This window comes from Myiozetetes cayanensis, unplaced genomic scaffold, assembly GCF_022539395.1.
Source record: "Myiozetetes cayanensis isolate MyiCay16 unplaced genomic scaffold, myiCay2020 scf26, whole genome shotgun sequence".
Taxonomy (NCBI): domain Eukaryota; kingdom Metazoa; phylum Chordata; class Aves; order Passeriformes; family Tyrannidae; genus Myiozetetes; species Myiozetetes cayanensis.
Genome location: NW_026087477.1, coordinates 4,718,570 through 4,838,344, shown reverse-complemented (window position 1 = coordinate 4,838,344; position 119,775 = coordinate 4,718,570). Strand labels below are relative to the sequence as shown.

At 57.7% G+C, this 119,775-nt stretch overlaps 11 protein-coding genes across 13 annotated transcripts; 6 read left to right on the top strand and 5 right to left on the bottom strand.

The window, feature by feature from the left end:
• Positions 1-5,465: 5,465 nt before the first annotated feature.
• On the top strand, positions 5,466-7,845 carry GDF15 (growth differentiation factor 15; the record flags this gene model as incomplete). Its single annotated transcript, XM_050321524.1, has 2 exons — positions 5,466-5,754; positions 6,414-7,845. Coding segments are annotated over 2 exons (1,071 nt in total), but the record flags the coding sequence as incomplete, so codon positions are not given.
• A 623-nt stretch (positions 7,846-8,468) lies between these two features.
• LOC126643103 (leucine-rich repeat-containing protein 25-like) lies at positions 8,469-11,398 on the bottom strand. Its single transcript, XM_050321251.1, has 3 exons — positions 11,068-11,398; positions 9,845-10,702; positions 8,469-9,295 (listed from the first exon to the last, which is right to left on the bottom strand). Exons 1-3 carry the CDS (start codon positions 11,238-11,240, stop codon positions 9,172-9,174), a joined length of 1,155 nt encoding a protein of 384 aa, XP_050177208.1. The 5' UTR covers positions 11,241-11,398; the 3' UTR covers positions 8,469-9,171.
• A 1,019-nt stretch (positions 11,399-12,417) lies between these two features.
• SSBP4 (single stranded DNA binding protein 4) lies at positions 12,418-22,210 on the top strand. Its single transcript, XM_050321250.1, has 16 exons — positions 12,418-12,508; positions 13,840-13,912; positions 14,033-14,094; positions 14,988-15,072; positions 18,052-18,141; positions 19,438-19,497; positions 19,604-19,673; positions 19,792-19,862; positions 20,390-20,457; positions 20,561-20,606; positions 20,692-20,727; positions 20,826-20,880; positions 20,991-21,061; positions 21,176-21,254; positions 21,568-21,596; positions 22,053-22,210. Exons 1-16 carry the CDS (start codon positions 12,450-12,452, stop codon positions 22,155-22,157), a joined length of 1,059 nt encoding a protein of 352 aa, XP_050177207.1. The 5' UTR covers positions 12,418-12,449; the 3' UTR covers positions 22,158-22,210.
• Positions 22,211-24,691: 2,481 nt separating this feature from the next.
• Positions 24,692-29,192, bottom strand: ISYNA1 (inositol-3-phosphate synthase 1). Its single transcript, XM_050321234.1, has 11 exons — positions 29,021-29,192; positions 27,861-27,985; positions 27,601-27,762; positions 26,902-27,031; positions 26,614-26,807; positions 26,359-26,508; positions 26,059-26,274; positions 25,806-25,970; positions 25,615-25,728; positions 25,304-25,521; positions 24,692-24,911 (listed from the first exon to the last, which is right to left on the bottom strand). Exons 2-11 carry the CDS (start codon positions 27,972-27,974, stop codon positions 24,707-24,709), a joined length of 1,668 nt encoding a protein of 555 aa, XP_050177191.1. The 5' UTR covers positions 27,975-27,985; positions 29,021-29,192; the 3' UTR covers positions 24,692-24,706.
• Positions 29,193-35,786: 6,594 nt separating this feature from the next.
• On the bottom strand, positions 35,787-85,105 carry ELL (elongation factor for RNA polymerase II). The gene is made up of 12 exons (XM_050321233.1): positions 84,948-85,105; positions 61,184-61,231; positions 56,481-56,602; positions 55,994-56,157; positions 52,705-52,958; positions 49,918-50,042; positions 46,839-46,935; positions 43,548-44,055; positions 40,976-41,042; positions 38,507-38,678; positions 37,586-37,630; positions 35,787-36,535 (listed from the first exon to the last, which is right to left on the bottom strand). The coding sequence occupies exons 1-12, from the start codon at positions 85,080-85,082 to the stop codon at positions 36,431-36,433; spliced, it is 1,842 nt and encodes a 613-aa protein (XP_050177190.1). The 5' UTR covers positions 85,083-85,105; the 3' UTR covers positions 35,787-36,430.
• A 669-nt stretch (positions 85,106-85,774) lies between these two features.
• On the bottom strand, positions 85,775-91,615 carry FKBP8 (FKBP prolyl isomerase 8). The gene is given in 10 exon segments (XM_050321174.1): positions 85,775-86,575; positions 87,067-87,204; positions 89,158-89,235; positions 89,445-89,617; positions 89,702-89,919; positions 90,158-90,246; positions 90,534-90,703; positions 90,836-90,879; positions 90,881-91,127; positions 91,600-91,615. Coding segments are annotated over 9 exon segments (1,230 nt in total). The 5' UTR covers positions 91,114-91,127; positions 91,600-91,615; the 3' UTR covers positions 85,775-86,488.
• A 63-nt stretch (positions 91,616-91,678) lies between these two features.
• Positions 91,679-93,978, top strand: KXD1 (KxDL motif containing 1). The gene is made up of 5 exons (XM_050321175.1): positions 91,679-91,805; positions 92,134-92,234; positions 92,363-92,515; positions 92,896-92,942; positions 93,523-93,978. Exons 2-5 carry the CDS (start codon positions 92,140-92,142, stop codon positions 93,756-93,758), a joined length of 531 nt encoding a protein of 176 aa, XP_050177132.1. The 5' UTR covers positions 91,679-91,805; positions 92,134-92,139; the 3' UTR covers positions 93,759-93,978.
• A 954-nt stretch (positions 93,979-94,932) lies between these two features.
• UBA52 (ubiquitin A-52 residue ribosomal protein fusion product 1) lies at positions 94,933-96,592 on the top strand. The gene is made up of 5 exons (XM_050321178.1): positions 94,933-95,001; positions 95,857-95,976; positions 96,058-96,144; positions 96,246-96,348; positions 96,452-96,592. The coding sequence occupies exons 2-5, from the start codon at positions 95,874-95,876 to the stop codon at positions 96,543-96,545; spliced, it is 387 nt and encodes a 128-aa protein (XP_050177135.1). The 5' UTR covers positions 94,933-95,001; positions 95,857-95,873; the 3' UTR covers positions 96,546-96,592.
• Positions 96,593-97,301: 709 nt separating this feature from the next.
• On the top strand, positions 97,302-99,782 carry REX1BD (required for excision 1-B domain containing). Its single transcript, XM_050321177.1, has 5 exons — positions 97,302-97,352; positions 97,882-97,964; positions 98,492-98,696; positions 98,782-98,870; positions 99,258-99,782. Exons 1-5 carry the CDS (start codon positions 97,350-97,352, stop codon positions 99,328-99,330), a joined length of 453 nt encoding a protein of 150 aa, XP_050177134.1. The 5' UTR covers positions 97,302-97,349; the 3' UTR covers positions 99,331-99,782.
• A 191-nt stretch (positions 99,783-99,973) lies between these two features.
• On the bottom strand, positions 99,974-108,008 carry CRLF1 (cytokine receptor like factor 1). 2 transcript variants are annotated; one of them, XM_050321320.1, is made up of 8 exons: positions 107,873-108,008; positions 102,875-103,153; positions 102,331-102,460; positions 101,826-101,995; positions 101,449-101,606; positions 101,206-101,374; positions 100,735-100,917; positions 99,974-100,582 (listed from the first exon to the last, which is right to left on the bottom strand). In XM_050321320.1, the coding sequence occupies exons 1-8, from the start codon at positions 107,952-107,954 to the stop codon at positions 100,566-100,568; spliced, it is 1,188 nt and encodes a 395-aa protein (XP_050177277.1). In that variant the 5' UTR covers positions 107,955-108,008; the 3' UTR covers positions 99,974-100,565. The 2 variants fall into 2 exon arrangements, with proteins under 2 accessions (XP_050177277.1, XP_050177276.1); XM_050321319.1 differs by having other exon boundaries at positions 100,739-100,917.
• A 4,289-nt stretch (positions 108,009-112,297) lies between these two features.
• On the top strand, positions 112,298-118,349 carry TMEM59L (transmembrane protein 59 like). Of its 2 annotated transcripts, none has more exons than XM_050321275.1 (8): positions 112,298-112,480; positions 113,680-113,785; positions 113,957-114,054; positions 115,360-115,506; positions 115,599-115,698; positions 116,024-116,135; positions 116,261-116,378; positions 116,606-118,349. In XM_050321275.1, exons 1-8 carry the CDS (start codon positions 112,313-112,315, stop codon positions 116,762-116,764), a joined length of 1,008 nt encoding a protein of 335 aa, XP_050177232.1. In that variant the 5' UTR covers positions 112,298-112,312; the 3' UTR covers positions 116,765-118,349. The 2 variants fall into 2 exon arrangements, with proteins under 2 accessions (XP_050177232.1, XP_050177230.1); XM_050321273.1 differs by having other exon boundaries at positions 116,024-116,137; positions 116,239-116,378.
• The last annotated feature ends 1,426 nt before the right edge of the window (positions 118,350-119,775 follow it).

Here is a 119,775-nt window from a genome sequence, read left to right as displayed (position 1 = left end):
ACCACGCTTCCCTCTCCCTGCTGCCGGGTGGTCCCACCTGGATCCAGCCTTCCAGTGGGGGGAATATACACGGACGTTCTCCACCAACAGGATTTTCCTGGCCACTTCCCAACCAGCCTGGAGGGTGGTGGTGGAGGGGGAAAATCCTTTCCTGCTGCTCCTCTCCAGCTGCTTCCCACTGCTGTGGACGCTCCGTGCCCTGTGTACATAACCCTTTGCCGAGTCACGCTCCGCTGAGTAATTCCCTCCTGACGGGCACGTGGAGCCCGGCCCGTGTTTGGGATCACAAATAAATCCTATTTATTTCTGCTGGACTGACAGCAACCCCGCTGGAATTCTCCAGGCCCCTTCCACCCTCGTTCCTCTTCCGGAGTTTTGAAACCTCGTGCTTCAAAAAAACCATCCAGGCTCTTAAAATCCTACGGTTTTAAGGTTGTCCTTCCCTTGCAGCATCAGAGATGCTGCTCTGGGATGTGCCCAGGTTGGATTTGGTTTCCTTCATCTGTTTTCCCCCTCACTTAAAAAAAAAAAAATCCCATCCAGGCTCTTAAAATCCTCCTGTTTTAAGGAGCTTTTGGAGTTGTCCTTCCCTTCCAGCATCTCCCAAGGGTTTCCCTGGGAAAAGAGATGCTGCTCTGGGATGTGCCCAGGTTGGATTGTGTTCCTTCCATCCATTTTTCTCATCTGCTCCATGCTGGAAAGATTTTTGGAGGAAGGATTTCGAGCTCATCCGGGTCCCTTTGGAGCCTTGTGCTCCGCTCCTGGGTCCGGCCCCAGCATCCCAAGGGATCACAATGCTCCCAAAAGCCTTGGTGTGGGAATAGCTCCTGGATCTACACTGAAAATGGAGGGAAGGGTGCTTTTTTGGCACTTTGGAGGGTCAAGAGGCATCTCCCACCATGGAAAAGCTGCTTTTTAAAACTGCTTCTCAACAACCACCACATCAATCCTGCTCGGGCCGAGCTTGTTCCCAGCTGCTCCTGCAAATGATCCCAAATATCCTGAGCTGCAAGAGAGCCACAAAACCCCACAAAGTCCAGCTCCACGATGCCCTCAAGGTGTTTATACCTTCTGATGGGAGAACACCATCACAAGCTGCAAAGCATCCTCACCAGAGCACACCCTGGGTGTCCCGGGAATCCCTCCGGGAAAGATGCTCCTTGGAAGCTGAGAACATCCTGGTGGCGAAAGCATCTCTGTGAGGAAGGTGTTCCATTTTTGGTGGTTGGATTGGAGGCATTTCCTACCCTTCCTGGGGCTGAGGGGAGCCAGGAATCCGAGTTAATCATTGACCAGGGGTGGGAGAGGAGCAGTGGAGGCAGGAATGTCTTTGTCCAAGTGGAGCAGAAGTCTCATTTTTGGGAGATGCCGTAAACCCTTTGGAGCAAAGGGAGAAAAATGTGATCCCTGCTGTGAGGGGGCCTGACCCATCCTGGTTGCCTTTAATTTAGAAACATCCAAAGGTCAGGGCAGCGTCCACTCTGCCGATTCATCCTGACAGCGCCCGGTGCTGGGAAAACACTGGATGGGGCTTCCCAAACATCCCACACTGGCAGTGCAGGGAGAGCCCTGCCTCCCACCCCTCTGTGCCCCTCCCCACACCTGAAATGAGATGGGATGGAGCAGCAATCCCCTTGGAAATCTGGGATGTGACCCCCCTGGCTGGGTTCTTCCCCTTCCCCGAGGGTTTTCTCGCTCCCAGTTATCCCTGGAAGTGCCAGAGGTGCCTCCAGCCCCACCTTCCCTTGAGACCAACCCCTAAGGGCACCTTGGGTCTTCATGTGGTGGCAGCAGCCAGGCTACCCTTCCCTTCTTATCCCTTGGAAAAACACACCATGGGAAAGCATTATTTGCCTCATTTTCCAGGAATTTCCCTCCTCCGCTGTCAAACTTGCTCAACCCGAGCGATTTCAGGGTGCACTGAGGTCCCTGTCGGATGCGGGGAGCTCCTGATCCGGCACTGTTTGCCTTGGAGTGGGAAGCTCTGGCTGCTGGGAGCTGTAACCCTTCTCTCTGTGGGTCCCAGGGTGATGCCCACCCTCTGGGCACATTTTGGGGATCCCTTTGCTCGATAGCTGCAAGGAACTGAGAGACCCAAAATCTGGAGGGCGGCACTTCCCCTCTCACCACTTGTGATAAGGAACTCTACAAAAACATAAAAAAAAAAAAGAAACAAACCCTAAGGTTTCTGCCAGCTCGTGCAACTGAGGGGAATTTCCTGCTTTTTGGGGAATCAACGCCCTCTGGATCCCCCTCATCTGTTCTCTGTCCCCCACCAGAGCTGGGAGGGCAGGGTAGGGGCAACCCCTCAACCAGCATCCCAAGGATCAGGAGGAGAGATGGATTTTGAGGAGCCCCTCAGGTGCACGTGGCCAATCTGGGGCTTTGTCCTTGAATCCAACCGGAGCTTCTCCGGTCCCACTCCAAGCCCTGCTCCAGCTGGTTGGAGTTCAGGGCTGCATCCAGCCCACGTTCCGTGGGGAAGTGACTCATGCTCATGTTGCCCTTCCTGGTTTTTCACAAGTTCCATCTCAGCAGTTTGCAAGGCGGCTTCTTCCCCTCGGCCTCAGCCATGGGGGGAGCTCTGGGATGGCACCCATGGCCCCCACCATGCTTCATCTCTGTCCCCTGGAGATGGAGAGGAGGAAAAAAGCTATTTACAGAGAACCATGGAATGGTTTGGCTTGGAAGGGACCTTAAAGCCCACCCAGTTCCACCTCCTGCCATGGGCAGGGGTACCTTCCGCTCTCCCAAAGCGTCATCCAACCTGGCCTTGGACACTTCCACACCTTCCCAAGGCTCAGCAGTGCATGCTCTGAGCTTTTCCTGGACTTCTCAACAGCTTTTCCAACCACTGGCCTCTGTATGATGCTTTAATCACCCGGATCTCCCAGTTTCTCTCCTGTTTGATGTGTGTGGAGAAGTGAGGGCCCCGTGGCATCACCTCCTGATCACCCTCATCCCATCTCAGGTGCTCTGAGCTCCAGGAGTCCCTGGGAACATCAATCCCACGGTCATCCCTGCTCTAGATCCCTGCCAGGTTGGTGGGAGCTGTGCCAAGCAGAGGGATCCACGCAGGATTCACTAAGTAGAGAGGAACCTTCATCCCGCTGGGAAGAGGCGCTTGGATAAACCCGACCTTCATAAACCTGACCTTCCGATGCCAAAGGATGTGCTAACGGCCCGGGAAGAGGCAGAGGAGATGCCAAAGGATGTGCTAACGGCTCGGGAAGAGCCGGAGGAAACCGTGGGATGGAGCGGAGGCTGCGCAATCTCCTCTTGCAGGCTGGTGAGGACAGGCTGGGACATTTCATCATCGCTCAGCCGGGACTCAAAACGGCTCCCAAAATTCCTGGTTTATGGCTCTTGCCCGACTGTAAATCTCCGACTTCCAGGGCTGGCGCCTTTCAGGGGGGGAAAACATCCGGCTCCAGCAACCTTTGATGCTGCGGGAGCAGCGGGACCTTGCGTCACTCCGGGATGGGGCTCGCGCCCCCGGAGAGAAAATCCAAAATCTTGCAAAAGCAGAACTTCAGGATTTCGGGGTTTGCCGGGTCTTGCTCAATGTGATCCAAGGGGTCGGGGCCTCTTCTCCTGCCCGGGCGTGCCGAGGGCTCCGTTTCAGCTCTGGATGAGCACGTTTGGCACCATGTGGATGGTGGAAGGGGATGGTGGCTGGGCTGGCACCTGCTGGGGACACGGGAGATGTCCGGAGCAGAGGGGGTGATGTGATGGTGATGGTTCAGCCCCAGGGTGGTACCCAGAGGTTTGTGGTCCTCCTGGGTGATGCTCCCTCTCCCTTCCTCCTTGGAGTGAGGGGGATGAGGGATTGCAATCACCCCAGCTGATAAAATCCCTGGGAGAGGGATCACAGCGGGCTTGGTGCTCTGGGAACTCCCTAAGGATCCCGGGGGGGAAGATGCTCCAGGAGGGGGTGGGGTTCATCCCTGCCCAACTGCTGGAGGGATGGGTAACGTCCCACACGTGGCAGCAGCAGGATGGTGCCCAAATCCACACTGGATGAAGCCCTGGAGATAAATAAACCAGGCTGCAAAGTTTCCCTGGGAGCCACACGTGGGGTTTCACCTGAGCTGGATGACCTGGGAAGAGAGAGACTCCTGCTTTTACTCACCCATCCCACTGCAAGGATGGATCCAGAGCTGGGCAGCAGAGCCAGAACCAGGGCAATCCCCTCCACACGATGCTGGTCATCCTGACAAACTTCTCCTTTCCCGGATTTTAGGGTGAAATATTTGCTCTTGGCTTTGCCTCAGGCAACCCCTTGAGAAACCGGGTGAGAAAAGCCCGAGGAGGAGCAGGGGATAAACAGCCTTAAACCAGGGGATTACTGCAAGCACGTTCACCCCCTGGCAGGAGCACAGCTGAAAGACCAGGCACTTGGATCAACTTCAGGACATTTGGGAACGGCCTCGCCTGCCCTGGGAGGACCTGCCCGTTTCCTCACCCCACCGGCGGCTCCTCGTCCTCCCGCTCGTGTTTTTCAGGTCCAAACATCCCCGAGGAGAAGGTGGGGAAGACGGGTGGTCCTGTGCCACCCTCTGTGGCTTGTTCCCGCCGTGGATTCCCTCCTCCCCAGCCCTGGTCTGGCACGGCGCTGCCCGGCACACGCGGCCCCGCTGGATCGGTGCCAGGCTCCATCCCGGCCGGCTCCGATTGGGGTGGCGATGATGTAACCCAGCGCCACGGTTGCTTCAGAAGGACCGGGACACGGGATATGCCCACCCCCGGCCACACCTGCCCGGAGGAGCCGGTGCCATCAACCGGTTCGGTGGGACAAGATCCAGCCGGCCTTGATCCCATCCCTCCTGCGGGCACGCGCCCGGCACGAGCCCGCCAGCCCAGCTCCTCCTCCCGGCCCCATTCCCGCCTCGCAGGGATTTTGGGAAGGGGCTGCGTGTGCCTGGATCGGACCCTTGTGTGACAGCGGGGTGAGGCGACAGACGGGGAAGGTGGCTGAGGACGCAGGGAGGGTACAAGGCATGCTGGAATGCTCCTGCCTGCGCAGCATCCCCTCTCCATCACCCGCCCGGTGGAGGTGAGGGGGATTCCCCCCAGCCATGCGATCCCGCAGGGAAAATGGGAGGTGGAGTGTTTGTCGCTGAGAAATTGTATTCCAGACTTTTTTATCTCCACAGCTACAAACTGGCTTGCAAATCGCGGGAGCTCCCGTGCGAAATCCCAGAGCTCCCGTGGGAAATCCCAGATCTCCAGAGGAGAGATTCCTGCTCTGTCACGCACGGCAGTCCCGGACAGGGGGGGGGGGAACGGAGGGCGGGCAAAGTTCGGCTCCTATAAAGTCAGGTCTGGTCCAGTTCATTCATTCCCCTGGCAGCATCTCCGACAGCGGCACGTCCAGCCTCTGCACGACATTTGGGAGCAAATCCTGCCCCGGGAGCTGCAGGATGCCGAGGAGCGAGATGCCGAGAGCGCTGAGGGATGTCTGGGCTACCCTCACCTGCCTCCAGCTCCTCCTGCTCCTCACCGCCGTGGATTCCCGGCCCCTCACGTGGGACCAGGACAGGTTCCAGCTGGAAGCCGTCAAAAAGGGGATCCTGGAGCGGCTGGGAATGCCGGCTCCCCCCGTCATCCGGCACCAGCTGGACCAGGAGAGCATCCGGAGAGCGCAGCAGCTCTACCAGCAGAAAGTGGCGGAGCTGGCAGCGAACAGGAGCCGGGAAGAGGAGGAGGAATCCGTGTCCAGGACCCGGCGTTTGCACCGCCTGACCCCCACCCGTAAGTGGCTCCGTGTCATTCCACGACGCTCGTCCCCCCGGGACACGCAGCGTGTCCCGCAGTCGGGCACTGTCGGGACATGACCGGGCATGCAGCACGGTGGCAACGGTCATCCTTGTCCCGCGGCTTCCTTTGCCCTGGAAGAGGGGAGGAGCCACTGCCGGAGCTGTTTTGCTTAAAAACACCAAAATCAGGGAGTTTGGGATGAAAGCTTTTAATCAGCGGCGCGGTGGCAGCTCGGGAGGCTCGGAGTGGGGCTCGAGGTGGTTTGGGGGTGAGAGGAGGGGAGATGCCATCCCTCGATCCCCAGCTTGAGCCCGAGTTTCGGGGGGGGTTATCTGAATCTGGGGGGATTTGGGGGAATATTCTGCTCCTGCTGCTTGGGCTGGTGGGGGGACCGCCGGGGAGTGGGGAGGGGGCGCCCCAAGGTAGGGTACCAACTCTGGTACCAGGAAAACCGGGACCCTCCATCTCGGGGGTCCCTGCAAACGGTGGGTCCTGAGGGATCTGAGGATCTGAGGGATGAATTTCCAACACCCCTGGGGATTTGGGGGATTCCCCGGGAGCGCTGGTTTGGCTGCCTGAGCGGAGCTGGTCACAAGCCTGGGCTGGCTGAGACCTGCTGGCTCTTACATCATCTGTCCCCTCTGTCCCCGCAGTGCTGCGCTGGCCGGACATCCCGCAGGGACACCGGGACCCAGAGGGACACCGGGACCCAGAGGGACACCAGGACGCCCGTGGTCCCTACCGCTACCGCCTCCTGCTCTCCCGCACCGAGGAATTCCAGCGGCAGCTCCGGGTGGTTCAGGCGGAGCTGAAGCTCTTCAAGCGGTCGCTGGAAGTGCCCCCCCGGGTCACCATCTACGCTCTGCAGGGGGATGAAGAGACCCCCCAGCTCCTGCAGAGCCAAGAGCTGGACCCCGATTCCCAGAGCCTGGATGTGACAGCAGCCATCCAGCCCTGGGTGGAGGGTCCCGAGGCCACCCTGAGCCTGGAGCTGGATTTCACAGCCGACGTCTCAGCCGCCCTGGACACCTCGGAGGGGGAAACGCTGGTGCTGGAGGTGCAAACCCAGGAGAAGGTGGCTCGGCGGGCCAGGAGAGCCCGGGGGCTGGAGGAGGAGTGCGGGAAGAGCGACGGGAAGTGCTGCCTGAAGTCGCTGAAGGTCTCCTTCCAGGACATCGGCTGGTCCGACTGGGTCATCGCCCCCCACAGCTACTACATGAGGTTCTGCGAGGGCTCCTGCCCCCACAACTACAAGCCGGCCAACATGCACGCCCAGATCAAATCCCGAGTGCACTCCCTGTCCAGGGCCGCCCCCCCGCCCTGCTGTGTCCCTGCTGGGTACGACCCCATGGTGCTGATGCACTATGACGGCGAGGGCAGGCTGGTCTCCAGCGTCTTCGAGGACATGCTGGTCACCGGCTGCCACTGCGCCTGATGGCATCGCCGGTGGCTCCAACCGGGAGGTGTCACTGCCCTGGGTGAAGCTTCCTGGCAGCTCCAGCACCCCAAAATTCAGACTCTGTGGCGTTAAGTGCCTCCAAGCCAGCCCCTACTCCCCCCATCTTGCTCAGCCCCAAGAATCTCCAGCTTCAGCATTCCAAAATCCAGACCCTCTGGCACCAAATGCCTTCACATCAGACCCATCTCCAGTGTCCAGATTAGCCCCAGATTCTCCAGCTCCACTCCTGGGGTCTTCAGCTCCACAGTCCAACTCAGCCCTGGGCTCTCCAGTTCTGGATTCCTCTCCACAATAACATATTCCCTACTCTCTTCTCTTATTTAAATCTGTATTTTATTTATTAAATCCATATTTTACTTGATCTTCCCACCTGAGATACCCCAAAGGGGCTGGGGTGGGTGTGTCCCCTGGGTGTCCACATCCCAGTCCATCCCTCCTTCTCTGCTCTTATTTATTTATAGAATAATAGAGTAAGACCTTTTTTTATGGAACCCCCTTATTTATTTCTAACTTATTGTATTTTATAGCAAAAGAACTTTTTTTTTTGGGGTGGGGAACGAGGGGTTTTTTGTGTATTTGTATTTTATGTATATAGGAAGGATATAATGATGTAAATTAATAAAGTGATGGGAACTGGGATTCTGGCTGCTCCTCTTGCACTGCTGGCTGGGTGGGGGTCTCCAGCCAGAGCTCCTCAGCTCCCTTGGGATCTGACTCCATAGGGGTCTGCTGGTAAATCCTCGTGGCTTCCCAGTGCCATCCTGCCAGCATGTGAGTAATATCTGGGCTCTGCTCCAGAGACCTTTGAGCTCCTGTGGCCTTGGGATGGGTGTCAGGCACAGCCTTGACCCCTGTCAGGGACATCCAGCAGGGATGTGGCCCTTGTCCAATTTCAAGGCCCCTCTGGCCCTGGGACCCCCAGGGGGGTGTCCTGGGCTTCCCAGACCCTCAGCAGCTGCTGGTGGGGATCTGGGCTTGAGGGATGTGGGATATGGGGACCTCTGCTCTGGGAATGGGGGCATTGAGGGACACAAGTTATGGAGATGTCCACTCTGGGGACACAGCCTTAAGGCACCTGGGTCTTGGTCCCTTGGGACCACCACTTTGGGGACAAAGGCTTTTGGAACCTGTCCTTGAGGGCTCTGGTTCCTTGGGACCCCTGCTTTGGGGACACATCCTTTGGGAGCTCCAGGGACTTTCCTCTGCGTCCTGCCCAGGGCTCCCCACAGACCAAGAGCTCCATGGGTAATTAGAGATAATTAAACCATTTAATGGGCACGGTGAAGCCTCACAGGGGCCAGGGCAGGGGGAGAGGGATGGGACACCCAGACAAGCCACGGGGGGGTCCCCCTGTCCCCCCAGGCTGCCGTTCCCCTCAGGGTGCCCAACTCGGGGTCTCACCAGGAGGGTTAAAACCAGGGATTTTCCCTGGCAGATTGAGCAGGACGAGTATGGGTGGTGCAGCCATGCCCGGATGTGCCCAACTGCCTGGCCCCCGACGCTCCCCATCGGCCCCAAAAGGGGAAGAGGAACCCAAGGCCGTGGTCACCCCCTGGCCCAGCTCCTCGTGGGGGCCCTGCGTGTGCATCCCAGCCGGAAGGCTCCGGCTGCCGGCGGATGCGGCGTCCCCGCGGTCGGTGGCCACCGGCCCCGAGAGGAAGCGTCACCTCAGCCCCTGCTGAGCCCCGTGGTGGGAACTGGGGTGGTGGAGGGGCTTGGGGCTGGGGGGAGGGTGTTAAAACCACACCCCCCCACACACAGAAAGGCATTCCCACTGGAAACGTGTGTGGGAACCACCTGTGTCGCCGGCCCAGCCGTGGGGAAACCCAGGGAGCCCTGTCCCCTCCGGGGTGTGGGGACAGCAGGGAGAGAATGGCAGTGGGGGGCAGAGCCTGTCCCTCCCAGTCCCCCCAGTGTCCTCCCCGACTCCCCCCCAGTCCCTCCCAGTCCCCTCAGTGGTCGGGAATGATGTAAACGTCCTCGCTGGGGCCCAGGGTGTTGGCGTAGATGGGCTGGTCTCCGGGATCAGCCTCTCTCTCCAGGAAATAATTCTCATCCTCTGGGACCTGGGGCTGGGGGGGCAGGGAGGGCTCAGTGGGGAGCAAATATCATGGGGGGAAGGGAGGGGAGGGAAGGGCTCAGGCCCTGGAAACGCCTGGGACTTGGGGATGGTGGGATGGGACAGGACAGGAGGGCGCGGGTGGGGGGTGGCATGTGTGGGACTGGACAGCAGGGCACAGCATGGGGTGGGATGGGATGGGAAAGATGGATGGGATGGGATGGGAAAGATGGATGGGATGGGATGGGATGGTAGTGTGGGATGGGAAGGATGGGATGGGATGGGATGGGATGGGATGGAACAGGATGGGATATGATGAATTGATGGAACAGGATGGGATGGGATGGAACAGGATGGGATGTGATGGATGGATGGATGGATGGATGGATGGATGGATGGATGAAATGGGATGGAGGGGATGGGACAGATGGGATGGGATGGGATGGCACAGGATGGGACGGGATGGGATGGCACAGGATGGGATGGGATGGGATGGGATGGGATGGCACAGGATGGGATGGGATGGGATGCCAGCACAGCAGGGTGGGATGCCAGAGCCTCACCTGTACCGCTGCTCCTGCCACGCTGGTGCCCATCCCTGCGCGGTGGCCGGGGCGGTGCCGGGGCTCACGAAGACGTTCTCGTAGTCGGGCGCATCGGTGACCTCGTTGGTGCCACTCCCGGTGTCCCGGCTGATGTACCGGGGCTGCCGGGTGCCTGCACCGGGGTCCTGCTTCCCCCACCCCGCCCCGGCCACCGCAGCCCCCGCCCTCCTCCGCCGGTAACACACCAGGGCGGCACCCACAGCCACCAGCGTGGCCACCGCGGCGCCCGCCCCAGCCAGGCCGCCCACCAGCCCCGCACTGGCCCCGCACTCGCGGTCGTAGAACTCCGTGACGTTCAGGAACTCGTGGCGGGACATGAGGCAGCGGCACCGGGCGGCTGTGCGGGCGCAGGGGGCCAGCACGGTGCCCACCACGTCGCAGCGGCAGGACACGGACAGGGAGCTCAGGGAGGGCTGGAAGGCGGCGGGGGGCACGGCGGGCAGGGGGTTCCCCTCCAGCCTCAGGGTCCGCAGGGCCGTGGCGTGGGCGAAGAGCCCCTCGGGCAGCTCCCGCAGGCGGTTGTAGCCCAGGTCCAGCTCCTCCAGCTGGGGCCCGAGCTGGGACGAGGGGCTCAGGGCCTCGATGCCGTTGTGGCTCAGCCACAGCCGTCGCTTCTGGCGGAAAGGGCCCAGGTCCAGCTCGGCACAGCCGTGGGTTTTGTTGCTCAGGTCCAGGTCCTGGGAGTCACCCGTGGGCACGGCCAAGCAGGGGGATCGGGGGGTTGTGGGGGTCACGGGGCACAGCAGCAGCAGCAGCAGCAGCAGCAGCTTGAGAGGAGCTGCAGGGACCCCCATGACCCCTCCACCACACCGGGCACTCCTGGGTGGGAAACAGGGATCAGGATCCCTGTTCCCACCGGATTCCCCCTCCTGGCGCAAACCAGCGCAGCCCAGTCTGGCCCCCCCGCCCTGCTCCTGCTCTCCCCGGGCTGGGCAGCTCCCGGGGGTCCCAGTAGGTCGTTTCCTGTCCCCTCCTCCACAGCCCCAGTTCCCCCCCTCCCCCGGCTCGCCTGTGCTCCTGCCGCTGCTGCTGGTGCGGGGAAGAGGAACAGGCGGGTCCGGTGGCCCCGTGTCACCCTGTGTCACCCTGTTGGGGCGTAGCCGGCCCCGCGGGGGAGGGGGGGGGGCAGGGGAGCAGCATCCCCCAACTCAGCACTCCCCGACCCCCGCCGGACCCCCCCGGACCTTTCCTGGGATGCTGAGCATCCTCCTGGCGCCGGCTGGGAGACTTCGGTGCCCTGGGAGCATCCGAGGGGTGGGGGAGCACACAGACCCCCCCCTCTCTTCATGTGAAGGGACCCCAGGGCTGGGTGGGAGGGGGATTCTGTGAGTGGATGGGTGTCCCTGGGTGTCCCCATCCTGGTGTCCCTCCCGTGGCTGCCACTCGTGCTGGTGTTCTACGTGCACTGAGTCCATCATGGTTTTGTCCACTCCTCGTTCCCAATCCCCTTTGTGCCCACCCCTGCTGTGTCCCCACCGTGTCCCCCGTGTCCTTCTGTCCCACCATGTCCGTGTTCGCCCCCTGGTGTCCAAGTCCCTCCATGTCCACCCACCCACATCCGTGTCCGTGTGTCCCTCTCCGCACACTCACACCCCGTGCACACTCACATCCGTGTCCCTCCATGTCCCCTCCCTCATGTCTGTGTCCCCCCTCGTGTCCGTGTCCCCCCTTCGTGTCCGTGTCCCTGTGTGCCCATCCCCTTGCATGTGTCCACCCCCTCATGTCCGTGTCAACCCTGTCATCCCTGTCCTTCTGTGTCCCCTGTGTTCGTGTCCACCCCCATGTGGACCGTGTCCCTCCACGTCCACCCTCTCACATCTGTGTGCCTCTGTGACCTCCGTGTCCACCCCCTCGTGTCACTGCCCCTTTAAGTCACCCCCTCGTGTCCGTGTCCCCCCATGTGTCCCCTCTCCTGGCCATGACGCCCCTCATGCCCGAATCCCTGTGCGCCCACCCCTTTCTGTGTCCCACGCACACCCATGTCCCTCCATGCCCACCCCCTCACGTCCGTGTCCCCCGTGTCACACCCGTGTCCCTCTGTGTCCCCTGTCCACCCCTTCATGTCCACGTCCCCCCATGTCCAACCTCCGTCACCCTGTCCCACCCGTGTCCCTTTGCGTCCCCTCCGTCCGTGTCCACCCCCTCGCGCCCGCATCCCTCCGCGACCCCCGCGTCCACGTCCACCCTGTCACACCCGTGTCCCCCGCGTCCAACCCCGCGCGCCCGTGTCCACCCCGTCACACCCGCGTCCCCCCAGTCACATCCGCGTCCCCCTCCGTGTCCCCTCCACCCGTGCCCACCCCCTCCCACTCCCGCGCGGTCCCACCCGCCTCTCCATTCCGCGGCATCGCCCCTTTAAGCGGTTGCGCGGATCGCGGGGGTGGCGGCGGGCTGCCGGAACAGCCGCGCGCGGGGGTTGGAGGGCGCGGCGGTTTCAGCTCCCCCTCGGGCGCGCGGCCGCAGCCGGCGGGGCCGGGCCGGGCCGGGCCGGGATGGCGGCGGGGGCGGCGGGGGCGGCGGGGCCGCGCGGGCCGGGCCCGGGGCCGCTGACAGCCGCCGCCGCGCCATGTACGCCAAGGGCAAGGGCTCCGGCGTGCCCTCGGACGGCCAGGCCCGCGAGAGTGAGTACGGCGCCGCCGCCGCCGGGGACGGGCCGGGGCCGCGGAAGTTTGCTGCCACCGGGGTTGGGGGTGGGGGGTGGGGGAGCAGGGACGGAGCGGGAAGGATGGGGAGGATGGGGGGAAAAGGGGGGGAGCGGGAAAGATGCGGGGGGAGAGCGGGGGGCGGGCGGACCCCCCGGCCCCGCCCCGCCCGGGAGAACCGGTGGCCGCGGGGCAGCGGGAGCTGGCGGGGGTCGGGCGGGCACCGGGGTGAGCCCCCCGGGCTGCGGCATCCGCCGGAGTACCGGGATGAGCCCTCCGGTCCGTGCTATCCCCGCGAGCACCGGGATGAGCCCCCCGGGCTGCGGCATTCCACGGGGCACCGGGATGAGCCCCCCGGTCCGTGCCATCCCCCTGGGGCACCGGGAGCCGCGGTGGCACCGGGAGGCGCGTGATGCCCCGCTCCGTTGCCATCCCCCCGGGGTACCGGGAAGCCGCGATGGCACCGGGAGCCGGGATGTGCCTCGGTCCGTGCCGTCCTCCGGGGCGCCGGGAACCGTGAGCGCACCGGGACTGCCGGGAACCGGGATGTGCCCCCCGGGCACTGCCATCCCCCGGGGCACCGTGACCCGCGGGGCCACAGGGGCTGCCGGGAGCCGGGATGTGCCCTGGTCCTCAGCATCTCTCAGGGCACCGGGAAGCTCCCCCGGGCCGTGCCATCCCCCGGGGCACCGGGAACCGGGATGGCACCGGGGACCCGCGATGCTTCCCTGGTCCTGCCCACCCCTCCCGACCACCGCGATCGTGACCCGCCACCCCCGACTGTCCCTGTCCTGCCATATCCCGGTGCTCAGGACCACCACGGTCCCCGGGGCACCCCCGGAGCTGGGGAGGGTCGGACCTGCACCCCACCAAGGTCCTCCCACCCCCGGCCACCCCCGGGGGGTCGCCGCGGGTCCCCTTCCCTTCTCCTGGGGGTGATGGAGCACCGGGGACCAGGCCCCGGGGTCCTCTGGGGACATCCGTGGTGGCACTTGCCCCTTGGGCACATCCTGCGTGGGATGTGTCACCTGTCCCAGAGTCACCCCACTGGCTGGAACCGGTTGCCACCCGGTGGGAGTCACTCAGTGTCCCCAGTGGGACCCAGTGCCACCGTGATGCCCGGGGGGGGGGGTCCCTGGCAGGGAGGTGACATCGCATCCCCCTCGTTAGTCCCGCACTAATTGAACTTGGGGGCTCCATCCTGATCTCTGTCCCCCTCACCGTGTCCCTCAGTGTCTGTGGGGTGGGGGTGTCACCATGGGGGAGTGGCAGGTCCTGAGCCCCCCCATCCCTGTCCCCATCCCTGTCCCCCAGGCTGGCGCTCTACGTCTACGAGTACCTGCTGCACGTGGGGGCCCAGAAATCCGCCCAGACCTTCCTGTCGGAGGTAAGGAGAGGGGGGGCAACACCCCCAGACCCCCCCAATGCCACCCCCGTGGTGCCCCGAGCCCGCCCCCGGGGCTGTGGGGACGGTGCTGACCCCCCCTCCCCGTGCCCCTCTCGGCAGATCCGATGGGAGAAGAACATCACGCTGGGGGAGCCCCCTGGCTTCCTGCACTCCTGGTGGTGGTGAGTTGGGGTCTGGGGGGGACTTTGGGAAGGGGGTGAACCCTCCCTTTGCCACAGCAGGGGGGGTTGGGAAGGGTCTGGGGGCCTCCCCCCTCCCTGTGCTGCCACCACATCACCTCGTACCCCATAAAGCTGCCGCTCTGCTTTTCCCATCAGCGATTTGGGGGCTCCCCCCTCCCCTTTTCCCTCCCATCCCGGCCCCCTCTCCTGGCTCTTCCAGATGGATCCAATTTGGCACCAAGAGTGGAGTTGAGTTGGGGAGGGGGGCCCCTAGTCCAGGGCTGGACCCCCGTGCTGGGAGGGGCCCACAGAGCTCCGGGGGTGATGGGGATGGGAGAGGGGGGCATCATTTGGGGGCCTCAGGGAGCGATAAGAGATTAATTGGTGATTTGAGAGGGGTGGGATACACAGTGAGGGGATGTTGGAGCCTTCCAACCCCTTAATTTGGGGGGGAGTGGGTGGGTTAAGCTGGCACCAGGCCAGCACCCCCCCCAAATCTGGAGGAGAAGGATGGAGGGGCACCCAGAGGCAGAGCCAGCCCCTCTGCTGCCCCTCAGAGCTCCCCCAACCAGGGTGGGGGCGTGGCAGGGGAGCCCCACCCCCATTCCCCATCCCGCCCCAGGATGCTGCAGCCTGATGTAAAGTCCCAGGAATTTGGGCTCCGGCCGTAGCGACCGTTTCCAGGGAAAACAGGCGGCAGCGCTGGAGCCGGGAGGCCCCCGCCGAGGAGGGGGGGGGTGTGGACACAACCCCCCCTCCCCATGAGCCCCGGGGCATCATCGGTGACACGAGTGTGGCCGTGCTCAGCCAGGGGGGGTGTATATTTGGTGGGGGAGGGTCTTCACCCGCTGTTCCCCCCCCAACTCCCCCCTTCCTCATTCCCGTTTTCCCAGCGTCTTCTGGGACCTGTACTGTGCCGCCCCGGATCGCCGGGAGACCTGTGAGCATTCCAGCGAGGCCAAAGCCTTCCATGACTACGTGAGTGCCGCGGGATTGGGATGGGGAAGGGAGGGGGGGGGGGGTCCGTGCCCTGCTGCCCCTTCACCCCCCCTGCCGGGGTTCCCATGTGCTGCCAGCCCCGGATCTGTGGGTGACCTATTTCGCAGGGCAGGGAGGAGGGGGGGTAATCCCTGGGGGCCTGACTCAGTGCCCCCCCCTGCTTTGACCCCCCCAAGGGACCCCGGCGTGCCTTGGCGTGCCCATCCCCCATTGTCACCCCCCCCTCCAGGGGACAGGGACACCCCCCAACCCCCCCCATGCCACGGTGTGGGCACAGAACAGGGGTGTCCCCCCCTCTCACCCGGTGTCCTGGGGGGCTCATTGGGGCTCAGTGGGACCCCCCAACACTGGGGGACACCCCCCCCTTATCAGGCAGCTCTGCTGTTTCCTGGAGGCAGCTCCAGCGGGTTAATCATTGGCACAGAGTCAACAGCCCCCGGTGTTCCCAGTGTTCCCGGTGTTCCCGGCGTGTCCGTGTGCCTGGGGCTGCCGGGACTGCGGCAGCAGGGGGGGAGGGCACGGGGGGTGGGGGCAGGAGAGGGGAAGCAGGTCCAGGGGCACAGAGGGGGCACCTGGGATGGTTGCTGGGATGCAGGATGCTGCAGGGCTGTGGGGTGGTGCAGGATCCGTGTCCCTGCAGGATGTTGTGGGATGCAGGATGCTGTGGGATGCAGGATGCTGTGGGATGATGCAGCGCCCACAGCCCCACAGGACACGGGGTTGCTGTGGGGTAAAGGCTGCTGTGGGACAATGCAGGTTCCACAGGATGGTGTGGGATGATGCAGGGTCCACAGTCCCCCGGGATGCAGGATGCTGTGGGATGCAGGATGATGCAGGATGATGCAGGATGCTCTGATGTGCAGGATGCCGTGGGATACAGAAGGCTTTGGGGTGGATGCAGTGGGATAGGCAGTTCTGTGGGATGTGGGCTGCTGTGGAGTCCAGGGTGCTGTGGGATGCAGGATGCTCTGGGATGCAGGATGCTGTGGGATGCTCCGGGGTCTACAGTCCCACAGGATATGGGATGCTGTGACGTGAAGGCCACGAGGGGCTGCGAGGATGCAGTGGGATCCGTGGTGCCATGGGGGGTGCAGTGGGGGGCAGGATGCTGCAGGATCCACGGCCCCATGGATGCAGGACCCTGAGGGACCTGCTCCCCACGGGCTGTGGGACATGGTGGGACACCCCCCCTCAGCACCATGGGGTCCCTGTGGGCCCACTCGTGGCTGTGGCAGCGCCACGGGGGCTGCAGCAGGACCACCCCCTGCTCCTCCCCACCCACCCCGCCCCCGGAGCGGCGCAGAGCTGATTTCCATGCTGGAATTAATGAGGCTGCCGGTGCGGGGCCGGTGACGCCGGGGACACGGCGCGGGTCAGGCCACGTTGCCATGGCACTGCTGCCTGGCAGAGCTGGGGACTGCCAGGGGAGGGGTGGGGGGAGCCCCCTGAGCACCCCCTGAGCACCCCCTGCGCCCCGTGGGGTGCCCCACACCCACCTCCCCACACTGGTGCCCGTCGACCACCCAGACTGGGTGAACTGGGGGTCCCAGTGCCACCTCCTGGGGGTGTTGCTGCTGCAGCCCCCCCCCCAAAAAGGCACTCAGACATCTCAGTTGCCCCCCACACACCCCAAAAGGCACCCAGGCTTCCCAGTAATGCCCCAAAAAGGGTGCCAGTCTCCCAGTTGCCCCCTCCACCAAGGCACCCAGTCACCCCACAGATGTACCCAGAGCTCCCAGTACCCATCCCCAAAGGGGCCCAGACTTCCCAGTACGCCCCCCCATGACAACCCTCGGGCTGGTGACCCCATAATACCGGGGGAAGGGGGGTGGTCCGGCCTGTGAGCAGCAGTTGGTGGGGGGGCAGTGGCAGCAGCCACCCCACAGAGGGGTCTGGGGTGCCCCAAGGGTGTGTGGGGAGCCCCCACATGTGCCCGCCCCCCTCAGATTTCTCCCTCCTGACCTTGAGCCCACAGGAAGAGCCAAAACTCCCCAACCTGTTGCCATGGCAACTCTGCTTTGCATCACTGAGTGATGGGGGGGCTGAAGGGGGTCCCTGTTTGGTCCCTGCCATGGTGGGGGGGGTGGGCAGCAGGCATGGGGGCAGGAACTGGGGGGGCAGCAGTAGCCCCACTGTGGGCAGGGGGTCATGGGGCAGGAGTGGGGGATCCCCAAGAGGTCACATGGACCCAGGACACCCCCCCGAGCCCTGAGATGCCCCCCATGGAACCTAGACCCCCATCTGGGCTCCCCTGGGCACCGTCACCTGTGGGTGTGCCTGGTGTCACCCCGATCCCAGGTGTCACCCATGTCCCAGTCATGACCCGGCTGCTGGCATGACCCATGTCCATATTGTGACCCCCACAGGAGGCCCCTGGGGGGGTCTCACCATCCTAATCCCCCTCCCCACACCGGGCACCGGCATCCTCGCCAGTGGGCGACCCTCGCACCCCCAACACAGTCAGGGCCCCCCCATCCCCTCAGGGTTGGTGGGAGGGGCCGTGGGGCCCCCCGGGTGGAGGGGGCAGCACGGTGTCCCCCCCACCCCCACCTTTCTCCTCCTTCCCTCCAAATTGAAACCAGTTGTGGCGGAGGGGCCGAGCCGGAAAACCGGCACATTCCTTCCCTTAACAGCTCCCCCCGGACGGGCCCGGCCAGAGAGGGGGACCAGGGCCCCCTGCCCGCACCCCCAGCCCCAACACCCTGGGGTCTCACACACCCCCAGTTCGGCTGGGAGGGGAACGGGGCTGGGTGCTGGTATGGGGACACAGGGATGGGGACACAGGGATGGGGACACGGGGATGGGGGCATGGGGATGGGGACATGGGGATGGGGACACGGGGATGGGGACACAGGGACGGGGACACAGGGATGGGGACACGGGGATGGGGTGGTCCCGGGAGTGGGGGGTGACAGGGACCCCCCCCAGGCCCTGAGCTCTCTCTGTCCCCCCCCCCAGAGCGCGGCGGCCGCGCCCAGCCCGGTGATGGGGAACCTGCCCCCCGGGGACGGCATGGCCGGGGGTCCTGTGCCCCCCGCCTTCTTCCAGGTACTGCCCGGGGGGCTCGGGGACACGCGTGTGCTTAGCGTGTCAACATACATGAACCGTGTGTGTGCTTGGTGTGTCACCATACATGAACCATGTGTGTGCTTGGTGTGTCAACATACATGAACCCTGTGTGTGCTTGGTGTGTCAACATACATAAACCATGTATGTCCTTAGCATGTTCACATACATGAGTTATGTCTGCTTACCATGTGCACACGTGAACCGTGCGTGTGCTTGGCATGTGCACCCATGTGAGCCACGTGTGTGCTTAGCATGTGAACATACATGTGCCCTGTGTGTCCTTAGCATGTGCACACATGTGATTTATGTGTGTGCTTAGCATGTGAACATACATGTGCCCCGTGTGTCCTTAACATGTGCACACATGTGATTTATGCGTGTGCTTAGCATGTGAACATACATGTGCCCCGTGTGTCCTTAGCATGTGCACACATGTGAGCCACGTGTGTGCTTAGCATGTGCACACATGTGAGCCACGTGTGTGCTTAGCATGTGAACATACATGTGCCCCGTGTGTCCTTAGCATGTGCACACATGTGAGGCACGTGTGTGCTTAGCATGTGAACATACATGTGCCCACGTGGTGTCCTTAGCATGTGCACACATGTGATTTATGTGTGTGCTTAGCATGTGAACATACATGTGCCCCGTGTGTCCTTAGCATGTGCACACATGTGATTTATGCGTGTGCTTAGCATGTGAACATACATGTGCCCCGTGTGTCCTTAGCATGTGCACACATGTGAGCCACGTGTGTGCTTAGCATGTGAACATACATGTGCCCCGTGTGTCCTTAGCATGTGCACACATGTGATTTATGTGTGGGCTTAGCGTGTGCACACATGAACCATGTGTGGGCTTAGCGTGTGCACCCATGTGAGCCCTGCATGTCCTTAGCATGTTCTGGGGGGGGGGTGTTACACAATCTTGGCCCCCCCCACCACCCCGTTCCCGTCCCAGGCTGGTACCAGCCCCGTGCCCCCCCAGAGGTCACCCCCCAGGGTCACAGCTGCCCCCCTGGGATCACAGGACTCCCTCAGCCCCCCAGGGGTCACACCCCCGAGGGGTCACCCCAGCCCCCCACCCTCTGTGTTTCTCTTCAAGGCTCTCATGGGTAGCCCCTTTGCCCCCCACCCCTAACTGGGGCCACGCCCCCAGATAAGCCTGGGCACAGCCCCCAGCCTCCCAGCACCTCCCCAGCCCCCTCTGCCCCTCCCCCAGGGTGACACAGACACCCCCAGCCCCAGCTCACCCCCAAACCCCCCTCTCTTGCAGCCCTTCATGTCCCCCCGCTACCCCGGCGGGCCCCGGCCCCCACTCCGGATGCCCAACCAGGTGAGGCGGTCGATGCCAGGACTCCCCTCCCCTCCCAAAACAGGGGTGCAGACCCCCCTGGGTGGGGGTCTCCCAGCACCCTGACCCCCCGCCCCCCTCTCCACAGCCCCCCGTGGGTGTTCCCGGCTCGCAGCCACTGCTGCCCAACGCCATGGACCCGGCTACGCGGTCACAGGGTGAGTCCAGGAGTCCCTGTCCCCCCACCCCTGTCCCCTCATGGCCCCCCAGGGGGGGTTTGTTGGGGGGGAGGGGATCTGGGGTCTCACGCCCTCCCCCTCTCCCAAATTTGTGCAGGACATCCTGGAATGGGGGGCCCGATGCAGCGCATGAACCCCCCCCGAGGCATGGCCGGCATGGGACCCCAGGTACGGGATACTGGGATGGGAATGGACACAGGGATAGGGATACTGGGATGGGAATGGACACAGGGATGGGGATGCTGGGATGGGAATGGACACAGGGATGGGGATACTGGAATGGGAATGGACACAGGGACGGGGATACTGGGATGGGAATGGACACAGGGATAGGGATACTGAGATGGGAATGGACACAGGGATGGGGATACTGGGATGGGAATGGACACAGGGACGGGGATGCTGGGATGGGAATGGACACAGGGACGGGGATGGGGATATAGGATTGAGACTGGGGACAGGGATGGGCACAATAAGGATACAGGGATAGGGATGGAGTTGGAAGCAAGAAGGTTTGGATGGGGATGGGGTCAGGGAAACAGGTGGGGACAGAGGGGGGACTGGGAATGGGGATATAGGGACGGGGATGGGTTTTGGGACAGGGATGGAGTTTGGGGACAGGGATGAGGTTGGGGACAGGGATGGGGACAGTGTCAGGCGTGTCCCAACCCTGCTGACCCCCCCTCTCCCGGCAGACCTATGGCAGTGGGATGCGACCTCCCCCCAGCTCGCTGGCCGGTCCTGGCATGCCTGCCATGAACATGTAAGACCCCCTCGTGCCTCCTCTGTGCCCCCCACAACCCCCCCAGGGCAGGGGGTGCCCCAGGGCCGGCAGGACCCCCCTGACTCTCCCCGTTGCCTTGCAGGGGTCCCGGTGGCCGCGGGCCCTGGCCCAACCCCAACGCCAACTCTGTAAGTTTTAGCAGGGGGGCAACACCTTGGGGGGGCTCCTGACCCCATTGCCCCCCATGCTGACCCCCTCCTTTGTCCCCCCCAGATCGCCTACTCCTCCTCATCCCCTGGGAACTACGTGGTGAGTATCGGGGTGCACTTTGGGGGATGGGGAGGGGGGGCTTCAGATGAGCCCCTGTGCCCCCCTAACCCACCCCTCTCTCCTTTTATCCCCCTCAGGGCCCCCCCGGGGGTGGTGGCCCCCCCGGTACCCCCATCCTACCCAGCCCCGGAGGTGAGTGATGGGGTAGGGTGTTGTTTTGGGGGGAAGGGGTGGGGCGAGTGGGACTTGGGGGGCCACACTCACCTCCCCCACCCCACCATGTGTTTTAAACCCCACCCCAGACTCCACCAACTCCAGTGAGAACATGTACACCATGATGAACCCCATCGGACCCGCGGGCAACCGGCCGAACGTGAGCGATGGCATGGAGGGGGACAGGGATGGGGGGACAGGGGGACACAGAGGGACCCCTCCCAACTTTTCTAATCCCCCCTCACCTTGCTCACCACCCCCTTTTCCCTTCCAGTTCCCGATGGGGCCTGGCCCCGAGGGGCCCATGGGCGGGATGAGCGCGATGGAGCCGCATCACATGAACGGATCCCTAGGTGGGTGTTCCCCCCCTCTGGAGCCACCCCCCAGGACAAGGGGGGGTCCTGTGTCCCCCACCCCAGCACCCCCAGGACCCCCCAATCCTGTGGGACCTGAGCTCCATCTGTTGGGGGCGGGGCATGTGGGGTGGAAGGTGGAAATGGATTGGTGGGACAGTTTGGGGGATGCATGGATTGGGGGGACACAGATGGATTGGGGGGACACACAGATGGATTGGGGGGACACAGATGGATTGGGGGGACACACAGATGGATTGGGAGGGACACACAAGGACTGGGGGTCACTAACACCCCCCTGTCATCCCGGCAGGCTCCGGGGACATGGATGGGCTGCCAAAGGTGAGTGCTGGCACCCCGTTTATTGGGATCCCCCATGTACTGGGACACTCTCCTTCCATGTATTGGGACCCCATTTATTGGGACTGCCCATGTACTGGCACCCCCCCATATACTGGGACCCCATTTATTGCCCTGCCTCTTGTACTGAGACCCCACTTATTTCTCCCTCCCCCAATACCCTGTGAACCCCCCCACCCAGTGCCTTGGGACCCCATTTAGTGCCCCCTTAATGCCCTGGGACCCCATTTATCCCCCCCCACAATGCCCTGGGATCCTCCCACCCCAGTGGGACCCCATTTATCCTCCCTCACCATGCACTGGGACCCCATTTATCCCCCCCACAATACCCTGGGATCCTCCCACCCTAACGGGACCCCCTTATTTCCCCCCACCACCAAGCCCCCTCCCTTATATCACCCCTCCCTCACTAACCTTTCTCCCCCTCCTTTTCCCCAGAGCTCCCCCAGTAACCTGGGGGCCCTGAGCAACCCCCCCGGGACCCCTCGGGACGACGCCGAGCTGAGCAGCAATTTCCTAAATCCCTTCCAAGCGACAGCGTAAGGGACCCGGCGGGGACCCCGCGGACCCCCGGGGGCAGGCGGCGAGGGCGGGGGCCCGTGGGGGCGCGGCGGCGGCAGCGGCGGCAGCGGCCGGGACAGGGCCGGGGCCGAGGCCGGGGGTTCGTCAGCCACTCCCAAACCCCACTGGCGAGCCCCCAAACTGTGCCAGCGGCGCGGGGCCAGCCCTGGGAGGCGAGGGGAAAGGGGGCTTCGTGTGTGCGCCCCCGCCCCCAGGCGGACTCCCCGCCCGCCCCGCTAACCCTGTGGTGTCTCCGCTCTCTCTGTAGTACTCGCCCAGCATGACAATGAGCGGTGAGCCCCGCGCCGAGCCCGCCGACAGCCAGACGCCCTCACCCATCACCGAAAAAAAAAAAACCCCAAAAAAAAAAAACCCACAAAAAAAAAAAAATACCACCCCAAAACGAAAACAAAACAATTCGTTAATTATAACGATCTCGCCACCCCGCCCCGCCCGCCCCAAAAAATAAATAACAACCAAAACAAAAAAACAACAAAAACACTAAAGGAGCAGAAAAAAAAAATTACCAACAAAAAAAAAAAAAACAAAATGGAACAGAAACGCCCGCGGGGAAAAAAAAAAACAAACCAACAAAAAAACAACAAAACAAAATAATAATGATGATTAGAAATAAGTCACGTGACTTATTTGCTGCCCGACACATCCCCCCCCGCCTTCCCCATCTCCCCAGTCCCACTCCCCTTCCTGGGGTGAGGATTGCCCCCCTCCCAGCACTGGGACACCCCCACCCACCACCTTCACCACCCTCTTGCTCCAGCACTGGGACAACCCCCCAAACCCCAGAACTGGGAGCTCTCCCAGTACTGGGACTGACACCTCCGGCCCCAGCACTGGGAGCCCCCCCTGCCATGTACTGGGACCCCATTTATTGCCCCCCACTCCACCTCCAGCACTGGGAAACCTTCCCTCCCTTCCCAACTGCAGCGCCCCCCTCCCCAGGGGTGCTGGGGGGGGTGTCTGGCACTGTGGGGGTGCAGGAGGGGCTGTTAAGGGGTGTTTTACCCCCTCCTCGGGGTGGTACCAGCCTGGGGAGGGGGTATTTTAAGGGATTTCCATGACATTGTGCCCCCCTCCCTACAGGGCAGGGGGTGCCAGACGCCCCCCCCCCCCATATGATGCCCCCCTCCATTCTGGGAGGGTGTGACCCCCCTCCCAGTTCTCCCAGTGCCCCCCCAAACCACAATGGGGGGGCCCACAGCCACCCCCCAGCCCTGCCAAAGCCCTTGGGGGGGGGGGGGTTAAACCGCCAGCACAGCCCCCCCAGTGTGGGTGCAGGACCCTCCCCCCACAATCCAGAGGCACCCCAAGCTGTGCTGGAGGTGGGGGGTGGGAAAGAGTGGGGGCCAAGCCATACCCCCATGCAGCCCCCCTCCAAGAGCTCAGTAGGGCAGGTCCCAGTGCAGAGAGCAGCCCCCTCGCCCCCAAACCCCGGGGTCCCAAATCCCCCAGCCCCGTCTGTGTGCTCAGCCAGCACTGTGATCCCCAGCCCCCTGAGCGCCAGACCAGGGCCCCCCATCCCCCAACCACCCCTCCCCAGGGACCACTTTAATATGAAGGAATTTTTGTGTGTGTGTGTGGTTTTGGTTTTCTTTTTTTTTTTTGCTTTCTCTCTTTTTTTTTTTCTGATTTTTTCCTCTTTTATAACAGAAAGGACCTCAAACCCCCTCCCCAAACCCCAAACCCACCCACCACCACCCCAAAAATGCCGCCGTGCACCCAGGTCCCCTCCCTGTACAGCCCCACACCAGGGGACCCCTTGTGAGCCCCCACCCTGAGGTGGGGGCAACCCCAGCCCCATAGGGTATCCCCCCAAAATAGGTGTAGTCATTCTGTGTAGGGACCCCCTCATTTCTAAGCCTTCAGACACCCCCCATTGCTTATCAAAACAAAATGGGGAACCCTCCCCAAAAAAATTATCAAAAAGAAAAAATTTAAAAAAAAAAAGAAAAAATATTAAAATCCCCTAAAATGATAAAAAAAAAAAAAACACTCCCCCAACCCCCTCCCCCCGCATCAATAAATGTAATTTGATTTTTTTTCAGAAGCTGACATTTGGGTCTCGGGGAGGGGGGGCGTTTAAGGGATGGGGGGGGTCCAGCAACCAGGTGAGGGACCCCAAAACCAGGTGGGGACACCCCAAAGAACCAGGTGAGGTGTCCCCAAAAACAAGGTGAGGGGGACCCCAAAAACCAGGTGAAAGGGACCCCAAAACCACGTGAGGAGCCCCCCAAGGAACCAGGGGAGGGGGACCCCAGGTGAAGGGGAAGCAGGAAGGAGCTGAGGGGACCCCAAGACCCCGGTGAGAGCCCCCCCAGGAAGCAGCTGAGGCGGGGGGGTCTCGCTGTGCTCCGGGTTTATTGGCGGGTACGAAGCTTCACAGTTTGGAGTCGTCGGCGGCGTCTGGGGGCGGGGGGAGGGGGCAACTCCTGGACCTCCCCAGGCCCCCTCCCCAAATCCAACCCCCTCCATTCCCCTAAAAAGCTGATACGAAATAGAAAGGGCAGTCGGTGTTAGTCGGCCCCGTCGACGTGCAGGGGGTGTGGGGGCCCGGTCGGAGCACAGGGGTGCCCGTTGAGCTGGGTGGGCACCGGGGTCTTCTTGGGGGCCAGGGGGCAGGAGGCCCCCCCGGGACAGGCACGTTTGGGGCTGGGGGCCGGTCGCTGCATCTTGTGCTCCAGCAGCATGTGGTTCTGGGGGGGCAGCCCCAGGCAGGCCCTGGGGGGGTGCAGAGAGAGAGGAGGGGTCAGGGCTGGGCACCCCGAAACTGGGGAACAGGGGAGGGGTGGGGATGGCATCGGGTACCCACAGTTGGGGGGGGGACATGGTGTGTGGGGAACTGGGGGCATGGGGTGGGCATTCGAGGGACCCACTGGAGTTGGGCATCCCAAGCACTGGGCACTGGGACCCACTGGTGCTCGGGCCCATTAATGCTGGGCACTGGGAACCACTGGAATGGGGCACCCCAGGCACTGGGAACCCGTGGGCATTAATTAGGCACTGGGACCCACTGGAGTTGGGAACTCTGGGCACTGGGACCCGCTAGCACTGGGACCCATGGGTGGGTGGGTGGGATGCGGTGCCCACGAGGACGGGGACCCCCCGGGTACCTCAGGATGTTCTCGATGCAGCTGCGCTGGCGGAAGAGCGCGTTGACCACGGGGGTGCCCTCAGGCACCAGCGGGGCCTTGCAGAGGAAGGCGAGGATGGAGAGGACGCTGTGGAAGCCCTGGAATTCGGGGTCGGCCTCGGTGCAGAAGGTGATGCGCTGGCACAGCTCCGTCAGGATGGCCAGGTCCAGGATGATGGGGCTGGCCAGCAGCGAGTCCTGCGGGCACCAACGGGGTGGGAGGGTGTGTGAGGAGCCACCCCCTGGCACCGAGGGGACACCGCGGGGACAGCCCGGCCGCCCCCCACGCACCTCGCAGGTGTTGTGGATGACGATGGTGTTGGTGCCGCCCATCATGATCTCCGACGTGTACTCGTCCAGCGCCCGCTTGCTGTCCCCCACGTAGGGCACGTACTTGATCACCACCTGCCGAGCCACGGCCCCGTCACCTCCACCGTGTCACCCCCTGCCCGCGTGTCACCCCCCGCGCCCCCCCAACTCACGCAGTGGTCGGGCTTGTCCTGGGGCCCGTAGAGGATGGGGTTGGCCTGGACCGTGTCGTCCACCACGTTGCTCTTGGAGATCTCCTTGGAGCGGAACTGCTGCGGCGCCGAGAGGTTCTTGCCGTCGTTGTTGCCCAGGTGGTTGTAGCTCACGATGGATTTGGTCTGGGCAGGGGGGCGAGGGCCAAGTCACCCCCTGCCACCTTCCAGACCAACCCCCTCCCCAGGAAAGTTCCCTGCCCCCTGCACGTACCTTGAGCCCGGCGCCCACCAGGAAATCCACCAGCACCGACTTGAGCTTGGTCTGACCCGACTTGAAGTCGTCGCCGCCGATGAAGACGCGGCGCTGGGCGGCCAATTCCACGGCCCCCGGCACGAAGGTGTTCTGGGGGGAGCCGTTGATGTAGGCACAGCCCTCCAGGATGCTGGCCACGGCGAAGAGCGTGGACGGGGACACCTCCAGGCCTTTCTGCGGGGGACAGGGGACAGCTCAGTGCCACCAGGGAGGATGGGGGGCATCCCCCTGCCGACCCCCCTCGCCCCGTGGGCCGACCTCGATGGCCCTGAGCAGGTTCTCGGCGGTGTCGTTGAGCCCCGGCACGACGTCACAGAAACGCTCCGTGTTGGCCGTCCAGAGCACGATGACTTTGTCCAGCCCGGTGATCTCCTTGAAGTCCCGGATGTCCCTGCGGATCTGCTCCACCTGGGGCGCGGCCGAGGGGACGCGTCAGGGCCGTGGTGACCCCTCCCCGTGGCCCTGTGTGTTCCATCCTCCCCCTTCACCCCGTGCCACCCCCTGCCCCGGGACCTGCTGAGCCATGGAGCCCTGGAGGACGTTGTCCGCCCGCTCCTCCTGGTTGGCGGCGATGAACTCGGGGATGTAGATGGAGGGCCGGGGCTTCATCTTCTCCATGTGGGGCCAGAGCTGCTCCTGCAGCGGCCAGTCCAGCACCTCGGCCCGCCTCATGGCCTCCGCCAGGTTCAGCGAGGAGATGTCCCAGCCTGGGGGACACGGTGTGACCCAAACGCTCAGGGTGACCCCACACACACACACACACGCTATGGGGTGTCCCCCCACCCACGGTGCCCCACCTACCGTCGAAGATGATGTCGTTGGGGTGCACCATGGGCAGCAGGTCCCGGAAGGGCACGTAGACGTCGCCGTTTGGGCCGGTGCCCAGGCACACGGTGGAGGCTTGGAGCAGGGAGCCGTAGTAGTTGGCTTTCTGGGATGGAGAGGGCAGGGATGAGTCGCTGGCGTGGGGAGTAGGGGGGTCCCGGCACCTCCAAACCGGGGTGCAGGACAAAGGTGCAGCTGAGCTCTGTGTCCCCATCCCTGTGGGACGGCCCCTGGGGCCCAGGACTTTGCTGGGGTCATGCTCCCGCTTACTGGGGTCACACTGGGGACATCCACCCCACTGAGGTCACACAGGGGACACCCCCTTTGCTGGGATCCCACTGGGGACACACCCCTTTCTGGGGTCACACTGGGGACACCCACCCTGCTGAGGTCACACTGGGGACACCCGTCCTTTCTGGGGTTACACTGGGGACACCCACCCTGCTGAGGTCACACTGGGGACACCCACCCTGCTGAGGTCACACTGGGGACATCTATCCTTTCTGGGGTCACACTGGGGACACCCGTCCTTTTGAGGGCACACTGGGGACACCCCCTTTGTTGAGGTCACACTGGGGACACCCACCTCACTGGGGACACCCACCTCACTGGAGTCCAGGGTCACACTGGGGACACCCCCCTTCCCCTTTCTGGGGTCCCACCGGGGACACCCACCTTGCACCCGGTCTTGGTCATCCAGGACAGCCCCAGCTTGTTGGCCAGCACGGCCGCTGTCACCGTGGTGCCGTTGTTGCCCCCCCAGCCCACCAGCATCACCCCCAGGCGCGGGACCTGCCGCGCCGTGCGGAAGGTGAAGTGGGTGGAGCACGGCCGCACCTGGGGACAGACACACACGGGGGACAGACAGACACAGGGGACAGCTGGGCACGAGCACAGAGCCCCCAGGACCCCCCGAGCCCCCTCCCACCGCCCACCTTGGTGACGCCGTTCTCCTTGCAGACGTGCACGGTGCTGTACGTGTACTTGGCCTCGATGAAGTCCTTGCTGTAGGTGACGTTGGGGCTCTCCACGAGGAACGGCTCTGCCATTGTTCCTGGAGCTGGAATAGGAGGAAATGGGTGTCAGCACCGCTGGCCTGGCACGCTGGGCTCCCCCACCCCGAATTCCACCCCCACCCCCTCCCCCCCGGGCCCTCCGCCCTGCCGGGACGTGGCTGTGTGGCCAGTGGGGACTCTTGGCTCCCTGCCCTCCCAGCGTGGTGGTGGCACTGGGACGGCCACCGCAGCCCCTCCCCACCCGTGTCCCGACACCGGCTGCTGCCCCCGGGACAGGCAGGGAGCAGGGGGGGGTGAGACCCCCGCCCTGGGACTTCCTGGAGCCCCCAGCCAGCCGAGGGATGCAGGGTCCCCTCAGGGCTGTCCCTGCTGTCCCCTCCCTGGGGGTGGCAGGGGCCACAGGAGGCCATGGGGGAGTAGGGATGTTCCCAGAGTATCCCTGCACACTGGGGTATCCGGGGGTGTGGGGGACATGGGGATCAGGGCTGTGCTCACTCCCTGGGGGTGACAGAGGTCGCTCCCAGGTGACACGAGGACCCCCTGCACCCTGGGGTGGCACAGGGGGCATGGGGACCAGGGCTGTCCCTGCTTCTAGGGGTTCCAAGGAGTGCAGGGGATGTGGGGACAGGGATGTCCCTACACCGTGGGGTGCAAAGGGTGCAGGGACATGGGGACAGGGCTTGTCCCAGCTCCAGGGAGCGCAGGGAACTGGAGAACAGGGGCTGTCCCTACACCCTGACAGATGGGGCAGGGGACATGGGAACCAGGGCTGACCCCACTCCAAGGGCTGTCCCAGGCTGCCCCTGCTCCTGGGGGTGGCAGAGGGGACACGGGGATAGCGGCTGTCCCAGCACCCCGGGGTGGCACAAGGGACATGGGGACAGGGGCTGTCCGCGCCTCCACGGGGAGAGGGGATTTGGGGACAGGAGATGTCCCAGCACCCGTGGGGGGTGCCGGGGGACGCGGGGACCCTGCCGAGGGCACGGGAGGACACGGATCCGGGCCCGCCGCCGCCCCCGCGGGGTCGCAAACCCGAACGTCTCCGGGGGGCCACTCCCGCCGCCCCCGCGGGCACTCACCGGGCCGGGCCGCGCTGGAGGCGGCGGAGCCGGAGCCGGTGTCCGTGTCAGTGTCCGTGCCGGTGTTCTCTGCCCGGTGTCCGTTGCCCGGTGTCCGGTGCTGCCCCGCGGGGACGATGCGATCGCGCTGCGGCCGCTCCCGCTCCCGCCGCTTAATCGGCTCCGCGGCCCCGCCCCGGCCCCGCCCCGGCCCTGCCCGCGCCCGGCCCCGCCCCCGCACGTGCCCACCGGCACCGGCAGCCCGGACCCCTGAGACCCCCGGACCCCCGAGCCCACCGCACGTGCGGGGCTCCGGTACCGGGCACGGCACCGATGGAGGGGGAGGGTGTCGGGAGGTGTCGGGGGGGTTTGGGGAGGGGGGAGCGGCCGCTGACCCGGGAAGGGGAAGTGTCGCCGGGGCCGGTCCCGGGCCGGGGCCGGGGGTCCCGCCGTCGCCTTCCGGCCATTGACAGCCCCGGGACGGCGACTTCCTGCGCCCGGGAATCGCGGGCGCCTTCCCACGGCGCTGCTGCCACGCGGCTGCCAGCCCGGCACCCCACAGACCCCCGGCACCCCGGCACCGGCACCCCAAAAGTCATGGCACCCCAGAGCCCCCGGTATGGGCACCCCAAAGGTCATGGTACCCTGGGAGCCCCGGTGTGGGCAACTTAAAGGTCAAGGTCCCCTGCACCCCCTGGCATGGACACCCCAAAAGCCATGGCACCCCAAAGGTCGCGGCACCCTAGAAGCCCTGGCATGGGCACCCCAAAGGTCATAGCACCCCAGAACCCTGGTCTGGGTACCTCAAAAGTCATGGCACCCCAAAAGTCATGGCACCCCAAAAGTCATGGCACCCCAAAGGTCGCGGCACCCCAGATCCCCTGCTCTGGGCGCCCCAAAAGTCCTGGCACCCTGCATGCCCTGGCACGGGCCCCCCCTGGAGCCCCTGGCATTCCGGAGCCCCCAGCACGGGCACCCCTCACCCTGCAGCCCCTGCGGGTCCCTCCGGCCATGCCCGAGGGCACCGGGCCCCGTGTGCGGCCGCACCCCAAACCCCCAAATGTGTGCCCGGGGAGCGTGGGGGGTGCCCGGGGGGGTGGCACAGAGAAAGGGGCCGTGTCCGGCCCCCCGCTGGCGGCCCCCGGGGTCCCGCTGCCTTTCAATGGGCCGCCCCGCTTCAAAGGGACCCCCGGAGCCCGAGCAACGCCCCGGCCCCCCCTCCCCACCCTCGCTCCCCGCAGACACGGCGAGGACAGCTCTGCCCTCCTCCGCCACCCACCCCGCTCCCCCGGGCTCGCTGCCATCGCCACCCACCCTCCGGCACGGCACAGCGGGACGGGACCCACCGGGGCCGAGCCCGGAGGGCACCTGCGGCCGGGCGGGCGGTGGTGGAGGGCACGGCGGTGCCCGAGGGGCCGCGTCCGGCCCCCTTTGGCCGCGGAGGAACAATGATCCCTTGGTGCCGGGGCTGGAGGACAAAACGAGCCCCGCGCTGGAATGCCAGTGCCTCAGCAAATTATTGAAACAAAAATAACATTTCTTTGTACAATAATCCTGGGGCGGGGAGGGTCCGGGGCAGCGCTGCCAGGGGCCCAGAACTGGTATTTTTCCACTGCTTTCCTTTTTTTTTTTTTTTTTTCTTTTCCCTAATTTTTTTTTCTCTCGCCCCTCCCAATAACTCCCACCATTGTTCCTTCCCCTCCACACCCCCCTCCACTCCCTTCCCACTCCTCCCACGCTCGGCACCGCAGAAAGCGGGGCTCCCTTGTTCCCGCTCGCCCAGCGCGTCCATGGGCCGGGAGCCCGGGCCGGCCGCCCAGCGCCTTCGCTCCCCAGCTGCCGGGGGCTGGCCGGGGGCCAGCGTGGCCACAGCGGAGCCATAGCGACCGGCCCGCTCCCCCAGCAATGGTGCCCACCCCCTTCTCCCGCCAGACCCCCTGCTCCAGCCAAACCCCCCCTGCTCCATCCAAACCCCCCCTGCTCCATCCAAACCCCGTGGCCATGTGGTTTCCAGGCCACGCATCCCCCCCCAGGCCGCGTGGCCGTGCCCTTAACCCCGTGGTGAGTTCATTATAAGCAGGTTCAGGGGCTGACCCCACAGCAGCCGGGGATGTTCTGTGAGCTGGGAAGTCTGTGTGTGTGTGTCCCCCACCCCACCTCTGCCCCGCTGTCAGCCCCCCCCCGATTGACGCCTTACAAACAGCCCCAGCATTCCCCTGCCACGTTTTCCTCCCTGCACGCTTGGGTTTTTTCCCCTCGTGTAACACAATCCCAGGCTCTGACCCTTCATTATCCCTGCTGGCAGCTCCTCATCCTCCTCCCTATCCCTGTGCCATCACCCTCCGGCTGCCCAAGGCCGGGCCCACGCCTGGAAGGGAGGGAGGGAGGCAGGGAGGGAGGGAGGAGGGGGGTGATTTGGGGTGTCATGCTCAGCGCTGGAGGTGCAGCAGCTGCTCTGGGAGAGGGACCAGCACCATCGGACCGTGACAAGGACAAATTATTCTAATGAGCTTCCTCCTGTAAACGAGCCGCCAGCAAAAGGTGCACAGGGAAAAAAACCACGGTGGGGGGAAAAATCCACAGGGGAAAAAACCCACGGGGGGAAAAAAACCCACAGGGAAAATACCCTGGGGAAAAAAAAAAACCCACACAGTGATGTCCCAATGTTTCCAGCATCCCTCAAACCTGGCTGGGGCCTTCCCACACGTGCACGACCCCGACTTAAGGGCGCCTTGTGCCCCATGCGGGGTAAAGTGACACTTTGCCCAGGTGTGACCTGGATTAATAGCGAGTTATCGCAGTCCAAGGCTCCTCCTGAGCCTGCCCCCGGCTTGGCTTGGGCACACGGGAGGGACACCTGAAACAGGAGATGCTCCCGGTGCTCCCGCCGCGCTCCCGGCCCGGTGCCGATAAGGAGGCGGCAGCAGGAGCCCGCCTGGCTCTGGCACAGCAAACGCAGCCAGTAAATTTCCACTGGGGCAGCTCCGAGTTAATGAGCTCAGTGCGTGACCCCGGGAGCTGCCAGCGGTTGGGAGGAATTCCCCAGGAAAGCTGGGAGGGGATGGGGACCCTTCCTGTGCGGGCGTCCCAGCGGGACAGGAGCCGGCCTTCGATCCGCTCAGCGCCCCGGGGGGAAGCTCCAAGATGGTGAAGGGGGGCTCAGGGGGGCACAGCTTGGCTGGGAGGCAACATCTGAAACTACAACTGGAGGATTTTGGGATTTGCAAGAGCATCAAGCTCAGCTCCTGCTCCGTGACCGAGTCCCACCGGCCCTGGGAGCATCGTCTCCCTGTGGGGGTGCTGGTGCTGCTGTGTCCACTCCAAGGTCAAGGACAGAGCACAGACCTCCCTGCTCCCCCCACCTTGATAACAAAAATCAGCCAAGGCTGTGGGAGATGTTATTTGAGCCCTGGATTATTTTCACCTTGGCCACAGTTTGCTATTTTGGAGGTAGAATCCTGAATTGGGCACTAAATCCAAGCGAATGCGGGCTCGTTATGACACGGGGGGTGATCCAGCGCCCTCACCGTGGTCTGTGAGCCTGGGCCTGTCACCTGCTGTTGGAGGGAGCCCCCAAAGCAGGAAAACAGCAGCTATTCCAAGGATTTTACACTCCTGAGTGGTTTTGTCCTTGATTTTCTTCCGCCTGCTCCGGGGATGCTGCCGAAGGCAGGACCAGAGCAAGGCATGGAGACAGCAGGGAAAGGGACAGCCTGGACACAACGGAGGTGCTGTTTGTATCCCGAGGCTTTGCTGGATGATTCACACGGGTGGGCGGAGGTGGGAGCTCCGGCAGCGTGCACAGGCAGTGTCTGTGCCAGGCTCATCTCCCCCCATCCCTGCTCCAGCACTGCCATTCCCGCTCCGGCTCCCCAGGGATGTGACTCACTCCCCGCGTCAGACCCAGCTGGGCTCCCCGGGAGGGGAAGGGAGAGCCCCCTCCATGGATTGGGAGCATCCCTGAGCCTCCTGCTGCTCCAGGGTCGTGGACTGTCCGGGCTCTGTGCTCCCCTCTCACCCCCCACGCTGACACAGCCCCAAAAAGCAGCTTTTCCTCCAAAAAAAAACCCCCCCAGTGGTGCTGGAGTGGGAAGACCCTCAGCTCCTGCCAGGCCTGGAGGCTGATCCCACCAGGGCAGGGCAGCGTTCCAAGGACTTGGCCCACTCCAAGCACCTCTTCCCTCTCCTCTTTCTTACCTACTCCCCGCTCTGACACTTCAGCTCACTCAAGTGACCCGGTTCCTTCCCGTTTCCTGCTCCCAAACTCCACGCCAGCCATTTATCACCTTTCCCTTTTTTGAGTTTCCTTGCAGGGAGAAGCACTGAAAAGAAATCCACAACCTTATTGTCTGCTTGTTTTCCAATACAGTGAATTTATTATATGTTGCAAAATCAGCATTCAGCTTTTTTAGTGTACAAAAAAAAAAAAAAAAAAAAAAAAAAAAAGAAAAAAAAAAAAAAGAAAGAACACTAGCTCTTAAGAAAAAAAGATTAGGAAAGCTGAAGACTCTGCTGCCTTGAAATTGTAACATTTTGGCAAAGTGAAAAGCTCTTTTTGTAAACTCCAACTCCATGGCTCAATATAGTTTTTATCCACAGTACAATATTACAAAGTAAAACACAGTATCAATAAGTTAAGATCATACTTAATCACCTAGAACTGGTTTCTATTAACCCAAAAAGCACAAAATTTTGCCTAAGCTTCGTCGTCTCTAAAAAGGAACAAAAAAAAATAAAAATAAAATAAAAATAATAAAAAGGCAGATTCGACTACAATTCTTTTAACAGTCCAAAAGAAAAGTAAAGCAGGAAGTTGGTGGATGCTAATTGGGTCTCACAGTTTGGATATTCATTAAATATTTTCAGTTTGTATTTTTTTTTTTAATATTCAAATTTTTTAGAAGTTCCAGAATATACATGTAAATGTACACAATACATCTTTGTATACAACTCTGTTTGCAAAAATATCTTATAGCAGACGTATAAAGATTGAGATCCGTCTCTATCCCCCCCCACCCCAAGCAACAAAAGGAAAAAAACAAAAACAAAACCAAAAAACAAACAAATAAAAAACTTTTCAAAATTAAGGATGAGGAAAAGTGTTTTCCACGGAAGAATTTTACTCATCCTGGGTTTGTAGGTGCTGCCTCTTCGGCCATCCCGAGTTCCACGCTCCTCTACAGTCAGAACGAAGCCCCAGCACTGGGGAAATTCATGGAAAATTCCCAAAACCCATGGAATCCCCGGCTGGGATTTGCAGGGACAGTCTCCCGGCAGCTCAGGGGATTGTGGCATCCTGGGCCTTTCCTAAATCCCCCCCTCCCTCTCCCAGATCCCCACAGCTCCACCTGGGAGCGAGAATTCCCGGCTGGGATCAGAGCCTGGAGCTTGGACACCTGCTCCAGGAACCCCCTCCAGGGAGCAGGAGGACAGAGATTCCCAGAGAAAAGCTCCTTGCCTTTGGAATTCCAGAGGTGTTTTCCAGCTCTCCCTGCCCAGCAGCAGCACGGGAGGCAGGTGGGGCTGCACCAACACCCCCCCAACCTCTGGGTGCGATCTGGAAAGGAGGGATGGGAGCATTCCCCAAAATTCCCGCTGGGAATGCCCTGGGGAGGGTTGCTGGGGTGCTGATCCCCCTTCTCCTGACCAGCTGGATGCACAGGGAGAGACCTCAGAATAAAGTGACAAAGCAAAGCAGTGGCCTTGGTTGGGTGACAATCATGGAATTATTATTGTTATTGTTAATTTTCTCTCCTTTTTTTTTTTAATACAGTAGATGAGACCCCTTTTGGTTTCTGGGGGTGGGGCAGGAAAAAAAACTCAAATGCTCCTCGTGCAAGAAGTGTTTTCCCCCCTTTAACTCTGCCATTCTGCTCCTTCAAAGGGTGAAAAGCCTCTTCAGTGCAACCTCCAAGGGAAGGAGACTCCACAGGGAAGGAATCCTTTACTTTGAGATAAACGGAAGCGGGAAGAAGTCAAATCCCCCAGGCTGGCAGGATTAAAAAGGGGAGAGGGGAGAGAAAGAAAGGAATGGCAGAGTTAAAGGACACCTTTGTGCTTTTTGGAGTGTTTCTCACACCCTGGCCATACTCTAAAATGTTCCCTTCAATCCAAAGTAAGGGGGGGAAAAAAAAAACCCCAACAACAAACCCCAGGAAGCAAGAACTGCAGGGAGAAGCTGGCTGGATAAAGCACAGCAGTGGAAGGGATCTGTGTGGGAAAACAGCACCTTAGTGCTCTCACACTGCTCTGAGGAGGGTTTGCTGCTGCTCCTTTGGAAAAGACACACAAACAACAAAAAAAATCCTGGGAGAAAGCAAGGCATCCCCCCACCCACCCCTCTTCTCTCATGGACCAGGAATAAAATAACTCCCTCTGAGTGACTATTTGATAAGTTTTAGTAACACTGCAAGGGAAGGTTCTGAAACACTTGGCCTAAGAGGAAAAGGGAGGCACAATTCTAGAAAAAGATGCCTTCCCCCCCCCCTTTTTTTTTTGGATACAAAAATAGACCAGAGTCTCATTCATCAGCAATTAATAAAATTAGAAAGTCAAAAGCCAGACAGGTCTGCCCCAGCACTGGCAGGGGGAGGAGGAGCAGGGCAGGCTGGGTCACTGCGGGGGGATCTGGAACGCGCCGGCAGGTGAAGAGAAAATGGGGCTTTGGGGGGATTTTTGGGGGGAAATCCACCTATGCCCTGACCCCCTGTGCTGCCACAACCCCTCCCCAACATCCACCCCCAGCTCCATCCCAAGAGATGACAAAGCAGGGACAGACAAGGAGAGCTCTGGGTACTTGGTGTATTTACGCGGTGCCGGGAGCAGACGCAGCTCTCGTTCCAACGAGCAGCATTCCAGTTCCTCACCATCTGCAGGGCAATTTGTACACCCAGTGGAGCCGGGCCAAGGGGGAGTTACACTTCATGCCAAACTTTGAATCCATGAAAAAAAAAAAAAACCAAAACTACAGGTTGTTTAACCTTCGGGAGCTTCGGTCAAGTTTGAGGGTGTTTTTTTTTGTTGGTGGTTTTTTTTTGTATTTTTCTTTTTTTTTTGTTTTTCCCTTAAGTGTCAAACGCTGGCTTCGAATAAGCAGATTAATTTTGTTTTATCCATTCGTTACATTCCAACATTCAGAGAGGCTTTTTTTTTTTTTTAAAAAAAAAAAAAAAAAAAGAACAAGAACCAAAACGAAAAAAAACCAAAACCTCGGGAGGAGCGTGCTGGACGTGGACACGACAAGATGATTCGGCATCATAAGTCATCCCCAAGTTCTTCAACCACGAGGAATTAATGCTCGCCTCTGAAAGGGATTTGGGTGTATAAAAGGAAAAGGAACGTCCAGGTGACTGGATTTTTTTTTGTTTTGTTTTGTTTTGCTTTGTTTTGCCCTACCCAGTCCGGGGGGAAGATTTTGGGGGGGAGTGGCAGCTAAAACTGCTGCTGGTCATACTCTGCTATGAGTTTTTTGATGTGAGCCAGTTTGTTGTGGAGGTATTCACAGCGGTTCTTCTCTTGGCTGTAGTTGGGGTTAGTCTGCAAAGAGAAAGGAGAAGTGCAGAGGTGGGAGGTGATTCCTCACAAAATCCCCCAAACCACCACAGAGAAAGGTGTGGAATCGTGGATTGGTTCGACTTGGAGGGGACCTTAAAGATCACTCAGTGCCACCCCTGCCATGGGCAGGGACACCTCCCACTAGTCCCAGGGTGCTCCAACCTGGCCTTGGACACTTCCAGAGATGAGGCAGCCACAGCTTCTCTGGGAATTCCATCCCAGCCCCTCCCCACCCTCCCAGGGAGGAATTGCTTCCCAACATCCCACCTGAACCTCCTTTCTCTCAGTTTGAAGCCACTGACACGACCAAGGAGTGAAGCTTCTTTTAGACACCCATTTAAAATGGACCTACTCCTGTATTACTGAACACCCTGATGGAGCAAAGCAAGGAGTAAAATCCCTTTTCAGCATTTTCCAGCTCCAGGTGCCTCATCCCAGGGAGTGAACTCACCTGAGTGAGGCTCAGCCTAACTGGGAGCAGCTGGGCTTCCAACATGCCCCACCTGCCCTCTGCCCACACCTGGGAGCTCTGGAATCTCCTCAAAAAGCTCCTAAACCCCTCAGGACAACAGGGCTCAGGATCATATGAACAGATTTAAAAGGAAAACCCCAAACCCCTGCTGGTGTGTGGAGAAATTTAATGTTTTTCATGTGCCCCACCCACCCAAAACTCTGGGGGCTGTGCCCCAGACACTGATCCAGCCTGGACCTTGTGTACCAGCCCCCCCCCAAATCCTGGAGGATCCTGTTATCCCTCAGCCTGTGCATCTGAAACACAAACTGTTCTTTCCCTGGAGAGATAAAGGCCCTGATTTCACCCAGCCATTGTGCCACGGCCACGGCTGAACGCTCCCCGGGATCCAGCTCCCCCCTCCAAACCCTTCCTGAGCTGCTTTCTGGCCAGGCTGGAGCTGAACAAAGATCTGCTGGAATGCCTCAGAGCCCGGGTTTGCACTTGGCAAGGGCCCATCTCTTTCAGTCACACCAGGGGCACCACCCAAAAGCCTTTTGTGGCCAAGTGCGTTCGCTTACCTTTTTAATTTTCCGATATTCCTGTAAAATTTGATCATGGATGGTCTAAAAAAAGAAAAGAAAGAAGGGAAAAATAGGTTTATTATTTTCAGCTCTGCGACCTCCTGCAGCAGGAAATATTTACTGGTGGCTCGACGTACAGAGCTCCTCTGAATTCCAACCAGAACCTGCTCCCTCCACGACTTCCCCGGGGAGATCTGATGGCTGCAACCAGTCCCTGATTCCATGGATATACTGGAGCTGACCCCCAAAGCACTGGGAGGATCAGGCCCCACTCCCCAGCTACGAGAGCTACCTGTGAGAGGCGCCTCAAATCCGACATTTCCAAAGCTCCAACTGATTGTTCCTCACCCCCCTCCCAAGATATGACACCAACCCAGCGAGGGATCCCTGAATTTTGCAAGGAGAGGGGAGGGAGGGACGTCTGAGGGAAGCTTCAGCACAATAGGTGCTCTGTAAAAACCCGTTTACTGCACTCCACCAGGCTCACTTTTTTCAAGCTAATGAATAAGCCTGAAACTCTCTAAAAATCACCCTGACAAGTCCAATAACGGTGCACTGCGAAGATCAAAGATTCCAGAGGAACAGATGACCCCGTGCTAACTCCCCTTGCAGCCCCGATCTACGCTCCCATATGTGCAAATCTGAGTTTTTCTGGCTGGGATGCACTAATAGCTTCCAGCAGCTTTTTGGCCGAGGACGCCAATTGTCTCACTGAGGCCTTTCCTTGTCAACAAGTCCCATGATGTGGCTCCAGCCTGGAAAGGGAGCAGCACAGAGCCGGGAGAAGGGCTTAGACCCCAAAAGCTGTCAGCTGCGTGCACGTTCTCCACCGGTCCCGGGTGGAATTCAGGCCCCCAAAAAGACAGGGGCAGGAAGGGGGTGGGGGTTTTTAAAAAGCTTCTTTCTGCCTGTTTGTACCTTGTACTCTTCAGAGCCCTGCAAAAGCTGCTTGAGCTTGGCGTCCAGCTGCGTGAAGCGCCGGGTTATCCGCTCTATCCGGGCGTGCAAGTCCCTGTACTCGTTGTACTCCGCGTTGAAGTCGTTCTTGTAGCTCTGACGCTGCTCCGAGGAGGAAATGGCTGCGTATTTTCTGCAGGGGGAGAAAAAAAAAAAAAAAAAAGGGTTTGGGGGAATTGGGGTTATCAGGGAGGATTCCCTCTGGCTGATTGAAAAGCGGGTTGTGGATGGTTTAGAATCGGGGAATGGTTTGGGTGGGATATCGGGAAGGAGTTGCTGGACTGTGAGGGTGGGGAGGCTCTGGAATGGTTTTCCCAGAGAAGATGTGGCTGCCCCGGCCCTGGATGTGCTCCAGGTCAGGCTGGATGGTGCTTGGAGCAACCAAAGCGAAGGTGTCCCTGCCCATGATGGAATGGGATGAGCTTTAAAGTCCCTTCCCACCCCAAACCGGTCTGGGATTTCTGGGATTAAGGTTGGAAAAGCCCTCCAAGATCAAATCCAACACTCCCCCAGCACTGCCAGGCCCACCACTAAACCACCTTCCCAAGTGCCACAGCCACGTGTCTCAGTTCCCTCAGGGATGGTGATTCCCTGTTCCAGTGAAGGAATTTTCCCTCCTATCCAATCTAAATCCCCTCCAGTGCAACTCGAGGCTGTTTCCTCTCCTCCTGGTTTTGCACCACAGCAGCAAATTCAGGAGGTAACCGTGGGGATTGCTGCCTTGACCTCCCTGCAGAACAAAACACTGTTTGCTCCCAAACCCTCCTATCTCTCTGCCAGATAGCGTGGGATATGCAGGTACACAAAAAGCCTGGGAGCAGCTGTGGGTGGAGGAAGACGCTCAGATAGCGCTGCTACAGCTTTTCTAACTCCTGCTGTCCCGCAGAACATGGAGTTCTGCATCTGTGCCAGGCACTGGAACAGCAGGAATACGCTGCTTCCCAGTGCTGAGCCTTTAAGGGAACACAAAAAGCATTGAGCCATCGTTGCAAAACGCTCTCAGGGCGATTATGTGGCAAGAGCACGAGCAGAAGGCACGGTGAGGAGCTGGACTTCATTTCCAGCACCTTCTGCAGGGCACGGCACACACACACGAGCTCGGGCTGAGCAGATGTGCCCCTGGGGCCCTTTGGAGGTGATTCAGCTCAACAAAAAAAGCCATTAAACCTGACATTTACAGCCCTCTCCGAAGGTAAAGCTCATCTTTTGGGATGAGTTTGCCTTCCCCCAGCTCCCTGCTTGAACACTTAGAAGGTAATTTAGGCCTCAGATTAGGGGGGAAATTTTCACTCTTTTAACTTTTCAAGCACTTTTTAAGTGCTTTAGCCTTCAAGTACTGACTCCTTGCTGCAAGCTGGGATAAAGAAGCATCAACACAGGACAGGACAGCATAAAACATTCACGATTAAAACAGCTCTTAAAATGTGAGACAGCTCCCGTAATTTTGGAATCTGGCCATCAAAACAATTGGATCCCACCAGAAGGTGAGACCACAGAGCACAGAAACCTCCCATTGATGCTTTGGAGAGGCACCAAGGAGCTGTAATACCCCTCTGTAGGAGGGACCAGCACATCTGGGAAAGAACCCCCCCCAAGCCACCCAAATTCCTCTGAATGGCCCTAAAAGTGTCGCCCTGAGGGGGCTGTTCGGGGTTCACAGAGCCCAGAAAACCAGCAACCACACAAGAAGCCTTTAACTCCTCCAGGCAGCTCCAGGGACTCCCTCCTCTTGCTGCTCCATCCCTTCCCTCCAGCGGTGATGGAATCCAACCCCTGGCACAGGGAATGTCCCCCCCAGCTACATTTCCTCCCCCATCCCAAAGCTTTGCCTGGAACAGGTTTGGGGTTTATGCAGATCCTGGGCTTTGTGCACGGGGATTTTTTTTATTTTTTTTTTGGAGTGGATTGTTTCATTAACCTCGAGGGGATCTGATTAAAGAGTCAAGAGGTGAAACAACTCACATCCCAACCCGGGGGTTATAACCTCCCCTCAAAGAATATTTCACTGGTTTATGCAGATGATCTTGGCTCTGGAGAGGGGAAGAATTAGCAAACCTCCCCAAATCCTTCCTTGCCTTGTCTTCCATAACATTAAAGCAGATTATTTCCTCTCCAAGTTCCCAACTGTAACATGGAGATGTTCAATCCTTTCAAGCCCCTCCAAGGCATAAAATGTTTCTTGAACTACTTCAACCACCAGTTTACAGGAGATAAACCTGAACACTCCACAGGGAGGCAAAGAACTGATCTGATACCAAGTTAAGTCTCAGAAATTCTGCAAAGCTGGATTTACTTTTTTTTTTTTTTTAAACCCACCTTACAAAGTTCTATCAAGTAACATAAAAGTCCAGCAGAAATCCCCAGTGCATTGTGATTTTTAGCTTGAAACACAATCCCAGAGTGATGAAGCAACTGATAAAAAATACTTACAATAAATAATCTGGCATTTCTGAAGTTGATGTTGGTACACTAGAATTATTGCATGTTCCATTTAAACCTGAAAAAATAAAGGCTTGTTTACAGATGTTCTTAAACTTCAAAGCTCTTTGCAATTCAGCTTCAAACTCACGAACTTGTCTGCAATACAGGGTTTATGGAATTCTAAAGGATTTCTGTTTTGCTTGGAACTGGCAGGAGATAGAAGAGCCACAACAAGGTGGCTGAAAGTTCAAGGCTTCTCTACTATTTATCTGTCAGCAGAACAGCACCACAACATCAGCCAGTGCAGAAAAAAAAATAATCTGGATTTAATTGGTGTATAAACACTGCCTGGAGTGGGACAACACTGATAGCACCGCTGGGAATGGGGAAAACACGTTCTGGTCCAGAGGACAGAGCTGAGCAAGGTGAATGTTCTTTTTTTTTCCCTGCTTCCACACTTCAGACACATTCCCAGATGAATATTCCAGCTGCAGACTCCTGGTATTCCCAGGTTTGCAGGGAAGGCAGCTCTGTCCTCACACAAATCCAAGCGCTCCCAGCTCCAGGAGGTGGATTCAGCGTCAAGAAAGGCTCAGCTAAGAACGCTCAGGAGCTCCAGTGATGGGAGCAAAGACCTCAGGGGGAACAGGACTGGGAGGGAACCTAAACCAGCCCCATCCTCAGTGGAGAACAGGCACTGCAGGGGAATCTGGAGGAGGAAAGCCAGTGGATGCAGGTTTGGAAAGGGGTATTTCTCACAAACTGTGGGTTATGCTCCCAAGTCCTCAGCAGAGGCAGCTGCACAAAAGCTGAGTCAGCAACAACCCCATCAGATCTTTTTAAAAAATGTGGTTTTTTAACCCCCCGAATTTCTGCAGAAAGGCTTTCCTGGGCAGAATGAGAGAATGGCACCAACCCAGGGTTTATAAAACCACCCCCGTCTCAAATTCCCGCTGCAGACAATCCCGGTTTTCCCTCCTTTCCTGCCCAGGGCGTGGAGGACACAGGATGTGGTCTAAGGAAGGCTCAAGGATCGAGGAGGAGAAAAGGGAGACAGGGAGGTTTGTTCTGCCTGTGAGTGCCACCTACTGACGCTGAGAGGACCCCAGAGGTCCCTCTGGAAGAAACTTCCCGGGAGAAACTTCCACTCCTAGCGGGAGATGAGCTTCGAGGCCCCTCCCAACCCAAACCTTCTGTCATTCCATCAAACAATTTCCCTTCAGCCCTCAGTGGGGAAGTGGGGAAGGAGCAGGACAGGGCACAAAGGCACAGGAGGAAAAGCTCCCAGTTCTGGATGTCCAGGATCCAAGCAGGACTGACCACATCCTGTTTGTGACTGCTCCCAGTCCAGCTCGGGATTCGCTGCCTCTTAAACAGCAGCAGGAACAAAACCCAACTAATTAACAGAAATCCAATCACTAAGCTGTGAAGCCAGGCAGAGAAGGTGGGGAAGGCTCAGCAACTTCAAGATTTGGGGTATTTGGGCAAAAAAAATTAAAAGAGAAAACAACAGGGAAGAAAACCAACACTCCCAGAAAAAAATGGGATTGACACCGGAGAAGGTTAAAGTAGAAGAATTATCTAAAAAGCTGATCCTGCAGTGCCACACAACCCATGGACTGTCCTCAGAATCACTGCTGAGCCACCAAAATGCTTTTGTAGGTGCTACAAATACTGTGGGGAAGGTGAGAGTTGATACCAGCTCAGCCTCAGGGCCCTGGGAATGGCTCCTTTCCAGGAATCCAACAAATTGGTCTCCATTTCAAGATGCTGTCCTTTTTTGGATGATTTTCATGAACCAGGCACGGAGAAGGACGTGGAAAGTAGCAGCAGGGCAAAGGAAAATGAGATGGATTCAAAAAGACATTTCAAAGATACTCCCAGAGGCTGCAGGGGAAGTCCCAGTGCTCTGGGGAGCTGGAACAAACAGCAGAAAGCATGGAAGCAGCAGGAAAGGGAGTGGATGGGATTAGCCCAGAGTTATTCTCTGCTCTGGCTTCTAAGAGCTCATAGAACTGACTCTGAAACAGTGGTTTATGGAAAATGGTTTTTGTACGAGACTCACTGTTGTGCCTGTCCTTGAATAAATAAATTCAGAGTCCAAGTGGGACACAAGGAAGCTCTTCCAGGCTGGACGAGCTGGTTGGATACTGCTTGAACAGGCACTTATCACCAGATTTATCTATCACCTCCATTTGTATCCAAGACTAAAAGCTTTTGTGACTAACTTTTCATTAAAAAAAAAAAAACAAACCCAAACAACAGCCACCACAAACAAGCACCGTGAGGAGCTGCTCTTCCCTGCCTTTCATCCCCACAGATTATCCCGGCTTTTAATTTAACCAGGAGAAACATGACACGCTCTGAGGCAGCTCCAAACAGCACGAAAGGTTAAACAGGAAAAACCTGATATCCTCTTTGGAGAGGAAGCCCATTTGGTGATTTGGGAGGCAGGACAGCGCTGGCATTCCGTTCCCCGCGGTCCCTGGGAGCGGGCAGGACGTGCTCCCTCCGTCCTCAAAGGATCCGGAGCGGGATCACACCCAGCCAACACGGAAATTACCTCTCAGCCCATCCTTACCTGTGACCTGCTCCTGGGGAACACTACCTAAGTCAGCGTTTTTTATTACTTCACAGTTCTGCTTCTCCTCTTTGCACTTCTCCTCGCCCTTCTTCTCCTTCCTCTCCTTCTCCTTGTCTTTGTGCTTTTTGGATTTTTTCTTGGATTTGACGTAGGAGCCGCAGTTGTGTTTGCTGGTCTGGGGACAGTCTGTGGGCGGGGGGTGGCTCAGCCTGTCCGTGGCCTCACTGCTCTCACAGTCTCTGCCGTTGTGAGCGGGGTCGTTGCTCACGTCCGAGAGGGGGTCGTGAGGCCTGGGCAGCTCCAGGGCCGGGAGGTTGGAGCTGGAGCTTCCCGACTCCGGGAGCGCCGGTGGTGGCGGGGCGGGGGGTGCGGGGGCGTCCTTCCCGTTGGATGAGGAGCTGCTCAGCTTCCCGTTGAAGGTGGGCTGGGTCCTGTGAGCCAGGTGCGAGATCCTGGGCTTTTTGTTGGCCAGGGGGTCGATGAACTCCAGAGGCTGGGATCGTTTCTGAGGAGGGAAAAGGGAAAAAAGCAAATGAGGAAGAGGGCTCGAGGGTTGCCACTAGGTGGTGGTGCGAGACAGGGAAGAAGGGAGTGTTCCCGGGGAAAAGCAGCTGATCCATCCCCCAGCTGCTTCCTGACAGCCTTGCAGAGCCTTACAGCTTGGTGGGAGAGCTGAAGAGGATCCCACCATCCCGTTAGGAATCCCTGATCTCCCACGCTATCCACACACAGGCCACGCCACCCAGGCCGCTCTCACTGCAGCCTGTTTCAAATCCAGCCCTTTGGAACTCAAACTGCAGCCTCCCCCTGTCCCAGCCAATTAGCAGAGGGTGGAAACATCCCTGGAAGCGTCCAAGGCCAGGTTGGAGCAACCTGGGCTAGTGGTGGCAATGGATGGGCTTTAAGGTCCCTCCCAACCCAAACCAGTCTGGGATTCCACGATAAAACCATCTGTCCTGGTCACAGGCACAACACTCAGAGCACCCCAAATCCCCTGCAAAGGAAAAATGTGCTCAAGAGCTGTGGAGCAGGGAGGGGGATTCACCAGTTCTGCATTTTCTTCCCCGCCCCCCCCAGCTCTGTGGTCACCAACTTCACCCCTGCAACCCACTCCTTCCTCTTCTCAAGAGCCAGGCATTGCCCGGAAGAGCTGAGGAAGTGCCAACTGCTCAGTTCTCAGAACTTCAGGCAAAAAGGGGACATTTGCAGCACTTCAAAAGCCACGTCACAGGGGCCCCTGTGACCCGAGTGACCCTTTTCTGAACAAGGGTAGAGAGGGAAGTTGTTCCCAGCTGTGCCCGTCAGCGGGGCTGTCACAGGCAGGGTTTGTTTGGAGCAGCTCCATGTGCCCACACCTCCCTGGAGGCAGCTCTCCAGCCTGGAAAAGCTGCTCCATGGAAGAACCCATCCATCAGGCAGCAGAACCCAGAGCCAGAACCACAGTTGTCGGGCTCAGCCCAGCGTGTGCCAGCCAAAATCACCTCGGCCGGCCCTCGGTGTGTGCCCACCTGGCAGCTCCAGGGCTGCAGGAACTCTGAGCAAGGATTGTTTAGTGCCCAGAGGAAAACAAGCGACAGTTCTGGGTATTTCTTTTGGATAATTCACTGTTTTCCTTCTGTCTCAGGCAGGGCCGTGACGTTGTTTGCAGATGGAAATGTTGCTCCATCACAGAGGTGATGGCTCGAGGAGCCCCTGGATTCGCTCCTTCTCCCCCCTGGTTGTTACTCCTCTTTGCTAACTCAGGGGTCTCCAGGACTCTGCTCCGTGCCAGGGATCCTTCCCACCTGTCAGGGTGATTAGGAAGAGGAGCTGCTGCCGGTTGTGCCACTGAGCTCCAGGGGCAAGGCCAGCACGCCCAACTGGCTTTGCAACATCACTTCCCAGAACACGCAGTGTCCATCTCCCAGAGGAGGGGCCATCTCCGACTGCAGCTCTCAGAACAGGTCACCAAAAACCCCACCAAACTGCCCTATTTTACCCAACAGACACCAGCTTCACCTCCCTGGTTGTGAGGTGTACGTGCATCAGCCAGGCTGCCTCACAATTACCAGACCAAGCCTTTTGTTTCTTTTAAACACCCTCATTCCACAGCTGAACTTTTCCCAAAACGTTCTGCATTCCACACTACCAAATCCCAGTCCCCTGCTGGCACTGCACCCATTAGCAGCCATCCCTTTCTGAACAGAAACTTGTCTAAATCCAAACCAATCAGCCAATCCTCCGAAGTTTCAAACTCCAAAGACCCAAAACCACCCCCTGCAGACCTCTGAGCCTTTCAAAATAGGGCCAGCCAGAAGCAAGATGATTTCTCAACCTTATTTTTTTTTTCCCCAGGATCAGTTAAAAATCACACAAGCCCGGCCTGTTAACAGCACTGCGTGTTTCCAAGCTAACTTGAAGGTGATCTTTATTCCCCAGGAACATGCCCACAGCAGAGCAGGAGAGGATTTGGAATTAGCTACCTGGCAAACAAGTTACACAGTCCTTGTTCTCAACAGAGAATTGCCTCCCTCTTACTGCCAGAAAGCACATAATTTCTTTACCTGCTAATATTCTTTGCCACTAATCCTCAGTGCGTCTGTCCAGACAAGTAGGAATTACACATTCCACTGGCAGGAGAAGAATAAATACTCAACTTGTCTGGGCTGACCCACGGTGGAGAAGGGAAGGAGGCAGTTTCACAATGTGAGAAACGCCTGTGCTGAGAGGATACTGGGAAAAGTGGGGACAGACTCTGCCTGACACACACACACCCCCTCACCAAGCTCCTTTGAGGGAGGGGATGGTTTCTTCTCATGGAAAAAACAGGAAAAAAATGTTTTTTCCACAGCTCTCCACGCACTGGCATCTCCCCTCCAAGAGCAGCCCGACCTGCCCCTGGATCTGTCACGGCAATTGGGCCGCAGAAGGTCAAGGATTTTAATAACTCCAGCGCTCTGGGGAGCTGCTCATTACGCCTTCGTTCCACTCAATTATTAGTGATGAGGAAAACACGAGCTCCTTCTCCCAGGAACTCTGAGAGGGATGTGGGCACTGGCAAAAGAATTCAGCCCTTAAAACCGAACCTGTAAGGGATTCTCCCCACAGGCCCTCATCAGAGGAGAAACAGATGCTGAGGGAAGCCGGAATCAGGCTCCAACTTAATAAAACAGGGATAAAACCCCAGCGACCTCTCGACCCACCAGCAGGTGATTACAGGGTGCAGACAGGCAACAGCTCCGCCTGGACACACCTCCAGCAGCCAAATCCATCAGGAGCAGCTGGATCCCAGGGCTTGGGATCACCCACCTGAGGGGGAGAGCTGGAGTTCACCGTGTCCTTGGGAGGGCTCAGGGAAGGTGCTTCTCCTTGAAAACCGCTGCTGTTCTGGGGCTGGCAGAGCTTCCTGGAAAACAAAGAGGGTGGGGGGTGGTCAAATCCTGCACCCTGGCAAGGCAAGAGGTGGCATTTCAGGTCTCCCTGTGGAGCAAGGAGCCTTTTTGGGGCTCAGGATGAGGTGCTGCGCTCGCAGCTTTGAGCCCGGACAAAATCCAGGGAGGAGAAACTGCTACAGGGAAACATCAGTGACAAGTGGTAATTCCTTCTCTCTTTCCTGCTCATTTTCCTATTGTGTTTTGTGGTTCTCTGGGAATGGAGGGAGCAGCACTGCAAGGCTGAGCTCTCGGACGCAGGAGAGGATTCCCTACTGAGGATGGAACGGATTTTCCAGCGTTTTTACCTCTTTCCTCTTGAACTCGTGATGTAAAGAATTGCAACAAATTAATGGCAGCCTCTGGAACGTGATCCACGTGGAGATTAGTAGAACTGGCACTGAATTTTGAAGTGTAAAGGGTATAATACATTATTCTTCTGATTGAAATACAACTCAGTAAGAGATTAATTAAACAAATTTCTGCTGAGTTTTTGCTTTACCCAGTTAAAAGTGACTTCAGGAGGCAACTCAGAAAGCAAAGCTCACTGAGAAGGGGCTGAAACTCAAGGTCAGATGTTAAGGAATAAATTCTCCCACTCATCAGCATCATTAAAGCAACATTTTATGGGAACAGCAGTCCTTTCAGCAGCGAGCCCCTCTGGGTCCAGGAAAAACAGGATTATAACAGGAACTGCTGAGGTATTATTGGTCCACTAGGATTTACATTTAGGGCTTCACAATAACACTTTTAAGTTGCATCATGCAAAAACAAAGCTATTCTGGGCTGTATTTGTGGTGTTCAACAAATAAGAGAAACCTCTTGTAGCAAAAAAAAAAAACAAAAAAAACAATTACAATCACTTAAGTGCCTTAATTCCCCTTCAGGCCAGGTCTCTGCTCCTCCCCAGATCTTGAGAGTACTTTCCCAGCCCACCAGCTTTGCCCAGACTGTCCCTGTATTAATCACCCAGAAAAAACCCACTACTGTTGCATCAAGTTGTAGCTGGAAAACAAAAAAAACAAAACCAACAACAAACTGGAGGAAAAAAAAAAATCAGGGTTAAAGGTTTTTAATAAAGTAGCTCTGCAGTCAGTTTGTCACCAGCTGTGGAGCCTAAATAACCGAGGTCTAAATTCTTCCAGGAGAAAACTACAGTCAGCATTAAAACCTGTATTTTTCAAACATCAGGAGGATTATTTCACAGATAACGCCCATGACTTGACAAGATTTTGCTTTTAACCCGAGCCTGAACCTTGGGTTGTATTGCAGCAACATTTACACATCATTTAGTCACAGCCAGCCCTGGCTTTGTTCAATTTTCTTTAGGACAATCTCAGCAGCTCAAGGAAAGTACTCAGGAAGGGGACGGTGATGTTGCAGAAACACCCTGGGGGAAAGTGGCTTTTTTGGGGGCTGGGTCATCAGCCTGAGCGACCTTCTCATTGTTCACTGAGGACTTAAGCAGCTCTAACAGCTGAAGGTTTCATGGAATCCTGGAATGGACCTTCCACAACCCATCCAGCGCCATGGGCAGCGACACCTTCCCTACCTCAAGTGGCTCAGGGTCCCGTTTTCCATCAACAGAAGGATGGAAAACACAAACAGGAGGAAAATCCCCAACAAGCAGGGTTAGTTACAGCTCCACCATTTGCAGATGTGCCAATCACTGCAGCTGCTGAACCATCCAGTGGCCACTGGCCCTGAAAACCAGGAGGACACGGAACAATTGGTTGGCTCCAGGCAACGAGGGCGACGTAAATCCAACGTCTGCTGCCGCCTGTGCCCTTTTTGTGGCTGTTTTTCTCCTGTCTTCAAACCCCTCCGTGTTTTTTTTCCATTTTGGAGCCTCATTACCTGCACTGGCTGAGCGGGGCTTTGTTTGTACAGTTGAATACATCCTTTCCAAGGTCTATTTTTAGACCTCCTCCTAACTGAACACCACAATTCCAGAAAAAAAAAAAAAAAAAAAAAAGCAGTAAACATGGCTTTCTACAGGGAGAAATTCACTGGGTTGTTTGAAAGCCATAAAGATTGCATGGCAGTTATGGCTCTCCTTTTAATTATAATTTAACATCAAGGCCGTTTAAAGGAGTTTTGATTTTTCTTCAGCACACCAGAAGCACTTGGAGTGCAACTTTCTGTTGGTTTAGTCTCATCTCCAAGTCAATTGTGCTTTTAAATCATGGGAACTGCTCAGACAGAGCAGGGTTTTTTTTTATTGCTTCATCTCAACCAAAAGTGCAATAAAATAAGGCACAAGTAAAAGCTCTGTCTGCACTACAAAGGCACTGAAAACCCAGAGAGGGAAATACAAACACTCAGGGAAGAATTCTCCTGGAGAAACCTGGGAGATCTGGGCTCTCTCTCCCTGCTGCCTCCTCAAGCTTGGAGGCTTCAACTTAAGGAAAAAAATATCTGTAGAGGAAAAACACCTTCAGCAACTAAGGATCACGAGGCTGTGTTAAGGGCTGTTTTCAGGAGGGAACAGGGATCCCTTGGACACAGAGGATCAGCAGCAGGACACCCAGCACGTGTTTTAGGGGGTTTATCCCTAGGGAACTGCCTCTGCTTTTCCATGCATCCCTTAACTTCAGTCAGAGCTGAGCCTCAGGGATGTGGCTGCCTGGTAACAACCTCTCCTTTGCCTTTCAACACAGGAAGACACGTGCAAGGAGATGTGGGAAAAGGGAAGGAGACTTCCAGAGCAGAGCTGAGCTGCACACACTTCACTCTGCCAGCTCTGCTCCCTGTCCAGGTTTTCCTCAAGCTTTTAGGAGAGTGGTTTAAAGGCAACCCAGGACCATCTGAAGAGTGGATCCACTTGGATATTCAACTTTAGTCAACTCCTCCTCCATCTGCCTGATGTTAAAACGAATCAGACACTCAACTTTCAGACCTCGGTTACCCTGATTTCCAAGCTCCAAGTGAAATTAGGGAGAATATGGGATAATTACCTAACCAGGATCCTCTTCAGCAACTGCTGATCTCCTTCTGAGTAGCCAGGCCAGTCCTTCTGCACTTCTTTGTATACACAATCCTTCAGTGTGAAAGTGCTGTCCTTGGCACTCAAATTTGCCACCTGAAATAGAAGTGATCCGTAAAAAACACCATTAGGGTTTCAATTTTCTCACTTACTCTAACAAACAAGAGCTAAGACGAAGGCAAAATCTGAGCAGACTGAGCAGTTAGTAGTGTCAGAGAACAAGGGCTTTGATGTTTCATTTCCTAATCACTAAGATTATTTAATCAAGCTGCGCCTTTCCTTCTGCCCTGTCACTGCAATCATTCATAACGAGCTCCTAAAGCACATCCAGTTTAGTGGGAAATAAGTCATATCTAAAAAGATTATTCAGCTTGGGTAGCCTGGACCAGCACAACATCAGTTTATGGAAATACCTGGAAATAAACCCTAATGGGAACAGGCAGTTCTCTTATCACACCTGTGCCACGGCCAAAACGGGGCAGTTTATGGCCCAGAGAGGAACTCTTGTGGCAATAATTTAGTTAACAATTGCCAGGAGACATTTCCTCGCTAAACCAGCCAGGGAAAGAGGTGACAGAGAGCTGCTTTTCTCGGGGAGCAGCGAGAAGAGTGCAGATCCACCGGATTTCCCAGAGAGAACCTTCCCAAGGGTACTTTGGGGGCACGAACAGAAGGTGTGATTTGCAGCCCGGGCACCACAGGGAGCTCAGCACACGCTGCCTGATGTCTCATCCAGCCCTACCCCTGTGGAGCTTCCCCCCACAAAGCCCTGCATGGACAGGAAACACTGCTGGAACGAGCAGGATCGGATCAGGATGGAAACAACTTGTTCAGAGTTATCCCACTCGGGTCAGTCTTTCCACGGCCTGACTGAAAATTTAACTTCTCGCTGCTGCTGGTTGCACATCCGAAAAACCCCAGCGTTGGCACCAAGCAAAGAGCCCCAAATCAGGCTTTCCCTGCCAGTGAACCTCCCTCAGGTGATTCAGAGAGTCATGGAATGGTTTGGGAAAACGCCTCAAAAACAAGAGAAGGAGTGGAAAGTCTTGAATTAACTGAAGATGATGCTAATTCCTCTGCTTTTGCTTTAGGGAGACTGCCACCAAATATTAAAAAATATTAAAAATCGAGGCATTTCAAAGCAAAAGAGCTGCACAAGTAACACAGCAAACTCTCCTGATAAGAGCAAAATAGAAAGCCCAGTTATCAGTTTACACGACCAACACTTTGTTTTTCCTCTCAGTTCTGTCAGCTTTCCAAAATCCTGAGCCAAAATACAAGAAGAATTTGAGCTGTGTTTTACACTGAGGTGTCCCTGTAAACACACCCAAGAGACAAAAGCAAAGCCAGGTCCTTTTTCAAGAACTCTCCCAGAATTTCTCCAGTTCCTGCCTGTTTCTGGAGCCCCAGGAAGAACAACTTGGATTTTTTTTTCTCTCCACAGAGCTTGAGAGCTGCTACCTCCTTGTTTTGCTCTTGTGTGGGACTCTGGAAGCTCCACCCCAGCCCTCCCAAAAATAGAAACCTTGCAAAATGAGGCAAAAAGGCCGTCAGGAACACGGAGTCCTGCGAGAGATGCAAGAGAGCACAATAAAACCCACACCTCGACGGATTTAGACGTGCAGCTTTAACACAGCCTGTAATTTTTAGCTTATCTGTGTCTGCTGGTGGATGGGAGGGAGCCCTGGGAGGGCTGAGAGGGATTAACTTTACGAGCAACACGTTTCCAGCCAAATCAGCATTTAGGCCAATCAGGGGGCCCCGTGGCTGCATCCGCACGCGCCGCTTCCCCCGCCGGGGCTTTCGGGGGAGCATCGGTCCAAAGGGATCATCAGAAACACAGTTTCTGGTCTGAAACCTGATTTAGGGCACTCACAAAAGGTGCTCCAAAGAATCCCCAGCACTGCTAGGAAAAAAAAAATAAAAAAATGAAGGCTTGCAGGGTTAACATCTTAAGGGAAAGGAGCGAGTTGTGCCGGCTGGGACTCCGGTTTTAATGTGACCTGCCCTGGGCCCTCGGGCAAACCAAGTCCTGCCTCGGTGTTTTCAGCTCTGGAAAGGAGTAAAAGACAGAATATTTTCCAGGATATATTCCAATACAGAAGAGGGCAGCTGCAGCACTTAAATAAATAGCCATGCTGTGTTTAAGAAAGCAATAAAGGGATTGACTGCAAGGCCTAAAATGGCACCTTCAACGTGACTCCAAGTGTTAGGAACTGATTCAGCTTGGAGACAGCTTTCACACTTGACATACCAATAATGTGCATGATCCTCACACCTAACCAGTGGCACTTCCAAGCAGGAAAGGCTCAGAGCAACACAAAAAAAAAAAAAAAAAAAGAGGGGACATCTTTTTCCCTCACACAGAAAACCACGTCTCAACACAGAGCGTTGCTCCTCTATGTCCACGAGAATAAAAAATACAGACATTTACAGGTTACAGCAAAGCAAGTAAGTTGGAGATCCTCTGCCAGCCAATCCTCCCCCACGACCAAGCAGAAGTTTTCCTCTGAAAGGACTGATCTGGTGGGCCAAAATCATCCAGCTTGGTTGCAAACCCCCCTAACCCGAGGCGTAGCCACGGGAGGCTCCTGCTATCTCTGCAACAGCACCACGAGCTGGGAACTGTGTCACCCACGGCCTTTAGAGACACACTCAGCTGCAGTTTGGAGATAACAGGTTAAGACTGACCCGGGAGGGTTCCGAGAAGACATTTCCCTTTACCTAAAAATCGTCACCTCCGCCAAAGAGTACAAACCTGTTGCAGAAGGTTATCCAGCAAATCCTTGTCCTGCTGAGAAAGTCCATCCTTCTGCAATCTGAGAATAAGTTCAGGTTTCTTATAAGGCTTTAGTGCCAGTAAGTGCACAACCCTATCTTTGAAGGGTCTCTGAGAAATGGCACTATTGCCTCTCTTTATTGCACTGGCAAGGTTGACTGGCGTTGGGCGCTTCCTGGAGGGAACAGCATCGGAAGCTCCTGGTGCAGGTTTACGCACCTGAACCTTTTTGCCTAAAATGAGATGAGAATAGTGAACTGCAGCAGTCACCTTGCAAAAGGCCAAGTGGGCTGTCAAACACGCACGAGAAGAGCTCATCGCGGCCCCTCTGAAGTGCCACAAGATGACAAGGAAGGACAAAAAAACACAACCAGCACAACCCCCTTTCTGCTCCGGCACGGAACGAGCACCCCCATGAGTTTTATGGTTCATGACAAGCTTGTAACAAGTAAACAGCAACACCAAGCTCTGGAAACCTGAGCATTATTGGCCACCAGCTTACATAAAGCTCCCTTTGTTTGCCAGCTTTTCATTTATCCCAAGTGCACGTATCCCCATGGTTAATCTAACTATTCCCCCCCCCCACCCCCAAACTATTCTCCCCTCCCCTATGAGAAGAAAATTCTGCATTATTATGTAGAAGAGTGGAAATACGGGGTGGAAAGACCAGAACTGGTCAACGAGCGGCTCCCCGCTGCTGAGCTCAGCAAAAACGCTCCTCCAGCAGATGTTTCTGCTTTTAGAACAATAGGAACTTTATGGGGCTGGGTCCACCTCCCTTCCCCCTCCAAACACGGCCCCATGAATGGGGCTGACACTGGGCCATCAGCCTATTCATCAGGGTGCTGCCTGTGCTCATAGAATAACCCCTTCCACCCTGGACTAAGAGCTGCTTCAACCCTCCAGTTGAGTTTTCAGAGAAGTGAGAACATAAAAGCTGCCTCAAAAAGTGCACCTCAGCTTCCTCAGCGTGCTTCCTGGCTGCTGACAGCACGATCCAAGAATTCATTTCCCCACCACCACCATTCCCACCAAAAACAGACCCTCACACCAGCCCCAGAGCAAAAGAACTGGGTTGTTGTGAACACAGCAGAGGGTCCCACAGCCAGGTTCCTGCTACCAAAGGCAAAGCAAGGCAAAGCTGGGAGGAAAACGAGCAGGGTTCCAAGGTCCTGAAGGCCGTGGAGGCACAATCAATAAATCACTTGGGGCTGGAGGGAAAGTGACCTTCTGCCAGGACAAACAACCATCCGGCATTTACTGCAAGTGTTTCGGGGGGTTTATTCCAGGATGGCACTTCTCCACTGCTAGGAAGCGACAGTTTTCCAACTGAGTCATCTGAAGATACTGGGGATTGTCTGCACTGTTTGTTTTACTGAGCTGGGATTGCGTAACCCAGGCCCCATTTCCTGGCTTTTTTTATTACACACCGGCAGTGGCTCCCGAGCAAGCAGGACCCAACCTCCCCTCAGGAGAGGTGAGAGGCAAGAGCAGCAGCAATTCACGCCTTTAAAAACCACCCCCAAAAATCCAGAGGTCAACTGGATTTTTGTTCCCAGCGACTGGGACAAGAGAGGATTCGTCAGCTTTCTAGAGCTGCCTCAACTCCTGCCAGGTCATGAGCGGTAAAAAAAAAACACACACTGGGAGGGTTTCCACTTGAGGCTGGAGCCAAAATGTGCAGTGATAGGAAAAGAAAGAAAGAAAAAAAAAAAAACAACTGAGTTAAGCCAGAACACAAAGGATTTTAAAATATTTATGCAGGTGCATGGATATGGATGCACACACACGTTTGGTGTGGATACAAGCACACACATCCCCTGCAGGTTCTACCTGCAGGCATCTATTTACACATGTATTTATCCAAGTGCCAGTTCACATCTGTGAGTTCTGCTGCTCTCCAATTTCAACATCTCCTATAAATTTTTCCACATCTGAGCTGCCTGGAATGACTCCACTGCCGCTGAAGTGCTGAGCTCCGTGTTCTCATGGAAATGTGAGAGCCAGTGCTGTCCCTCCAGCCCGGCCTGCCGGGAATGGGAATCAGCTGATGGTGCTGGCACACCGGGAATGTGCGGATCCCACACCAGGACTGTCCTTCCAGGCTCTTCCTTCTTGGACCAGCGCTCCCCTCCTGTCTTCAACGCTGACATCTTATCTAGGAGCAGCCACTGCTTTTACACAGCTCCATTTTCAGGGCGGTAAAAGGTTTTAGCAGGAGTATTTTTAAATCAAGAAGTTCTGCTCCGTCTCCCCGGGAAGCAATTTGCCTTTTGAGAACCTTCTCCCTCACGAGCCTCAACTTCATGCACTTACTGTAATGTTCTCAAAGAGGAGCTAAACAAAATAATCTTCTAGTCTACAGGAAATCAATGCATTTCCTTCCTGATTATTATCTCGTTTCTCGGCTTTGAGCACTTTGCCAGTTGAGTCAGGGTCAGTTCTACATTTTGCAACTCACCCTTCTCGTCACAGGTCCTCTGAGCAGTGACTGGCTACAGATCACATGGGCTGCAGGAAAAAACAGCTGCCTCAAAAAGGACAAATACTGAAACCCTGCTTTCTGCTTCGTGTTTGCGCCCTGAGTTTGTGACCCGAGGTTAAGCAGGGCCCTGAGCCCAGAGCTGGGTCTCTGCAGGCTCCTTGTGATATCTGCCACAGTTTTACTTCCTCTCCTAAGGTTTTCCTTCTGTTGTCACAGCGAGGTGGCCTGTTCAGGCTGCTTTAGTCTCTCTGCTCATTAACACAACCTGTGGCACGTTCTGGTCTGGAGTGGGCACACACCAGCTGTGTGTGACGCGGTGGTGGCACGTTTTTAGCTGAGCTGGCCACGGGCACAGACACTGTGATGGATCAGCAGGGTGCTCCCAGCGTGACAGACGTGACCTGCAGCCAGCCAGGGATGTCACTGCACACACACAACCCCGGCAGAGTCACAGAAAGGTTTGGCTTGGGAGGGACCTTAAAGATCACCCAGTTCCACCCCCTGCCATGGGCAGGGACACCTCCCACTAAGACCAGGCTGCTCTGAGTCCCATCCAACCTGGCCTTGGACACTTCCAGGGATGGGGCAGCCGCAGCTTCTCCAGGTAGAGCCCTGGGGTGGTGATGGAACCGTGAAGACGACACAATGCAAGGAGAGCAGCACCCTAAACCAGACACCCATAAGGAACCACCAGACACTGCCACGGGCAAGCAAACAACATCAGCAATGACTCCAGAACCTGGACTCTCCAGAACTCTCCCAAAAAATGGAGAGGGGGCTTACCTACGTATCTCCCCCCAGGTTTGATGACGATGGCGCTCCGGCTGCGCGTCTCCTCCTCGGCCTGTGCCATGCTCTGCCTCGCCTTCTGGTAGGAATCATCAGTAGCACACACGGTGATTTTGTCCTGTATGCTCCCAAGGCAATCCAGGTGGATGTTGCCATTGCTGCACAAAAAAAAAAAGCAAAGCTGTGGAAAAGATACTCCTGATGCTGCAGATGACACCGGGGGACAGCTGGGGCTGTGCCAGTTAAATATTAGTGGGGGACACAGAGGAGCTGAGAGGGAACTCAAATTCTTCCAGAGCTCAGGAGAAAACTCAGCTGCTTTCCAAAACCACACTCAAACAGATGAGAAAGGCTCTAAAATCGAGGAGCACGTATCAAGCTTCGTTGGGGTTTGTCAGGGAAAAGATCCGTGGAACACAGGTTAAAAAAAAAAGGCTGGGGTTTTTTTGGTTTTTGGGTTTTTTTTGGAGGTACCACTCACCTGGATACATACTGCTGGATGCAGTCAAAGCTCCCCTGGGGGCTGTCCTTGCCGATATTTGAAAGGTAAAACGTGAAGGTCCTCACTTCCGTCGGTCGGTCGGGCCTTGGAATCGCGATGTGCTGTTCGGGAGAGGGGAGAAACCATCAGCACTTGGGTGCCCCAGGCTGGCACAGGACCCGGTTCTCCTGCAGCCACAGTGCTTTTCAGGCATTTTGCAACCCACTGCAAGAAAAGCACCTGGATTTCTGCACAGGAGGGCGAGAAGAGCAAGAGGCTACAAGGAGAATTCAGGTTACCCCATTGTGTGTGGACACGAGGGAAAGGGCACTACAGACAGCACAGAGATGCAAGGAAGGGACTTGCTGCCTCTCCAACAGAGCCCACAATAACCTTGCTCTAGGAATCTGACCCAGTTCTATCGATTCAGGCTCAAAACACCCTGTTTATATTCAATTTAAAACACTCAGGGCTTGTTTCTTTCGAATTAGTGAGCCAGCACTAAACATAGCACCAGCCAGGTCACTAGGTAGCACCCTTCTTCTTTTTTAAGATATTATAATTCCATAACAAGATTTCATGGCTCACAGTAGAGTGTGACGCTGCTGCTAAATTAAATATTTAATCAAGCATTAACTGTGCTCCTCAGACAACTCCACAGCCATCCTGCATTGTTTTTTCTTCGCCTCCACCCCCCCTCACCCCAAGCCATTCATTTTTCAAAAGGGAAAACTCTCTCCCCACTCTGCACTGGAGATCCAACGTAAATGCCAGCGTCTGAGCTCTACTATCACATCAATATTTGATAATTAAGATGGCTCCCAGAAAAACCAGACAGAAGGAACATCAGTTGCAAACCTATTTTCGGCTGCACTCAACCGCACGGATTTATATTTACCCGGATTGCCACATATATGCAGAAAATACACACTCCCAGCAAAACCAGCCCGTGGCATCCACGCCTGACTGTGCCCAGGAAGGATTGCTGCCGGGACAGGAGGGGGTTTTGGGTGGTTTCCTTTCGACCTCAGATGTCTCCAGCAGCCTGGGAAGCGACCCAGAGCATCTGTGCCCCTCTGCTAAATGAACCGCAGGGCTGCTGCCAGAGGCAGCCAGGAGCTCTGGAGCTGAGCCCCTGCAGCGCCCTCCCTGCCCTCAAACAGAGCTCCCTTCTTCCAAAGGCAAGCCCAGAAAGCCAGGCTTGAGCCTTGTTTTATACAGAGGGAAGAGTTATCCCCCAGGATACCTGGGGGCAGATTTGGTGGGGATGTGGGTGCTGCTGGGCCCTCCCTGAGGAGCCCCGTTATCTCCCCTTGCCAGCCTCGAGCCCTTTTAATCTGGCCCTGCGCCCTCTGCCCCCACCCAGGGCAGGGGAAATAAAATTCCCTTCTGGCTTTACAAGACCAGAGTCCTGTAACCAGCAGATTGGGGGTGTTTTTGCAGATCAGTTCGGTGGGAACGGGGAGAAAAGGTAAATTCAAGGGGGTTGGTTCCCCTTCCGGAGCCGCTGGTCGGGGGGATCGAGCTGTGCTGCCAACAACTTAAGTTTGTAAAAGAAAAGCTTTTCTTCCTTGGGAGAGGGGGATATTTCCACAGAAAATTCCCACTCTTTTTTAAAACCTTCATCATTCCAACTTGCAACACTGCTTCAAAAAAATCCCCCTGACAGCACAAAAGTTAACGGGATTGCCCCCAGGAAGGAAAATAGGAAAGCAACCAAACCGTGTATTCACACACCACAGAACTTTCTCCTCTCTCCTGATTTACCATTGGGGGGGGTGGAGAAACCAGCTGCTCCAGCAGCCCCAAATTTTGGCTTTTTTTTTTGTGGAGTTCTTGCAGCTTTTTCTGAGGATGTAAAACGAGGCAGGAAGGCAGAGTCAGTTTAGGACTGAAAAGCGTGGTGTGCGAAACCCGGCCGTTATCTAGGAATTATTTTTAGCTGAAAAAACCAGAAGGTTTCTCAAGCCACCGAATCAGCTTCGAGGGGAGCCCCTAATTTTGGTGCCCGAGCATTGCACCAGTAACCAGAGACACTTAAAAATAGCCCGGTGCAGATGTGACTTCTGTTTCCCTCTTTCAAGTAACATTCATCTGGGCACAGCTCGCTCTGAATGGAGATTTTTCACCTCCCCTTGTTAATACCAGTACAGCTTCGTGCCCAGAAATGGGGGGAAATGTTGGATTTTCAAAAAGCAATGGCATTTTTCCCCCCAAGAGTCACGTTAAAAAGCTCCCTGAACACACGTGTTTTTGGAATGCTGAAGGGTTTTTTTTTACCCCCCGCTCCCAGTTCAGTTCTTTCCCTTCTCTCCCCACCAAGCACCTGCAAATTTCACCCAACTCTGATTCTGAATGTCTTTTTTTCAGCCTTCCTTGTACAGTTGTGCATAACTATCACCACTTGTAATGCTGGGGGTACTTGGGCTCCTAAATTCTAATTTATGTGCACGTCGAAACAAGCAAAACGCTCAAGAAATGGGCACAAAACCTTAAAAAAAACCATCCCAAAAAACCTCACTTGGTGATGAAAAACTAACAACCAGGTGCTGTTCTTCAGGCATATCCCACTTTAGCACCTCAAAGCAGAGGAACACTCTGCTCATTACAAGCTGGTTACTACGGCTGAAATTGTGATTATTCCAAGGAATATTGCACTGCAAAAGCCATTAACGAGACCAGCACTGCTGTAGAGAAATGTATCCCAGGTTTTTACAAACTCCTGAGAGATTCCATCCAGACCAGGGTCCAGGCAGGAGGGGTTTTTTGTGCCTTGCCACTGGAACAGCTGTTTTATTTTGGGCTGGAACCCAAATCCCCCTTTTCTAAAACACCTTCCTGACCAGCTGTTTTATTCCCAACAATTCCCTTCCCTGGTTAATTAGTGAATCAAACATGAAAGTTGCTTTTTTTTTTTGTCTATTAGAAACTGAAAGTATCCCTGACACTGGAATAGGTAAAAAGTAATTTAAAGGCTCCTGGAGAATTAAAGAAGTAGCACATTCCTATATATAAAATATATATATATATAACTGCAACGTTCTTATTTTACATCCTGCCTCCCCTAATCATCAAGTAAAGCTTTCCCTTCTTGTCAGAGGGATATTTGCACAGAAAATTCCCACTTAATAAAACCTCACAACACCGCTTTGCAATCCCACCGACAGTCGTGCCATGCACAAAAAGCCAACGGGCTTTCCCTGGAGCCACGTTTTTTGGGAAGCAAAACAGGAAGGCCATTGATAAAAAAAAAAATATAAGCAGCTAAACAAACTGTGTTTTAAATGTCATCATCTGGATCTGAGAGCTTGTGAAATTCCTGGAATTCTCTCCGGGGTCCAGCTGATGGAGGATCCCTCGAAAGCATTTTAAAGCAGGAGAATCCTGAGAGCCCTACCCTTAAAAGCAGATGGTTCCCCAGCTGCCAGCTCCTTGTCATGCCCCCAGGAAAAACAATCCTGAAGGGACAAAGAGCTCTTTCTCCCTGCTCCCGTGGAGCTGGATCCCTCTTCCTTCACAGCTCTACCTTCGGCCTTTACTCGTGAGGTGCGATTAATTAACGAGCTGAGGCTCCGCATCCCCCTCCTGCCCCTTTTCCAGGGGCTCGCACACACACAGGTAACCAACAGCCCTCCCACCAAAAAAAAAAATCCTCTCTGGAAGTTAAGGGCTCTTGACACAATTAACTGCAATAAATAACTGATTTTTATAACCTGAAAATATTACGCGTGATTTGAAAATATCCCTCGTTACGATAAGAACCCGTGTTTCCAAAACCTGAGCAGCTTCCCAGGAAAAGTCAGGGGTAGATCCTCACCAGGTGCTCTCTCCCAAGGGAAAGCATTCCCAGTCTTTTATTCCTGATTACATGCAAAGCTGTTTCTCCTCTAATAAAGACAAATCCACACGCCCTTGGAAGTTTTTTCCTCCGCTCGGCTTTGGATTTTGCCGGATTTTGATCTCAGCTTTCGGGGAAGTTTGATTCTAAACAAAGTTAAAAAAAACCAAAACAAACCTGGAAATTGCTCCTTTCTGTATTTCCCAGGGCAAGGAGCTCTGTATTTTTCTTCTTAACTTACAATAACAATCATGTCTTTCCTGCTGTATTTTCTGTGTGCTATTAACGAGAATAATGCCACAAAGCACTACGTGGGCCAGGACAATGTGCTGCATTTAGTGTCTACTTAATTCAAGCCTTTCTGAAAGTTCTGACGTGAAAACAAAAAGAATAAAAATGAGAAGCTGCTCACAGCTGAGTTCAGGCATCGGAACAGAAGTCAGAGAAATAAAACTCCCAGATGTAAAAGACCTTCTGGTACTCACAGGAGCTGCACAGTTACACCAAATAAAGGTGCAGGGCACTTGGAGTTTTGCTGCTGGAAATAACTGGGACCCACAAGGTCCAGTCGACCTGAGTTTACCAGGCTTGGCACGGCATTCCCTTGGGGTGCAGGTGAGCTTTTCCATGGATTTCTGCACCCTTTTCCTTGTTCTACCCATCAGCACGGCCTCCTAAAGCTGCGTTTCACGTGGGTTTTAGCAAGGGCAGGAAATAAAGGGGAGGGAAAAGCTTTCCTGGACCTCAAACTCTCCCTGTCAGCAAGCAGAGCATTGTTCCTTGAGCTGGGAATTATTCCTTGGAATAGCACAAATTCCTTATATCGACTGCATAACTCTGCAAGGCAATCCAAGCACAGACTTACCCCTTGGCTTCCTTGGAACTGGATGACTGGTTTTGATGTCACAGCATCCTACAAAAGGAAAAAAACAAACAACAAATGGAAAACCAAAAATTACACCTTGGGAGAAATTAAAGCTCCGACGTTCACCGGCGAAAAACAGCTCAGCTTGATTTTTTTTTGCCTGTATGTTTTTTTTTTTACTTTAAATCGTTTTTTAAAGGCAAAAGGTTCAGGGAAATACAGAGAATCCCGAGCAGGAAAACACAAAAAACTCCTGAGACAGCGATTTATAAAGGGATAAATAAAACTAAGGTGACCTTTGGTTCAGGAGAACAGCTCAGAGGTGACACTCCATTCCTCCCCACGCCACATTTCGGGCACAGAACAGCTCAGCCGAGCCTCTCTGGTGTTTTTATATAAAGTTTTGAGTTAAAAAATGGACACTTGAAGGGAAAATTTATTACAGATCTCGGGCCCGAGGAGACGCAAAGCGAATTTTTTCCAAGGGAAAGCTTGGAAAAGCAAACTGGAGCTCCGTTGCAAAACCCTGTTGTTACGTTGCCTGTTTCAACAATCAGCCTCTTCCTCCAGATTTGTTGGCTTACATTTAAAAAGTCATATTCCTGTGAGCTCCAAAATCCCCTCAAATCTGCTCAAAAGTGCCCAATTTCAGCCTTTTTGCCTTGCTGTGATTCCAGAGATCACGAAGGCTTTCGGAATTCCAACCCTCACCTGAGGTTTTAACTGCAGGGAAAGAAATAACAGACCCCAATTTTGGCCAGGTTAAGTTTTGATTTCTTCCAATTTCAGCAGAATTGGGGCCATGAAGGTTTTATTTTCCTAAATGCCACCCAACAGGAAATGGTGCCCCACTGGGAAGCCCTTCCAAAGGGAGAAAAGAATTGACAAAACAGGTTGAAGTGTCATTTAGGAGCGAAAACGTTGCCATACACACACAGGAGACACATTTCCATGGGGAAAATAATCACCAGGAAGAGATTGAGGATCCCAAGTCCAAAAGGGGTGTTTGGGTCACAGTGCTCACATGGATTCCCAAGGGATTGATTTCCAATGGATCACAGAGGCAGGCATTGAGACTCAAGCAGCAAAAGAATTAAACACCTTGGAACCCCTTGAAGTTGATCATCATCTCTCACAAAACCTTTCCGAGCGTTCTCAGCCCCGGGAGCGAGGAAATCTCAGCCAGGATGTGCTGATATTAACACAAAAACGGGCAAATTCGCTAGGGAAAAAAAAAATCCAGCCCAAGACAGAGCCTGAGCCTTCCCAGAGCCCCATCCAGCACCGTTTCCCAGATGTGCAGCACACCCAAGACATTTACGACGCTGAGCGAAGCGCGGCCGCGCTCGGAGCCGACAGCGCTGGATGACGCGTTTTATAGACCCGAAACAACCTTTATAAAGCAACAATAAACAACATCTTGCTCTTGGTACAGAGATCAGTGGATTCCTCGAGTGCCACGACACTGCATTCCACAGCACGCTGTTCATGGCCAGCTCTGCGTGTTCACCCCGTGCTCTGCAGCGTGGCCAGAAACTCCAGAGGAACACAGAACTCGAGCAGAACAAGCATTTGAAACACGAAAAAAATCTGGATTTTTTTAAAAAAAAAAAGACCAAAACCTCCATGTGGTTCTTGTACAGCAAATTATAGATTGGTGGAAGTTCTGCTGCTCCTTCTGGGAAGTTAAGTGGAACAGAAAGAAGCACGGAAGCGGGATAAGGAGGCAGGGACAAAAGTCCTGCTGCACAAATCAGGACAAGCTTCAATTACAGAACTTACAAACTCCCCAGTCTGCAGATGAACCGGTTGGAAGCCGTGTGATACCAAGCTTGGGAGTGTTTATGGCGAAGCTGAGACGTGTTTCCCAAGATTCAGCACTTTTAGGCTCCCGAGCTGCCCTGTTTGTGATCCCCAGAGCAGGAATATCAGCGTTGGAACTCCTTGCCACGCTCCACACACGGAAGACATGGATACTCTGCTCCATGTTTCCCTTTTTTAGGCAGGGAAGGGAAGGCTCTTGGCTTCTCAGCAACACCATCCCTGTACCTACACGGGCATCATTTCCCTAATGTCCAATTCCCTGGCTACGGGTCGCTTGAAAGCGCTCGTGGAAGAGGAGAACACGTGCACACCCTAAACGAATTAAGGATATGGATCCAAGTACTTTTATTAGATGAAATTAAATCCCTGCGTGGACACCTTCATCCAGAGCACAAGCAAGCAGAGGAATTAAGTTAAACCAAATTAAGACCGCATTAGGATTTATATCTTCATTTGGATTAACTTTCTCGGACGTTCTTGCACGGAGAAACCCCCAATTTTAAGGAGTTTTCGCTGCCACTTCCAAAATCCCTGTGTCATCCCCTCAAGAGTCACCTAAGAGTCACCTAATTCTTCTTCCTTGGGGACGCCAGGACTGAACTTCCTGCCTTACAGTTCCTAGAAATGCCACTCCATCCACCTTCGGTGCCAGGGATTTCCACACGCTCAGGGAGAGCAAAGCCCCTTTAAACACACCTAAAGAGGCAGGAATTCCACTCCTGCTGCCTGCTATTGTTCCAGCCAAAGGCTTCCTGAGGCAGGGCTGGAAGGCTGGCACAGCATTCCCGGGGCTCTGCGGGTTGCCAGGTCCCACAGGGAGCTGTGGGAGTTTCCTCCCGGTTACCGGAACGGCAAAGGAGCTGCTGGAACAAACCAAAATCCTTCCCTGCAGCCCAACTCGCTGGTGGTGCCCCCAAAGCTCTGCAGGAATCACTTCCAAAGGAACATCCAAACCGCAGCTTCCCCGAGATGTACCCAAAGTGGAACGACCAGCCCTGCCCGACTGGAAAACAGACCCTCCAAAGGGGGTCTGAACAGACCCCAGTGTTTTACTCTGTAAAATTTCACTCATTTCCTATCTGGAAAGAGCATTTCCACACTTCCATGCCCAGCTCCCTGCCTCCCACAGCTCCTGCTGGATTCTTTGGGAACGGTGGAGAAATAAAGCAGCAAGTTTTCCAACACCAAAGCTCTGCTCTGGGACGCCAACACGAACCAAACCCCAACAGACCCAAGTGCTTTTTGTCAGATTATTTCTGAAGCCATGAGATCACCCCCCCCCCAAAAAAAACCCCCAAAACTCATCCCCCAAAGATATTTGGCTTTTATTATCATGGTTTTATGCTCGTCCTCTGGTTTCCCTGGGACAGAGGGGAGACAGCAAACCCTTACAGAGACTCTGAAAGCTCTCAGAGGTGGTGGCCACACACAAAGAGCTCCTCACACCTTAAATACTCCAGATCTGGCACGTGGAAGCTGAGGAAAGAGTAGGAGGAACAAGAGGGTGTCAATAAAACACAGAAGAATTGAATTTAAAGTTAATAAAATACCCTGTTAGGGATGATTTCCTACACAGGACACTGGAAATCCTCAGGTCGAGTAACCAGCTGGAAACCTTCCCATTTCTTCAGGGAAATGCAGATAATTAAAGAAGATGTTGTTTTGGGAAGTTCTGTCATGTATTTACTGGAATTCATACTGGAGGCAGTGTTCTATGGAAAATATTTGCCTAAACTTAGTATTGGTGTGTTTGTCCTGTTTTGTTGAACATTCAGAGGCACAAATGCAACTGAAAATTTACCCTTATTTATGCTGGAACTTGGGGGGGGTGGTGGTGTTATTTTCAGAATTTAAAGCTTCTTGCAAACGGTTAAAATTAGTAGCAAGAATTCCAATAAATATAAACTATAAAATCCTGTTAACCAAGGCTGGCATTAAGGGGGTATTTTGAACCACCACGTGCAATTCCAGGTAAAACAAGTGCCCAGGTAAAGCTGCTGCGCCGCAGGAACCAGCGACAACAACGAGAACAAACACAAAGAGCTTGAACTGCACGAATTTCAGGCTCTGCAATACCCCAAAGTCCGAGTTCCTCTTTAATTCTTTGGTTAGGACCAGTTCATGTTTCTCTTGCCCACGCAGTGAGGTCCAAATATAGGACCAGCTCCCTCCCCTGCTTCCTCTGGCTTCTCAGCACAGGGGGGGATGAACAGGCTCAGATCCCAATCCGGGGGGGATACCCGGATTGAGCACACCTGGATACCAGGGAAAAGCTCCTGCAGGGCTGAACAGAACCTCGAGATCTTTTCCACTCCCTTTTTTGTCTCCAACACATCCCCACAGACCCTGCAGAGCCAAGCAGAGCCCAGAGCCAAAGCAGATGCGCCCAGCGACAGACTCGTGGGAGACACCCCCGAGTCCCCGAGTTCATTAAGCAAGCAAGAAATACAAAATCCCAGGGGAAAGAAATACCTTGGAATACACACACAACTTCAAGGGGAGCCTGGGTGAAGTTTTACTGGCAGTCAATTAGCCCAGGTTGGCCCAGGAGAGCCACTGCACATCAGGGAGAGACAAAAGGCTTCTCTCCCCAGACATTCCGCTATTTTGGGGTTTCTATTTACCCCCTACCAGAAACACAGCAGTAAAAAGCCTCCTGAATATATCCCTTTTTTTAATGTCCCACCTACTACTTAGGGAATTAAAATGCACCACGATTTCCAGCTGCAATTTAAGGGCCTCCCAAGGATCCCATTTTGAAGTGGACTGAGTTCTGCTGAGGCTCCAAAAATCACAGCTTTGCCACTCAAATCCAACATTCTCGTGGGAAGAGCCTTGGAAATTCCACATTAATCCACCACCATTGAGTAAAAAGCCAAATTTTCACTTCAGGGTGTGAAGGGCAGTCACAGGGATGCTGGGGGGGAGGAGTTGGGATTCACCTGCATCCTTCCAGGAGCTTCCCAAACAGGTAATTTTTAAAAGAGATGGTTTAGGTGGAATTTTAGGAGCTGGACACCTCCCACCTGCTCTTGAGCTGCAGTTTGTATTTGTTATCATTTCTCCTTTGCCTAACAGGCATTAATGGACACATCATCACTGGTAACATTAAAGCAGATCCTGCCCAGAAGGGCGAGAGGCAGCAACAAAACCGCCTGCAGAGCTTTTCTGTCAGCCAGAAACGCCACGCTGTACATCGGAAAGTTTTTAATTGCTCAGCTGCAAAAGGCACACACCAGTTGTGACTGCATCGTCTGGTACAGCACAAATGTTGCTGCCTCAGTGCTCTGACTTTGCAGGCTCAAAAATCAAGTGTTTCTATAAGATAGAAAATAAAAGGTTTAGGGTGGCAGCTCAAATAAAAAAAGAACCACCCAAGTTGATATTACTGGAATTGTTGGTGAAGTTACAGAATTTCACCATTCCCAGCTCCCTAAAGTTACAGAATTTCAACATTTCCAGCAGAGTTTCACTATCCCAGCTCCTTAAAATTACAGAATGTCACCATTTCCAGCACAATTTCACTATCCCAGCTCCTTAAATTACAGAATTTCCCCATTCCCAGCTCTTTAAAATTACAGAATTCACCATTCCACAGAGTTCAATATTCCCAGCTCCTCAAAACACAGAATCCACCATTCCCAGCTCCTCAGGCAGGAAGCACCACCAGCAGACTTCCACCCCACTACACACCTGAGCATCTAAAGGTATTATTGTCCCACTGAGATACAGGAAAACTCGACCTTTGAGTAAGCTTAGAGAGGGGAAGACACACGATGAAGTTAAAAACCAAACTGTAGCCTAATGGAAATGCTTTGTGCTGTCCCTAAATGGACAACAGCCTGTATCAGCAAAGCAGAAAGCAATTAAACTCCACTGTCATCAAGATGTCACCCCACAGGCACGAGAGCTGAGCCAGCCACGCAGCCTGTTCTCTCTCGCATGCCTGGAGCTTCTCATCTCAGCTAATCCACGTTAGAAAGGTCCCCCTGAACAAAATGCAGCGTGTTTGGGGGATCTTGGCTGCAGAATTCAGTGGGGAACTCAACTGGCTACCCAAACAGCCAGCCTGGCCACCAAAATACCCAGCCTGGCTACCAGAACACCCAGCCTGGCTGGCCAGGACTCAGCCCAGGGCTGGAGGGGGCACTCAGCAGCCTCAGGGCCAGGCAGCACACACAGTGCTTTGCCACCTCCTACTTCTTTATTCCACTCAGTCGTGGAATGGGTTGGAAGGGATCACAAAGAGCATCCCATCCCACTCCCTGCCATGGGCAGGGACACCTTCCACTAGCCCAGGTTGCTCCAAGCCCCGTCCAACCTGGCCTTGGACACTCCCAGGGATGGGGCAGCCACAGCTTCTCTGGAAATTCCATCCCAGCCCTTCACCACCCTCACAGGAAAGAATTCCTTCCCAATATTCCATCCAACCGTGCCCTCTGGCAGTGGGAAGCCATTCCCCCTTGTCCTGTCACTCCAGGCCCTTCTCCAAAGTCTCTCTCCGTCCTTCCTGTAGCTCCTTCAGGTCCTGGAAGGCCACAATCAGCTCACCCCGAAGCTTCTCTTCTCCAGGCTGAACAATCTCAATTCTCCCAGCCTTTCCTCACAGGAAAGGTCTTCCATCCCTCTGATGATCTTGGTGGCCTCCTCTGGACTAGTTTTTAAATTCCTGTGATTTTATTTTTTATGAGAGCCATCACCCAGCTTCCCAAACCCGCCTCGCTCCTTCATTCCTCCCAGGTACAAAAGCTCCTCGGTGGGTCTCGTCTTCAAAACCCTCCCCAGCACCAACCAATTCCACCAAAACTCACCCCCAGCCACGGTTTGCATTCAAGATGCTTTAAGTTTTATGCTCCAGCCCAGCAAAACTGCTTTGTTTCAAGCTGGTAACTCCAAGTGAAACTTTTCCAGAGGCGCTTCAAAGGAAGCTTCTCTTCCCAGCACAGAACCCAGGGATGTTTCATCCTGACCCCGTATCTGCAAAAATAAAGCTTCCAGCTCCCAAAGAACAGATGTCTCTGGCACAGTCTGATGCTCTGGTCATCTTCAGCATCACAGCACAACCCTTGGGAAAGGTGGCTTTGGGAAGGGAAGCTCCAACTCGCCGAGAGACTGAAAAATCCCAGGACAAACCCGACGATCGAGCCAAGATGTTTGGCCAGCACAAGGTACAGTAGTTTTCCACCAGAAAGGAAAGCTGGGCACAGATGCAATTTAGGCAATGCCTTTCAGGAAGAAAATTAAAAGGAGGCTCAAATCCTTAGAGAAATAATTAAAGCATTGTGAGTTGGTCTCGAGTTTACTCAGGTGGCTGAGGAGCAGGAAGGAGACCTTGTTTGGCTGCAGAAGGTGGCTCTGGCAAACACAGCAGCCCATCCATGGGCCTGGGAATGACTGGGAATGACTGGGAATGACTGGGAATGACTGGGAATGACTGGGAATGACTGGGAATGACTGGGAATGACTGGGAATGACTGGGAATGACTTCCTGCAATCCCTGTTCCTCACTTTCTACGGCAATGGGTGCAGCAACAGAGCAACACAGGGCACACCCCAAAACGGACAGGGGGGCTGCAAACCCACCCAAAAACAGAGGAGGTTCCAATCCCACCCCAAACCAGACAGGACTGGTGGTCTGAGGAAGGTGCATGGCAAGAAACGGGAAAAGATCAAGGGGTGGTGGTGGGGGAAGTTGTGGCTCCCAATTAACTCGGGCACAGTCCCAGATCCCCAGCAGAGCCTCCCTTGGGAATCCAAGTTTGGAGACTTACAGGTACATTTCCCCATGGGACAACGCTCCTTTTTTAATTCCCTGTTTTTCCTCTTGGCTTTTCCGGGAGGGAAGGGGGACCTGCTCATTAGGGGGAGCGAGAGGAGCAGCAAATCGTGAGGTCTCATCTCCCTGCACCACTTGAGGGCTGAGATGATGATGATGGTGATGATCTGCAGTTTAATCGGGACAAACTCCCACCAATTTCACGATTAACAAGGATGGGGATAACTCAGGGAGGGTTTATTGTCACAGGGCCAAGAGCCAGCTCCCACCACTTCCAAAGGTTTAGGAAGGAAAGGTGTTATTTTTGGGGGGAAAAACCAACCCTGTGTAACTTTCAGCCCCTAGAACTGATCAAAGCAGTCAGGTAATCAATTAATAACGTCTATAATGAGAGAACACCGTGCCCAGTTTTTAGTGTAATCACCCAGGAGGTTTCCTTCCTTCAAGGAAAACAAAAAAACCCTCCCGGTTTTGATACAATGACTGCATCTCTCCGAAAAGGAAGTTTCAAGTTTGTGTTAATGGATTTTTCTGCATCCGTTCCTCATTCCAGGAGGGTGTTCCAGACCCTCCCTGACACAGAACCAGGAGCCCTCAGAGCTATTTTAATTTTATTAGTCAGTGCTGGATTGAATCTGAGCTGCCCCATTCATTTAAACACCTTTATCCCAGGGTTTTGTGCTGTTCAACCCCAAGGCAGAGGTTGGAATATCCCTCTTCCCTTCTCCACCAGCACCAACAGGGGAATCAGCAAAAAGAACCCAGCCCTAACTCTTTATTTTTTTCCTCACCATTCTTCCTGAAGGGATTTTCCTCCTCTCACTCAGACTGAAAGCAATAAAAAGGTAAAAACTGGGAAAGCACAAAACCAAGTTGCAACAGCATTTCCCAAAGCTCTCCTGCAAAGATAATGCTGTGCTGGCAGATTCACTGCAAAAAAAACCACCCCAAAATAAAAATTTAAGCACAAACCTAGAAATAAGTTTTAGTGGTTTATTACTCGCAGGTAATTTGGGGGGAAGAGTTAAATTAGCACATCCCAAAGCTCTTCCCTTATTAAAAAATATCAAATCTCTTCCTTATGCAGGAGGGGAAAAAAGTGTTCTAAATCAAATTAAGGCAGAATTTAAGTCTGCTCAGATCCATCCCTCCCTTGCAGAGCTGCGCTGCGTGCCTTTTAGCAGATACAGTAAATTAAAAGGAAAAAAAAATAGGAAGGTAAATATTGGCATTTTCAAAGTGCAGGCAAAGGAAAGCAAACCCTCAGATTTGTTTTCTGAACGCTTGGATTTGCTTTGAAACGCTGGTTGATTTTTTTTTTTTCAACAGTATTCCCAGAAAGAAGCTTCCTGCTCTGCCTCCGTGCATTGGAAACACTAATGATATTGTATTTAATATTAAATGTTCCTCTAAGAAAAGCTCAGCTGTGTCTGCAGCACCTGCACACATCTGCATTACCAGACAATTCAGGGAGACCTGAGCCTGGCAAGAACCCCGTGCCCGAAATTCCCTGGGCAATCCTCTCTCACTGCTTGTTTATTTTGCAGCAGAATTTTACTGGAGCCACCAGATGATCTTGTTAAATTGGGAAAGGACTGAGGAGAACAACAAAAAAAAACCCCACAACAACAATAACAACAACAAAACTGGCAGAAGGGAAGGGAATCATCCCAAATTCCCAACTCTGCTAAAGGGGAACGGCAGTTCTGCTTTTCCCTAAAGGATTCACTTGAAGAGTTTTCCGAGCCAAGAATTAAGGGGGGGTTCAGGTCTTCTCAGATGAACGTTTTTAAGGGTCATTCCTCCAGCACAAGACACCTGGACTAAAGGCTCCTGTGCCCCCTCTGGATCCAGGAGGGAAAGGTTTGTTGTTTACGGGATGCTGGAGACATGGTCACCCCTCCAGCCAAGCCAAAAAGCTTGTGAAAACGCTGAGAAAACCGATTTCCAGCGTGGAATTCGCTGGGATTGCTGCTGTCTGCCTTGGAGATGGCACTTTCCCCCCCATTAGCCTTTCTGAAGCAATGCAGCTTTGGGGCTGTTTTGACAACGAAATCAAGTCTGTGAAAGATGAAAATAAGAGGCATTTTGGGTCTGGCTGCCCGAAAAGAATCACAGCAACTGCCTGGTGTTCCTATTCCTGAGCATTCCCACCCTCAACAGGCTCAGATTTGACTTCTGGACACAACTGAAAAATAATGGTTTTAATCAGCTTCACTGAAAAAAACATGAGAATTAGTTATTAAACCTCGGGAAGAGGCAAGATGTGCTTTCTAAAGTTTGTATCCCAAGACAAGAGTTAATGTTTGGTTTTTTTCCGAACTGCTACCTCACAAAAGTTGCTATGGACCATTCTTTACCTGTAATGACTTTTAAAGCACAAACTGCATTAGGCAGACCTGAGATGAGGATGAAAAACTCGCCCTTGCATTCGGAGGGTTTAACAGTTCAAAAGCTTTCCCACAACAGGCTGTCCCAAGTGTGTCTACTACAAGTATTTTGGGTTTTTGCACCGCACAAAACCCCCCAACTACCAGGAGAAAAAACATTTCCCAAATGAAAGCAGAAACAAGTGTGCCACGATAGCACATCTCAAACAACTCCCCCTCATCCCCAGCACGTATAAATAAAGTTTCCACGACTGATTAAGACACCCGAGCTCCTCCACGCTGTGCAAGTGATGTGAAGTGACTACAGAACCAGATTTAGGGAAGAGACCCACCAGGATCACCAAAATCCAACTCCTGGTCCTACAAAGGACATCCCAGGAATTCCACCACGTGCCTTCATTGGGATCCTTTTCAAGGAGCAGTAGGAAACACACACAAAACCAAGAAAATTAAGTGTATTAAGAACAGCTTAATAAACAACCTGTCATTCTGGAAAGCTTTTTAGGGACAACAGCTCGGGTAGAATTTTAAAACCACAGCCCTTCAGTTACACTGAAAAGCAAGAATTCATTTAAATCCCATTTATGCCAGAATGCCCAAGTATTCCAATACTGCTGGCTGGCTCAAAGTCTGCCCCAAAGGAAGGAGTTAAGGATACTCTTGAATTACACCAGGTGGATTTCACTGAACACTGAGGCACCACTTCAAGCACCAGTCCAAGACAAGTCTTCTAAAAACGCTGAATGGGTCCAGTCAGCCACAACTCAGTTAAAAACCAGTATTTTAAATGACTCGCAGCACGCCTGCATTGCTGTTTTCCTCACCGGCCTGTGGCTTTCCAATTATTATTATTATTATTGTTTTTAAGCTATTTTCTTTCACCCATCGGGTTAAAAAGCCACCCAGACACAAGGAGAAGGTGGTTGATTACGGCTAAAAAATTGCCAGCAAATGTACAGTTAAGAGGGGAAAAAAATCTGTCAGTTTGGCATCTTTGGCATCAGATAATTCACCTTTTCAGACCCAATCAAGGTAAACGTGGCTTTTCCACCCGAGATGTTATTTGGAGCAGTTTTCCTGTGTCAGGCAGCTCGGGCTGAGCCAGATGAGACATTTAATATGTCAGAATTAAAGCAAGCGATTAAAACGCAAGCACAACACCGGGTTACAACTTATAAAACAGGCCTAGTGAAATATCAGAAGCTGACAGTTGTTTCTGACCTAGTTTTAACTGGAGAACAGTCAAAGAGCCGAGGCTGAAGGTGCTGAAATTCCAGTAGTGCTGGGGAGCAGGATTAGAAGGAAAAGCCTTCAGACATTCAAACTACCGAGGGAGCGTCACCCAGAACGAGCAGCCCGAGGTTCAGGAGCTTTGGTTCAAGGGCAAGGGACAAGCTGAGGAGGAGGAGGAGGATGGGAGGGTTTCAAGGTAAGAGGTGTTGCAGGACCAGGGAGGAAAAGCCCCTGTGCTCGTTTTGAGGAACAAGAGGAAAAATTAAAGCCCCTTCACGCAAGCACCGAGGGCTTCCCAGAGATCCAGGGGGGCTGGTGCAAGGAAAGCCAGGTGATCCCATCCCAGTAAGCTGTTCACATGTCTCCCCTGCACTCTGCAGCTCCAAATTTATTTCCACCAGGCAGCCACACGCTGCTTTAAGCCTCATTAAGAAACAGTGTGTTCCTGGGCTGACATGTCAGATTTTTAAACGACCTTTGGACCGACAACAGCATTACCGAGCTGCTAAGAACAGGAAGGGGAAGGGGGGGGAGTGGTTTTCCATGATTAGGAGAGGTACCTTGTGAGAGGTACCTTTATTTTAGTTCTCAAAAAACCCACCTGTCAGTTAAGCCAGCCATTAAAAAAAATAAAATTAAATAAATAAATAAATAAATAAAGGCAATTCTCTCTGAAGGGCAGCTGTGACGGCATCAGCACTGCTGGTCATTCTTAACGTGGGACTTATCACCCAAGGTAAACAGGAGTGACTATCAGTTAATGAGCAACACAACCCCCTCCCCAGGCTGAATTTTAGAGAGCCTTTTTCTCCTGCTGCAATCTTTTTAATGAAAATACAGCAGTTCAAACCCACCGAATTCTGGCTTACGAAAGTCTCCTTTATTTTAGGACACATTAAGACACCGGGGCTGATTCACTTGCCTATGTGCTCATAAAGGTGGCTTAAACGAGCTGCTGAAACATCACAACGATCCTTATCTTTTCCACAGGGCTTTTTCTTTACTCCTTTTCTTGCGAGAGAAAAAATATAGAAAGGTAATTGAGAGATCAGATTGACGAACTAGTTCAACCATCCCGGAACAAATCTCTGCCTCACACACACACGCTGCTGAGCCCAGGAAAACAAGCCTGGACCAGTTTTTTTTTTTGTTCTTCTCCTTGTGCCCAGCTATATCCTATTGACACTTGAAGGGAAGAGTTAATTACTGGTCTTGCCGAAGTTCTGCTGAAGATAATCTTCAGATGCTCCTCGCCAGCCATAAACCAAAGGCAGCGCCTGGATCCCGAAGGAATCCCAGGAAAATCCCCCCACCACGAGCCAGAGCAGCCTCAAAAGGTAAAGCAAGATGCTCAGACAGCTTCTTCTGGCACACAAGAGGTGCTCCAACACCGGTAGGACACTGGGAACACAACCCAACAGACCCTGGGAGTTCAGCAGGGATGTCTCTGGTATTTCCTAGCATCTCCACGGGGGAGAGAGCAATAAAATAATCAATAATTCCGGTGGTTTTATTTTTCCTATCACTGAGGGAAGACACCCACGAAAAATCCAGCTGAAAATACTGAGCAAGACAACCCCACTAGATTTTCTACCGTGATAGAGCCTTGTGTTACGTACCCTCTGCTAACACAGCACTAACAGCCTCCTCCAGCTTCCAGGGGTGCTTTCTCCGGGAAAAACAGTGAAGGCAGCTGCCTGAAGAAGTTAAATTAGGTGCTCCCTCTCCTTCAGCAAGAAGCACAGAACCCACACTGTTTCAGCTGCCTCTCTATTTGCACTGCCAGGCTGGTTGGTAACAAACCTGCTCCAAAAATAAAGCGACAAACAGTAAAAAGAAAGAACATACTCTTCCTCGAAATGGCCCAAAAAAAAAAATCATCTACCTAAAAAAATAAGTCAGATGTTTCTCTCCGCTCCCTGCAAGGACACCTGAGAAAGTTCAGGTTACGAGACGAATTCCAAAAATAAACACGCAAAATTTTCAGATAAGGGGAGGAAAAACATACCCCACGTCTGCTGACTAAACACAGCCCGACCACAGCGAGAACACTCCCCGGTCCGAGCCCAAAAACCCCCCCGGAGATCTCAGACATTCAGACAGAGAATCTCTCTTGCCCGACAGAGGCAGCTCAGCTAATTCACACATGCAAAAGAAGTGGTGTGGCCACTGAGCCGGCACTTCATTGTCTGGCCAGAATTTGGGGTCTAAATATAACAACCCGGGCCAGCCCACAGGTGGCCTGAGAGTTTTGCTTTCTCAGCCCAGAGCCCATCTCAGTGGGGATAAATGTGTTTCTTCCTGCTGTCAGCATCCATAAATTTAGTCTTAATGACAAGTAAAAAGGCCTTTAGATGGAGTTAAATGGCTCTAATTGTAGGAGAGAGCTCAAACTCGCAGCGCGGTGCAGGCAGCACCTACATTAGGTACAGCTCCAGCGCAAATGGCTGCGGAGAGGTCATGGAAACACGCCTGGAACGACAATAATCAAACCTTCCAGGTAATTAATCTGTTTATTCTCCCCCCTTCACGTAGCGTTCTAGATTTTAATGCCTTAAGAACAAAGCCCTTAATTCATAAGCGATTTCTGACTCCAGAAAAATGTTTGCGATCGGTTTTAATCACCACTGTGTTCCACGCCGACCGACTCCAAAGAGATCCAAGATATCCCGTCTACGTCCGGAAAGGTTTAATATGTTTTACTTTATCCATCATCCATTACCAGCTCCCTCTTCCCACTTCCACACCTGCAGAGATTAAACACGAAGCCGCTTCCTTAGCAGGGCTGTGTGTTTTGGGACTTCCCAGCAGCACTGGGAGAACTGGTTTATGACAATGCCCTCGCTCGCCTGCATCACTGTCCTCTGGAAAACCACGCTTTATTTCTGGAATAAAACCAGGGATTGGCAGTCATTACGTGTGTCAGGAACACACACAGGAGCTTTCAGGCACCGTCCCTTTAGCCATCATCCTCTTTAGTGGCATTAGGGGAACGGGGACCTCAAGGAGGAGGCAGGAAGCATTTTGGATTTACGGCAGGAAAAGCCACCAGCAGCTTCCCATGAGGCGAGCGCGCAGATGACGAAAGGTTCTTTTTTATTATCGATTACCTAACGGGAGAGAAGGAAGCAGAGCTTGTGGCCAGGACCACCACGCTCCCCATCAAAACACAGCTGCCCTGCCAAGGACACGGGGTGGGAGGAGCGGCCAAGGTCACGGCCACAGGTGTCACCGACAGCACTTTTCAAAAGAAATTGGCCACAGAGCTCCTACGCACTTCTTAAGGGACTATTTATGGGAGCAGAAGTTGCTCTTAATTCTGCAAAAGAAGCAGCAGCGAGAGGTCATGATTGGGGCTCCGGCGGCTCTGAGGGCTGAACATCCCTGGGAGCGGGAACAGGTGTCGCCAAGGCTTTTCAAAAATCTATTTTAACGCCACGGGAACCGGCGCTCCGGAGCAGCGTCCCGCTCAGCCCTGCCTGCAGAAGGAAACGGAGGCACCCCGTGACAGGGGCTGCTCCTCTCCGGCCTTCCCTGCTCCGTCATTTCGCGGAGGTTTCACTCTGAATCACCAATTTCCCCCCTCCTCCGTTTTCGGGGGGCCGTGCTGGAGCCCCACGAGTCAGGGAGTTAATGAGCTGCCGAGACCTTAATCAGGGCAGCCACACCACACCACACCTCACCTCGGGCGAGTGTCAGAGCACTTCAAAGGCCCAGCAGTCCTTAAACTCTGGCTGTGAGCAAGGGCTGCTCCCTTCCCCAGCATCCTGGTGGAAAGGTGAGCCCAGCCAGAGCCGCCTGACTCGCCTTATTTGGCTTCCAAGGCACAGTTTCCGCTTGCCCAAGCTCAGGCAGGGTGGAAAAATTTGCTTCCTCGCTACTACCCCGCCCATGCCGGGCTCTGAAAAGCATCCACTGAGTGCTGGAGCTGAGAGGAATGGAAGGAAGGAGTGGAAGAATTTACACTAAAGCCATGGCTTTGGCAACAGGCTGGATCACCTCAAGCATCGGGGTTTGGGGGGAAGAAGCGGGAGCTGAAGAGCCGGCACGGGCAGGGAAGCTGTAACCACAGCTTTTATTCTCTGCATTCCATAGGAAAAATCCCGATTTTTCTGGCTGTTCAGATGCACTCAAGCCTCTCACATCGGATGGCAGCGAGCTTTCCAAGTGAGGAGCATTAATTCCTTTCACTGATTTAAGCCATAACACACTTTAGTTGTACCAGGAGGTAGAAAACGGCCTCAGCTCAGGTTTACACACTCGTTTTCTGCACAAGTCAATATTGCTGTAAACAATTCTAAAGCCAGCTCTACCTTCTGGTCACAGTGAGGTTCCTGTCATCCAGCTCTGTGTCATTATCAGCTTCTCTGAGCATCACAAACAGCCCAACCCCTCCTGATCACTAAACAAACAGCCACGTTCATCATCCTGAACATCCACAAGTGCAAGAAAATCTCTGGCTAGAAACAAAGCCCAGTGGATGCAGGCAATTAAAAAGCTGCCTCACCTTCAATAAACGCTCTTACTTTGTGGGTGACAAAGTTGTTTTATTTTTAAAAATGTGTGCTTGGTCACTTTTCCTAGCCTTGCTGGCCTGTATCAAGATCATCTCTTTTTTTTCCCCAGCAGATTTCCCTCAGTGGAGGAACCAGGGAGAGATTTATCTCCAACCATCAGCGGGTTTGTCTTCGCTCTCATCTGCTGGTCACCAAATGGCAGCACCCAGCTCATCCACGCACAGATTCTCTCAGAAGAGAGAAAAATGGCGGTAAAGGAGCTTATAAAACTAAATCCTGCCAATTCCCTTGTTCCTCTCTCTTTTTTTTGGGGGGGACTGGGGAAGGCAGAAACACAGCCTGTTTGATTTTCTCATAGAAACCAGGAGCCAAAACCAACTGAAATCAGCGCCGGAGCTGGAAAGGTACAACAAAACTCACACAAACATAAAGTCTAGACACTGAAATGTGGAAATATGATTCAAATAACCACAACTGGCACACAGTGCACTGATTGCAGCCCATCGCAGGACGGGCCCTCAGTGGGGAGGAATACAGAAGAAAGATTAAATTAGCTCTTGCACCTCAGTAGTAGAAAATACAAATCCTGTGGGCACAGGGATATGGACAGAGCTGGAGTTTCTTCCTTCCTGCTGGGCTTTTTGCTGGGATTTTAGTAACACACGTCTGCTCTCGCTAAATAATGACAATTAAACTGCCATAGAATGGTCTGAGTTGGAAGGGACCTTAAAGCTCATCTTGTTCCATGGGTTCCTACGGGACACTTTCCACTGGCCCAGGTTGCTCCAAGCCCCATCCAACCTGGCCTTGCACACTTCCAGGGCTGGGGCAACCACAGCTTCTCTGGGCAACCCATTCCTGTCCTCACATCGCTGATCCTGGATGAACAAACCCACACCGGGGTGGAGGGCGGCTGCTCTTACCAAAGCACGGCTGAACCACACGGGGCCCAAAACACACGAGCCCAGGAGTCAAGAGGATGTTTGTGCTGATGAAATCTAAACACCACCACGAAGATTTGGGCAACCCCGTGGCTTTCAGGAAGTTTCACGGTACCTGCTGAACCGCGCCACGCGGGGACACCGACCCCAAGGACAAAGTCTGCCTCTGCCATGGAACCCAACCCCTCAGTTGTCCAGGAAAACATCTCAGTTTTCCAGGAAAACTTGGGCTGAAGTGTTCTCTCCTGCACAAAAGCCCAGGGAGAGCAGAGGGTTAACTGTGATCAGGCCAGACCAGAGCAGGGAAGACTCCAGGTGGGTGGAGGGGGGCAGTTTAGTCAAGCCCTGCTCACCAGCAGTGACCTCTTTTTGAGTTAAACAAATGCTGGTTTCTTTAAATTAGAAAAAGGCACTAGTCCAATGTAAAGAAAGGAGAGACCAAGTGCACGGAGCAGTGTTTTTTCTAGGCTGTAATGCCAAAAGGATTGGATTTTGGGAGTCTGCTTTCCCGGTGCAGCGGGGACACGCACACCACCGCTCTGCAAACCGACTGCTGAGGGGTTCAGCACGCTCTCTGAGTGTATAAATGCTTGAAAACCAAAAACCACACCAAAATCCCTGGCCAGCAGGCGATACCAGGTTACCATGGTGTGCAAAAGTTGCCTTATGTACATGGGATGTTTCTAAGCAACACACGAGCCACTATAGAAAACTCTTATCAGCAAATCCAAGCTCCTTTCCCGGGTAGCACATCTAGGTCAAGCCAAGGCACACTGAGCACTGGAGCCCAGTTTTGGTGATGTCTCCTCTGTACCCACCCTGGATGAAATATTAGCACAGTTCAGGTTATCAGGCTTTATTTTCATCAGCATGAAGTTCACTGCAGGTAATGGTTCCTCCAGAAACAGCTTTAACCTTCATCATTCGCAGGTAACTCGATCCCAACCTTCCCCATGTTGTGACGCTGAGTGACGACCACTTTTTCCCCTCCTCTCCTCTCCCAAAAACCCAAATAAATTGCAGTAGTGATATGTGATCACAAATCAGAGTGCCCAGCACAGGACCCCAGACACCGGGTATCTCTTCAAAGTCTACCTAAAGCCGTGCAGCCACTCCGATCCATTCAAACGCACTCTCCTGTGCATTAGCAGCAAAACCACTAAGTCAGCCAAAATGTATTCTTCTCCCATGGATTAGCTGGCACAAATTAGTGCGGGAGTGACGCATGCAGTCTGTCCCTTCCCATTTTTCAACATGCACAAACACCAGGGATTTGGAGACGCTTCACAAGTTTCTGCTTACAAGTTACGGGCAGAGTTTAAATTGCCTGAAATGTGCAAATTGTTTCGGAGATAACGCGCGTTTCATTTACTAACGAGACCTCAAATGCTCCTTCAGACGACGTTCTCCCCTCCCTCGGCAGCGATAAAGGCTCTGCTGCTGTCCCAACACAGCGAGGGAACTATTTCAACAGTCACCAGCCCTCTGCCAAGCAGCACCACGACAGGAACCGACTGAACAGGACAGAGCACTTCAGACAGGCTCGGAGAAGCCCTGATGTTGGAGGATCGCTCTGAGCTGACCAGCAAGTGCAGGGGCCACACACCGGCCATTGCTCTGAAGAGACTCTTCAGACTGGTTACATTTCAGAGAGAAATAAAAAAAAAAAACACATATTGTAACAGCTTTGCTTTCTCCCTTTGCTGCTGTTTAAGTGGAATAAGAAACCAACTACAGAATATGCTGAAAGGGAGCGAGGGTTTAGTCTTGACACGGTCACCAGAATCCAACCACAGCAGCCATCGATACAAGTCACCGTCTATGCCACTTAAATGACCTTAAAATAAAACAAGAGCAACCCAGCCCCACAGAAATAACCTAAAGGGTTAATGCTCAAGCTCCTTTCCCCCAGTACTGCCAGAGAGCAAAAAGTTATTAATTCAAATTCAACCTCTCTGATTAATGGTGGTGTACGATTTGCTGATAAAAAGCAGATCACATTTGATAAAAATAAAATTAAAAAAAAAGGCACCATCAGTCACAAGGATTCTGTCACAAACTTTCTATTTTCCCTTGGCACGTCACCAATTAGACCTACTTCTTTAGTCTGCTACCACCAGTATGAAGAGGGGGAAAAAAAAAAGCATAATGGGTTTATAATTTGCCACCGAATCCCATAGCAACTGTACGTCACTTCAGATGTAAATTACAGACAATTCCTTCCAATGCCGTTTGAAAACTATAGAGCTGAATCTATAATTTGAGCAGATCCAAGCAGTGGAAGGGCTGAGAGAAGGAGAGAGAGAAAAAAGCTCCCCTAAATAATTGAAAGGAAACTGCCACGGGCCAAAACACTCCTCGAGCACAGCGTTCGGTGCCTCTTTGTCCCCCTTCCCTCGGAACGGGAGGTGCCACGTTCAGGTCGGAGAACACTGAGCAGGAGTTGGGCAGTTCAGGGCGTTCTGCAGATCCTGTCCCATTTTTGCTGATGAGGAGGAGACGTACGTGTGTGCCATGAGCTTCCTCTCTCCAGCCTCCTCTGATTCATTCGGTCGTGTCACCGACTCACGCTCCCGATGTCGTAAGAGCCTCAATTTTGACGGGCTACGGCATCGGTGAATTAATAGGACAGGAAAAAACAGGTTACAGGGGGAGGAGGAATGATGCAAAAAAGCTTCAAAGATAATTCAATGAATTTTGATTCGAAAGCCGGATTGTTCCTTCTCCTCCTGACACCTGCAAGCAGCTTTCAATTCCCAAGTCAGCATGAATACGCATTACCCTAAAGACCCTGTAATGACAGCACAGCCTTCATTTTGTGTTTCGTGCTTTGAACACAGCAAGATGAAGGCATCTCCACCAACTGCTCCAAAAGGCAGGGTTGAGAAGTTCTTTCAACAAGCAGCGACTGCAAGGGGTCAGGTTAACCCCAATCTGCACGGAATTGCTTCTCTCGCCGTCGGTTTCGGAGCAGCGCGGGGAAGGTGACTTGGGAAGCCACATCTATCAGACCACGGCTCCAAAACTCAGCTCAGCTAGCTCAGCAACGGGGACAACGTGCTTTGGTTATCTCAGCTCAGTCCCCAATAAATATTTGTGCATCTGCCAAAGTTCACCAGTGAATCAACCAGTGGCCTCAGTTCAAAACACTGCGGGGTAGCAGGGGCAGAGAGGAACAACAGGAGCAGGAGGTGCTGCTCAGCTGCATCACACACGGACCCAAGGGATGCCACAACCTACTTTACATCCTCCTAAAACCACCATGCAAGCCAGGACCAGGGCTGGGAGCTGAGGTGAGCCTGGCCTCCATCACTAGGTCAACACATCAGCTCCAGATAATAGGGAAAGGTGGTGGAATTGTGTCACTTCGCTCGTTATCAAATGACCACCCCTCACACAAGCTCCAGCCGCAAAGAGAGGTTTTAAATAACTACGTGAAAGTTGGGAAATTCCCAGGTTAAGGGTTCCAGGAACAGCCCTAACACTGTTTGCCTGCTGTCAGCACCTTCAGCACAAGAGAGACAGACCCACTGCCAAGGGGCGCGCGGGGCTGCCATGTGGCATTTTCAACCGAGCATGAGGAACGGGACTTACCCAGAAACCCCTCGTGATGCTGCTAAAAACCAGGTGTGAACATCAAAGGATGAATGCTACGGATGGAGATGTATCTAAGGCTCTCAGGTGGGGATGGAGAAAATACCATCAACGATGGGGTTCAGGATAAGGAATGAAAGAAGAAAAAAAGGAAGGGCGTAAGGAGTTCCCTTGTACCTCGACACGGGCAGCAAGAAAGCTGGAGACAAACCAGGAGAGATGGGAAAAAGTCACAGAATCATCTAACCCCAGAGCAGTTTGGGTTGGAAGGACCTTAAAGCCCACCTTGTTCCACCCCCTGCCATGAGCAGGGACACCTTCCCCTACCCCAGGTTGCTCCAAGCCCCGTCCAACCCGGCCTTGGCCATGTCCTGCTTTTTTTGGGAAGGCCTAAACACATACACACCTCCACAGGGAAGGCAGCAAACTGAAGGCTGGTCTAGAATTACACTGCTGGGAGAACCCAGAGCTGTTTTAGGTGAACACACCGGACCAGTTCTGTTTCACCAGTGGACAAACCGACCTGGGACACCCTTGCCACCGCTCGGCCCTGGGAGCTCAGCCGCCAGAGCTCGCGGTTTCACAACTCTGGGAAGGCAGTTTCAGGGACAGCAAAGTTTCACAAGGGGCAGCTGGGTGACATCTCACGCTGGCCCCTGTGAAGTCAGTGTTAACTCTTTTTTTTAAGACTTCCATTTCTTTCAGCTGAGCTGCTGGAGAACGAAACTCTTTTGGGAATTGGGGAAAAGCCAGAGCTCCTGTGGAGCTCCTCAGCAGCAGCTCCACATCCTCTGGACTACAGGAACAGCTGGAACACAAGAGTTGGGCACCAACAGCGTGGAATCACAGAATGGTTTGGGTTGGGAGGGACCTCAAAGCTCATCCCATTCCACCCCCTTCCACGGGCAGGGACACCTTCCGCTAGACCAGGCTGCTCCAAGCCCCATCCAACACGTGGACCCACGACCGTTTTCCTCCCCAGGACACAGAGAACTCCAGCAGAGACCCAAGAAGACAAATATCTGCTTCTCCACAGCCCTGCTGCCTGATCCACACATGGCGCAGCTCCACACCAAGCCTGCAACTGCTCTGGCACAAGGGACACTCCAAACAAATGGCAGCTCGCCCGGCTGGGTGATCATTTTTGGATTATGTAATCCCAATACATTATTATTAGACCAAGAACAAACTCAGGCAAGGAACTGAAGACGTTTCCCTGCCCGTTCTGGCAGAGGGACAGAGTCTTGTCGCAGGAATCGCACGGACGTGCTACCCCGGCGCCTGAAACAGGTCAGACTGCACATGTTGGACTCCAGGTAACACAAACAGCAGGATTGGATTCCAGGCCATTATCCCATATTACACAACGCTGCCGTCAGTTCCACCACGTTTCAGACCAAACCGAGCAGAAGGAGCCTGAGCGAATTTTTTCCATTTAACTGCTGAGGCCCTAAATTAAAAGCGGAGCTTGGGCTGGACAAACACACACTGCAAAGGTGTGTTGGAGGCGGTTCCTGGCATGGCCGTGGCCGGGCGCTTCCGAGGAAGCCGAGACCTTCAACAGGCTGGAGAAACTGTTTATAGAACCCATGCAGAATGAGCATATGTGTTTAATAGCCCACTAATTGTTGCGTTATTCACTACACAAACAAGCAGCTCTTCTGCCCTTATCCCTTCCTGCCCAGTTAATCACCAGGAGCCTCTGAGTATTTCTCTTTTGGGTGGCGGTGAAGGAAGCAAAGTTCATTAGTGGCCGTTGGCCACCAAACAATCCAGAGCCCGGGCTTCATTTAGAAAATAAACACCACTATTCATGTGTGACACGGACTCGGAATAGCTTCCCAAAATATTTAATGCAGCTGCCTGCAGCCTTCCTACTCTCCCTCCCCCAAAAGAGAAGGCTTTCCTGATATATAGGCAAGAATTATATGGATCATTCATTCCATTTTCAGAGGAAAAAAGAAAGCCAATAATTCAGTCTACCCAAGTCACTTATTGCTACTGACTTCTCATAATGCTGATAAACACTCATTAAAATATAAGTTGATAAACCCTGGTACAGTCATTACCTTCGTCCTCATACAGAGATTGCCCAATTCAGTGATGTGATGTAACCAACACCCTAAATTAAAAATAGTGTTGTGACAACATATGGTTTATCCTACAGAAGCTGGCAGGCAGGGACGCTCCTAATGACAAACGGGTTTAGGCTCCCAGCTTCCCCCAGCAAGGTGAGGAGACAGAAATGCTCGTCGCAGGATCAGAGGCGGAAAGAAATAGAAATAAAATAAAATAAAATGACACCGAAAAACGACAGTTTTGACCCCCCTCCGGTCCATCCCAACGCCTGCCGCTGCCGCCGAGCACTGCCATCGTTCTTTATTTACATGACTAATAAGCTCTCTGGATGCATTTCAAGGAAATCGCTCGGAAAAGACAATCTGGAAATTTCAAAATACAGCCCCAGCCTGAACGTGCCTCCCTCCCCCCCTGCCCCACCGGGGAAGGGGAGCACAGGGCTGGGGTGGGGGGGGGCACAACCGGGTGCCCTGGGGAAGGAGCAGCAAAGGGAGGGACCCCCCATCCAGTCCGGGATGGCAGCACCGGGGGTGGGCCCCCCTTTTTCCCCCCCCCTTCCCGGTCCTGGAAACCCACGTCACGTTCACCGGGGGAACGGGGAAGGAGGGGGGGGGACATCGACGTCCCTCCACCCCCCCCTCCCCAGACACTCGGGGGCACTGACGGCAGTTCCCGTCACCTCCCGGGGGGGACACCGAGCGCCCACCCCCGCACCGACACCGCGGGGCGTGGGGCCCCGGGGGGGGGCACATTGGGGTCCTCCTTTCGCCCACGGGGGGGGGCACATTGGGGTCTCCCCTTTAAGGACTAGAGGGACATATTGGGGACCCCCCTTTACCCACCGCGGGGGGGTGAAATTGGGGTCCCACCTTTACCCACCGGCGGGGCACGTTGGGGTCCTCCTTTCACCCACGGGGAGGGGCACATTGGGGTCCCCCCTTTACCCATCGCGGGGGGCACATTGGGGTCTCCCCAGGAGATACCGGGAGGTGTGGGGGGGGCACACACCCCGACCCCTCCCGGTGCCCCTCAGGCACTTACCGGAGGATTACGACCCCTCCTCCCCGGTTACCCACTGCGGGGCCCACAGGGACCCCCTAGACGCCCATGGAGGGACACACACACGACCCCGGGGGGCATTCCGAGCCCCCTCCGGTCTCCCCCAACCCCCTGGCAGCGGGATCGCCCCCACCCCCTCTCGCCTTCCCCGGTCACTCACCGGGGAGAGAGGTGTTGAGGCAGGAGCTCCCGCACCCCCTCACCGTCTCCCACCACACACCCACCTCCCCCCGCACCCCCGCGGGGGGCTCCCCTCCGGGGGCCTCGTGGCGACCGCCCGCCCTCTCCCTCTCCCTCTCCCTCCCCTCCGCGGGGCCGTGCCCGCCGCCCCCCCTCGACCCACCCCCGTACCTTACAAGCCTGGTAGCTCTCGAAGGCGCGCAGGGCGCTCTCCGTGAGCTTGACGTGGAAGACGGAGACGCGGGTGCCGCGGCCGAGGCGGCCGCAGGACAGCCCGTACCCGCGCTCCGCCTGCAGCGCCGCCATCTTGGGACCGTCTCCCCCTCCGCGCCTGGGCCGCCGGGGCCGCCCGCCGCCGGCCACGCCCCCCCTTATGAATTATTCATGAGGCGCCCGCGCCGCCGGTCCCGCCCCTCGCGGGGCTCCTGTTGCTGGGGCGAGGCGGCGGGCAGCGCGCCCGCCCATTGGCTGGAGGGGAGGAAGGCGCGGCGTCGGATTGGGCGGTGCGGGAGGGGGAGGCGGGGATATGCAAATGAGCGGGCGCGGGGCATGCTGGGGAGGGTGGTCTGGCGCGCCGGGGCGGCGCGGGGAGGGGGAACCCCCGGCGTGGGACCCCCCGAGCGGGGACCCCCCCCTAGGAACACCCTGCGGGTTCCGAGCTCCCCCTGAGCAGGATTTGGGGTCCCACACCACCCCCAGACCCTGCCAGTAGGCTCCATGTGACCCCCACCCGAGGAGGACCAGTGGTCCCCTGGTTTCCCACCCCCCTGTCCCCAGCAGGACCCCCAGGCAGAGAGCTCTGTGCTCTCCTAGGCCTCTCCAGGGCCAGGCATCCCCAGCCATGGGAGGTGGGAGCTGCTCCCTCCCACCTTACATTTGTGTGGGGGCCACTAAAATTTTCCCCCCAAATTAAACAGAGTCACGAGTGTGTTGCAAGAGGGGGGACAGCATTGATTAATGTCCCCCTCACCTTGGCTGTCAATAAAGAGGCCTGGATGTGAAGGAATTGTCCTTTATTTGGGAAGTTCACAGTCAGTTTGGGGTGGGAGGACAGTGCTACAAACCCCCCCTGCGAGCAGAGCTGAGGCAGCAGCAGGGCAGGGAGGGACCCCCAAGAGCTTGGACCCACAGGAGACAGCCCAGACAGGGGCTCTCCGACGCTCCCCTCCTGCCATCCCTCCCGCCGCGGGTTTCTTTGGCTTCCTTTGGACATTGCACGCTCTGGGGATGTGCCGGGGAGGGGAGCGGGAGCCTCTGGGAGGGCTGAGCCCCCCAGGACACGGGGAATGTCGCTGCACCTGCCCTTGGGCGCATCCACGTGGCTTCCCTTCCCTTCCCTTCCCACCGCTGGCCCAGCTTCCTTCCACGTGCCTCCCCAGGCGAGGGGGGCAGGACCCCCAGGATGGGGATGGCCACGACGTACCGGTGAGTGGGAGCTCCCGCTCCCCCCGACACGCTCAGGGCCGGGGGCTGAGCCCCCGATTGCCGGGAAGGTGCCTGGGGGTCTCCGCTCTGCCCATGGCTCCATCCCTGCAGCCAGGGAATGTCGGGAGGAGAGCCGGCACCTCCGGCAGAGAAAGCATCCGTGTTCCTGCAGCTGCCAGTCCGCGGGAAGGGGTGGGGGAGCCCCTCGGCAGAGAGACAGAGAGAGAGAGAGAGAGAGGCACGGCCCAGCGCTGGTCCCGTGCCCAGGGGCCGCCCCGGCGCCGCCCTCAGTTCCTCGCCGCGATGACCACGGACAAGGCCACGCCGCCCAGCGCGATGGCCGTCGCGCCGAAGAGCCACTTCCAGGGGATGGACTGCGGGAGGAGGGAGCCAGGGAGGTGAGGGGGCCGTGCCCGTGGCACGGGGGAGGGACGGTGCCACCTTGCCTGCCCACCCCTGGCTCCCGGCACCATCCCACACGGGGCGTCCCAAAAAGGCGAGCGCTGCGCCGGCACGTGGCCGGAGCGCCCGCGGGGACAGCGTGTGCTGCCGCCTGCCCAGCTGACAGCTCGGGCTCCCGAGCGCAGCAGCTGGGAGCAAAGTCCAGACCCTCCAGCTGGCACCGCCGGGATCCGGCGGACGGAGCCAGCACAGCCTGTTATCAGTGTTTTCCTGGCACGGCTCCCGGGGCACGGCCCCCCGTTCCCAGCGGGATCGCTGCCCGGACACAGCCCACCCACGTGGGGTCACACCTGCAGCCCGGGAGCAGCACTGTGTCACCCCCCACCCCGGGGGTGCCTGGGGGGCAATGACACATCCCCGTGGATCCCCAATCCCCCCCTGGGATCCCAGCACCAGCCCTTACCCAGGGCAGCTTGTCTTTGCACTTCCTGGGGGTGCCGGAGGCGCTGGGATTCCCGAGCATCTTCCTGTACATCTCGGTCTCCACGTTCCTCTGGTCCGCGTGTTTCTTCACCAGCTTGGAGAGCTCAGCGTGGATGGTCTGGGGAGGAGAGCGAGGTGTTACCAGCCCTGCACTGTCCCTGCCTGTGGTGTCACCAAACAGCAGGTCACACCAGCCCTGGGACGGGCAGGGACTTCGTGGAAGAGCTGAGAAGCAGCTGAGGGGGTGATGGCCTCATCCTGCCCCACTTCCCAGCGCCAAGGGGCTGCACCAGGCTGGAATGGGACACCCAGGCTGGCATGGGACACTCTGTGGGTCCGAGTGCACCTCTGTCCTTTTTGGCCACTCAAGCCAGGCAGCAGGGAGCAGAGCCCAGGGCTGATGCCAGACATCAGGGAATGGATGTTTATCCTTTAATCGAGACAGGAAAGTGTCTGCCTTGCAGACTGACGTGTCTGGAAGCAGGCTGGGAAAGTGGGCTTAAACTCAGCCAGGTCTCAAGTGGGATTGCAGCAAGACCCAGAGCCAGTCTGTACCTGCCCAGCTGGGGCAGGAGAAAGCTCCGGGTCCTGTGCAGGGCTCCCAAAAAAGCAGCAGGAAGTGCCAGGGAGCCGAGCACGGCAGGGTGGCAGGAAGGACGTTGCGGTGGCACAGCCGTGCTGTGCCCTCTGCTGGGGGTTCCCCAGGCCGTGCCACGCTGGGAAATGCTGCCTCCAACGAGAGAATTCGGGTGTCTGCAGGACGGGAAGCTCCTGCTCGGAGCTCCCCAGGGCTGGCACATCAGTGTAGGACAAACACCAGCATCCCACCCCGCTCCCCAGAGCGCGTGTTTTCCAAGGGGCCGGGAGAAGGGATGCCTGTGACACCTGGAAGGCGTGACACCCTCAGAGAACCTGTTCCTTCACAGGAGGCAGGTGGAGCCCAGCATTTCTGGAGTGTTTTCAGCACCGGTAGCCGTGGCCTGTGAGTCACCAGGGCTGTGACTGGAGAGGCCCCACCACTTCCCCGGAGCCCTGGCAGCAGCCGGAGAGCCCAGTAATTTGCCGTACTTGTGGTTTCACCGGTAACGTCACTGCCGGGCATTTGGATTTTCCAGCCCTCTCCAATTAAAAGCTCCATCGGAACAGGCTGGGGAGCAGCTGCCCTGCCCGGTGACGTGCTGGAGACGTACAGGGAACGGCTCCTGGTGCTGGTCCCTCACCACCCTGGCCTCGCTGGGAAGTGGAGGGTTTGGGATCCTGCTCACCCTTCTTTAGGTGCTCTCAGGTCACACCCGTGGGTGCTGCTTGTGCCCCATCCAATCCCTGACCTTCAGGCACTGGGTCACGACACAAATCCTGAGGGTTTGGTGAAACTCCCAGAAAAGACATGGACACAACAATGGACCCGAGCCCACCTGGAGAGCCAAGCCCCCCTTGCTCCACTCCAAAGCAGGCAGCACCCTAACCCTGTCTCTCCCCAGGCTCGCTCCTGCTAGGAGCCACTTCCTGGCACTGGTTTTTTGATTCCTCCCAAGCCTCTGGTCCTGCAGCTGATCATTAACCGACAGGAAATTCCTGACCCAGAGCTCGCCCTGCCCGGGCGCTGGACCGAGGTCTGGCTGCTCCCACCACCCAGTGAATCACACCCGGGGCTGCTGAGCGGGTTTGTGGGGACTCGGCTCTGCCCCACTTCCCTCAGCAGCGGCACGAGCTGCCAGAGCCACCCGGGAAAGCTGGAGCAGCCAGGACCATCCCCTGCGGATGGCTGGAGCAGGGATGGGTTGGCAGGGAGTCCTGCCAGTGCCAGGAGCAAAGGTCAGTGAGAGAATCTTGCAACACGGAGATAAAGGACCCGCCAGCCCAGCCACGCTTGGATGTTGCATTTCATAGGGCATTGTCCCCCAGACTCTAGGGCTGTTCCCAGCCTTCCTTCATGGAGCTGGGAACAGCCATGGGGGGCTTCAGCTTTCCATGGGAGACACCGAGGTTTGCAGGGACACAGACAAGAGAAGAGCACCCCGCAGACCCCCCAGCTCAGTGGGATTATGGGCAGCACACACCTGCAGCCTACCTTGTTTGAAGGCTCCAGCTTCAAGGCCGCCTTCAAGATGGGGATGGCCTCCCTGTATTCACCCTGCTGAGCCAGGACCTGGGGGGCGACACAGGGGTTGAGCAGCATGGATGAGGTCTGTCCCCTGGCTGAGATCTGTCCCTTGTCCCCTGGTTGAGATCTATCCCTCTGTCCCCTGGCTGAGGTCTGTCCCTCTGTTCCCTGGTTGAGATGTGTCCCTCTGTCCCCTGGCTGAGGTCTGTCCCTTGATCTCCTGTCGTGCCACAGAGAAGGGACCCCACCCTCACCTTTCCCTTCCGGAACAGAGCCTTGATGTTCTCCGGCTGGTGCTCCAGCACGAGGTTACAGGACTTGAGGGCCGCCTTGTAATGGTCCAACTTCAGCTGCGAGGCCGCCAGGTTGTTGAGACATTTCACCTTCACGTCCAGCAGCTCGGCCTCCTCATCCGGGCTGAAATCCACTGCCGAGAGCCCGGGGCCAGCTTAGGGCATGACAGGAGCCCGGGGGGTCCCTCTCTGGGGTTTTGAGGGGGGGAAACAGGTACCTTTGGAGTTGGAGCCGATGATCCTGAGGGCGATGTCGTAGGAGTTGATGGCCAGCACGTAATCCGCCTGCTGGTAGAAGTAGTTGCCCCGCTCCCGTTTGCGGTTGGCCAGCTGGACCTTCTCCTTCCCACTGAGCAGCTCCAGGTCCGGCGCGTCCCGAGCCGCCAGCAGCTCCACCTCCAGCGTGAGGGACGCGTTGGGTGGGATGTCAGGGCTCCTGCACGGGGGACAGGCACAAAGCCACGGGCCCACCGTCACCTCTGGCAGCCCCACCGGACGCTGGGCCGAAATCAGAGCCAGGGAGGCTTCCCGGGGGCAGGGAATGATGCACATCTTTCCTCCCAGGCAGGACGTGGCAAGTGAGCCGGGTGTCCCTGAGGTTTGCCAGCTGGGCTGTCACCAGGAGAGCAGGGGCAGCTCCCTGTTTGGGACCACCCCGTGCCCTCCCTGCTCACCTGCCCTGAGCGCCGTAGCAGTACTTGGCGTCCGACACGATCAAAGCCGTCTCCCCCATCTCCAGGAGCTGCACGCACAGGTCCAGGGCCTGCAGGGGACAACACGGAATCATGGAATGGTTTGGGTTGGAAGGGACCTTAAAGCCCACCCAGTTCCACCCCCTCAAAGCCCATCCACCCTCCACCAGGCCAGGTTGCTCCAAGCCCAGCCAACTCGGCCAACATCAGGGAGAGGAGCACGAAGCAAGGGCAGAGGGGCCACTCTGGCCCACAAAATGGGACATCACCGACCCCACGCTCCCTGAGGTGAGATCCTGCCCCACAGGGTGCAAACACAGCGGTGACAAAGCCAGAGGAGCCCCCTCCCAGCCCTGACCTGCAGGACGTCGCAGTCCCCCAGCGTGAAGGTGAGGGCAGGGTCCTCCTCCACCACGGTGCCATCCTCCAGCGTGGCCTTCAGGCGGATTGTCACGTCCTGGCCCTTTTGGGGACGGGTGTCCACCCCCTGGCCTGGCACCAGCGTCTTCTTCTTGAGCAAGCCGCTCCCTGGGCACGGAGAAGGACACGGTGGGGAGGGAAAAGCCTGACCCCTGCCCACCCTGCCCTGGATCCTGGCCGGCCTTCACGGCACCGGGAGCACCGGGGAAGCCCCCGAGGCCCCAGAACCGGGGCTCTCACCCAAAACATCGAGCCACTCCTGGGGGTCCCCGGGCGCGTCCCCCGCCCCGCTCGGGGGGCTGCGCATCCTCCCGCGGCGGGGCCGGCGGCCGGGCCACGTCCTCCAGCGGGGGCAGCTCGCTCAGGTCATCATCATCATCCTCCTCCTCCTCCTCTTCCAGCACCTCGAAATCCTCCGCCGTGTCCAGCGGAGCCGCCTCAGCCGCCGGTGCCGGATCGGTGCCGGTGCCCACCCGGTCCGGGGAGCCGCTCCCCGGTCCCTCCCCGCTGGACGCCATCGCGGCGGAGCAACCTGGAGCGGCGAGAGGGGACGGGAGTCGGTGGGGCCTTGCTCTTACCGGGGAGCGCCGGGACCCACCGGGAGCTGGGGATGCGCCAAGAGGGTCAGGGGAGAGCGCGGCGCGCCGGGGAAGGGATCGGGCCCCGGGGGCGGGAGGAACGGGCCCGGTGGGTTCGGTGGGCGCGGCGGGATCGGGGAGGGGGTCGCGGCCCGCTCCCGTCCCGGCCCAGGACCCCTGAGCCCCGCCCGCCCGCGCGCGCCCCCGCCCGCTCCCACCTGACCCGCGGACCCGCGAGCGCCGGGCCCCGCCCCCGCGCTCCCATTGGCCCGGCCCGCCCACCGCGTGACGCCATTGGGCGGGGAGCACGCCCGTCAGCGCGGCCCGCCCCCGCCTTAAAGGGGCCGCTACACGCGCGGCCGCCGCCGCCGCGCCCCCGGCGGCGCGGGGGGGTCCCCAGCGTCCCGTCAGTCCCGCCACCGGTACCGGCGCGGCCCCGTGATGCCCGTGGGAAGCCTGACCCTCTCCCCGCCGCTGCCCGGCACTTCCGTCCCTTGGCGGTGACGCCGCGGGGTCGCGCCCCCCACGTGACGCCGCGGCCGCCGCACCCGGAAGCGGCGCGGAGCGGCCGCCGGTGCCGCCCCCGGTGCCGCCGCCCCGTCATGTGAGAGCGGCGGGACGGGCCCCCCCAGGTGCGCGGGGGGAGGGCTCCGGGCGGGGCTCAGCCCCGCGTGTCCCCGGGGGGACCCCCGGGAGCGGCGGCGCTACCGGGCGCGGGGGGGGCGATGGCGGCGGGCGGGGACCCCCCGGTACCTCCTGGTACCTCCCGGTACCTCCCGGTACCGGCGTGCGGGGCCGCCCCGGGAGCGGGCAGGGCGGTAACTCCGGTGCTGGTTGCATGGCGGGGCGGAGGGAGGTATCGCGGATGTGGAGGGGGCGGGGGGCGTCTCCGTTACCGGGGGGTTCACGGGGGTCTCCCCCCCGGCTCCCCCGGCTGAGCCGCCCCCCGCGATCCCGCAGGCCGCGATGGAGCCCACGGCCTCGCAGGTGTTCTGCGGGCGGGTGCTGGGCATGGTGAACGCCGAGGACGTGAACGCCATCATCCTGGCCCAGAAAAACATGTGAGTGCCCGGGGTGGGGGGAACCGGCCCCGGGGGGGGGCACCGGCACCGGGAGCCTCCCCCGGGAGAGGCGGGGAGTCTTTGCCGAGCTCCGTGTGCTTCTCCTCCCCACCTCACCCCCCTCCCAGGCTGGATCGGTTCGAGAAGACCAACGAGATGCTGCTCAACTTCAACAACCTGTCGAGTGTGAGGATGCAGCAGATGAACGAGCGGTTCCTGCACCACACCAGGACCCTGGTGGAGATGAAGAAGGACCTGGACAGCATCTTCCGAAGGATCCGGTGGGGAAGGGGCAGGAACACGGCACGGCAGGGGCTGGGTGGGGTGTGGGGGTGTTAAAGCAGGGCACGAGTCGGAGTTTTGGGGGGATGCTGGGAGTGGAATTTGTTGGAGAGGGGAGCTGTGCAGGCTGGAGCTTTGGGATTCCGCAGTTCTGGTCTGGCCAGGAGGGTCTGTGCTCCCTCAGGTGGTCGCAAAACCACTCAGAAACACACAGTGTGGAGACAGAAGGGGATGGGGATTGTCAGGGAGGGTGGGGAGGGAACCCTGAGGAACCCCTTGGCATTGTCCATAAATGCTGGAGAGCGGAGGGAGCTGGTGGGGCAGCTCAGCCCTGGATCCCTCTGCTCCCCATGGACTCAGCTCAGTCTCTCCTCCCCAGGACACTCAAAGGGAAGCTGGCGAAGCAGTACCCCGAGGCTTTCAGCAGTGAGTGACTCCTGATGTGTGGATTCATAGAATCATGGCACGGTTTGGGCGGGGAGGGACCTTAAAGCCCATCCAGTGCCACCCCCTGCCATGGGCAGGGACACCTCCCACCATCCCAGGTTGTTCCAGCCTGGCCTTGGACACTTCCAGGGATGGGGCAGCCACAGCTTCTCTGGGAATTCCATCCCAGCCCCTCCCCACCCTCACAGCCAAGAATTCCTTCCCAATATCCCACCTAACCTTTACTTTGGCAATGGGAAGCCATTCCCCTTTGTCCTGTCACTCCGTGCTCGGTTTTCCTTCTATGGGAAGAGTCCCTGTCCCAAAGAACACACGAGGTGTCTCTTGGGAATGAGGAGAAGCCAATGAGACCTCCAAGCATGTGCTGCTGCTCTAAAAGCCAGGAGAACTCTTTCAAAACCCCTTGGTCCTATTAAATGCAGTCGCAAGAAGTTACAAACAGCCGCTGGTTTATGTGCTGGTGTGGTTTTGATCAATTCCTGCTGCCAGCAGACTTTGGGAATTGCTCTCCTGGGGCATCCCTTGCCACAGAACTAACGCCTGCCTCCTCCCTTCCCAGACATCCACGAATCCCCCATCCTGGAGGACGACGACGACTTCGACCCCGTCCCCAAGAGCACCACAACCACCATCGCTACCTCTGAGCAGAGCACGGAGTCCTGTGACACCAGCCCCGACGTCATCTCCCCCACCACGAGCCAGGATTTCGAGGATTTATCCCAGGGCCAGTACGACGTGCCGGCCGTGAACGGACAGAGTCTCACAGACGAGGACACGGCCAACGGCCTGGACTAGGAGGAGTCGGGTCCTGCCCCCAGAGAACTTTCTATCCTGTATTTATATTTGTGTGTTGCTTTTTTTTTTTTTTTTTTTTTGGGAAGAGGGAAGCGAAGGCTGTGGGAGAGAAGCCGAGGGGAGGAAGGCGCTGCCTGCCCTTCCTCCTCTAAACTGCCACTGAGAGGTGTAAACCCACCCCTCGCTTCAGGGGGGGAATCAGTAAATCCTGGGTTGGAAATGCCTCTTGTCCTTGTTTCTGCACTCAGGAGAGCGGCCAAACCCTGCCAGCCACGTGGGTTTTGGTGCAGAAAAAGCCATTTCGGGGCACAGCTGGTTGATTGTTTTTCCTTAAGGAATGTGTTCCCGCCATCGCTCCGGCTCTCCCGGGGGTCTGTCCGTGCTGCTGGTGGACTTGTGCTGTGTTTCACACCCGTGGGAAGAGCCAAAAGGGGGGGGTTCCCTTTGGCTCTCATAGCTCAGCCCCTCACGTGGTGCTGCAGGGCACCACACGGGTGGACCTGAATCTGTCCCCTCCCAGGAAGATGCTGTCCAGGTCCTTCTTCATCTCCACCAGCGTCTTGGTGTGGTGGAGCCTGGGCCTGGGATCTTCATGGCCTGTGAGGGGCTGAGGGGAGAGTGGGGGGCTGGAGTGGTTTTGGGACTGCTCCTGGGGCTGTAGGGTCACTTGTGGGGCTGATCATGTGGCCGTGGGGTCTGTCCCAGGGTCAGTTTGGGGCTGGTCCCGTGGCCATGGGGCCAGTTTGGGGTCCATGGGGTCAGTGTGGCCCTGGGCCTGGTGCCGTGGGGCTGGTTTGGGGCCGGTCCCGTGGCTGTGGGGTCGGTTTGGGGCAGGCCCTGGGGCCAGTCCTGTGGCTGTGGGGTCGTTTTGGGGCAGGCCCTGGGGCCAGTCCCGTGGCCACGGGGTCAGCGTGGGGCCAGTCTGGGGGCCACGGGGCCGGTCCCAGGGCCATGTGGCCGGTGCCAGCCCATCCCGGGCTGGTTTGGGACCGGTCCGATGCTATGGTCGTGGGGTCGGTATGAGCCCGGTCCCGGGGCCACGTGGGACCGGCGGTACCGGGACAGGCGGTCCCGGTGTCACCCCGGCAGTGACGGGGCGGTCCCGGTGTCACCCCCGGGGGGCGGTCCCGGTGCCGGTGCCACCCCCGGGGGGCGGTCCCGGTGTCCCCCGCTGTCACCGCCGGTAGTGACGCCGCGGAGGGTTCCGGTCCCGCCTCCCTTTCCCTCCGCAGCGAGGCCGCGGGTGCGCGCGGGGCGGCGGGCCCGGCCTGGGGAACGGGACCCCGGGATGGGGAACGGGATCACGGGATGGGGAACGGGACCCCGGGAGGGGGAACGGGGCCCCGGGATGGGGAACGGGGCCCGGGAGGGGGAACGGGATCACGGGAGGGGGAACGGGATCCCGGGATGGGGAACGGGGCCCCGGATGGGGAACGGGACCCCGGGATGGGGAACGGGATTGCGGGAGGGGGAACGGGATCACGGGAGGGGGAACGGGATCACGGGAGGGGGAACAGGGCCCGGGATGGGGAACGGGGCCCCGGGATGGGGAATGGGACCCTGAGATGGGGAACGGGACCCGGAAGGGGACAGGATCATGGAGGGGAACGGGGCCCGGGATGGGGAACGGGATCGCGGGAGGGGGAACGGGACCCCAGGATGGGGAACGGGATCCCGGGATGGGGAACGGGACCTCGGGATGGGGAACGGGCCCAGGATCCGGGAACAGGATGGGCGGGCTGGATCACTGAAGGGCCCCAGATCCAGGTGGCCCGAATTCCGGATGGGATCTGGATCGGGTGGTATTCGAGCCCGGGGAGGGGGCTGGATCCAGGGGGAGGGGAGCCGGGCCCTGGGGACGGGGGCGGGATCCTGGGATGGGCCCCGGATTCTGTGAGGGGGGAACTGGATGTCGTGGAGGGGGCTGGATCCCGGGATGTGGGCTGGATCCCGGGGTGGGGGACCAGGGGCTCGGGAATGGGGGTTCAGGGACTGGGAACGGGGGTTTGGAGGGGTCGGTCCCCGCTGGGGGTGGGCTCGGGGACACCGGGACCTCCAGGCCCAGCCAGGGCCTGACGCAGCCGCCGCTCGCCCGCAGACAAAAACGGTGCCAAGATGCAGATCTTCGTGAAGACCCTGACGGGCAAAACCATCACCCTCGAGGTGGAGCCCAATGACACCATCGAGAACGTGAAGGCCAAAATCCAGGACAAGGAAGGTACTGGCAGGGCCAAGGGAGCAGCGGGGCAGCCCCATGGGGGTCTCCCAGTGCCCCCACCGCGGTGATTCTCCCCCACAGGGATCCCCCCCGACCAGCAGCGCCTGATCTTTGCTGGGAAGCAGCTGGAGGATGGCCGCACCCTCGCCGACTACAACATCCAGAAAGGTGCTCCCTGGACCCCTGTTTTGTTTTTTTTTTTGGAGAGGGGTGTTTTTGGGGTGCCAGGTGCTCCCCGACCCCACCATGACACCGACCTCTCCTTCCAGAGTCCACCCTTCACCTGGTGCTGCGCCTGCGGGGCGGAATCATCGAGCCCTCCCTGCGCCAGCTCGCCCAGAAGTACAACTGCGACAAGATGATCTGCCGCAAGTGCGTCCCCCTGGGTGTCCCCCTTCCCACAGCACCCCCTGCTCCCTGTCCCCCTCCCCAGGGACACGGGGCCGTGTCCTGACCTGTGCGTGTCCCCCCCCAGGTGCTACGCCCGCCTGCACCCCCGCGCCGTCAACTGCCGCAAGAAGAAGTGCGGGCACACCAACAACCTGCGCCCCAAGAAGAAGGTCAAGTAGAGCCACCAGCCCTGCCTGTGCTGGCCAATAAAGTGTTGCAGTGCTCAGCCCCGTTTTCTGGTGGTTTTTTACCCAGAGTTGTGTGGTTTTGAATAAAGGAGAGGGAGGCAGGAGGCAGGGAGGGATGGAGGTGGTAGTGGTGGTGGTCGCTGCCTGCAGTCACGGACTGGACTGGTACTGGGACACTGCAGTCATTACTGCAAGATCCAGACTGGCACCAGGACCCCAAAACAAACGCCCTGTGCACCCACAGGGCCTGCCACTGTGTACACGCAACACAGATGGGTGCTGGGACCCACCCACGTCCCTGTGTCCAGCTTGCTCCCCACTCCACTGGCCACGCACCAGGAGCCCCCAGACCACGTGTACCCAGACTGGCACCGGGACCCCCCTCCATGCACACACAACACAGGTGGGCACCGGGACCCCCTGTCCACAGACTGGACCAGGACCCCACTACACACCCTTGCCCACCCACCCGCTGTCACCCTGACCACGTGCACAGCACACAGACGAGCACCGGGACCCCCATCTTACCGGCTGGACCGGGACCCCACTAGAACCCCCTTCCCACCCACCGGGAGCCCCCCGCACACGACACGGACGGGCACCGGGACCCCCGCCGGCCGCGCCGCACGGACCGGACCGGGGAGCGGGCACCGGGGAGGGGACAGCGGGGACCGGGGAGGGGACAGCGGGCACCGGGCAGGGCACGGGCGCTGCCGTCCGGTGCCTGCAGGGGGCGGCGGAGCCGCGCTCCGCCCCGCGGGCCCCGGGCCTGCTCCGCGCGGCCGCCGCCGGGCCATGGTGAGCGGCACCGGGAGCGGGAGCGGGCGGGGAGCGGCCCCCGGGGCACGGCGAGGGGGGCTCTGGATGGGGGTGGGGGGTCCCGGTGCCCCTCTGCGTCGTTTACGAACGCTCCCGGTGCGTGGGCAGCGGGATGGGGGGTGCCCCGGTGCCGGTCCGGACCGTGCACGAGTGGACGGGGTGGTCCCGGTGCGTGAGTGGAGCGGTGTGGGGGGGTCTCGGTGCCGGACCGGGCATACGCAGAAAGGGGGGCTCCTGGTGCGCGGGGGGGCCCTGGACCGAGCTCGTCCATGCACGAGTGGAATGGGGGTCCCGGTGCCGGTTGTATGGTGGGCACGTGTCCGGGGGGTCCCGCTGCATGGGCAGGGTGGTGGGGGGTGTCCCGATGCCCGTTGGTGTTGTGTGAGCAAGGCTGGGGATTCCCGGTGTGTGAGTAATGGGATGGAGGGAGTTCCTGGCGCCAGAGCCCATTACCGGGTCACCGGTGTCATCGTGTCCCCAAGTGCCACCGTCCCCTTGTGTCCCGCAGACGGGCGAGGCCGTGCAGGCTCTGCTGCAGCGGCTGCAGGTGCTCCAGGGCGAGAGGGTCGAAACCTACCGGCTCTTCGAGGAGTGAGTACCGGCACCACCGCGGGGACGGGCACACGGGGGGGCGGCACCCACCGGAGTGGGCGGGGGGCACAAGGGGCACCTCCCACGGCAAGGGATCCCCAGCAAGGAACCGAATCCCCGGCAAAAGGAACCAACTCCCCCATCCTGATTATTTTGCATCCCTCTGGGACCTGGCTGATGAGCTCCAGCTGGCAGCAGGACGCTGTGCTGGACACCTGAATCCTGTTTTAGCATCCAAGAGGAGACGATGGGCTTCACGGGCGAAAAGGATAAAAAAAAAAACAACACTCCCTCCAAAAAAAAAAAAAAAAAGGATTTTCCAAGTCCCGTGCGAGGGGTGAGGCTGCCTGGTCACAGGGGAGCTGCCAAATCCAGGCAGGAGGAGAAGGCAGGAGAACCCTCCCGGTGCTGCCCGTGGCGGGTGGCAAAAGGAGCTTTGGCAGAACAGGGATCTGGGGGTGTTGCCATCCCGGTGGCCCCCCAGGTGTGGTGACAGTGGCTTTCCCCCTGCCCTCACCTGTCCGCAGGGGCCACCAGGCGTACCTGAGCAGCGCCCCCCACTATGATTTCCCGCGGTACCGGCAGCTGGTGCACGAGGTCACCGTGGCCTTCAGCGGCATCTCCCGGGAGGTGCTGGGCATCGCCGGGCGCCTGCGGGACGAGCTGGGCCGCCCTGACCTGGCCCAGCACCTGGCCCGGCTCCAGGAACGGGAGCAGGAGAAGCTGCAGCTGGTGGGTGCCGGGCTGGGGGGAAAGGGGGGGACCCTGGGGCTTGTTTGTGGGGTGTCTCTCAGCTCCCATGGTGTCCCTCCTGCAGACGGCGCAGCTCCAGCTGGCCCGGCAGCAGGCGCAGGACCAGCCCGACGTGGACGTCCATCAGCAGGAGGTGCAGGAGCTCAAGCACAAGTAGGTGGTGTCCCCACCGCTGTCCCCCTTCGTTTAGGGGTGGCAACAATCCCCCCCCAGCCCAGGAGCCCTGCTGCCATCCCCCTTCTCCCCCTGCCCTGTGGTGGCAACACCCCCCCAGCCCTCGGAATCACGCGATGTCCCGAGCTGGGAGGGACCCACGCGGGTCGTGGAGTCCAGCCCAGGAGCCCCTTCCCTGCGCTTCCCCTCCCTCCCTGTGGCCCAGGGGGGCCCAGATGGTGCCTTCGGGGTCTGGCGGTGCTGCGTGGCCGCGTCCCCTCGGCCTCCCTGGGCTGAGTGTTTCATAAACAGCGCGGGGAAGGCGAGGGCGGCCCACATAATACGCTCCATATGGGCTTTATTTATAGTTTCCATCCGCTCTCGTAGGCTAATTAAAACCATTGAGGCAATCAGCGAAATTCTCCAGGACCTCAAGTACGATTCGGAAGAAGTTGAGTGATGGGTGTCCCCGTGGGAACGGCTGGAGGGGCCGGCTGGTGGAACGGGGGCCCCGCTCGCCCCCCACCCGCTCCCAGTGCAGCCACCCAGGCACCTTGGCAAGGTGGCCATCGTCCTCTCGACGCCTTTTCTTGAGCACGGGCTGGAAGGGGTGGAGAAACCCCCTCCTGGGAGAAGTGGGGTGCCCCTAAATCCCGAGTATCCCTCAGCAGAGGAGTCTGGCACAGGGCTGGTTCCCCTCCACGGGGCTGTGCCAAAGGAAAACCACGACCTGCAGTGTCTTGCTTTGACTCCCATCGAGGTGGGCACTGCCTTTGCTGCCAGCTGGAGGCCCACGGGCAGCAGCCCCCCCCTCAAACCACATCTTGGGGATCAGCTGTGCCCCCAACCCCACGGCAGCTCCAGTGCTCCGTGGGCACCTTTTCTACAGTCGTTCAAAATAAACCTGTTCCCGTGGAGCTGGGCTGAGTGGTGTGATCTGAAGGGGTCATATGGTCCCCCCTGCCCCAGTGCCACCCCTTCCAGCTCGGCTCAGTCCCCTGGGAGCCGCTGGGATGGGGTGACAAGGGCCACGGGCCCCATTTGGCTGCCCGCTGCATCCCCGTCCCCGCGCAGCGCTGCCGCTCCGCTGACGCAGACCCCGGTGGGGTTTCAGAGGTTTATTGGCATTAAGCTTAAATCTGTTCCTAATTGACTGAAATGGAACCAAAATAAGGCTGGTTTGAATCAAAATTGGAGCAGGCACTGGGCAAACCCCAGCAGCCTCCAATCAGCCCGCGTGGCTCCCTGCCGATGGAGCCCTCCCCGTGCACCCGCACGCGGATCCCCGGGGGGAAAACAGCCAAAATCGCTTCCCCGGGGGGCACTGCGGCGAGGGTGGGGGTCACCCGGGGAGCCCCCACTGCCCCTTTCATCCCAGAGGCTGCTCTGGCTGGCGGTTGAGGAGCAAAGTCCCCGTGTCCCCCCTGGCCGGGCAAGGCTGGGGGGTCCCCTCGCTGCCACGGGGCGCGGGGGGCCGCGGTCTGGGGCCAGCGGCACGCGAGGGGCTCCCGGGGCTGGGCCAGCCCGGCCCCCCAACCTCACCCCAGCCCGGCCCCCAGGGCTGCGGGGCCGTGCTGCGCCCCGGCCGCCTCCCTGCTCCCCCACGGCGGGGCCGGGGTGGGCGCGGGTGGTCCCAGGTGGGCGCCGGGCGCCCCGTCCCATCCTGCCGGCGCTCGGTCCCCCGCGGGCTACAACTTATCGCCGGGAAGAACCTGCGGAGAGGAGCAGAGCCCCGCGTCGCCCCGGGGTCGGCGTCACCCCCCAGCATCCCTGGGGTGTGTGTGTGGGGGGGGTCACCCCACATCCCCCCCCTCCCCGTGCCCACCCAGCCAGGGGGAGGAAGAAGTGCGAAAAGGCTCCTTACCTACCTGGTTGCGTGTTTTGTGGGATTTCTGCAGCCACACGCGCCACTGGTCGTAGAGCTTGATGCCGAGGTTGGAGCAGCCGTAGGCGTGTTTCTTCACCCACCCGAAGAACTGCTTCAGCTCCCGCCGCAGCGTCGTGTTTTGCTCCCCACCTTTGGGGTCGCAGCCCCCCGCCCCTCGCTCTGCGGGGACAAGGGGGTCAGTGTGGGTACAAGGGAGTCAGTGTGGATACAAGGGGGTCAGCGCCGCGTGTGTGGGGGGGGGATGCGCCTCAACCTCCCCCTCGTGAGTAACGAGGGGCGAGAGCAAACCGAGCTGGCTTTGGCTCCCAGCTGGGAAAGCCACGCTCCAAGTTGGCTCCTTTGCAAGAAATCCAGGTGCTGGGCACGGAGCGGGGAGGGGCCCCCCTGCACGTCCCGGGGGGAGCACAGCGCCATCGGCACCCCCCGAGCGGTGCTGGCGGCACTCACCGCTGCGTGGGGTGGAGGCGGCCGTGGGATTGCTCCAGTCGCTCCAGATCCCGGCTTTCTTGGAGCCGTAGATGCCGAAGGGATTACAGCGCACCTGGACGAAGTAGACGGTGCCGGGGCGCAGGCCGGCCAGGCGGCAGGACGTCTGGTTGCCCACGTCATCCACCACCTGGGGAGGGAGGAGATGGGAGAAACCCGCACCGGGTCGGCGATCCCGCTCCGGCACCGGCGATGCCGACCCACCTTCCACTCCGAGCTGTCCTCCACCCGGTACTGGATCTGGTACTTGGCTTGGAAGAGGAAATCCTTGAGGGCCGGCGGGGAGCTCCAGCGCACGCTCAGCTGGTCCTCCAGGTCCCCCACCCGGCTGACGTGCACGTCCGACGGCGGGTCGGTGGTGACTGCGGGGACAGGGCAGCGCCGCGGGGCCGCCGGGGTTAAGGAGCCGCAGATGGAAAACCCACCCGGAGCAAGCAGCCTAATTCGATTAGGAGCAATTCCGCTCACATATCGCCCATTTCCTGCTGGCCCACCCTAACCCCCCTCCCGCCCCAATCCCTGAGCCCTCCCCCTCCCCGCGGGGTCACGGGTGACGCGGTGACACGCCCGGCGTGGCTCACCCACGTCGAGGATGTCCAGCATGACGACGTCGGACACGGCCACCCCCAGCCGGTTGGACGCCTCCACCCAGATCTCGTAGGGCGTGAAGAGGGCCAGGTCCTTGGGGATGTGGCAGGAGTAGGGCCCGGCCGTGTGATATTCCTGGCAGGTGTTGTCCCGGCCGTACCACCTGCGGGCAGGGCGTGAGCGCCGGTACCGGCACTGCCGGGAGCTGGGGGTGCCCACCCAGCCCCCCGAGGAGCCGCTCCCACGGCTCCTTCGTCTGCCACTCCACACTGCTGGAATTGTGTTACTGGTGCCGACTCAACCAGGGCCACGGTGGCTTCTCACCCTCCTCCTCCTCCTGCCCAGCACCGTGAGACCCAAAGAACTCCTCCAAAAAACACCAGCACCACCCCCCAAAACAGGGCCCAGCCAGGAGGCCTCGGGCACCACATTCCCTGTTTCCCGTTAAATCCCAAGCCAGCATTTTTAACAATAACTGGACTGAAGGCGAACACCCACCTGAGCTTGTACTTGAGGGTGTAGTTGGTGTGCAAGAAGGTCTCTCCTTCTGTCCCTGGCGCCCACTTGCAGGTCAGGTCCTTCATGTTTTTGGACCAGCAAGTGATGTTGACTGGTTTTTCTGGGGGTACTGGGAGAGAAGAAAAAAAAAAGTTCCAGAGCCTTTTTTTTTTTTTTTCCCAGCCACAGCAACCCAAAAACCAAACCCGAGCTGCATTCCCAGCTAAGCCTCTGTATTCCCGGGACGTAGCGACCCAAAAAACAAACCCCAGGCCGCATTCCCCGTTCAGATTCCGTGTTCCCGGGACGCCGCATCGCCCTTTAAAAATAGCCCCGGAGATAAAATCTTACGGTTATTGATTCGGACAAGCGCGTTTTAACCGAGGCTTTGCCAAAGCGGCCCTCTCTCCTCCCTCTCTTTCTCTCTCCTTCTCTCTCTCAGGGTGGGGAGCCTCGAACCGAGCGGCTCCCGGCGCCCTTTTTGGCGAGAACCAAGGGGGGCGTCCCGGGGAGCCCCCCCCCGATCCCGAGCGCTCCGACGTACGTCCGACATAAAGGCAGGAGCCGGCCAAGATGCCGCCGTCTCTGCTGTGGCACACCAGGTTGTCCCCCGACTGCTGCCTGGAGCCGTTGAGGCGGGCGAGGGCCACGCTGAGCGTGGAGGGCCCGAGGGCGGCGTAGGAGGCGGCGGGAAGGCGCCGCCCGTTCAGGGTCCAGTACAGGTCCTCGGCTTTCAGCGGAAAGTCCGGGCTGACCGTGCACGTGGCGACCAGCGAGGAGCCGATCAGCAGGGTGGGGTCTTGGGGGGAAATCACGGCGGGGTCTGCAGCCAGAGAGACAGGGAAGGGAGGGGGAAACGTCAGTTATGGGGGGGCCTGGTAGGTAGGGCTGGTTAAACGTGGCTTCTTGGGTGCCTTTTGTGCCTATTTTAGATGATTTAAGGATATTTGTTACCTATTTCAGGTAATTTAAGGAGGTTTGTGTGTCTTCTGTAGTCATTGAAATGTGTTTTGTACCAATATAAATGCATTTTATACCTATTTAAATGCGTTTCATACCCATTTAAATACATTCTCGATCTATTTCAATGCATTGTTTATCTATTTTACATTTGGTTAGATCATCACATATCTGGTTTATATAGTTTTTAACCATTGCATATCTATCTTGGATCAATTCAAACCATGGCTTATCTACTTTAGATCAATTTGAATCATCACATATCTATCCTATGTCAATTCAAACCATTGCTTATCTATTTCAGATCAATTTAAATCACCACTTATCTCTTTTATATCGACTTAAATCATCGCATCTCTATTTTACATCAATTTAAATGCATTTATGTCTATTTTGCATTGATGTAAAGATGTTTATTTCATTACCTTTGTGTTGAAGGTCCCAAATTTGTATCCGTTTTATATTGATTGAAATACATTTTATATCTGTTCTTTGTCTATGTGTATTTTATATCTATTTTATATCTATTTTATATCCTAAGGCATCTGATATCTCTTTTATATCTACTTAAATAGCTTTTATATCTATTCTATATCCAAACACACATCTAAATACACATCTATTCTTATCTATTTAAATACACTTTATATCCACTTTGATACCCAAATACGTTTCCTATCTACCTAAACACTTTTAATATCTATTTTAATCTCTAAATCTATTCTATGCCTTTCTAAGCGCTTTTTATGCCTGTTTTAAGCCTTTTTTTTTTTTTTTTTTTCCCCAGGGCTGGGGCAGGGCTGGGTTGGAAGTTTGTTGGGACAAAAAGATTGAAAAAAAAGATGGAAAATTGAAGGGGTTTTGGGGGGTTTTTTCCCCCCCTCCTCCTTTCCCAGGGGCCAGCATTCCCGCCTGGATCAACACCACCGAGGGCCGGGAACCGCATCCACCAAATCCCCTGGCGATGGGAACACCCCCCACCCCCGGTTTATCCCAGGATTGCTCCACCACGAGGCTTCCAAAGGTTTCCAAGGGCTCCCCCGGCCGCGCTCCGGGGTGTTCCGTGTCCGTCAGCCTTATCGGCTCCATCCGCACGCGCCGGGCTAATATCCCAAATTACCTCCCGGAAAGTGCCGCGACCTCCCCCTCCCCTCCGACCTCCCGGCCCCGATCGGCTTTCAGCGCCCGCCGCCCGCCCCGGCTCCCACCCGGCATTCCAAGATCCTTGTTGTGCCGCAGAGATCCCAAGGAGGGGTCCCCGCCGGCCCCCACCCGGCACAATCCCTGCTCCGGCAGCCTCGTTACGCCCCAGACGCTTAATTAGGGGTTCCCGCCGTGCTTGGGGGGAGGCCGGTGGGGTGGGAGGAAGGGAATCCAGGGGGAAAAGCACCTGGGAGATGGTGGTGTGGGGTGCCCCAATCATCCATGGGTTGGTGCTGGATACTCTGGGGTGCCCCAATCATCCATGGGTTGGTGCTGGATACTCCGGGGTACTCCAAACATCCATGGATTGGTGCCGGGTACTCCGGGGTGCTCTGAGAACCCATGGATTGGTACAGGCACCCCACACATCCGTGGGTTGCTGCTGGATACTTTGGAGTACCCCAGGGCACCCCAAGCGTCCATGGGTTGGTGCTGAGTACTTTGGGGTACCCTGAGTATCCATGGGTTGGTCGGGATACCCCGAGCATCCATGGGTGATGTGGATCCATCCCCCAAAACAAACCCTTCCCAAGGCCAGCGAGGCCTCCAAAAAACTCATCGCCCTGCTCTGCCAATGAGCCCACCCTGCTCCAACTCCTCCACCAGCCGAGCCCGGAGCTGCTCCAGCTCTGCCCGTAACAGACCCAGCACTCCAAGCCCTAATTCTCCCAAATCTTAATCTAAACAGCCCCAGAAACACACACGAGCACCGAAAAACAGACACGTTTCCCGTCCTCCGAGCGGGACCCTCCGGAGGGGCCAATTTTCTCTCTCTATTTTTTTTTTTTTTTTTTTTCCCCTGGAATTTTTCTTTTTTTCCCCCTCCTTCAAGCAGGAGCCTCTGGAGGGGCCAATTATATATAAATATATATTTATTTTTCTTTTCCCCTGGATTGTTTCCCCCCCAACCCCTCCTCTGCGCAGCCACGGCGCCGAAAACATGTGTTTTAAAAGGGAAAAGTGTGAAGTTTTCCGATCGGAGGGGAAAGGGCCGGAGAGACACAGGCAGCCTGTGGAATGTGCAAGTTGCAAGGAAAAATACCTGCTCGGGGGTTTTATGGCTTCTCTATTGCAAAAAAAAAAAAAAAAAAAGAAAAAAATGCTGATCAGGTGCTAAGTAATGCTATAAAGTAAAACCACATTTCCAAGGTGTCGGGAACGTTTATGCTTTTCTTCCGAAGGGCCGGATTTCATTTCAGTTTCGTATCGGAGTTTTTTTTTTTTGAGGAGTTGGGAAAGAAAAGGGAAAAAAAAAAACCCAACCAAAAACCCCTCTCCGATAAGTGTCGGAGATCACGCAGTTAAAAAAAGATTTATGGAGCTGTGCAGGGGGTTAAGGAAAAAGAGAAATAATTGCCCTTGAAGAACAAAAGGGAATTTGGGAAGCTCTGAATTCCACAGGAAAAATAAATTTAAACATGTATATCTTCAGAGCTCTCCTAAAGCCCGAGCGACGAGGTTTGCGGGCAGGCACAACAGGCAGAAAGGCTCGATCCCTCTTTTCCACCCCGTTTTCCACTCTTTTTTTCCCCCCCCCCACTTTTCTCATCTCCGACTGGCATTTCTCGTGCCCATCCCTGGGCCCGAGGAGGGATTTATAAAAAGCCCAGGCATTCCAGCGCGGCCGAGCTGCACCGAGGGGAAACTTTCACTCTCTAAAAGGACATTTGGCTTCGCCTTTCCCCGGCGCCGCACGTCGAGGGGCCGCGGGGCGAGCGCTGCCCCGGACCCCCGTGGGGAAGGGGGGAATGAGGGGTCCGGGGGGGGAGAATCCAGCACCGGCTGCCCCCGACCGGGAGGAGAAAGATGCGGGGTCACCCCCCGACGAGGGTCTGCCCGAGGCCTCGCGTTGTTCCCGGTGGGATTAAGCCCTCCAGGCAGCGGGGTGGGCACCGGGGTGGGCTCCGCTCCCGGTGGAAACCCACCGGGATTCGGCCGCTCGCGTTAACGGCCCCTAAAGGGATTTTTGGAGCGTTTTTTTTCCTCCCCAGCCCCCGTTGCTCCGGCAATTCCTGCCCCAATTAGCGCTCTTAAGACTCCCCCTGCTGAGGACGCGGGCGGGCCGGGGGGTCGGGACCCCGCGGTGTCGCCGGGGAGGGGACGCGGGAGCTGCGGTGGCTTTTCTTGGCGGGTCCCGTTTTGCGCGTCGGAGCGAAGAACATCCATCGCCTTGAGAAATTCCCATCATAGGGAGGAAGCCAAACTTCCTGCTGCGGGGAGCGGGATCTCGCCCCCCTCCCCGGCTCGGGCCGCAGGGGGGGCGACCAGGCGGCGGGTGGGACGGGGGGCTCGGTGGCGTTTAGGGCTCCGTGGGGAGGGGGAACCCCCGCGTTGTGTCCCCCCGCCTTGGCGAGGGGGGACCCCGATCCCCGCGGGGCTGAGGCCGCCCACAGCTCAGCCCACAGGTGGCACCTCCCGGACCTGCCATCGCCGGGTAGGACCCCCAAATTGGGCATCACTGCGGAGCCCCGCCGAGGGATTTTTTTTTTTTTTGTGGGGGTGAGGGGCTTGGGGAGATGGTCATTGTTCTCCGTGGGGGAAGGAGGGAGATCCCTATTGTTCTGGGTGGGAAAAGGGGATTCATTGTTCTCTGGGATGGGGGGGGGGGCTCTCCGGGGGCAAGGGAGGACCCCGTTGTTTTAAGCAGAAGAAGGGGGGGTCTCAGGCGCTTTGGGGGAGCAAAGGGGGTGATGGCTCCCGGGGGTGGGAGGGGGTCGCGTGGGGAAGGGGTTCGCTATTGTTCTCCGGGCGGAGACCGGGGTTTCCATTGTCCTGGGTGGGGAATGGAGCCGCATTGTTCTGCGGGAGGGGGGGCTGGACGGCGGGGAGAGGGGGCAAGGGGGGACCAACCCTTCCCGGGGAGAGGGGTCCCTCTTCTCCGTGAGGAGAGGGAGCACTCGCTGCTCCGGGGGAGGGGTGTTCCCCCGCTGCTCTAGGGGATGGGGGGGAGCAAAAAAAAGGTTCCTCTATTGTTCTCTGAGGAGAGAAGGGGCGGGGGGGTCCCGGCTGGGCTGCGGGGACTGGGAGGAGGGGTCCCGGCTGCCTGTCTGGGGGCGATGGGGGGTCTTGGCTGCCCTCCGCGGGGGGGTCTCCGTTCCCCACCACAGCAGGCGAAGCGCAGCCCCGAGGTGCGCCCGGTGGTGTCCCCGCCGCTCCAGGGACCGCTCCGCATCCCGGGACCGCGGGGGGGACGGGACACACGGGAAGGAGCGGGGGAGCCCCGGGGGGCTCGGCAAGCCGGGGCCGGGGAGCGAGGGGCCACACAGAGCGGAACGGGAGAGCCCCGGGGGGCTCCGCGCAGCGCCCGCCTGGCCCCGACGGGACCCCCGCCCGCCCCGCGCCCACCTTGCGGGAGCCGCCCGGTGCTCCCGGTACTCACAGGCGAGCGGGTCGGCGCGGGCGAGGCGCGGGCAGATGAGGAGCAGCAGCGGGAGCATCGGGAGCAGCGGCGGCGGCGGCATGGCCGGCTCCGGTGCCCGTCGGTGCCCGGGGCGGCGGAGCGCACCGGCACGTCCGGGGAAGTCCCGAGCAAGTCTGAGCAACCCCCGGTTACCAAAGCCCCAACTGCCGCCCTGGCCCCGCCCCGGGACCGCCCCCGGGGGGGCAGAAAGCCACCGGCCCTGCCGCCCCCCGCCCGCTCCGGTACTGGCCCCGGGACCGGCCCCGGGACTGACCCCCGCCCGGTGCCCGCTGCCGCCGCGGGATGCTGGACCCCCCACCCTACTCTACCCCGGGGCCGGTGTCCCGCTCCCCCCGACCCCCCCGGTAGGTGAGTAAGAGCCGCGCCGGGGCCGCCGGCCCACGGGTGACTCACACGCGGCCGCCACGGACACTCCCGCGCCCCCGGGGCCGCTCTCGCCGCTGTACCGGCCCCCCCTCCCGCGGGCTCCCCCAGCTCGAAGCGTTTCTAAGATCCAAACCCTTGTCATTACTTATTTTTGGGGTGAAAACGGGAATATCATCCCATAAATCCCGGTGTTTCCTATCAAATCCATCATCTCTGGTTTTTTCCTCCTCAAAACCCCCCAAAGTGGAAAAAACACCCCAAGTGGCTCTAAGTCCCCCCAGACTGTGCCTGCATTTGTCCCCCAGGGGTCCCAGGGGTGGTGGCAGGTCAAGTTGTGCCACCAGCACCAGGGCAAAGCCACCCCCTTTGGGCATCCCCCCAACGTCCCCTCCTGTCCCCCTGCACGGGGTCTCAGTGGCACTGAGAGCTTTGCAGACCCCCAGACAGGTCACAGACCCCCGGGACAGCAGGTTCTGGTCCATGGCAAGGCCACTGTCCCCAAGCATGGCATGTCCCCAGCTGTGAGGACAGGGGACATCATTCCCTGCTGGACACGCAGTGTGGAGGGTGGCAGGGGACATCTGGGTGGCCTTAGATGCCCCACAGACTGGGGTGGGGGCGGGGGGACCTGAGCCCCACTGTCACACGAGGAAGGTGGGAGGTGACACTGCGTGGGGCTCCGAGGTGTTGGGCACCAGCAAGGGATTGCAGGGCTTAGAAAACACAATAAAAAAAAGAAAACGAGAGGGGGGAGGGAGCCCAAACAATGCCTTTTCCCATCGTCCTGTTTTTTGGAAGCTTCTGAACTGTTTCTGTTGAAATTTCCCAAAATGTCAGGCTCCGGGAGCCACCCAGCCTGAGAAACTTCAGCCCCAGCGGCCGCAGTCTGGCCGAGTGAATCACGGCCGCCCCGGGGCTCTGGCGGCCGCCCGCGATCCCGACCCAGCGCCCCGATCCCCCCGGGAAGACACCCCGGGACCGGAGCCAGCGGTGGGCGCTGGGAGCGGGGGAAAGGAGAAATTCCCCCCTCCCCTCCGGAGCTGGAGCCGGGACCCACCCCGGCTGCCCACCTGCACTGCCCACCCCCCTTCCCCCGTCTGATTTCTCCATCCCCCTGGCCCAGCTCCTCGGCTCGCACTCGGAATGCGGGAATTCAGCGCGGTGCCTTTGGGAAGCAGGGATGGGCGGGATCCCGGGGAGGGGAGCTGGCCGAGAGGACGCGGCAAAGGGTCACCAGAAGGTGGCTTGAGGCTGTGGCATCAGGAGGGCAGGGGAGCCTCAGATCTCGCTCCCAGGTGTCACCTGGGACGTGCCACAGGTGGCACAGGGACATTTGCCCTCCCTGCCCCGCGGCAGCACCTGAGCCTGTGGGATGGGCACGGGGTGGGGGGACAGAGCCAGCCCTGAGGGGTCCCCAGGGCCGGGCAGTGCCAGGGTGGTGTCCGGCTCCGTCCGGGAGCAGCCGGAGGTGACGGAGCCGCTGTCTCTGAGTCAGCGCTCGGGCCGGTCAGTGGCAGCTGTGGTCAGCTCTGCCCTTTGACAGTGACCTTTAAAGCTGCTCCCTCAGCCCACGGGCCAGTCATGCTCACAGGCACCGGTCAGGGGCAGGATCTGTGCCGGACCCCCCCTCGGACCCCCAGCCCGGGCTGTTGGCGTCAGCACGGGGGTCCCGTGGGGCTGGCACGGTCCGGCTGCCCCCAGCGGGACTCTGTTCCCAGGGCCTCTCTGCCCTGCTGTGCTGCAGGATCTGGCCGTGGGGAACAACTCCCTGCCCTGCCCAGGCGGGTTGTGGCTCCCCCAGGACGGATCCGGGTGACCTTGGTGACATCCCCAAACCCACACTGAGCATCCTCGGTGCGGCTTCCCACCAGCCATCACCTTCCATCATGTGTCACCAGGGCCCTGAATTAATCTAATTACTTGATTTCCCAGCCAGAGCTCGGCTCCATAAAATCCTTGGACGGAGACAGCATCTGGCTCAAGGGCTAGGGTGTAAAAAACAAACAAGAAAAACAACCCCAAACCCCGGGAAAAGCGGGAGGAGAGGCTGCCTCGACTGCCTGCATCCTTTTAAAGTGACCTGGGGGAAAAATAAAGAGGCAAGAAATGCAAAGAATCCAGCAGGCAGAGTTTGCTTTCTATTCCTCTCAGTCACATTTCCACATCCATGGGTAATTTATAACCTGCTTAACCCCTTCTCTGCCACCCCCTCACACCCCCCCATTTCCCTCGGGAGCATCCTCGAGGCCGGCGGCCGCACCTTCCCGCCTCTGTTTGCTTTGGGAAGCACAAAGGGACCCACGTCGGAGCTCGAGGAGCCCTAGAGGAGGGGGAGAAATGTGGCTGATGCCGAGGGGGTGCTTGAGCACCAGGGATGGGCTCAGCAGGATCGGGGACATGTCGTGACAGGTCCCCTGCCCGTGGAGGGGGGACCCTGGGGACATCTCAGGGAGAGGGGGAGGCTGTGCCTTCCCGAAAGGCTCCGGGGGTGGCGAGGGGGGGGGTGTGGAAAGAAATGTAGGTCAGTAGTGATAAATGCAAAAGGCATCGAGTGTTTCTGGAGAGGGGAGGAGGGAGGGCAGCAAATATTTGCCAACTTGAATGGTTTTTTTGCCAGGGAAAGGATTTTTTTTTTTATTTTATTTTCTCCACTAGAAGGTGAGCGGCTGGAACGTGGGCTGGTGCCAGGGGCGCCGCGGGCAGGTGCGCCGGGAGGGAGCGGTGCCCACCGGCCACTCCATCCAGGGGATTCCCGTCCCTGTCTCTCCCTCCCCGGGGGTCCGGGCTCGGGCTCCGTGTCTTTCCCCGCCAGGGAAACCCCACCTGCGGCGCGGGGCCGTGATTTACGGCGACAGCCCCCAATCTACCCCATTTTCTTGGCCATCCGTCAGCGGTGCCGGACCCGGGGCTGGCGGGGCTCCAGGAGGGGGAAGGGGGAGCGCAGCGCCCTGGCAGCCCCGCCAGCCCCGGCCGCAGCACATTTTCTCCCGGCCCTGCTTTGATTAACAAGATGAATAAGCTGGCGGGGCGAGGAGAGGCCCCAACTCCCCGTTCCCGGGGGGGAGGTGGGGGGCACGGGCTGTGCTGCCCCAGCCACCCCCAACCCCTCTCCCCTGCCCCAGGGTGTCCAGCACCCCTCAACCCCGAGCTGGGACAGGGAAACACCCCCCTTCCCCCTGCCGGGGTCTTGCCATGTGTTCCCCATTAGGGCTGGAGGTTAACAAAGCCCCTCAGCCCCCCTCCTCCTGCTCCTCCCCCCGGGGCTGCTTTGGGGTGCTGCCATAAATAAGGGTAATGGGCAGGGCAGGGGTGAGAGGGGGGCGCGGGGCCCAGGAGGGGCCTTTGATGTCCTTTAAATCCCGGGGAATCGCAGCTGTGACTCTGGGGGGTCAGGGAGAGCCCGGTGCCCTGCTGGGGGGGCCCTGCTGAGGGAGGGCGAGGGGCAGGGTGGCACAGCTGGGGACACAACCCCTTGTCCCCTCATGAGGGGATGGCCTCTGTGTGAGCAGCGCTGTCCCTCTGGGTGTCACCAGTGCCAATGTGCCACCCACGGTCCCCACATCGACCCCCCAGTCCCCCTGTGCCCCTGGTGTCAGCGTGGCCTCCAGTCCTGCTGTGTCCCCCCGATCCCTGTGCATCCCCTGGCCCCCCGAATCCTCCTGCATCCCCTGGTGCCCAGGCATCCCTCAATCCCTGTGCATCCCCTGCTCCTTAGGCCTCCTCTCCTCCTGCATCCCGGGGTACCCCACATCCCCCAGTGCCCGGGCATCTCCCCGTCCCGCATCCCGGCGCGCCCCGCATCTCCCGGTGCCCGTGCAGCCCCCATCCTCCCTCCCTGCCCCCCGCCGGTGCCGGTGCCGGTGCCGGTGGATCTGCGGCAGGGCTGCGGCGGCTCCCCGCCCCCGGCTCCCCCGCCCGGCGCACGGCGCGTCACGGCGGGGCCGGCGGCGGCGGCGGCGGCGGTGGCGGTGTCGGTGTCGGTGGGTGCGCTCGGCTCCGCTCGGCTCCGCTCGGCTCCGCTCCGCGCCCGCCATGGCGGCCCCGGCCCGCCCGCCCCGGGCCCTGCTCGCCCCCCTCGGCCTGGCCCTGCTCGCCGTCGCCGCCGCCGCCGCCGCCACCGACCCCTTCTCGCCGCAGCTGGGAGACACCGGCGGGTGCCGCGGGCAGTGCGGCCGCAGCCTCCCCTGCCGGGCCGCCGCCGTGAGTGCCGGGCACCGGGGTACCGCGGGCAGCATCGGGGGTACCAGGGGCATCGGGGCACTGGGGGCACCGGGGGGTACCGGGGGCCACTGGGAGCACGGGGAGCATCAGCAGCGTCGCGGGTACCAGGAGCGTTAGGGGAGGTACCTGGAGCAACGGGGGTGCTGGGGGCACAGGAAGCACGGGAGCATCAGCAGCATCGGGGGTACCAGGAGCGTGGGGGCGCTGGGGGGTCCCGGGGTTACTGGGGGCTACTGGGAGCACGGGGAGCACCAACAGCATCGGGAGTAGCAGGAGCATCAGGGGCACTGGGGGTACCGGGGGCACAGGGGCGTGGGGAGCATCAGGGTATCAGGGGCACTGGGAGCACTGGGGTACCAGGGTCACTGCAGGGGTGGGGGGCGTGGGGAGCATCAACAGCATTGGGGGTACCAGGGGCACTGGGGGGGGTAAAATAAGCACTGGGGGTCCCAGGGGGTGCTGGGGGGCACCGTGGGCATGGGGATCATCAGCAGTACCTGGTGCATTGGGGGTACCAGGAGCATCGGGGCACCAGGAGCGTCAGGGGGGGTGGTCTGGGAGCAGCAGAGGCAACAGGGGCACCAGGAGCAGCAGGGACACCCTGGACAGGCATCTGCCACACACACAGGGTCACCTGGGGGCACTGGGAGCACCACGGGGGGCATGGGGAGGGTCTCCCCCACCACGACTCCCCAATGAGGGCACCCACCCTGGTTTGGGGGGCCTGCAGTGGCTTTGCCCATCTCAGCGGCTCCCCATGAGCCTGCACAGGCACAGTGACCCCCGTGTGTGCCCCCCACTTCCCCCCCAGCGTGTTCCCAGCCCCCAGTGTGTACCCCCAGCACACCCCCCAGTGCAGCACAACCCCCCTCCTGCCACAGGGCCCAGCTGGTGCCCAGCGCCCCAAGACACGAGGGGACCCTCCACACCCTCGACGAGGACAAGGCCACGTTCAAACCCACCACAGGGTACACTTGGGGGGTGGGGGCAGCTCCCTCCCCAGGGATGCCACCCCCTGGGTTTGGGGTACCCTGGTCACTTTCCTTTGGGGAGGGGGGGCAGCACTTCCCGGTGCCCCCCCAGCTGGGCGCGGGGGGCCGTGGCGGGGGAGGGTCCGTGGCGGCCACCGGGCTGAGCTGGGTGCCAGCTCCACGCCGCCCTCCTCCTCCTCGCCGCAGGATGCTGTTCTCAACGCCTGTTACCGGGGCTGCCGGCTGTTCTCCATCTGTCACTTTGTGGACGCGAGCGCCGAGCTCAACACGACCCGGGCCGAGTGCGAGGCAGGTGAGGAGGAGCCGGCGGCCCCCACGCCCCAAACGTCCCCCCCAGGGGGACCCCCAACACCCCACCGGCCCTCCCCGGTCACCCTGTGCCCACAGCAAGCAGGGGGTGTGAGTGGGGGCCCTGGGGGTGGAGCACCCCTGACCCTGCCCCCCTGCTCCCCTCTCCCCCCAGCGTGTGCCGAGGCCTACGGCAACGCCGAGGAGCAGTTTGGCTGCATGACCGGGTGCCGAAAGCAGCTGCCCGAGGTGGAGGAGAGCAGGAAGGAGAAGGTGAGGGGCTGGGGAGATGGGGAAAGCCTTTCCTCCAGCAGGAGCTCAGCACAGTTCCTCCTCTCCCTGGGCATGGAGGTGGTGACACCCCACATGTGCAGCCCATCCATCCATCCATCCATCCATCCATCCATCCATCCATCCATCCATCCATCCATTTATCCATTCATCATCCATCCACCCCTCCGTCCCTCCCTCCATCCCTCTCTCATCCCTCCATGTCTCCAGCATCCATCCGTTCATCCATCCAGCCATCATCCATCCGTGCCCACATCCCTCCATCCGTGTGGATCGGGGGCTCTGGATGTGCTGGGGTGAGCCAATCCACCGCTTTTGTCCACAGCATGATTAAGTAACTGAACTGGGCTGGACTGGGCTTGGGCCAGGCCTGGTGATCCCAATGAGTTCCCAGGGGGAGAGGATCTGACTGGGAATTGTGGCAGATTCCCCCAGTTCTGATTTGTTATCCTCCCCAGCAATTAGCAACGCTTTCCCCTCCTACATTTAATTAATCCAGCTTTTGGCCAATTAATTGAATCAGACTTTGGCCCAAGGAAGAGGCTTTTGGCTTCGTGCACGTGCGGACAAAGACGAATCTGTGCCACAAAAAGCTGCGGCTCCTCCGAGAAAACCACTTTGCAGCCTGTTTGTAAGACCTTCCCGGTGTCTGGACCCATCTCCCAGCCCCTCTCCAAGGCCAGGGATGAGCATCTGGGGGGCGACCGGCTGGCAGGGAGGGCCCTCGTCCCCTCTTCCACCCACCCAAAGCGTTTCTCCTCGGGTTCCCAGACGAGCGGGCAGAGCAGATTTAGCATAATAATTAGATACAGAATCTGACCTATTTATTTCCTGTTTGCTGGTTTGACCGTGCAAGGGGCTGTCGGAAAATGTTGGGAAGCCAGTGGCAGGGAGCAGCCAAGCGGATTCCAGCAGGGATGCTTTTAAAAATAACAAACCGCCGCGACGGCCAAGAATCCAGGGCACCGGGAGGCTGCCAGGAGAGCAACGCCCGCGGCACCGCGGCCTCCCCGCGCCACCGGCGGCTGCACCGAGCGGCTGAGGGGGATCCCACCCCAGGGGATGGTCCTGGGGCTGGGTGATGACCCCAGGGACCACCCAGTGACCCTCCCGGGGTTGGACAGCAGCCCCAGCACATCCCCATCCATCCCTGGGAGGAGGAGGAGGAGGACAAGGCCTGGATCCCAGTGCCCAGCTCAGCCCAGCCGTGCCCTCAGGGTGGGATGGGGTCCAGCAGGGTGGGTGATGGGGGGACAGCAGTGACACGGTGTCCCCGCTCCTTTGCAGAGCCTGGAGCTGGAGGAGCCCTCGTTTTCCCTGTTGGATTTGGTCTCCACCTTCTGCAACGACATCGTCAGCTCCGCCCAGAGCTTCATCTCCTCCACCTGGACCTTCTACCTGCAGGCAGACGACGGCAAAGTCGTGGTGTTTCAGGTGGGGGTGTCCCATGGGCCCTCCATGTGGGTGCCAAGAGGGGTGGGGACCCCCTTGCTCACCTCCTTCTCCCTCTTTCCCTGCTGATCCAGTCCCAGCCGGAGATGGAGTACCCGGCACCTGAGGCACCAGAGGTCCAGCCGGCACAGGCGGCACCGGGATCCAGCCCTCGTGTCCCCCAGCCCCACACAGGTGCAGGGGGGTCTGGGCTGCTGGGGGTGGGGGGCCGAGAGCCTTGGAGCCCTCCTGGCTCCTGTCCGAGCCCTCCAGAGCCAAACAAATTACCCACTTCCTGGGTCTTATCCGCTTCCCACAGCCCCACCCACGCAGGGACAGGGGGAATTTGGGATGGGGGACCTGCTCTAGGAAGCTGCCAAGACCCTCTGTGCCCCCTCAGCTGGCAGAGGGTCCCTGTGGGGAGAGGGGGACCCCCCATCACACGCTGGCAGAGGGATGGGGAGCCTGGGGGGTTTCCCCACACGACTGCTGGGGTTCAGCATTGCCTCTGCCCTCCCAGGCTCCCGGGCGAGGGGAGAGAAGCCCCCTATGAAGGAGCCAAGGGGCAAAGCCAAGGCGCACCCCCCAGAACCCCCGCAGCAGGAGCACGACTTCCTGGGCTGCATGTCCAAGTAAGTGACCTGGGACCTGCTGGACGTGCTGGAGCGGCTTCCTCCCAACCCCAACTCCCACCCCTCCCTGTGCCCTGCCATAAACTGGTCCCCTTTCTTTGGTGGGGGGTGGTGGGGTGCTACAGGCGCTCGGGCCTCCCTCGCTGGATCCTGGCCGCCTGCCTCTTCCTCTCCATCATGGTGATGCTGTGGCTGAGCTGTGCCAGCCTGGTGACCGCCCCCGAGCAGCACGTCAAGACTCAGGTATGGGGGGAGCACAGCCTGGGGCGGGGGGGGGAGGTCCCCAACGCCCACCAGGGCTGGGTGAGATGTCAGTGTGCAGTGCTGGTGGTCCCCAGTCTGTGTGGGGCTCTCCGTGTGTCCGTGCCGGGGGGCTCATCCCCAGCCAGCCCCGTGGTGTTCCCAGAAGGGGGTGAGGGGCTCCTGTCCCCTGCTCCGGGGCTGCACGGTCGCCTCTGCCTCTTTTCCAGCCTCTGAGCATCAACGGGGACAAGGAGTACCTGGAGGACCTGGGCGGCCCCAGCGCCTTCCCGCTGCCGCCCGTCATCGCCGTCACCCTGTGCCCCGCGCACGGGGAGGACGCGGGGCCGCTGCCCCTCAAAGTCGACCTGGACAAGACCATCCTGTAGCGCTCCCACCCCTTCCCGTCACCTCCACACCACCTCCCTGTCACTGTCCCCGTGGCATCGTCCCTGATCCCGCTGCGCTGCCCCTCTGGCTGCCCCACATCCCAAACTCCCAGAGGGAGCACGGTCCGGCTGGGTCCCGCTCTCCTCCCCAGGGACGGCCATCGTGGAGGAGGCTCCAGGAGCCAGGCAGCTTTGCCTCCTCCACGGATGTGCCGTGCGCTGGGGTCCTGGTTTCCAGCTCTCCAGAGCCAGGAGAGGAGCTGCCAGAGGCGGGAGGCCGGAGGGAACCCGTCCTCGGAGCAGGACGGTCTGTCTGCTCCCGCCCGGAGCCGCCGGGGCCCCGCAGCCCTCCGGGCATGGGTCCAGCGCTGGGCAGGAGGGAGCCGGCTGCCGTGGGGGATGGAGAGTGTCTGCAGCCTTCTGAGCTTTGGCTCGGCACATCCCCGGCCTCCCACCTTGGGCTGAGCCTCCAAGGCGCCGGCTCCGGCCCTGGGAACTCCCTTCCGCCGGCCGGAGCCGACTGCCTCGGGGAGCCGGAACGTGGCGAATGGATTTGGCGTTGGCAGCCGGAGAGGGGAGCGGATCTCGCCGCCTCCGTGCCCACGCGAGGACCCAGCCGGCCCCTTCCCGGAGCTGTGGAGGGGCCCTGGGATGGCTCCTTCCCCTCCTTGCTCCGTGACGCCGTTGGGGTGCTGGCCCGGATGCCGACGGGTTGCTGGTGGGACCAGGAAGGGGATGAGGTGGCATTTCCCCCCACTTCAAGCTTGGGCGGGAGGTGGGAGCTGCTGGGACGGCTCCATCCTGCGCTCAGCATCCTGTTGGGATGGCTCCTTCCTGGGCTCAGCATTCCTGCCCGATGCTGGCAGCAGCTCAGCCTGTGGGGCTGTGGCTGATGGCAGGACCTGGCAGCAGCCTGTCCCCATGTCCCTGGGCCTCCTAGGCAAAAGGGACCCCCTCAACTCACCCTGGCACCTCCCCTTGGCATGGGAGGGGTCCCCTCCCTCCCAGTGCGAGCCGAGGCACCTCCCCACGTCCCCCCCATTCTCCCATCACTCCACTTCGTGCATCGTTCTGTGGTTTGATTTGCACAGGCATGTGGTTCCTCCGCCCCTGGCACCCCACGGGGACACCCCTGTGCCAGAGGGTGGCCCTACCATCCCCCTGTCACTTAACACGTCTGTACAGATTAACTTATTACCCCTGACTCCCCCCACACCCTTGGGTTTTTGGGCTCTCTCCGTGTGCCGGCCGCTCCCCGGGGCTGGCGTGGTGGGGCGGGGGGCTCTGTCCCCATCCCCGCCCGTTTCGTGCTGCTCCGTATCACTGTCACCCACACAACATATCTGGGTTTGGGGAGGTGGGTTGGGGGACTGGGGGGTGTTTTGTGTCCGTTTAGGGGGTCCACTTTCCTTTGTTGCTTTTCGGCTCGGTGTGAAGCTCGGTGGAGCCTGTGATGTTCCGGCCACTGGCAGATCCCTGGGACGCAAATTCCAGGGACAGGGCGGCCATGGAGCCCTCCTGGCTTCGCTTCCAAAGGGCAAACCCAGCCCTGAGCTGGGAGGGGGAATAAAAGGTTTGTACCAGAGCTGGGTGAGTCGGTGACTCCGTGGGGTGCCGGTTTGATCCCCAGTATGAGGCTGGTGGGAGGGCACTGGGCTGTTCCCAGCCCGCCATCCTGCCTGTGGAAACCCAGCCGGGAGGAAACCTCCGGCAAACTGGAGACAATTCCCTGCTGGGCTGTTTGGCGTGGCCAGGGAGCGATGCTCCTCTCTGCTGCAGGACTGGGACACTCAGGTGGAAAGAGGAGCTGCTGTGGGAGCTGCTGCCAGCGCCCCTGGGTGGGTGGGCTCAGCGGGTGCTGGGAGGGCGCAGGGTGGGCAGGGGCTCATTCACCCCGACACATCCCACCATCAGCTGCACGGAGGAGGAAGAGGAGGATGCTGCAGCGGGGAGGGCTGTAGGCACATACAAAAGTCGGGGAATCAGGGATTTCCCCACTGGAAGTCCCCCCTCGACACCTGGACGCCCATTTCCAGGGGTGGGACTCTCCCACCCGCGGGTGCTCCCACCTCTCCCCCGCTGGCACGCGCTGGTCCTGGCACAGCAGCACGGCCACGCCGAGCTCCCTCCAGCCCGTGCCAGACCCGGCAGGAAGGCTCACGCAAGGGCTGCAGCCTCGATTTTGGCACCTCGGGAGCTCAGCGGGGTCCCGTCCTCGGAGCCAGCAGCGGCGTGGGGGCCCCCGAGGAGCCGGGGCTGGCCTTGGCCTCCGCTGCTTGTTTTCCCCGGGACCTGGAGGTGTTGGGGATGGATGCTGGGGTGCTCCACATGAGTCACGGCCAAAGAAGGATCTCCAAAGGGATCCAAAAGGAACGCACAGAGCCTGGCGTGCTCCCCACCAGCAGCCTCTGCTGCCGGAGCACGTCCCCTGCCCGGCCCTAAATCGGGGGTGCGATGTCACCCCCTCAGTGCGGCAGTGCTGGAGGGGAGAGGAGTGTGGGCACAGTGCTGTGCTCACAGGATGGGCACAGGAGGGTGTTTTCCCTAAATGGCATGGAGATGGATGGTGTTTCCAGCTCGCTGCCTGTGCGGGAGGATGCTCCGGGCAGCCAGGGCTGTGGGAGGCAGAGTGGGGGCCGTGCCTGCACTTCCCAGCCACTAATGGGATGTGGGCGCTGGCACAGGGTCCTCAGCAGGCTGTGGTGCCTCGGGGTCCCAGGGTGGGCAGGGGGCTGTTGGGGGCCGTCAGGATAAGAGGGAAAGGCTGAGAGATGGAGCCCAGCACTGAGCAGCTTTTGGGGTGGGCACAAGGTGATGACCCAGGGGCAGGAACTGCCAGGCCCAGGTCACTGAGTGCCCCTCAGCTGGCAGGTCAGGGGGGTGTCTTTCTCCAGAATTTTCCATACATAGCCCAGGGCGTCAGCACTGAGCCCTGTGGAAGGTCCTGGGAGGTGGAAAGGCACGAGATTGGTGCAGACAGCTGGTAAACACTGCCCGCCGCGGGGCAGCGG

Bases quoted from the DNA above. Each gene is read 5' to 3' on its own strand.
- LOC126643103 (XM_050321251.1), bottom strand. From the start codon at position 11,240: ATGGGGACACCCAGGGACACCCATCCACTCACAGAATCCCCCTCCCAC. The intron at 10,703-11,067 runs GTCCGGGGGGGT...TTTCCCACCCAG, and splicing joins TGCTCAGCATCCCAGGAAAG to GAGTGCCCGGTGTGGTGGAG. The intron at 9,296-9,844 runs CAGGTGAGGCTC...CTCCCTGCCCCC, and splicing joins GCGTGGCAGGAGCAGCGGTA to CCAGCCCCAGGTCCCAGAGG.
- SSBP4 (XM_050321250.1), top strand. From the start codon at position 12,450: ATGTACGCCAAGGGCAAGGGCTCCGGCGTGCCCTCGGACGGCCAGGCC. The intron at 18,142-19,437 runs GTACTGCCCGGG...CCTCTCTTGCAG, and splicing joins TGCCCCCCGCCTTCTTCCAG to CCCTTCATGTCCCCCCGCTA. The intron at 20,728-20,825 runs GTGAGTATCGGG...TATCCCCCTCAG, and splicing joins CATCCCCTGGGAACTACGTG to GGCCCCCCCGGGGGTGGTGG.
- ISYNA1 (XM_050321234.1), bottom strand. From the start codon at position 27,974: ATGGCAGAGCCGTTCCTCGTGGAGAGCCCCAACGTCACCTACAGCAAG. The intron at 27,763-27,860 runs GTGGGCGGTGGG...GTCTGTCCCCAG, and splicing joins AGGAGAACGGCGTCACCAAG to GTGCGGCCGTGCTCCACCCA. The intron at 27,032-27,600 runs GTGGGTGTCCCC...TCTCCATCCCAG, and splicing joins TGACCAAGACCGGGTGCAAG to AAAGCCAACTACTACGGCTC.
- ELL (XM_050321233.1), bottom strand. From the start codon at position 85,082: ATGGCGGCGCTGCAGGCGGAGCGCGGGTACGGGCTGTCCTGCGGCCGC. The intron at 50,043-52,704 runs GTTTGTACTCTT...CTTCTATTTCAG, and splicing joins TGGATAACCTTCTGCAACAG to GTGGCAAATTTGAGTGCCAA. The intron at 41,043-43,547 runs GTAAGGATGGGC...TTATTTTTTCAG, and splicing joins TCCCCAGGAGCAGGTCACAG to GTTTAAATGGAACATGCAAT.
- KXD1 (XM_050321175.1), top strand. From the start codon at position 92,140: ATGGAGCCCACGGCCTCGCAGGTGTTCTGCGGGCGGGTGCTGGGCATG. The intron at 92,235-92,362 runs GTGAGTGCCCGG...CCCCCCTCCCAG, and splicing joins ATCCTGGCCCAGAAAAACAT to GCTGGATCGGTTCGAGAAGA. The intron at 92,943-93,522 runs GTGAGTGACTCC...CTCCCTTCCCAG, and splicing joins GTACCCCGAGGCTTTCAGCA to ACATCCACGAATCCCCCATC.
- UBA52 (XM_050321178.1), top strand. From the start codon at position 95,874: ATGCAGATCTTCGTGAAGACCCTGACGGGCAAAACCATCACCCTCGAG. The intron at 95,977-96,057 runs GTACTGGCAGGG...TCTCCCCCACAG, and splicing joins CAAAATCCAGGACAAGGAAG to GGATCCCCCCCGACCAGCAG. The intron at 96,145-96,245 runs GTGCTCCCTGGA...CTCTCCTTCCAG, and splicing joins CGACTACAACATCCAGAAAG to AGTCCACCCTTCACCTGGTG.
- REX1BD (XM_050321177.1), top strand. The intron at 98,697-98,781 runs GTGGGTGCCGGG...TCCCTCCTGCAG, and splicing joins AGCAGGAGAAGCTGCAGCTG to ACGGCGCAGCTCCAGCTGGC. The intron at 98,871-99,257 runs GTAGGTGGTGTC...CCGCTCTCGTAG, and splicing joins GTGCAGGAGCTCAAGCACAA to GCTAATTAAAACCATTGAGG.
- CRLF1 (XM_050321319.1), bottom strand. From the start codon at position 107,954: ATGCCGCCGCCGCCGCTGCTCCCGATGCTCCCGCTGCTGCTCCTCATC. The intron at 101,375-101,448 runs GTGGGTCGGCAT...CTCCCTCCCCAG, and splicing joins AGGACAGCTCGGAGTGGAAG to GTGGTGGATGACGTGGGCAA. The intron at 100,583-100,738 runs GTAGGTAAGGAG...TCCTCTCCGCAG, and splicing joins CCCACAAAACACGCAACCAG to GTTCTTCCCGGCGATAAGTT.
- TMEM59L (XM_050321273.1), top strand. From the start codon at position 112,313: ATGGCGGCCCCGGCCCGCCCGCCCCGGGCCCTGCTCGCCCCCCTCGGC. The intron at 112,481-113,679 runs GTGAGTGCCGGG...TCCTCGCCGCAG, and splicing joins TCCCCTGCCGGGCCGCCGCC to GATGCTGTTCTCAACGCCTG. The intron at 116,379-116,605 runs GTATGGGGGGAG...CCTCTTTTCCAG, and splicing joins AGCAGCACGTCAAGACTCAG to CCTCTGAGCATCAACGGGGA.